This window comes from Vigna radiata, chromosome 8 (genome assembly GCF_000741045.1).
Source record: "Vigna radiata var. radiata cultivar VC1973A chromosome 8, Vradiata_ver6, whole genome shotgun sequence".
Classification (NCBI taxonomy): Eukaryota; Viridiplantae; Streptophyta; class Magnoliopsida; order Fabales; family Fabaceae; genus Vigna; species Vigna radiata.
In genome coordinates, this window is record NC_028358.1 from 31,983,278 (window position 1) to 32,122,733 (window position 139,456).

General features: G+C 31.8%; 14 protein-coding genes across 27 annotated transcripts; 4 read left to right on the forward strand and 10 right to left on the reverse strand.

The window, feature by feature from the left end:
* The first annotated feature begins 10,090 nt into the window (after positions 1-10,090).
* Positions 10,091-10,952, forward strand: LOC106770534 (nuclear transcription factor Y subunit B-4). The gene has a single exon (XM_014656337.2). It carries the CDS (start codon positions 10,091-10,093, stop codon positions 10,526-10,528), a length of 438 nt encoding a protein of 145 aa, XP_014511823.1. The 3' UTR covers positions 10,529-10,952.
* Positions 10,953-21,685: 10,733 nt separating this feature from the next.
* Positions 21,686-23,986, reverse strand: LOC106770535. Its single transcript, XM_014656338.2, has 3 exons — positions 23,801-23,986; positions 23,475-23,541; positions 21,686-22,243 (listed from the first exon to the last, which is right to left on the reverse strand). The coding sequence occupies exons 1-3, from the start codon at positions 23,969-23,971 to the stop codon at positions 22,020-22,022; spliced, it is 462 nt and encodes a 153-aa protein (XP_014511824.1). The 5' UTR covers positions 23,972-23,986; the 3' UTR covers positions 21,686-22,019.
* Positions 23,987-28,119: 4,133 nt separating this feature from the next.
* On the reverse strand, positions 28,120-34,004 carry LOC106772644 (cyclin-H1-1). 2 transcript variants are annotated; one of them, XM_014659178.2, is made up of 14 exons: positions 33,873-34,004; positions 32,735-32,894; positions 32,493-32,543; positions 32,013-32,091; positions 31,726-31,844; positions 31,571-31,644; positions 30,989-31,109; positions 30,837-30,905; positions 30,603-30,644; positions 29,583-29,660; positions 29,035-29,093; positions 28,786-28,870; positions 28,567-28,655; positions 28,120-28,461 (listed from the first exon to the last, which is right to left on the reverse strand). In XM_014659178.2, exons 2-14 carry the CDS (start codon positions 32,792-32,794, stop codon positions 28,380-28,382), a joined length of 1,008 nt encoding a protein of 335 aa, XP_014514664.1. In that variant the 5' UTR covers positions 32,795-32,894; positions 33,873-34,004; the 3' UTR covers positions 28,120-28,379. The 2 variants fall into 2 exon arrangements, with proteins under 2 accessions (XP_014514664.1, XP_014514663.1); XM_014659177.2 differs by having other exon boundaries at positions 32,735-32,899; positions 33,873-34,003.
* Positions 33,457-35,080, forward strand: LOC106770536 (cysteine protease XCP1-like). Its single transcript, XM_022784819.1, has 2 exons — positions 33,457-33,462; positions 34,178-35,080. Exons 1-2 carry the CDS (start codon positions 33,457-33,459, stop codon positions 34,700-34,702), a joined length of 531 nt encoding a protein of 176 aa, XP_022640540.1. The 3' UTR covers positions 34,703-35,080.
* A 665-nt stretch (positions 35,081-35,745) lies between these two features.
* Positions 35,746-46,206, forward strand: LOC106770879 (sucrose nonfermenting 4-like protein). Of its 6 annotated transcripts, none has more exons than XM_014656715.2 (15): positions 35,746-36,414; positions 36,513-36,588; positions 36,674-36,831; positions 37,068-37,155; positions 39,858-40,040; positions 40,948-41,055; positions 41,175-41,234; positions 41,347-41,436; positions 43,015-43,146; positions 43,475-43,619; positions 43,685-43,858; positions 44,391-44,454; positions 44,574-44,643; positions 45,534-45,651; positions 45,770-46,206. In XM_014656715.2, exons 3-15 carry the CDS (start codon positions 36,695-36,697, stop codon positions 45,862-45,864), a joined length of 1,464 nt encoding a protein of 487 aa, XP_014512201.1. In that variant the 5' UTR covers positions 35,746-36,414; positions 36,513-36,588; positions 36,674-36,694; the 3' UTR covers positions 45,865-46,206. The 6 variants fall into 6 exon arrangements, with proteins under 6 accessions (XP_014512201.1, XP_014512203.1, XP_022640901.1 ...); XM_014656717.2 differs by having other exon boundaries at positions 35,746-36,278; XM_022785180.1 differs by having other exon boundaries at positions 35,746-35,995.
* A 2,402-nt stretch (positions 46,207-48,608) lies between these two features.
* On the reverse strand, positions 48,609-62,683 carry LOC106772268 (protein ALWAYS EARLY 1). Of its 5 annotated transcripts, none has more exons than XM_022785185.1 (20): positions 62,431-62,683; positions 61,443-61,553; positions 60,648-60,743; positions 60,426-60,488; positions 59,923-60,000; positions 59,406-59,568; positions 58,513-58,775; positions 57,966-58,338; positions 57,736-57,813; positions 56,328-56,587; positions 54,277-54,327; positions 52,549-52,824; positions 52,272-52,450; positions 51,892-52,174; positions 51,150-51,344; positions 50,589-50,720; positions 50,312-50,452; positions 50,015-50,227; positions 49,397-49,690; positions 48,609-48,995 (listed from the first exon to the last, which is right to left on the reverse strand). In XM_022785185.1, the coding sequence occupies exons 1-20, from the start codon at positions 62,437-62,439 to the stop codon at positions 48,831-48,833; spliced, it is 3,423 nt and encodes a 1,140-aa protein (XP_022640906.1). In that variant the 5' UTR covers positions 62,440-62,683; the 3' UTR covers positions 48,609-48,830. The 5 variants fall into 5 exon arrangements, with proteins under 5 accessions (XP_022640906.1, XP_022640907.1, XP_022640904.1 ...); XM_022785186.1 differs by having other exon boundaries at positions 50,345-50,452; positions 60,648-60,746; XM_022785183.1 differs by having other exon boundaries at positions 60,648-60,746; positions 62,431-62,682.
* A 1,594-nt stretch (positions 62,684-64,277) lies between these two features.
* On the reverse strand, positions 64,278-70,216 carry LOC106772236 (probable linoleate 9S-lipoxygenase 5). Its single transcript, XM_014658488.2, has 9 exons — positions 69,816-70,216; positions 67,501-67,796; positions 67,134-67,374; positions 66,646-66,984; positions 66,437-66,522; positions 66,205-66,312; positions 65,762-66,066; positions 65,409-65,672; positions 64,278-65,204 (listed from the first exon to the last, which is right to left on the reverse strand). Exons 1-9 carry the CDS (start codon positions 70,006-70,008, stop codon positions 64,451-64,453), a joined length of 2,586 nt encoding a protein of 861 aa, XP_014513974.1. The 5' UTR covers positions 70,009-70,216; the 3' UTR covers positions 64,278-64,450.
* An 18,221-nt stretch (positions 70,217-88,437) lies between these two features.
* Positions 88,438-91,496, reverse strand: LOC106769972 (F-box protein At1g55000). Of its 4 annotated transcripts, none has more exons than XM_022785190.1 (3): positions 90,972-91,496; positions 89,592-89,943; positions 88,438-88,895 (listed from the first exon to the last, which is right to left on the reverse strand). In XM_022785190.1, exons 1-3 carry the CDS (start codon positions 91,389-91,391, stop codon positions 88,819-88,821), a joined length of 849 nt encoding a protein of 282 aa, XP_022640911.1. In that variant the 5' UTR covers positions 91,392-91,496; the 3' UTR covers positions 88,438-88,818. The 4 variants fall into 4 exon arrangements, 3 of the variants coding, with proteins under 3 accessions (XP_022640911.1, XP_022640912.1, XP_014511275.1); XR_002669223.1 differs by having other exon boundaries at positions 88,439-88,895; positions 89,457-89,943; positions 90,972-91,493; XM_022785191.1 differs by lacking the exon at positions 88,438-88,895 and adding an exon at positions 89,014-89,039 and having other exon boundaries at positions 90,972-91,495.
* A 381-nt stretch (positions 91,497-91,877) lies between these two features.
* Positions 91,878-93,946, reverse strand: LOC106771071 (microtubule-binding protein TANGLED). Its single transcript, XM_014656966.2, has 4 exons — positions 93,564-93,946; positions 93,335-93,477; positions 93,034-93,089; positions 91,878-92,939 (listed from the first exon to the last, which is right to left on the reverse strand). The coding sequence occupies exons 1-4, from the start codon at positions 93,642-93,644 to the stop codon at positions 92,065-92,067; spliced, it is 1,155 nt and encodes a 384-aa protein (XP_014512452.1). The 5' UTR covers positions 93,645-93,946; the 3' UTR covers positions 91,878-92,064.
* A 1,416-nt stretch (positions 93,947-95,362) lies between these two features.
* LOC106769917 (kinesin-like protein KIN-14S) lies at positions 95,363-99,627 on the reverse strand. The gene is made up of 12 exons (XM_014655722.2): positions 99,496-99,627; positions 99,325-99,417; positions 99,044-99,186; positions 98,817-98,913; positions 98,411-98,674; positions 98,038-98,317; positions 97,589-97,750; positions 97,104-97,319; positions 96,983-97,020; positions 96,701-96,864; positions 96,506-96,619; positions 95,363-96,413 (listed from the first exon to the last, which is right to left on the reverse strand). The coding sequence occupies exons 1-12, from the start codon at positions 99,500-99,502 to the stop codon at positions 95,628-95,630; spliced, it is 2,364 nt and encodes a 787-aa protein (XP_014511208.1). The 5' UTR covers positions 99,503-99,627; the 3' UTR covers positions 95,363-95,627.
* A 948-nt stretch (positions 99,628-100,575) lies between these two features.
* On the forward strand, positions 100,576-104,147 carry LOC106772077. Its single transcript, XM_014658236.2, has 9 exons — positions 100,576-100,981; positions 101,299-101,386; positions 101,886-101,999; positions 102,226-102,308; positions 102,485-102,599; positions 102,868-102,959; positions 103,176-103,241; positions 103,538-103,631; positions 103,819-104,147. Exons 1-9 carry the CDS (start codon positions 100,716-100,718, stop codon positions 103,921-103,923), a joined length of 1,023 nt encoding a protein of 340 aa, XP_014513722.1. The 5' UTR covers positions 100,576-100,715; the 3' UTR covers positions 103,924-104,147.
* Positions 104,148-104,288: 141 nt separating this feature from the next.
* LOC106772076 (mannosylglycoprotein endo-beta-mannosidase-like) lies at positions 104,289-109,892 on the reverse strand. The gene is made up of 11 exons (XM_014658234.2): positions 109,663-109,892; positions 109,426-109,564; positions 109,042-109,269; positions 108,787-108,845; positions 108,292-108,340; positions 107,618-107,848; positions 107,091-107,260; positions 106,785-106,989; positions 105,882-106,553; positions 105,551-105,778; positions 104,289-105,289 (listed from the first exon to the last, which is right to left on the reverse strand). Exons 1-11 carry the CDS (start codon positions 109,797-109,799, stop codon positions 104,483-104,485), a joined length of 2,925 nt encoding a protein of 974 aa, XP_014513720.1. The 5' UTR covers positions 109,800-109,892; the 3' UTR covers positions 104,289-104,482.
* Positions 109,893-116,106: 6,214 nt separating this feature from the next.
* Positions 116,107-118,634, reverse strand: LOC106771076 (probable rRNA-processing protein EBP2 homolog). Its single transcript, XM_014656975.2, has 2 exons — positions 118,514-118,634; positions 116,107-117,325 (listed from the first exon to the last, which is right to left on the reverse strand). Exon 2 carries the CDS (start codon positions 117,318-117,320, stop codon positions 116,451-116,453), a length of 870 nt encoding a protein of 289 aa, XP_014512461.1. The 5' UTR covers positions 117,321-117,325; positions 118,514-118,634; the 3' UTR covers positions 116,107-116,450.
* A 4,001-nt stretch (positions 118,635-122,635) lies between these two features.
* Positions 122,636-131,380, reverse strand: LOC106772270 (mitochondrial Rho GTPase 1). The gene is made up of 15 exons (XM_014658561.2): positions 131,204-131,380; positions 130,882-131,121; positions 130,189-130,321; positions 129,769-129,918; positions 129,487-129,663; positions 129,081-129,329; positions 128,891-128,959; positions 128,721-128,776; positions 126,324-126,405; positions 125,809-126,020; positions 125,656-125,725; positions 125,386-125,498; positions 124,636-124,786; positions 124,058-124,244; positions 122,636-123,086 (listed from the first exon to the last, which is right to left on the reverse strand). The coding sequence occupies exons 2-15, from the start codon at positions 131,097-131,099 to the stop codon at positions 123,019-123,021; spliced, it is 1,935 nt and encodes a 644-aa protein (XP_014514047.1). The 5' UTR covers positions 131,100-131,121; positions 131,204-131,380; the 3' UTR covers positions 122,636-123,018.
* Between the last annotated feature and the right edge of the window lie 8,076 nt (positions 131,381-139,456).

Consider the following 139,456-nt stretch of genomic DNA (forward strand, 5'->3'; position numbering starts at 1 on the left):
TTTAAAAATGAATATAAGTGGAGACAATAATTATAATTTATAGTATTGAATTGTTCGCTTAGATAGTTTAAGATGAGTAATCATTTTTTCATAGTTTAGTAATGCATATAAATTTCAATATACATGTGTTAAAATTCATGAATATTTTGCATCGTGTTTTGTATTGATTTTAGTGCATATTTGATTGTGGTTTTTAATTGTAAGGACTTGGAAAATGATTGAGGACTAATAAAGGTATACTATACTAATAGAACCAAAGTTTCATTCTTTAAATTATAAATAGAATCTTCAGACCATATTTTGGTTCATTAGCATAAACATTCTCTCTCTCTAAAAGTCAAATCCTTTCTCTGTACTCTACCATCTCTCTACCATAACTCAGAAATTGAACCAGTGGATTGTTGATCATAAGCTGCTGAGGAGATCTAGGCTTCAAGAACAACATTTTCCACCGATCAGTTCTATTATCCGGTGAGCATTTCCCTTTTTTCCGTGTTCTATGAACTGTGAGCATGCAAGGTTTCTACTCTTGCATGTGTTTAACAGCTCTTTTTCTCAAATTCTTGACTCCATTGAAGTCTAAGAACTGTTTTCCATCATCAAATGGTAACCTGCAGGGGTCTAGCAATTTTCTTGAACCGCAAGAAGGCTGTCAGGGTGTCTGTGGTTGTGTGTTGTTTGATTCAAGGTAAGGGAAGCTAGGTCTTGAAATTTCTGAATTATGAAATTGGATTTGTATGAATTAGGTTCTGTTAAATTTATGAAATAAAATGCATGAGAAAATTAATATATGTTTTGGTCTGTGTTGTACTAAAGATGTTAAATTGATGTTGTGACTGTTTATGTTTGGATGAATCTTGCTGAATGTGAATTGATTATATTGCTATTTAAAAGATTAGTAAATGTTGTGTTATGAGTGTAAGGTGTTAGAAAAATCAGTGTTAAGCGTAATTGGGTCAGACTAGTTGGTTTTATATACTTGTAAGGTATTTTGGGAGGAAGTGAGGTAGTCAAAATTAGAATTAGGGGTTACAGATAGTCCTAGCCAGTTTAGACAACTTAGGTAAGTTATATATGACTTGTAGGAAGTGATAAAATGGTTCAAAATCACTTCTAATTGGTAAATTCANATTTAGCATCCTAAGTTCATCAAATGGAAGTCTTAGAAGGGAAATTGATGCATAAAAACTAAATTAGGAGATTAAGAACGCTTAGAACCAGTTAGGCAAGTCTAATTAATCACATAGATCAAGTTGGGAGTGTTAGAAACTCATTAAAGTGTCTTAGATGCACCAAAACCAGAAAAATAAGGTTTCTATCAAATACTGATAAGAATAATCGATTATCTCACTTGATAATCGATTATTCTAGTCAGAATGTCATGTTTTCTTCAAAGTTCACGTAAATAATCGATTATTGTTGTTAGAAAATCATCCAGGATAGTTTTGGGTGGTTTTCGGGGTTTCGGGTATCATTTTTGGACATTCCTTAGGTCAATTTGGGGGTTTTTGACCCTTCCATAACTTTTGGTGATGGTTTCCAAGTCATTTTCCTTGTCTAAGTATGAGTTCACTAGGTTTTGAGTTGTTTATGGTCTTTTGAAGTGTAATTAGTGTTATATATATATGTTTGTATGCAAAGTAAAGTTGAAGAGTTACATGTACATGGTTTTATATGGATTCAATGTGATAATGTCATGGTAATTGGTGGTTCATGTCTTGAGATAAGTTTCAAAGTGAAAAATATGATTATTGGATGTAATTCCATGATCCTCAAGGGAGGTTACATGGTGGTGCCCTGTACTTTGTTGTGATTGACCGTATGAATGGTCGGAGTTGCCGACGCGGTTTATCATGACATTCTAATGATCATCCAAGCTCAAGTAGAGAGTGATGAGTCATGTGGTGAGAATAGCAGGAGGTCCTAGGATAGGTGCTTTCACTGTAGGCCTATACCGCGGTAACGAACTTACACTTGTGTGTGGTCGGGTGAAACCCCTCGGCAATGGCTTTGCAAAGCAGTAGGGCCACCATAAGTGCACAAACCCCTGAAACTCGACATTTCATACTAGTCCGGATGGTCAAATCACGTGGTCAGTCATTGGTAACAGAATGAAGTATTCAGTCTTAGTCTATGTTGTATTACGGTTATTTGCATGCTTTGTGTGATTGTATAACATGCTTTTTATACCTAGCTTACCCTTGCATTGTGTGTGTTGTATGTGTTTGCCTTCTCCCTCGCGATGATCATCCAATCCTTTAGATGTGAGTAGTAGCTGGTGATGATGCCTTGGAGCAAGCACTGGAGGATTCAACCCCTAGCTCTCAGGACCTCTTTTATAGCTTTAAATTAGACATATTCAGTATTTTTGAAATACTCTTGAACTTGTAGTTAAAGTTTTAAAATTTTAGCCTTCTTTTGAGGATGACTGTATACCTTAATACTGTGATCTTATACTCTAACTGCTTTCTCATATCATATCTGTTGAATCCTATTATGTTATATGCTAGTGTAATATTTGGGATGTCACATTAATCATTTTCATTTTATGTAACCTGAAAATCGATGTAAAATGCTGGTAAAATTTTCTGAAATTTTAGATATATTATTTAAAATTTGTATGTTCAATAAACTAAAGAAAGTTCTTTTGAATTTGATAGGGTTAAACCTTGAATAAAAGTTATCAAAGTGATCGTTAAGATTACTAAAATTGTGTAAAAAATTTCAGTATACATATGGATCAATATTAAATTAATTAATTTTCCATACATTAATGTTGAGTATGAGAGAGAAGTAAATGAATTTATAAAATTTGCACAATGTAATGAATGTAGAAGTGATTTAAACTTAAGTTTAAATATCCTTGTGTCAAAAATATTTGAATTAGATTATAAAACTAATAAAACTAATAACTAAACGTTTAAAAAAAATCAATTATTATATAATGAAAATTATTTTGGATTTAGTTTTTAATCGTTGATACTTTAATTATTAATATAGTACTCTTTAAGTGTTTCAATCGAAAAGAGTAATGATAGTGTTATTGATTATGAACAAGAAAATAGATTTTTAGAGATGTCACTTTGAATTGTATTAGAAGTAATAAACAAGGTGTATATCTGAAAAGATGTGTTAGAAACTATGTAGAATGTACAAATCATTTTATTTTTTATTTTAAAAGTAACTCAAATTATATATTGAATTCTTCATTTTATTTTAGGTGTTGAAGAACCATATTTTTGCTTGAGTAGATTGACGAACAATATTCTTTTGATGTTTGAAATTAGACAAGAAGATAGATTAGAGTTAATAATAGAGTTATGTTTTAGCTACTTTTTTATTATATTGATTCTAAATTAGTTTTTATTTTTACTGAATTCTTTAGTAACTAAAATCATGGTAACTTTAGAGATCAAATAGATTTTAATTCAAAACTAATTTAGACTGTAATTTATAAATTAATTTCAACTCTAATTCATAAATTAATTATAATTTTTTATTCATAATAGAAACTATTTTAAATATCAATAAATTTAGTTTATGAAATAATGTATAAATTAGTTGATAGAATATATTTATTCTTTTTAAATTAATCATTATTGAATAATTTTATCGTAATAATTTTTTAAAATATTTATCATTATTTCTTCTATGACATGCGGCTCACACCATAACCATAAAAAAATGAATTACTAGAAAGAATAATGACCTTATAATTCAAAGATAAAAAGGCATGGTAATAAAGACTGCTATACTTCGACTATATGCCATTGTTTTCATCATTGAACAAAAGTATCATAAAAACTAAACATATATGTAACAACGACGTATACTTTTATGAAAATGAATTATTTTTATTACCTTATTATCATTAGATACATAATGAATAAAGAGTGAATTCTCATCCTTTCCTTTTATGTGTCCCATTGTTTTACAAATTCATTTCTCTAAAAAATAATGTTAATTAAAAATAATAAAGTGTTGAATAAGAAAAATATGTTGATAAATAGATATATTGTTACCTACCATATTATCTAAAAAAAAAAGAATAAATATAATGGAAGAAATAAGAAGTACTAGTAAGTGAAGATTGAAACTAAGAAATAAAATGAAATCAATTCAATGAATGGATAAATAAGAGACTAAAATTGAAATTGAGGATAATTTTAAAAATAAATATTGACCTTAACAGTTCAAAAATATATTATTAAGGGTAAAATAAAATAAAAAATAAATGTATTCTCTATATATAGGTGTAGTATTGTTCTTAACAAATAAATTAATAATTATATTATTAAGGGTAAAATAGAAAAATTAAATATATAGATAAGAAGCCATTATAAAAAAAAATTACTTAGCGCATTTTAGATACCTATATATTTAAATGAAATGTTTATAATTTACTTGAGCTAGTGATGTTACAATTTATATTATCATTTATCCTTAATTAAATATTATCATTCTCAAAAAATAAATTTTATAAGTATTTTTTTCTCTTAATTGATATAAAAACTTGTACTGTATATGTTAAATACTTTTGTACATAATTATAGTTATAGTTAATAGTTAGTAAGCATTTTAAGAATTTAAATTATATTGTAGAAGTAAATCTATTTATTATTAAAATAAAATGTAATTATATAATAAGTTACTGTAATAATTAGATAAGCACCAACTGAATTAGGTTTCTCCCATTGACAATATGGATTGAAAAAATAAGGTCGGAGTGAAGTCAGATTCAATTAGTGTTGATTATTTTCTATTACGCATAATAGAAGTGTAAACTTCTATTTATAAATTGATTTTCTGAAGTTAATTTAAGTTTAAGTCTCATTTTCTAATATGATATTAAAAATTATGGTTAAAACTTATCTTAATAATATTTATTATTTATTAAACATATTATTTCATTTAGTATCGATCTGAATGTTCTTAGATAACACCGAAACCACACCAAGAAGAGGACATTTGCAGCAGTAGAGAGTACAATCAATGGGCTTGTATTGTAGAGATAGAGGAAGGAATATGAATATCATGCTAAATTCCAAATCAAAGTTTCTTCTGCACAAAATGGCAATTAAGTTTTAATTTTTGTATTTAGTACCTTGGAACGTGGAACATTGAATTTTGAGTATTCTGCAGTATCACTGAATCATTGTCAAAGTAAAACAACAATTGGATAAAACAAACAAATTAACCAGTCATTTTTGTTTGGGGAATTTCCCCTATACTTCTTTTTATTATAATATTTTTAATTATGTAATTTATGAAAGTATATATATATATATATATATATATATATATATATATATATATATATATATATATATATATATATATAGACACACATATATGGTAACCGTGTCTATTTTTCACATAGGTGTTAAAGCAAATATTAATTTTGCATATTTTAATTCCAGCATTATTGATTTGAGAATAAATTAAAGACTTGTGAAATGAAGCTTACTCCTTCAGGTGTATAGAGTCAAATGTTTCTTTAAGCAATTTTTTTTTCCAGCTTCCTACTTTACTATTCTATGTTCCAATACTTACTAAAGATATTTCTATGTTTTAAATTAATTTGGTATTCAATGGATTTAGCAATTAATTAATGTTGTTATAAATGTGTAATAAAAGATTTTACTTGTATTTGTATTTAATAATTATAACCTAATCTTATTAAACATGATTACTAATCTGTTTAGCTTAATTGGATGATTAACTAAACTTAATCTACATAAATTGTACTTGTATTTAATAATTACAATCTAAATCCTATTAAACATGATTACTAATCTGTTCAGTTTAATTGGATGACTAATTGAACTTAATCTACATAGATTGGATGACTAACTAAGCTTAACTTGCTAAAGATATTTCTATGCTTTAAACTAATTTGGTATTCAATCAGTTTAAAAAATAATATTGTTATAAATGTGTAATAAAAGTTTGGATTAAATATGTTTTTCGTCCCCCAACTATTGGACATTTTTGTGTTTAGTCCCTCTTTCAAACTATAGTACAATTTAGTCTTTCAACTTTAGAAAACTCTGGTTTTAGTCTTTTTTACCAAATTTTTTTTAACTTTATTTGTTGTTTCAAACGCATTTCTCAGTTAACATTGAAGCAAAAATGTGTCAAACAGTGTAAACAATCCAAATGCTATAATGTAACGTGCTTGAAACAGTAAATAAAGTTTAAAAAATTTGGTAAAAAAGACTAAAACCATAGTTTTCTAAAGTTGAAGGACTAAATTGTACTATAGTTTGAAAGATGAACTAAACACAAAAACGGCCAATAGTTGGGGGACGAAAAACATATTTAACCCTAAAAGTTTTTACTTGTACTTATATTTAATAATAATTACAACTTAATTCTATTAAACATGATTACTAATATATTTAGCTTAATTGAATGAGTGACTGAACTTAATCTACATAGATTAGATGACTAACTAAATTTAATCTGTTTAGTGTAATTTGGTCTATATACGCAGTGCACTTACATGTTTTTTTCATTTTAAACTATAGATATTTATTATTTTATATTTTTAGTAAATAACATATTTCTCTTATTTTTTTAATAGAAGACACATCTTTTATTTAAAAATATCATAGTTCCAAAATTTAAATTTAAAATATGAAAACAAAAATTTAAGTTTTAAAAATAAAAGTTCAAAAATTTGTAAACAACAATTTAATATTTATTTATTTTTATAAATTAAATAAGAGATGTTAGTGACGCAATAGAAACATAAAAAATATTAATGTTTATTAAAAGCACAGAAGTATTTTATATTTACTTAAAAATTTAAGACACTAATTAAAATTAGACACAACTCACACACTAATTAAATTTATTATATTTCTCATGACTTTGCTTCAGTTACATTCAACCTTTCTTTTACTACAATGTGACGACATTAGATTCAAAATCAGTTTTAAATTCATTTTAAAAAAATCAGAGTTTATAAATATCTTACTTTCCAAATAGTGCATTTTGAAGTTATTGTAATTTACTTCTTGTTCTGTTCTTGGGCATCTCGATCATAGAAAGCTTCACATCACATCACCAAGTTCTTAGATAATTAAAGTTTCGTTTGTTTTAAACCACAACATTTACTTTAATTAGAAAATAAAATATCTAGACACAACAACATTTAACTTCCTAAAATTTACTCCTTTTACAAATAAATACTTTTAATTGTAATTCATTCTCAAACTTTATCCTATTTGTAAAATACATTTTGATTTTAATCTTGTTCAAATTAAAATAATTTTGTCTAAAATTTTTTGAGTTAAATAGTAATAAGAATAATAACAGTAATAAAAATAATTTAATAAAAAATTTAACTAAAAAATATTGTGCTTTATTCTTTTATTAATTAATTTGTTATAATTTGATGCACTATTGCTTGAACCAAAAAATTCCTAGACTCAATATAAATACATCCAATGTACCACATACTATAATAAGATACGGAAAATAAAATAAAAGATTAGATAGAAAGAGCATATAGAATAGGATTCTTTATTTTCTTTTTTCTTTTCTTTTTTTAATATCATTATCAACAATCAATCTGATAACAACTAGTTATAAGAAGAATTGGTGCAAGATAGAGTTCATAATTTAAAATTAATAAAACAAATTTATTTTTACCACATTTATATTTTTGTTAATATACATCATAGGAGTTATGTAAATCATGTTTTCCCATTACATAATTGTTTGGACTATGGGATTAAAGTTTCCTACAATTAAGAACAGCCGATAAATTAATAAGTTTTGGTTAAAATGAACGAAATATTTCTTGTCATTTTAGCTTGAATGTGAATTACTTTATAATGGATAATTTGATATCATTAATTATTTCAACAAAACAAGCAATACTTTCATACAAAGTTACAATAGTCAATCAATAAATCATGCCATTAAAGTTGAAAAAGTCCAACCTTATACACATGTATAGAAACATACTTGTAATAAACAAATTAAAACTTTTAGAAAAGTTCACTTTCATTAATTAATAATAACAAAAAAAATTAAGATTGATCACATTGTTGGAAGTCTCATATCGAAGTTTCACATCGACTAGAGATAATGTTGTGTAAACCTCATCTTACAAACCGGTTTTGTAGGATTGAGTTAAGCTTTAAACTCACTCTTTAATATGATATCACCACCCATTTCTACTATCATGCTTGAGATATTTATACCTTGATGAATTTTACTATCTCAAAAGTCTTACCTACTCTGATTACATAATAATATATTTTACATCCCTTCATAATTGATCTTGAAAGACCTTATATGAAACTATGCTCTTTCTGCATGGATGAAACTTTGAAGAAAATTGATGTAAAACAGTGTTATTGTAGCTACACATTAATTAAAAAGCAAAAGTTATTAAAATGGTGAGATGTAATGAAAAGGAACCTTTTCATATGTTAAGAATCTAAGCATTGGATTAGTTAATATTGAACAGGAGAGAGTTGTGGAATCTGATAAAGAATTAAAAACCTAAGGAATTCGAATTTATAAAAGAAGAAATGCCATTGCCACAAAAGATTGTGAAAAACATAATTTAACCTAAAGCAAGAGGTATTATAAAAGAATTATGGTATGTAAAGACTTCTTTTTAGGTATGTTTTAGGTCGGATCTGTCCCAGAACATGAAAATGCACAAATGTGCTCCACTTATGTGAGCAGTAGGAACACTCACATTATATTATTCTCCAATAACTAAACAAATTATAGATTAAAAATTACTGTGTGGGGACAAACATTGTACCTTAACTCATAAACTTTTATTCTAAAACACACAAAAAAATTCATAGTAGCAGTGGTCTCAGATGTAGAATATGTGATTTATAGTGTGCCACTCAGCTTTATGCCCACCCAAAATAGAAAGTAAATGACAGACTTCCATATTTTTAAGCAGATTTCCCCAGGAAAAACTGCAATCACATACATATGTATGCCATTTAATTCATGAATTATCATTAAAAGTTATCAGGATTTTGTCATCTTTTTCTCGTATCTTCTGCCATCTTAAGCCAAATTATTCTTTAAACATTTTTTCATCTATTTCAACTTTAAAACAAGTAGGATATTAGTTACAGTGGTAAATTATATGAGCATTGTTGTAAATGATGCTGTCTTCATTTAATTATTTGAAGGATATGTTGTGTTTGGATATATGCAAGAGAATTTATAGTTTTTTTTCTTCTCTTTAAAACTGATGTAATAATATTATGATTCAACCATAATTATATTAGTAATTTATATCTTAGACAATCTATTTTTTCAACAAAATAAAAGATATATAATACTAATAATAATGTGTGTTTGAAAAATATTTTAACTACCTTTTAAATTTCTTTATTATTAGCTAAAATATTAATTAAACTTATTCTATTTTTTTTTTCAAAAATTAGGATTCTATTATTTCTTTTTACACGTTTTTTTTTATCTTAAGAATATATAATTAATGAAAAAATTAAAACTAAAAAATGAAATTAAAATAAATCATCTTTAAAAATTACAGAAAACATTTTAAATTATCAAAAATATTTTTTCCATAAATTAAAGTTAAACTTATATGAAAATTTCATATAAGCATATTTATTTGTGTAATTTTATATTTATTAATTAACTATTGTAAATTTGCATTATTAGGTTACTTTTTAATTTTCATGTAATTCTTACGCTTTCAACTTTTCTATTGTTAAACTTAAACCAAAAGAACGAATTTCATTCTGAAATCGAAAAACTCATGATTACCTGTGTAAAATTTATTCATCTTTTTCATTCATTATGATGTTTTTTTCCTCTCTAACATGATATATTACAATGTTTTTAAGAAAAGAGCTAATTAATTCCTTTAATATATGTTGCGTTACAAAAAACACACCAGCATTTTCACATGTGACATTTGTATCGTGTTTCACAAATTGGCTTCAGTCACAGAAACATGTATAAACAGATAATCTATTTAAAAGAATCAAGTTTTTGTTCATACATAGATCAAAATCTAAGGTGTGCAGTGTATCTATCTATCTATCTAGCTAGCTATCTGATTTTATAGGAAATGGATCAGGAGGAGCAAGATAAAGCTTTGCCCATTGCAAATGTGGGTAGAATCATGAAGCAAAATCTTCCTCCCAGTGCAAAGATCTCAAAGGAAGGGAAACAACTAATGCAAGAGTGTGTTACAGAGTTCATAAGTTTTGTGACTGGTGAGGCATCTGACAAGTGTCACAAGGAGAATCGCAAGACCGTTAATGGGGATGACATCTGTTGGGCTCTAAGTTCCTTAGGGTTTGACAACTATGCTGAGGCCATATCAAGGTACTTGCATAAATACAGGCAAGCAGAAAGGGAGAAAATCAAAAACAACCACAAAAAATATGAAGGATCAGCAACAAAATCTCTCAACCAAACTCAACTCATCCTTGCTCCACCACCATCACTCTCTAGGGTTACTCATGACAAGCTTCAAAACCCTCCCACCACAGATCAATCCTAGTTTCTGTGTTTTTCTCAAGATCGACCAAGGATCACAGCAACAACGAACCCTTCTAATTTTGTTCAATATTCTGAGGTAATTTTGCAACTGCACATCTTCTCAAATAAGAGGACTTCCCCTTCTACCTTCTTTAAGCAGTGTATCACTACTGTATTCAGCTTCTGTAATGTTGTATATTAACTATATGGGTATTGGTTAAGTTAAGAATAGTAGCTCTAAATTTTCTACGATAATCATAAATAAAAGTGATCTGATTTAGCATGTGTTGTTGACGAAATAAAACTGGGCAAGGCCCGTTTGCAGAAGGTTTTTACTTTCAAATGAAATCTTGGGCTGATTATTATTTGCCATGAGTAGCAGATTTCTTACATTCAATACCTATGGATTCAAGCTTAAAGGGAATTTTTTTGTTGAATATATAGGGTTGATGAATTTAGTTTCTCGCTAGATCCTGCTTATGTTCCTGGTTATTATAGTTAATTATACCAGTTAACATTTTCATCATTTGAAAATGTATGTTTTAATTACCAGTGATCTTATGTGAACACAAAGGATTAATTAGTAATGAGTTTTGGACCAATCAATTATAAAATCTGGTAATGGTAATGGTAACTAGCATCTAACATATTCTCCAAACTTAGCTAGGTTTTGAAATGGATTCAAAGGACAAGTACGTATACTCAATTCATAAATGAAATTCTTCTTATCATTCTTTTAGCATTTTGGCACTTCAAAACTTCACTTTCTAGTTAATGATGATATACCTTCAATCATATCATTTTGCTCCAGAATTAATTACAACCTTCCCGGCCGGTGATTGATGTTAATTTATTTAGAACATTGTTTGTACAGAACATATTTAGTAGTTCTGTTTGGAGGCTTTGAGCAGTTCTTTAATCATAGCAAAATCCAACATTTCCTTTCTACGTCTGCAATATGAAGTGAATGAACGAAGTGTATCAGTTGAACTAGATATCACACATCATGAATTTTAAATAGACTATATAATATTGCCACTATAAGGATTTAACCGCAGGAGAACCACAAGTTTGTAACCCAAATAATGCAAGAAAAACTTAGGCAGTAACAGTAAAAAGGCTATGTATAAAATAATCCAAGACATACATGTACTAGGTTTTGATTTTCTAACCCTAGAACCGGGACCACTATCTCGTTGCTTTACATGTGCATAATTAACCGTGAAAATCGAATCATATCTCAGGCATGCCTGCATTCTTCTATATTTCAAATGAACAGTTAGGACATTGTCCCATTAAAGTTGACAGCAAATTCCTTCTCATTTTAACTTCTGTCAGAATTAGGGTTTCAGCAATGGCCTGAGTTTTTCACCCAAGCGTTTGGGACCACTTCTCAACTACTTTACCTTATTGGATGAAACTCTCTCTCTCTCTCTCTCTCTCTCTCTCTCTCTCTCTCTCTATATATATATATATATATATATATATATATATATATATATATATATATATATATATATTTCCTCTATGTGCACACACACACACAAAATAAACTTCACCACTGAGAGAAACATGTTTCCCGTCTGAGAAAGGCAAAACTAAGAGTAGAGGGAGATCGTGGTGTTAACTTTTTACAATGGACATTTTATATTAATGGCTAAAAACCGCAAAAGCAAAGAGATTACAGAGCAGTTTAGAATTAATATTGTGAAGGTTCAGAAACCGCAAAACTTTTTGGACTATCCATACAATGCAATGATGTAGTTGACCATATTACTTTGAAAAGAGAAAATAATCTCTAAGACTACGTATACATACCACCGGTGCTGGAGCAGTAAGATATGGGTTGATTTCTTGATAGAATAACTGCATACATTAAAATCTGTAACCGGTTATGAATGAGGGGATGATTTGCACAATTGAACACTTTGAAATGAACAGTGTTCCCATGGGCTCCGACCACGAAATTGCGGCATCGAGATCCATAACCTTGCTGCATAGCATTCCTTTTGAGGGAGTGGGGACTGACACTTATCAACCATTATGGCAAACACCGTCAGATGTGCCTTTTTTTCAGGATCATGGGGGTTGTACTCCATATAAGTTGCAGAACCTCAACAACACAAAACCTTAACCAATAATATTTATATATATATATCAAATTTAATTGCGTGAATCTCATTTTCAAAATGTTAATATTCCATGGATTTTAATGAATGCCTGTGGCAGTGCTACCACTGCTCCATGCAGGAACTCTGAAAGTTATATAGTTAAAAAGCTTATGAATTCTTATGGCTACTTCACCAGAACTTGTTAAATAGTTCTTCACCAAAATTTCAAGCTGAAAACTTCTGTAATGTTCGAATTATATGCTTTAAGAAGAGGTCAATGAGTTATCAGTGTATATTCATCACTGATATGGTATTTCAAACATGGGAATGTTCTTCTCTTTCTATTACCTCTCGTATATGAGAAAAACGAATATTTTCACGCTATGATAATTGTTCATGTGCTGTTAATTGGATTTTTATCATGAACAGTCAGCTCTCTGTTTACTTCGTGGAACAACCAGCTAGAGTCCACGCGAAACTGAAATTCATCAACCATTTTCCAACCCTTGTCTTTGAAAATCTAAGAGTTCTGACATCAGAGAAACCAGTGTAATCATTGTCAATTGGTATATGTTTAAAAGTTCAGTACTATCTGCACAATGATATGAATTCAGTTACTAAGTTGGTCATTTTCAAAAGAAGTTAACTCTAAAACAACTATATTGCAGAAAGATAGATGAAAATCTTATCATGAGAAAGAAACTATATTTTGTATTAACTCAAACAATATACTAACTAAAAATCAAATCAAACATCAAGATATAGAACTCGAATTGTATATAACCAAATGTCAAATCAAATATAATTTCATCATTTAATATATCCTCAAAATAGGAAGTTGAATTGCAGTAATCCAAGACAAAAACTGAGGCCAAGAACACCAGGGTTTAACAATCGAAAAAGGGGCTAGCAGAAAATCAATGATATGAACACAGAAAATAACAACGATTCAGAACTACTTATCTCTTCAGCAACTACCGATACCATTTACTCTTTAAGCAAACTGTGAAGATAAATCTCCATACAGGGAGGACAAATCTCCAGGTGTGAAGAAGAACTGTGCACATTTGTCAATAAAAAACCTAATTTTGGTAATCATGATTTCTGGTGGTGACTTTTCTTCATGCGACCGGTTTTCATCAAATTTTATGCTGAATAATCGGATTCTAATTAGATTTTGAGCACTGAAACTGTGCAAATGATCGAAGAAGATGAAAAATGAGATCTAGTTAAGCCTCTTCCGAAGGTAAACTATCCAGTTAAAGTTAAAAGAAGAGATTACTCACAATAAGATTAAAATGTAAAGAAAGGAAAAGACAATAATTATATAAGTTCAACATAATGAATAACAAATTTCAAAAATATATATAACTAAAAGTAGGGATAAAGTGAAGATTTGACACATTATTGGTGCAGAATATATAGTACTATTTATTTAAGGTGATTTGGGTCAAATTATGTTGCTTTGAAAACCACGTGGTTAGAAACAATGTACAAATGAAAATATTTCACCTAGGTTACTCATTTAATGTAAAAAAAAATATTTTATGTATGTTTAGATCATTAACAAACTTAAAAAGATAGTTTTTTTTTTTTCAATGTCTGATTGAAGTATCAATCAATGTATAAAAACTTAAATATTCTTAAAAAGATAGTTATTTCTCCTCCTTAAATATTCTTAGTTTTTGAAACTGTATAAATTTTAATGGTTTTGTGAAGAACACTAACTTGATTTTTAATTTTAACATGTTTGAACTTTATTTTCTTTCAAGAAATTGACTCTAATTAAATAGTAATTTTTTTTATCAAAACAAACATATAAACACGATATATAGAAATAAAGCGAAGTTTAAACATATCAAAACTTAAGATCAAATTACACATATTTTCAGAAAACTATTAAAGTCCGAAGAGTTTTAAAAACTAAAAGAAGATATTAGTGTAGAAAATAAATTTTAAAATTAAGTAAAGAAATTTCAAATTTGAAATATATAAATATACAGAATAAATCTTGAGTTTTCATAAATAATGTCGAGAAGTCTAAAAACCTTTCATTAGTAAAGGATATATGAAAAATTCTATAACAGAATTTTAATGAGAGAAGTTTTTAGAAAATAGTCTAAATCTCTCCATATAAATATTTATTATACTTGACATTTTAAAATAAAAAAAAAAAGTTGAGTTTTATAACCATTTTGCTAGGTCGATTGGTTCGAAACAAGTGATAATTAGCGAAAGAAATATCTTACGAGGTTGGAGAAGAAATATGAAAAGTCCTAATAATAAGCTTAAGTCTTTGGGAAGAAATCACATTTAACGAAATGAACTGCAGATTCTTTCTTATGTAATTTCAAAATATTTATGTAAAGAGAAATAATCAAATAATACTATAAAAAAATGTAACATTTTATAAAATTGTGTAAGGCTAAGTTAGATTTATTATGATGTATTCTAATAAAATCCATTTTGACAATCAACATGAAAATTTGATTGTGAGAGTTCAGTTAAATATTCTTATTTAGAGATAGGAGAGAGATTAATTAAAATAGGACTATTATGTGAAATCATAATAGGTAATAACCATTAGGTGTAAGATTTTTTGTTCCTTCACCCTCAGATTTCTTCATGCATCTTAATGGGTGTTAGAAAAATATAAATTATCCATGGTTAAATTTTTGGATTATGCAATTTAAAACTACTACAAGTTACAATGTAGAATATATTTATGAATTTAAAAATATATTTTACTTATCATCTGAAATATATTTCTGAATTTATCAATCCAAACTATATTTAAAATTTATAATGTTCCTGTGAATCATTTAAAATGTGTCAGCTGAAAGAAAATATGAGTGATGAAAAAAAGAGGTAAAAAGTAAAGGTGTAAATTCATTCTCTGAGAGTTTAATCAGGTTGATTCTAATAGCGTGAAAGAATAAAAACTCATTAAAAATTGTAAAATGATAAATAAAAGTGTAAACTATCAATTCAATATTATAACACTGTTAAAATAAATCATTTTATTATAATGTTAAAAAAACATATATTTCAAATAATATCAAATATTAGTATACTATAGTCATCTAAAAGATAGAATTATAATATTATAACATATAAACATTTTAAGCTTATATATTATTATTTTATTTTAAGACTATATCTAGCTCATTTAATATCATTCAACCATTTAGAAAGTTAGTTTTTTATTCACAAGAGATATCTCTTTTGTATATTTATGTGTTTCCACCAATAAGAAGATCATTACAAAAAGAAGAAAATAATATACCACAACACCAAAAAATATTAACTCTTTGGTAAATATATCAAATCATTATAACTAGTAAAACGAAAGTCTAAGTATCATTTCTTCAAAGGATTTACATTTGTTTGTCTAATTATGATTGCTTACTAATTCAAGAAAAGTATATAAACTACTAAATATTAAAGTTAAAGTGATTCGATAAAAGATTCATCAAAGTTGGATTCATGAACTAAATTTATACAATAGTCTACACAACATGTCTCTTATGTATTCAAACATTCACATCATAAACATAGTAATCTTAATTCCTTAAGGTAAGTTCTAAGTTTTTATGTCAAAAAACTATTTCCTTATCTATTTTAAAATAAGATTTGCTTTAAGATAATATGTTTAGAATGACAAAAAGATTAAGTTTTTTCCTACAACCAAACATCTTAGTTGTTTTATTTATTTCTAAGTTCCAACATATTTTCCAATTATTAGATACTATTAAATATCATAGATATTCCATCATGTACCTGAAAAATAAAGATAAAATATATTAATAACAAAAGATATTATTTTGCATAGGAAAAATTACAAAGATTATGAGTACACAAATCCAATCTTAATGAAATGGGAGTTTAATTACTCTTATATGCATCTATCACACAGAAGTTGGATGAAATTGATGGAATGAACGAAGGAATATTTTTTTTTTTCTAAGAAGTGCCTTTCCTGTGTCTAAAGTCTTTTCCCATACCAAGAACTCCTTTTTTTTTTCCTTTAATTCTCAAATTTGAACCACTTCAGAGTGTCTTCTCGTTGAGCCATTAAATTCTCCCTTTGGGCATTAATTTTTGTTTCACATCCAATTGCTCTTTCTCTGTGAGCGAGATAGAATTATCATTAAGTAGGTGTTTGGTATATTCGCTAAGCAAGCAATTGAGTAGTTGAGCAAAAAAGTCCTGGCGGGAAACTTTCTAATCTTCTTCAATCTTCCATTTTTCTACACAATAAAACCAAGAAAAGAGAAGTATATCAAACTAAAAAGAAAACATAAAAATCATACACCTTTCCAAGAGAATAACACAAAACATATGAATGAAGACAAATAATATGTTCTAATAAGCATGAATAATAAGTATCTATCACAAACATGTGAGGGTAAACTAATTTTCAAAAAAAAAAATCATATATCTTAAACATGTTGTATCAATAAAGAAATTACAACCAACTGTAAAGACATAGCCACCCAATTAAGGACTCTTCTAAACTTAATTTATTTGGATACATACATTGATATTTAACTCGGGTAAGTTATGCACTTGTGATGACCTCTACTGTTCTGTAGAGCTATTACTAATGGGTTTCATCCCTACATACCACACACAAGGTTAACTTTTCTCCCGTCATAAGCTCTTAAAAAGCCCTTAGATTAGGACCTCCTATTACTTTCACCATATTACCCATTTTACTATATATGAGTTTGAAGGGTTATTAAAGTGTCAAGATAACCTTCTAGTAATGAATCTCTACATCAATACAGATACTAAAGAAACGTACCACAAAAGGAATTCCTCCTTAGAAACTGATAGAGGACTATTTGCCTTATTCAATACAAAAGAAGAACTTGAGGGTGGATCTTTGCAATTCAAAAAACTTGAAGACATGAAGATCATGGCTTGGAAAATAATTATAGAATAAATTTTAACCCATTAAAGCATATGTAAATTGTTTTAATTTTGTAATTTTGTTGGCCGAATCGTCTATCTTGTTGGACGTGAATGTCAAGTGGTAGCTAGGTGAGATAAGTGTTTCGTTGGGCAAACATTTCATTTCCATTTTTGAATTTTTCAAGTTATTTTTGGGCTTGATGTCTTTGAGCTTTCTTTTTCGGTTTCTTAGGTGGCTTAAACATTTATACCTATATATAATGAGGATTCTCTTGATTTTTGGATTAGAACTTTGGTTCTTATCAAAGATTGAATTATTTATCCTGAATCTTCCATGACTTATCAATTTGTTATATTGTGGCATCTCCAACTCTGATTCTTATCAAAGATGACAATCTTTGTAACGAATCTTCATTGACTTATCAATATGCTAGATTGTGACATCTCTGACTTTGTTTTATTTCACATTTTCTCTTTTTTATTTTTATTTTTGTCTCTTGAAGATTCAAATTCAGAAATAATCGTACTCTTTCCTAGATATGATCGTATCATTTGACACTAGAGCATATAATATGATATTTATAGCAATGTGTATCAACTGGTATTAGAGCAAGGTTTCTGGTTTGATTTCCTCTTTTATCTTATTCTTTTGTCATATAAAGAATAAAAAAATGAATGTTTGTGTTTTATGTTTTGTTTTGAAATTTTGTTTGATTCATTGTTCTTAGAATTTTGTAAGGAGTAAAACTCGTAAGGTTTTATCTAATTTTGTTGAGCTTTTAATCTTTCATGTTCTTCGCTTATAATTGTGCATTTCTACATTTGATCTGTAGAAATTATATACTTTTGTGTTTTTCTATTAATTGTAGTTCCAATTAACTATTTACTTTGATTTTGCATGAGTTTTAAGGTTTGAAGGGCAATTTGCTTAGTTTTGTTTGTTTGTGTCTTGAACTACAAAATTAAAAAGAAAAGAAAGAATAGTGGATCCAAGTTGAAAGAAATATATATATATATATATATATATATATATATATATATATATATTAAAAGAAAATAAAAAGTAAGGATCCAAGAGAAAAAAAAATTTGAAGAGTTGAACACAAATTTTTAATGCATTTTCTTGTTTGTGATTTGTTTATCTATTGAATTCCAATCAATCTTTTTCTTATAGTCTTTGCTTTGTCTTATTTAAATTTTTTTGGTAGTTCTATTTCTTCCTAACTTTATTATTTTTGTGTATTTTAAAATTCCATGAAGTTTTGTCTAAAGTTTTGTTTTTATCCTTGACCTCTTTCAAGATTTAGATTCTCACAATATTTTTTACATTGATTTGTCACTCTTTGTTTAAGCTAGTAGAATTCTTTGTCAAGCATTAAGGGAAATTTTAGTGAAAAAATGCAAGAGATTACATTAAAAAAAAAACCTACAAGTGTGATAGACAAGTGAAATTTGAACGAAACACTTAGAAGAGTTGTGAAGTCCTAAATGCAATCTCGAGTAATGCAACATGTTCCAGCAGCAGAAACATTCTTCTAGATGCAATTTTACATATGGGATTACCCATCCTACTCTACTCTTTACAGTGATCATTTGGTTAGAGGATTTGAAAGTACCAAGGGTATGGCACAAAGAGAAGCATCTAGTGTTTGTTTGGCCTTGGTGGATGATGTCAATGCCTTAGTATCCAAAATTGTAAAGTTCAATGACAAGGTGGCTAATCTTAGAAAGGAACACAATCCTAATAGAAAATCATTGTCAAGGGATAAGACAAGTGCTTTACAATGCTCCAAATGAGAAGGATATGGGCATAAAACTCATCAATGTCCTAATTGGAATGCAAGTCCCATGACTAATTAATACCTCAAGAACTACATTTAGTACTTTAATGGGAAGGAAGAAAGGGTGTTGCAAAAACTTGGAATGTTGATAAAAGAAAACAGAGAAAAAAAAAAGGAACAAGAGAGAGAAAAAGAGGAAAAAGAAGAGAAAGAGAAAGAAAGAAAAGGACAAACAACAAAAGAGAGAGAGGGGGGAAGAAAAGAGAGAAAAAGAGGAACAAGTAAAGAGAGAGAGGGGAAGGGAAAGAAAGAAAATGAGGAAGAAAAAAAAAAAGAGAGGAAAAAAGAAAGAGAGAAGAAGTAGAAAACAAAGAACAACATCTTGACTTCTCAGTAGAAAAACATATTAACTCATCTTTTTTTTTAATGCTAGGTAAGACTTGTTCATTAAGGAGTAATGGCATCAACAGTGGAAAGAAGAGAGGATGATATTGCCTAAAAATGACTTGTTTATCAAGGAGTCATGGCATGAACAATGACAACGAGAAAGGATGCCAAAAGGAAGACACAAACGTGAAAATATATTCACCTGACTTAGCTTGTTTGTCTATTTCCAACAAATCTATGGGCAGTCAAAGTCATACGTATAGTTTGATTGTTTATCTGGACAATATTCATTTGCTTTTCTTTAAATATAACATCCTTACTTTCTTTAAGTTATACCTTCGACTCTACATATATTCTATCTACACATAAAAATATTAAGAATGATGAGGTCATACTATTGTGATTACTAATCAACAAATATTCTTAATGAATACTCTAAAAACACATGCAAGTAGAGAAATTTTACATGCAAAGAGAAAATAGATTTTAACCTAAAAAAAAAGGATAAAAGACTAACTTACTTTATTAGAGATTATGATAGACCATATTTTAGAACTCAACACTTTGATCATAAAGATGGTTTCTGGTTGTCAAACAGATATGTAAGAAGATCATAAACTTATAAAAAAACATAAAACTCTAGAAAAATAGTTTATTGAGAGATGATGATTTTATAAAAAATAAATTTCAATTATTAGAAATCTATATAACCTTTTATTATTAGAATACTCTAGTGTTCTCCTTTTATAAAAACTCCTCTTAATAAATTTATATTTTTAACTATTTTATAATTCAAAAAATTATATAAATTAAATTTCAAGTTATTTTATGTAAAAATTTCATCATAATTTAAAATATTTTTCATTTCTTAGTAAAACAAATTAATATTTTATTAAAATAAAAATAAGTAATTCAAACAATAATAAACAATTGTAACACTAAATCAATAATCCATAAAAGATTAACACAATCAATAACATAAAAATCTTAAATAAATTGTCCCGAAAATATAAGTGGACATTATAATTAGAATTTTGTTTTAAGACGAAATATATTGTCAAATATAAATTTCATTTAGAAAAATTATTTAGAAATATTAATATAAATAGCTTACTTAAAAGTTATTAAAAGAATTATCTTAACCAGCACAGGAAATTACTTCATCAAAATTTCATATGTTTTATAAATCTTCCTTGCTTGTAGGTTATAAAATAGACTAAAGGTAGGTAATCCATTTTTATGTTCATTTAACACATAATATAAAAGATAAAATGATCATAAAATAATAAATTTTTATATTTTCTTTAAGAAAGAAAGATAAAAAGTAAAAAAGAATAGTATTAAATAAATGTAAAAAATTTATAGATGTGAAAATATCATTTTTCTACAAAATATGTACTAGAAACCAAATCAATTTCTCAGTTTTTATTTTTTTTTTCTTGAGCAATTTCAAACTATTCATAGACATGCTTCTCCTGTAGCCTCAATGAAGAATTAGTAGCTGGAATTCGTTTGCACCTTGAGGGAAGGAAATATATGTATTTATTTTCTTCTAAAACTTGAACTGGAATGCCATCTTTGAGGCAGCAACTTCGGATAATGTAATTTTGTTTGCAAGGTTTATTTTTCTTTTGACTGATTTATCTCATGTATCAACAAAAGAATTAATTAAATTTTCATTTAAAATCTAATTAGTTTCAAAACTTTGTTTCCCAAACAAGTATTTGAAAAATAAAAAACTAAGAGCTCGGAGATATTTTATCACCTTCCACTGTTATAATGTTTCTATTCCTCAATTGCACACTCTGCTTTTTTGCATCCAGATCCACGAACTGCTTGAACAATCTTGTCCAATTCTGTTCGGTAAGAACTACTTGACATTCCACGTTACAGTAATCACTCCCATAAATGAATGTTTCATTTATACAAGAGACTTGTACGATAATTCAGATCAATTCAAATTCACTGAAGAGGCATTGATACTGAGAGTAAAGAATAATACTAGATTTAAGTTCAGACAAACTTCAGCAGCCTTTTAAGTTCAGTCATAGTCAACTACAGCTTCGAAAAAGAAACAAAAAGTAATTAACAACTCAAACATGCACACTGAAACCTATCCATCAAGCCTTCATTGACTGCACCAATAATTAGATATTATCCCTCCAGTATTCTTTTGTACATGATACTCATAATTTCCCAAATAATTGGTTAATTTACGGAGCCTGTACTCAGCTTACCAAGAGCAGAACTGCCACTAACATATTTGATAAAAATGAAGCAAAATCAACCCTTATCTAAAAGAAGTAAAAAAAATGGATCAATTCATTTGATTAATTACAGCTTCCACAAATCCCCACCCATCATCAGCATCAGGTCCCACCCAATATCCAGATATAACTATTTCAGTACAATAACCTACACCCAAATTATATGAATAAGTTTCATGTAGAAATCTTGTGCATGACATCAAGCAGCGAAGACAGCTTCCTTTCAAGGATAGTGTAAGTTTATTCGAACTGCTAGATCGAACAATTTTTTGAGCTGCATAGTATATAATGTCAGATTAAAATGAATATTTGAGAACACAAACATTATAAAATTATTCAAAAACACTCTCAAAACAATTATCATATAACTTCCAAAAGTTGGTTATGTTTGTATTCTAAGTTGAAGTTGAAGCTATCACAGGTATGTATGACAAACACCCATGGTTATGTGGGTGTATATAGTATGGCTAACATTCTCCCAACATCATAAATTATTCAGATTCCAATTTTGCTTTCTAATTTCTCATGTTCATCACAGCATCTAGCCATGGACGTTTCTGATAAACAAATAAAATCCTATGGATGGGGGTGGCAGAGGACAACATAGACCTAGAAGAGCAAATTAACCTCGCCAAGAATGGACCCATGATAACTATGAATTCTGAAATAAATTTCTGTCCAAGGAAGCCAAGACATGACATGATCACTTTTACTATACAAATAAAAATCCAAAAAAAAAAAAAAATAGACAAAATTATGTACCGGAATGCTGCTTGGAAGATGTCTGTTTGTCCATTACTTCGCCTTTAATGAGTGAGGAAGAATGGGAGAATGAGATAGGTCCCCTTTTAATTCACAAAATTTGGCTTTTCTTTTTACCCTCTTATTTTACAAATCTTCTTCCTCACCGATGATCCACCTTCACAAACTGGAAATTTATAATACCTTCCAGACATTTGTTTTCGGTTCACAACTAAAAGTAGTGACTAAGATGCAGATTCAAAACTCTAATCCAACCTAACCATCAAATGGCTGTAATAATTCCACCACAAAAGCGAACATTTCACTTCCAATAAGATAGATGGATTAGATTCATTTTTGTATATTTTTGTATTAGTGTCAGTATCCATACTACATAGAGCAAGACTCAACCAAAAGATTGCATACTTTACAAGTTTAAAGCAGACATATTTAATAATTATTAATGAAACATTACAATTTCTCATTCTGCCAACTACTGAAAGATCCTGACAGTGAGTTTAAGGCAATAAATTAAAAACTAATAGAAAAAAAAAAAAAAAAAAAACTACTAAGCGACCATGAGAATACTGAAATTACACAGCGAAGAAGGAAGACCCCATCCCCAAACTCTGGTGTGCAAAGAATTAAAATCAAACTACCAAAGTTATCAAACATTATAAAGTAAAATATAGTGAACAGTTCCATCGATCAAGCTATTAACGGAGAAACACACGGTTAATAAGTGAGAGGTAGAAAAGAAAAACCTGTACGAATTGCTGCTTTGCTTAGAATTCTATCCAGAGCAAAATTTAGTTGATGTTGATGCACACCCTGATAGTAAATCATCAAAAGTAACCACATTTCATTCAACGTGAATATACAAAGAGAGAAGATAATTAGAAAATACATGATCACAGAAACAAAGCAAGTTGCGCAGCATAGAGTTGTCGTGCAAGTAGAATTGTCAATTTTATACACAAAAATACAGAATTAGAAATTGAACTGTTCGTCCATTTTGAGATTTAATTAGCATCAGTACACCGACAAGTCATTTTATGTTATATGGAAAGAGAAAAAGGTGAAGAATTGCCTTGTTGAGGGATGAAGCGCAGAAAGGAAGGGTGAAGGTGGAGGAGGCTAAGCACGCCATTTTTATTTTCAAGGCTTCCAATTCGGACCTGCGGGAACCTTCGCCATCTAACATTTGCTCAAGAGAGAACCATCCATTATGATTAGGCCCATGGACATATAGGCTTGGCATGCTAGATACCGCTAGTAGTTTTTTCTTTCTGCACCTCCATTTTTTTCTTTCTATCCCAATAAAACTCTTCATCTCCAAATTACCCTTCATTAAAATCTATAAACTCACACTGAGTTTTAGTGAAGCGTAATTTGCTTTCTTCGTAAGTCTCCTTGACGTGTTAAAAGATGTAAATTTTAAATATATTTTTAGTCCTAAAATCTAAAATATATATCTCAGATTATATAATTTTATAAATATCTAAATCTGAAAATGTATTTCAGATATTTAAATTACATAATTCAAAATGTATTTTTAAATCTGAAAATTATTTTAGATTTTTGGATTTTAAAATTTAAAATATATTTCTACGTTACATATATTTCAGAATATATCTATTTTAAATTTTAAATATATTTCAGAATATATTTAAATTTTAAATATATTTAAAATTTAAAATTTAAAATTTAAAATATATCTGAAATAAATATATTTCAGATATTTAAAATGTATTCTGAAAATGTATTCCAAATCGAAAATGCATTTTTCTATTTTAAATTGTATTATTTAAAAATATTTTTAAATTGTATAAGTTAAAATGTTTTTGAATATTGAATTATACAAATTTGAAATACAGTTTTTTAACATCCTAATAAATATAGTCTTAAAACTATATTTATTTTAAGGAGTTATCAATAATAATATAATAGTTTCAATGCACGGAATTAGAAGTATATAAAATATACTTAGAATTAAAACTGTAACAACACAGAGAGTTTTATACAAATTCATTATTCACACCGAACGGTTATACAAAAGGTAGCTTATACCGAATGGTCATTGAAAAGATTATAATGACCGAACGGTTTCTATATATAGTAAAACATCCTAATGATTAGGCGGTCCTACCCTTACTTCGGCATCCGCACGCTCCAGCGCTTCTTCCAAAGTATCAACATCGTCTTTTGCTCACATCCATAGGATGATCATCATAGTGAAGAGAACCAGACGAAATATGATGGACAAGACAGGAAAATAAGGGTAAGCTTATGTAATTTTAATTAATCCAAACAAACATATCAAATAAACAAAAGTAAGAATGAGTAAAACAAACCTATCCAGTAAACAATCATCATCATAGTATTTCATGCATTGACAAAAAGTACAAACATATAATAATAATCGACCACTTGACTCTGTCCGGACAGTATGAATATGTAATTATGGTCGTTCTTGCACTCATGGGTGGTAACCTGGAATAAACCATCAGTATTACTGCAGCATGGAAAACCCTTGACCTTGCCACACAAGGTTAGCCCGTTAAAACACCTTAGGTCAAAGGTTGTACATACCGCCCAGGCTAGAGCCTTCTGCTATTCTCACCACATGCTTCACCCTTCTCAGTGAGCATTAGAATGTCAGGATGGACGCCAATACAAAGCTAACGATATTCATACTTTTCCAATCAATATCAATCATTCATATTGTATGAACCATGTAGCTCGTCGCTTTTTGCACCCGGCGTGGTGTAGTAACTGGGATACACTCAACAGCTGCCACCCGAGGTTAGTCCTAAAACGATCCATCTGGTCTTATGGTCACGAACCTCTTGCCATTCCCACGCATGAATTACCCTCTTCTATATGAGGAGGAGTAATCACAGAATATCAGGATAAGACGAACCAGAGTCTGACCAGGTTCATACTTTACCAACCACCACCTATCATGAGATATTCCTCCTTGGAATTCTCTTTCACAACCATATGATTTACTCCATAATAATTATCATCTTATTCATGTACCTAAACACTCAAACAGAATCATGTATAAACAATTTAAATCAAGAACAAGAATTAGAGACACTAACACCGTAAAATATGAATAGGACCGAACGGTCAAGTAACATGTTGGCTCTAATTTGAGCCGAATACCATCTAAAACTAAAAACACATAACCTTGAATCAAAATAAGAACTTAACCATACTACTATAGTTTTAACCGAACGCCTAAAGCTTAGGCCGAACACTTTGGAGCTTTGGCCGAACACTTAGAGCTAAGGCCGAACACTTGGAGCTTTGGCTGAGCATTTAGAGCTTAGGCCGAACACTTAATAATAAGATGAAATTCTCTTCAAAGACCAAGCGTTAGCATAGACCTAACGCTCTTCAAGGGATCGAGTGTTAGTACGTGACTAAAACACTCTTTAATGAGCCGAGTGCCAGTACAAGACCGACCACTCTTTGTATGACCGAGCGTCAGTACATGACCGAACACTCATTACGAGAATCTGAGTGTCGGTCTAATACCGAGCGCTCTTTGAGAAACCAAGTGTCAGTACAAGACCAACCACTCTTTGCGGACAGTATATATGTGTAAAACTCACAATAACTGACTTAACTTATTTTGGATGTTTTGGATTAAACTGACTAGTAAGAAAACCACTAGAGTCTTAGATACTGAACGTTCATAGTTAACCAATAGAAGACCGATCGGTCGTTCACTGAAATCCTCTAAAGAAAGAGAATCCAGTCAAGACCGAATACATTAGGAGAAAACCGAACGGTCAAGAATGACTTTCGACGACAATTTCAGGATATTGTAGAGATAGGACTCAACCCTATTCTTATCCAGTTTTCATGACAATTTATCAAACATTAAAGCATACAATCAAACATGTGACATTCCAATATCAACCAAATCATCAACATGTCATCATTCAAGCATACAACCATTCATAATACAGATTCATAATTAAATTACAAGCTTCTCTTACCTCTAAATCCAGCTAACTTCTAAGCTTTCATCGCAACTACTTCCATGGCTTCCAACCAAACAACTGATCGGTGAAAAGCATCCACCATAGAATCAAATACACAAAATTGTTATCAGAAGAGGAATTGATGAACACATGCAAGCCAAATGGTGCTTGCATGCGTCTGAACGAGGAAACTTCAAGGAAGGAGAGGTTTTGAACTTACCCGCTCCAAACAAAAATCCAACGGTGAAACTGAAAGAGCTTGATCCCAAGAATGCCTAGACAGTGGTTGTTTTGTGATCGGAGGAAGAAAAATGTTAGAACTTATAGAGAGAAGTTGAAGGATTCTAGAGAGAAGGAGGAGAAAAATGGAGTTCTAAAGTTTTGGAAAAGAAGATAGCATGTAGAGAAAAATGATGTCAGATTTTAAAATCTCAACTTTTATACTACCTCCAAAATCGAACGGTTGAATCCCATGCCGCCACATGTTTTCCACTTTCTAAATTTCACCCTCTCTATCTTGACACGTGGATTCCACTAAACTCGAGAATTTTTTAGATCCTTAAGTTTTCAATTCTCGATTATAAAATTTAAATACATTTTTTAATTTTAAATTGTACATTTAACAATATTTTTTCAAATTACTCCATTCAAAATAATTACAACCTATAGATAGATAATTTAGATTTTCACAACACCTATGAAAATGCCCAGGAAGAAAGTCCTGGTGCTGAAATAAATTACACTCATAATTAATTAAGCGAAAAATGATAATTTAATACATAAACTTTTTACATTTGACACTATTTTATTTTACCTTTTACTCTCTTTTTTCTTAAAAAAATTATTTTTATATGACTATTTTATTTCTATTTTACTTTTTACTCATAATTGGAACATGCTATTTTATTTAATTTTTCATGTTTTTCCTTTTATTGTCAAATAAATAATTCCAGATATATGTGCCAGATATAGAAATGTATCGAATAATTCCAGAAACTAATTTTGAAACTGAAAACTTTCGGAATGGGATTCATATATTTGTAAATTGGAAAACGCTCTTGAATTTGAAGATACAGTGACTTCATTATAATATAAAGCATATTTAATTTGAAAATAAGAAACATTCATATAATTGTAAGATTTAATGGACAGTTTATAGAACTAAAACAAATTAAAGACAAGAGAATAGACATACAAGGGTTTTCAAAATTGTAGGAATGAGGGACTAAACGAGCAATGTAAATCGATTAATCAATCACAAATTTTAACTTTTGATCAAATAAAAACAATTGTTATAAATTATTCACAAACACTATAATATCCATCGTTAAGAATAGAGGAGTTGGGGGGAGGGGCCATGTAAACAGTAAAGACTATACTGTAGTTCATCAGGGAAGAAAGATACAAGACATAGGGTACCATAATTAATAGCTTTTAGCATAAATGAAAATATGTGTACTTCGACAGAAATATTTGTTTATCGTTTCCGAGTAAAATGTCAACGACAAAATATAAATGTCAATTGCGGGGCATTCAGTGAAGCAACAAAATTAGACTCACTGGTAAGCAGGCAGGTGTTTTCAAAAGGCTCCTTGCCCTCAGATGTTCTTTGCATCCTTCAAACGCAAAAAGAAACTTAAAAATTCCCACCCATTTGAAATTATTATAATGCTAGGCAAGAGATGCCATATTTTGTGCCTCGTTTGAGCTCCTTTTGGACTTGTGCTTTGATTTCTTCTCCCGCTTCTTGCCCCTGTAAAAAAAGCCAAAGTTATTAATTATACAGTACAACAGGTTTTTTCTTTTAGGTAGATATTTAGGACCGGCATGTAATTCAATATAAGGTTGAAGGAAGTACTCGTCATGAGAGCTATGACCCCAACAAGACTTCAGTTTTCGGTTGATATGCTTCAATTCCTTCTCAGAAGGAATTTTGTATTTTTTAACCTGCATACCACAATGGTCCACACTTAAAACAGAAGAAAACCACGATTCCTGCCCAATACAAAATATTGATTCGGGAATTTGACATCAGTTGTTGAGTTTAATGACAAATATCAGAATGAGAAACAATTACACAGGAGTCAATTGCATGCAGTGATTCAGCAAGCTCGGCCATTGTATGCATGGAATTCTGACCTTGAAAAATGCTCCCAAGATAACTGCAATTAAGTGCCGGGATAGAGTGAATATATACTACAATAACACATCTCAGGCAGGCCATTTTTGTTACATGATTTTGTAACAGATAAACAAAAGGGAAAAGAACAGGGGGAAGGTTCAGAATAGATTATCGCAAATAAACATATGAAGCAATTATAAGTACCTATCAAAGTCAATGACATTGTGCAGTGCATTTGAGTTACCCAGAGCAGCCAAGGCCAACTTCATGTAAGACACAAACAGGAAGGTTAGATTTTGATGTAAAATGGTTTAACACACAGCTAAAGTAGAACATTGAGTCTAGATTGACTAGAAAATGTTTAGCTGCAAATCAGTAATTCAGAGGTATAGCTTAGGTTACTGTTTTTCTGATGATATGGAAAACCTGGCAACATATTTCAAATTTTGAAACAATCAACTGAAATTAAAAAATAATGACAATGGTTAATTGATTTACGTGAAGTGATTACTGGTTGACTACTCTTTCTTAAATTTAGTTCATAAGACTGGGTTGTGATTTGTGACATGATTACTTGATTTTGGCGCATAAACTGTAATTACAAAACATGTAATTCTTTATTTTAAATAGTTGATAAAGGCAAGAAAGAGCCAGGGAAATTTGTGTTGTGGCTGCTGTTAAACAAAAACATTGCTCTATTTATCTATCAACTATCTAATAGATAGCTAAATAGATAGATTTTTTCAGAATACCTGCCCAGGAGGAAATAAAAGTGGTGCATCTGTAAGCATCATTTTATCAACTTCCAACCTTGCTGTATCTTGCAAAGTCTGTATAACATCAACCAAAAATTATCAAATGTCAGTGAACATGTCCAAATAAAGAGGATGCATGAAGTTTTTATACCTAGGGAAGAACAATGGTTAAACATGTACAAAACATCGGTTACAAACAAAACATTGCTCCATAAGACAAGAGAATAAAGGAACCCATCACTACACATATGTTAGAAGTTCATCACGAAAAAATCAGATGTGAGAATGGCTCATGTGGACCTCTTCACACTTTTCATTTGATATGGCCCAGTGTATAGAAAGAAATTGCCTCAATACCTTTTTTTTTTAGTTCTTTACAGTGCTCAATATTTTGAAAAATGCCAATTAAAAAATAGAGCAATACTTATATTTCAAGAGCGGAAAAGATAGATAAAGACCATTTTCAACAGCAAGATGTACAGTGCCCAACATAAATTATTTAAATTGATTATGTTTTAGAATAAGCTTTAGTCAAAGAAACGAAATGATTGAGTAGGTCTGTTACAGATAAAAAAAAAATGATTCTGGTACAAAATAATCTAGTGATCAAATTTTAGAGAATTTTTAGAAAAATAAATAAAACTATGTTTGTTTACAATTATAAAAGACACTTCTAAAAATAAACTGTTTTTACTAAGAAGCTATTCAAAATACCTACTAATTTCTACCAAATTATAGAGTTTTTTTTCATCTTCTAATATATTGAAAGGTTTAAATAAATGCGCGCAAAACTTTTAGCAGTGATTAAGTAAAAAAAGTTATTTTTATGAAAAGGATAGTAACATACAGCCCAATAACCACCAATTGTCACATAAATTTGGGGTGGGAGGGAGGAAATGTTACAAGACACAGACTACAAATAAAAAGAAAAAAGAGTTCCATTTGCTCACAGTCACAACAACAATGGGCTCGGGAAGATATCAACCAATTTCGTTGGGCAATAGGAATATAAGTTACCTTAAGCATTTGAAGCTGATCATCACCACTATTGCAAAATTCCTGCCTATGCCAATAGATAAAACTTTTAGCATAAAAAAATCACTAAAAAAACACAGTTTATATCAGCCAAGTCAAGAAATTACTAAGCCAGAAAAATAGAGAAAGTGTCATATTTCTTGACTTTGTGAGATGCAGAAATAATTTAATAAAATTAACATTTTAAAAAGGTCCACTCGTGCCAACCAGACCAACCTCCATATCAATTATAAAACCTTCAACCGAGCGATATGGTGCATACACAATTAGATCAAATTCCAAACTCTGCAAAACAAGGGTTTCATGTCATAGATGAACAAAAACAAAAAATAAAAATAGATCATTTTCTTATTTGGGGTCGTCCATGCCTGATAAACTATCATCTCATTATTGAGAATCATTTGATGATCCTGTGAGATCCCCTTACCAAGCTCTTCAGCCGACACATGATTTTCTTCTATCTTACAAGCAGCATATATGCAGGTCAACCTGAGAAAAATTCAATCTGATATAGTGAGAAGCTAACAAGTAAAAAAGAAAGATCGAAAAGAAAAATATATAAATATATGCAGGTCAACCTGAGAAAAATTCAATCTGATATAGTGAGAAGCTAACAAGTAAAAAAGAAAGATTGAAAAGAAAAATATATAAATAATCATACAAATCCAACAAACTTATGACAACTAAACAGGTAATCTCTCAAACCAAACCATAAAAAAAATAAGGAATTAGATCAAAAGGATAATCAAAAGAAAAAACTAATGCCTAATCCATAGAAAGTAAGCAGCGCACCAGGTGCAATCACCCTACCAATATCAACAAATAAACAAAGTAACGAATTCCCTATAATTATCAATTTAAATTCCGATTTAATATGGTCGAAAATACAAGTGTGATGCATCCTTCATCCTTAGATTAGAGGTCCTCATAAGTCTGAAAGCAAATCTTACATAATATGTTTTGGTTGATGTTCCATCACCGACCATTGTAGATAGAATCTTTTAAAATAGATAAGGGCTGTTGCCTGTATATTACAAACTAATCAAAAAGAATTATAATAGAAAACATTGTTTCCCTAATCAACTCGTTCCACAGGCTTGCATACCTGGATCTTATGAGGGAAGCGGAAGTTGTTACATACTTCTTGTAGCTTGTTTTCATAAAATACCCGTATGCATTGTTCTTCTTCAATACTAAGAGGTTTTGTCCGAGAATGCTTCTCACCTAACATAAAATACAACCCTTGTGAATCGTAAAAACTAGAAATTCACATAGACAATCAGGGGGAACAAAATCGTAATGAAATACTTTGAAACAATTAGAAAATTAAAAGAGGAATTACTGTCTACATATTGAGAGAAAAATGAATCAAGTTTGTAGAAAAAACATTACCACTGTCTTTTGCAGTCATCTGGGCTTCAGGATATGACAATGATCCATCAACATCTACTTCCATTAGAGTTGCACCATACTTGTTTAAAAATTAATAGCCATCATCAGCCAAATAACGAACTTTCAAAAGATACCATGAAATATCAAAAACAGTCATTTTTGTGGAGCTCATTTAAATTTATCACTCCCAAAGGCTCTTTTAAGGTTATTTCAATAAATTTCTCAGGGTACCATATCCAAATAAGCTCTTCAACTAACTTATTCAAGCAAGTTTTATCATCAAATTTATAACATATGCTCCCATGTGACAAGAATTTCTTGAATAAATGTCAGGTGGTGTATTCAAACCCACCAGCCCAACCTCTGTCTACAAGGTATAAGGGAAAAGCAGTGCCCAAAAGGACGGTCCTAAATCTTGCTGGCTAAAAACTTGCATTAATTTATGAAGATACTTATAAGGCAGGGGAAAAGTCTGTGTACCTTCTCTAGAATTTGTTTGGCTCTCTGATTAGCTGCTTTATATTTCTCAACCTAAAACCAAAATAGATTTAAGAAAAATGAATACAGTAAACTGTACAAATAATATCACAGAAAATAGAATTTCCTATTTTCCCTAAATCCCCCTACTCCACAGAAAAATTATATCAGACTCTGTTGAGGTAACAAATGTGACTGTGAATCTTGTTTTTAAATGAATAGCAAAGGCAGAAGCCAAAAAGTACCAGCTGTTGAGGTGTAAAAATCCACTTCACTCTATGAGTAGAGGTCATAAAATCAGCCATGAAGAATCAGCAGTCCTAACTGAGGTGCTTTTGTTGTTTGATTCACAAATAAGAAAGAGCATGCAATGAAAGTTCTCCAAGCTGAGATAAAGTCAGATGTCTGTGCTGAAGAGTGTTTAGAAATTAACATTATCAAACAAAGGAAATTTAATGTAAGTATTGTTGAATACCAAAAACCAAAAGTAAAACTAATAAAAGAAACAACCATATGTGTCTCTCTTTTAGAATGACATACTGCAACTCCAATGAAGGACTCTGTGGCCATCAAAGTATAAGAAAAAAAGCTTTTCAACTGATTCTGGGATTTTTAATTGTATTAGGAGAAAGTTAAGACAAAGGTATTAAGACTAAGTTAAAACAAAAGGTATAGGGGTTAAGCAAGAAGGTGAGGAGATTGAGTCATTATTGCAGTATTTTGTATTAAAATGCATTACAAAATACAGTTGTTCCGGCCCTCCCACATAGTATCAGGAGTGTAGGAAAATACACAATAAATGAGCAACTGTAGCACGGCATCAGAAGTAAACATTATTAGTCTTCCAGTGTCTGAAAAAATAATACATGATAAGACACTACTATAGGGATACAGCAATTTTCTTGAATTTAAGGATAAGATATGTTGGATGGATACTTATAAAAAATATATAGAAAAACCTATATAGATGCAGGTAAAGAAAGAAAATAAATCATCTGTTACTATCATCCATGAATATGTAATAGAAATGGGCCAGATTTTAAAGAAAATAATGAATTTTTATGATAAACCCTACTGTTGAAGCAATGCGGTGACAGACTTGGGTAGGGTGAAAAATACAAAATGAATAAAATGGTTTAAACAGGGATTCAGTACTTTAATTTACAAGCGAGCTCTGAGAATTGACATATGGGTTGCATCCCTAGCATTGAAAAGAGAAAACGAAAAGGGACAAGTGCCAAAATGGTAAAGCAAAAGACAGTCGAAATTGGAGAATAACAGCCAATAGAACCAAAATCAACACAAGAGGAGCAGAAAGATTCAAAATATAAAGATTGAAAAAAATTAAACAATATAACTGAAGAAAGTAGGAAAGTGATTTACATGGCAGAAGGACAGCGAAGAAGAAAGAGTGTCCAAGACCAGTGGTGTTGGGAGAGAGTGAGAGAAGAAGGAAACACTATTTTTGTGACCAATAATATTTTTTAGGTTTAATAGTGTGGAGGTCCCTGTAGGGAGTTTGATTCAATCGTAGTCTTTCCGTTACATACACTCAACGGACGTTGACATTTTTAATACGTGGCAAACTGAGCATTCAAGATTATAACATTTTTAATGGTTAAATATATTAATAAATGAAAATATAATTAAAAATTATTAAACATATTAAATTATTAAAATTAAAATAGGGTTGTGCCATTTTTCAGCCTTTTGCATTCTCTGAGACTCAAGTCTCTTCTCCAAACCGCAAACCTGGGAGGGAGGGGTTTACTTCTGTCGCGTGCCACAACCACCACCGAACCAAACCAGCTGCCGGAGCCATCGTCGGCCACGACACCTCCGATCTGTTCAAAAGGTGGTGCAAGGAACACGCCAAAACCTATTCTTCCGAGGAAGAGAAACGCTACACGTTCCGCGTCTTCGAGGACAACCATGCCTTTGTCTCCCAACACAACCAGAACACCAATGTTAACAATTCCACCTACACTCTCTCCCTCAACGCTTTCACCGATCTTACCCACCATGAATTCAAAACCTCACGCCTTGGATTTTCCCCTTCCCTGCTTCGATTCAAGCGGGTTCAAAATCAACAACCTCGTCATCCTCTACACCTTCCTTCTGAGATCGATTGGAGACAGAGTGACGCCGTTACACCCGTCAAAGACCAATCAAGCTGCGATACTCCCCATATCTTCTTTATACGCCCTTTTTAAAAATTATCAGATAGTTTTACTTCTTAATCGTCGAACATTCCTCTTTCGTCATCCATAATACTATTAAATAGTACCCATAACTAGTGGCAGTAGTACCTAATTCACTCCATGAGCTCAATGTAGAAGTTGTATTAAAGGTGAAGGTTTGATGTTGAGGAATGGAGAAGGAGAGTGAGGAAGAAAAATGGTGGGTTCCAAAGATGCGTGAAAATGTTAAAAAATGAGCAAAGTGATGGTGTGCTGTAATGTGCGTGATTATATTTTAATTTATTAATATATTTAACAATTAAAAATATTATAATTCATCTCCAGAGTTTCAACTATGTCCACATAATAAAAAAGTTAAGTACATTTGAGAGAAAAAGGCTGTGATTGAATCAAATTGATTCAAATTAGGGACCAATTGATTTCTAAATATATTATTAACTTTAAAAAAAATAATTAGTAAGAACAAAAATAAGATAATATATATATATATATATATATATATATATATATATATATATATATATATATATATATATGTGTGTGTGAGATTTTTTATTTTATAACATATAACATAGGTAATTATACGTTCTGTGTAGAATTCCACATATTAAATAATATTTACCATGATATTATTTAATTTTCAAACTTTTTAAATAATTCATAAATTTGATTCACATAATAAACTAAATTCCACAATTATTAAAACCAAAATTATTAATAATAGAATTTATAACTTAAAAGAGTGTGTATTTTTTACATGAATGCTTACATATTATTTATTAAATAATATTTTATATAATTTTTATAAAATAAAAAATATATAAACAATATTTTATAATTTCAAAAATAAAATTTTATATTATTTTAATAAATAATATGTAAATAAAGATAAATTATAATATAGATTTTATATGTTATTTTACATATTTTTTTTATAAAACAAAAAGCAAAAAATATATAAAAGAATTATACTATTGAAGAAATTCCCAATGTGGTCACGATAAAAGAACTGGCAGCAGAGCCCTGTGGGGAGAGACTCTGAAAGGCGTGAACAAGAAACTGTAATGGTGGTCACATTACAAACACACTTACTCCAAAACAACAACACAAAACTGATACATTCGAATTAAAAAGTAATGTGAGGAAATGAAAATGAACGCATGATTAAATTGAAATTATGAGTGTTGAACAAACACCAATGATTAGAAAGTTAGTAGCATGAGATGCTCTAGGGAGTTGAACCTTTTTTTTTTGTCTTTCTCGTTAGATGGCAATAGCAACAGGAATAGCATGACTCGAATGACGGTTAGGCCTTTTTGTTTTCATGTTTGAATTGTTGTTTTCTGGTTTTAGAACGCAATTTTACTGCAGACTGTGTTTTTTTTTTTCTTTGTTTCGCTCTCTGTGTCCCTTTATTTTCTCCCTATTTTATGGTGCTTGCCCTTGTAATTTTATTTTCTTCATCATTACAATTTTCAATTTTAATTGCCCTTTCACGTTTTTCTACTCTCTTTCTTCCTCAATTTCAGTCTTCAGTCTTTAACCAACACATAATCCAGAATGCAATACCATGGTCTCAGTTTTTCTGGTTTTCTTCAACCTCTCTTTCTATATATTTATACTAACACCTTGTGACCTAAACTAAATTCAATCCAACTTCGACATGCTTTAGTTGAATGCTGCATTATTAGTTGAATTAGTTTCAGTTTTTTTTTTTTACTGGGGTAATCGATTTTTCCTTTTGATTGTTTATTTTGTGAGAGTGAACTATCTCTATCTACTTTCGACTTTGTGTTCCGGCACTGAGTTTTGTTGATTTCAGGTACTGAATTATCCATTGCTAAGTTCCGTTGACAGTTAGGAGTTTTGGAGTTTTTTTATTTTTGATTGCGGAGAAGGTATGCTGCACTGCATGCGTGAGTGTTGAGGTCACCTCTGCTCTGCTTTGGTAGATTTTTCCGATTATTAGTGTTGGTTTTGCAGGTTTTGGAGTTGGAGAGTGCTATGAATTTGGGTGTGGAAATGTTCGGGACGAGTAGAAGGCACAGGAGCGGTGGGCCTGTGGGACCCGTTTTGATTTCGAAGCGTTTTGTTTGGCCTCACGGTGGAAGAATGGTGTTTCTAACAGGTTCCTTCACGAGGTAACAACTTGAATTATTGAATTGTTTATTGCCCCGGTGGTTCTGTTGTAGCCGTTTCGATCTAAGATATGAGTGTGTGCGTTATTGAACATGGGGAAGTGTGACAGTGTGATGGTGTTTGTGTCACTGAAGTCACTTCATTGCTTTTTTTTGGCTGTTTTCTAGCCTTTTGGTAGTTCGTTTTTTTTAACTGCAGAATATAATTAACTAAAATACTTCCCCTTTTTTCTACACAGATGGACAACAGTTATACCTATGTCACCCAAGGAAGGATGTCCAACTGTATTTCAAGTTATTTGCGGCTTAACGCCTGGATATCATCAGGTTTTTTGGCTTGGCCTCTATGAATTATGAAAACCTGATAATTAATAAAAAGAATTATGTCTTGTTCCCATACATGGTCAATGTTTAGGTCAGGATGCACCTCTTTCTCTTTTTATCAGAGTTGGGAATGAGGAGGTCAATGTCACTGACAGAGAAAAGATAAAGAAGGAGGTTGCTTGTGAATTAATCGCGTTAAACAACTGAGATTTTAATGTTATAGTATAGTCAAAGAAACAAGTGAATAACTTCAGGATGATATTTATCTTTCTTAAGGAGTTTGTATAACTTATAATCATATTTATGGGTTAAAAACTGACATGGTCATCATATGAGGCATAATAGTTGCTTTGTCTCCTTTTTATGCTGTAAATATGTTTTCAAAATTAAATGTCAATGGGTGAAATTTAAAATCGAGTACTTTTTGGTAATTTGCATCATTCAAGAAATATGTGCAACATGGCCATCTAGATTGTTGGTTAGGTTAAAAGGTATTGTTGATGTTACCATCTAATGCTTAAAGTTCTGTGTCTTGTGCTTAGTCCAGATGGAAGATTAGACCACCTTCTATCTAAAACTTTAATAATATGACTCTGGAGAATGGCACATTGCTGTTCAAGCAACGCATTTACAAAGTCTTTTATCATGTCATGTTTCACATCAATTAAAAACGTATATTGATTTTTATTCTTACTGTATGTCATACGATAAAAGGAAGAATTAAAATAAATAATCATGCCCTCTTTAAAGATACATTGAAGCTGCAAGTAGTTGAGTGGCCTATTGGACGATTGAACCTCTTGCAGCTTCATTACACCCTCCTCCAATAGGTGGGACCAGATGATATATAGTTTCACTGAGAATTAAACCTTTTTTTGTATTAAATTTGATTCATTTGAAAGTGCAATTTCTGATGCTATTGATTTTTTCTAAAATTTTGTATGGCTGATGCTTTGGCCTAGCTCAAATGATAAGGACAAACTGTGCTTAGGTCAGAACTTTTTTTCAATCCCTTATAAAGCAAACAAAAAAAAAGGAGAGTAGGTTTAAGCCTTGAGCTTTTCTATGAATTGACACAGGTAAATAAACACTCTTGATTAGGTATACAATTTTTCTGTAATATATAGCTTTATTATGATCTTTCTATTTGTATTCATTATTTCCTTGGGAATCAGTTTCTTTATTGTTTGTGTAAACATTTTTATAGTTACACTTATGGACTGTTAGAATGTAAGAAGAATATGTAATAGTATCTTGATTGTATCTTAGCATAATTTAGAGCATCTTTGCTAAGCTTCAAGATTAGTTTCATATTTCCCTGTTCTATGATGATTTGTTTGCTGATATGATTAACATTATGATCTAGTATTACGGTATTAGTATAAATAAGTGTGCTTTATATTTTATATCATCCCGTAACTCATGAAATTCACCAGATTTTTATTCAAACTTTCTGTTCTGCCAACTTTCTCCTTCAATAATTGAAAACTTATAGTTTCAATGTGATATTAGAGTGGCAATATCGTCCTTGACTGGTCATGTCACTATCCTGCTGTGGCGTTCCCATAAAACCTGACTACTCCCTTTTACCATTGTTGTTTGCCACTGCCGGCAAGTTTTCCTGTGGCCGCAAATTTTTTGTCTGAGATGTACTCTAGCCTCATTCTTAGTCCTTTGTCATTGGCCATGGTCAGTTTTTGTACCAGATCTGATATCTCACCCCAGTTTTTGTCTTGGACATAATATGGCCTTGCTAGTCTCCGTCCCTGAAGCTCTTGCTCTTCAGTCCCTAGTAATCTCACTTTGTTTCTGTCCTAAACCATCTGATGTTCGTCATGATGTTTTATGTTCACTGCTGATTGTTTGGATAATTTAGTTTTGCCAATGAGTTAGTGATAGACTGACTGATTCATACCAGCCTCCTACTGAATCATTCTGATGGTGATTTCTCCAGTCTGACTATAAGTGATGCACCTGGTCATGCAACATTCCGGCTAACTCTCTAGGAGGATGGTCATTCCAGCTATGTTTTGTAGAGCCCATATTATATTGAAAGGATTTATTTGTAACTTGAGTAAGAGTGTAAGAGTATATGAAAATATCCAATAAGCTTTGGATTATTAACCTCAGTAATCTTTAACTGCATGATGAGTAGTACAATATATGAAAAATACCAATAGTATCTTTATTTATCTTGGAAGAATTCAGAGTATCCTAAATCATCTCTTCGGATTAGTTTCCGCTTTCTTTATATAACTTTAGGACTATGATTTGTTATCGGAATAAAGAAGGGTCAGCACTTTGTGCTTTGTAAAAATATTGAACACATCAAATATTTCAGAATTCGATTCTAAATGACCATTCTCCCTCAATACCTTAAGCCCTATATATTCAACAAGGACATTAGTAGACTTGGTTCTTATAATTTAACCAGGATTACAAATTTAAGTCATTGCATATTTGGTATGAATACGTAAAATTTTGATGAGATGTTTGTTCTACATGATGACATAGCTTGTAGCTTTGTTTTTGCTTTTTCTTTGACGTTTTTAACATTTTGGCCGGTAATAATCACTAATTTGTTGCAATTGTTTAATATAATACAACTGTCTTGCACAGTAACTGATATTTACGGAAAAACTCTGATATGGAAAGTGTATTTCTTTCATTATTACGTTTATAACATTGTTTCCACTTTTGTGCAGTACAAATTTAATGTAGATGGTGAGTGGCGGCATGATGAGCATCAGCCATTTGTATGTGGGGACGGTGGGACAGTGAACACTTTTTATTTAGTGAGACAACCAGTTATTTTGCCTCCTATCGTAAATGGTGAAACACCTGGTCGATCCCACATGGAGGTTGACTATGATGTCGTTGGGCATGTGGTAAGTTTTTTCTCCAATACGATCTTTATCGCCTTGACTGTTGCATATATGTGTTTGGATAGTATTCTAAAGAATATAGAGTATTACGGGTGAATGAAACTTATAGCTATCGTTATCCTTAAAGTATATTTTCTTCTGTTAACTTAACTAGCATGCATGCATTTTAGTCCTACTAGTACATTCTTATCATGTGTGTGAAACTACCTATGTAGCTGACGTTTCTGATTTTGATGAAAGGCAAGAAGATGTTGATGTGATGTAACTTAAGATTTTAAATTATAAATTCATGACTATTCTCATTTTTCCCGAATCCACTCAAAAAAGTGCAAGACCCTTCTTTGCTTGCATACCTGGAAGTGGATAGGAATTTTGAGCTTACTTGCAACAACAGTGTATGTGACAGTTGTTGCTGCTAGGATCAAGACAATTTGTTGCTAACAGGGTCATGGCAATAGTAAATCCCATTTCATTAAATGACCGAAGTTAGAATTTAAGATGAGAATCATATATTGATTAGAAGAAATAATGAAGATTTATTTACTTTAAGGCGACTTCTTTTCCCTTTCTAATGATATAAAAGCAATCTTTAGCCTTCATCTTTCATAAGCTATTGGGATAATTGGTATTTGACATGGTATCAAAGCCCCTTATGAATTATGACCAAGTGGTTGGGATTTCAATCCTTCACACCCCTCACTTTTTAAAATAAAAAGTTGAAGTCAGCAAACAGTAGAGTAGACAGATGCATGTCAGCATTTCAAACTCAAAGGGAACTTGTGTAAGGGAGTTGTAGCAGTAAAAAACTGTGGAACAAATTAAGACTAAGAATTAGTTTGGTTCCATAATCTTTTTTGTCTTGGAATTATGTTACAGAAAAAAATCTACCTTGACATTGAAAATTTTTCAGGAAGCTAAACCGAGGATGTCAGAGTCTGATCTGCAGGTCTCACGACATCGTATTTCGGTTTTCTTGTCTACACATACGGCTTATGAGTTGCTTCCCGAGTCAGGCAAGGTATGAATACTTCTTCTCTCTTAATCTTTTAATGTATCCAACTGGCCATTCAATAATAGTTTATTTGTTCTTATGTGAAGCACATCATCTGCTATAGATTTGATTTAGTGCAATTTCAGGTTGTTGCCTTGGATATAACTTTACCGGTTAAGCAAGCATTCCATGCTCTTTATGAAGAAGTATTTTTTTTTCTTCCACTCTTTAAACTAATAATGAATAGGTGTTTATCTTGTTTTTTTTTAACATCAGAGAATACACTCACACTCGTTATGTATGTTTATCTGCTTTCAGGGAATATCGTCAGCTCCTGTGTGGGATTCTAGTAAGTGCCAGTTTGTTGGAATGCTTAGTGCTATGGACTTCATTTTAATACTAAAACAGGTTTGTCAGGAATACATATTTATTAAAATATCCTGTGTCAGGTTCTAGTATAAGTAACGAAAAATGAAAACTTGCCAAATGGTAATTAATGACAAAAAATGAAATTTCCAAAATGTATATCTTCAACTATGCTTAAATTATTGTGAAGTTGAAAGAAATCACATGGAACGTGATAATACTTGATCTATTCTTTTGGTTTATTTATGGCATACATTAATGTTGCAAATCTTAGAGGTACTTTGCCATCATTGGTAAACATGTATTTTGGTCCAATTACCAATAATTTTGGCTTTACATAAGACTAGTTAATCTCATGAAATATTTTAGTGAATTTTTTCAAGGAGAACATTGATGCCTTGTCCTTGTGAAACTTTTATTTCTTTTTCCCCTCTCCTCACTGTGTCCTTGTTGCAGCAGCAATTGTAGATCTTTCTAGCTTCTGTTCTATCCTATTTGCCACTTTTGATGGCAAACAAAACCGTAAGTTCTTCCTCAATCCTTTAATTTAACACGGTACTGGAGCTGAAATTGATGCCCTCTCCGTAGTTTCCAGTGATATTTTTCGCAGTCACATTCAAACCTTTATTCTTTTTTTCCCTCTCCTTCTTATTGTCTTTGTTCTAGCGGTAATTTTCCTATAGATTTTTTTGGATTGCATTCTGGCTGCAGTTCTATTCAATTTTCTGTTGTTGACTATCCAGAAAACCCTAATTTCTTCAACAAAATCTTTTTCTATTGTGTCCCTGTAGAGCCTTTATTAATGGTGTTATTTTCATCTTTACAAACGGCATGCTTTGTTTAGTCACTTGATGGTTTTCCGTCAACACCCGTGTACTGCTAGATATCTACCATCCAAAGTTATTAGAGTGTATACCTGTCCAGAAGATTTTCCATTCTCTGATTGTTCTGATTTTCTTTCTTCTAGAAAGCCCTCATGAATAAATCAATGGAATCTGTCATGCCTTGCCCTATTGGCATGTGAAGATCGTTATTGGTCCTATACTTGTCTAATATACGCCTTGTGATTTAGTTACAGGTGACTGTTTAGAAAGGTTAGAAGTCTCGCATCAACTATAGATAAAATCACAGTATATAAGTGAGTACAAACCTCACTTTATAAACTGGTTTTGTAAAGTTGAGTTAAACTTAAAATACACTTTTTAACATGGTATCAAAGTCATGTGTTTCCCGCACTTTGTTGATTGTGTTGGATTGACTTTGCCCAGTTGATTTTGCATGAATTGTTGAGTACTTGGGTTATTTGTTGGAAGCGGAGAGATTATTAAATTTCAGCTCTTAGAAAATTGTTAAAATATGTAGTCAACTGTGATGATATTAGCTAGTAATTAGGTTAATGATTAACTTTTTTATTCTTCAATGATTGATTGTGATCAAGCTGTATATAAGAGATCAAGTATGCAGCCCACACATAAAATTTTCTCTAAAATACCATCTGATTCAACATCTTTGATTTTTACAGCACTCTTATATAGAAATACACAGCTGCAGGACTCATATAGAGAAATACATAGCACGTTCCTGTAAATTCTCTGGCTCATCTAACATGCTTAATTTCAGTTGGGGATTCATGGATCAAACATGACTGAAGAACAACTGGAGACACATACTATAGCAGCATGGAGAGAGGCAAAGGAACAAGAATGCGCAATTGATAGTAAAGGGAGAGCATACCCTCAACATTTAGTTCATGTAAGTGCTCCTGACCAGTTGCAACAAATATTCCACGTATCAAATTAAATTTCCAATTTCGTATATTCGTGAAATTGTTTACATTTTGGGTAAGTTCAAGAGGTCGTATGCTCTATGAAATAGGGAATTAGTCTGGGATTCCACAACATGATTGATTAAAATTATATTTATTGATCGATCGATAGATAGATGGATCAATTAAATGTGATTTCAACATTATAACTTTGATGAGGTTGCTTCTCAATCATGTACTTCCAGCTGATTGTGATTTCACGTTATCTTTAATGATTCTATAATATTTCATGCTATGTTTATACATATTCTGTAGGCTGGGCCCCTCGAGTGTCTAAAAGATGTTGCTTTAAAAATTTTGCAAGACAAGGTGGCAACAGTTCCTATTATTCAGTCTTCTTCAGAGGATGGTTCATTTCCTCAGCTGCTACACCTTGCTTCCCTCTCAGAAATACTAAAATGTAAGCTTCTAAATTTATTGGGGAAGCATAAATGGTTTGGAACTAAAGTGTGGACTTACTTTCAGGTATATGCAGGCATTTTAAGCACTGTTCGGATTCCTTGCCCATTCTTCAGGTACCAATTAGTACGTTACCTATAGGTGCATGGGTGTCAAAATTGGGGCAATCCAATAAACAGCAACTTGCTATGCTATGGCCACATGCTTCTCTTGGCGAAGCTCTATCTCTGTTGATTCAAGGTGACTATTCTTCTCTTTCAAAGCAGGTCAAGTCTTTTGTTCTGGCTAGATGTTGAATGGTCATCAAGTCTGTTTCCACAAGTTACAGTTGTTTTTCCTCCTCAACAAAAGCAATTATTTCATAGCCTTATATTTAAAAAGTGTGTATCACTAAAGGAAGGGAACAGAAAATTGAAAGATAGATTTTTGGATAGATGCATCTGATGCACCATTATGCACCGAGAGTCTGAACCTATAGAAACAAGTAGTGAGTTGGTCAAAACAGCATGATGGGGCTCAAATCCGAAAATATCATGTCAATTGTATGTTTTTATTAATCCAGCTTACATAAAAAATGATACCACTTCTACCTTGGTATTTTCAAATTTGGAGTTTTTCATTCTTTGGTACGGTAATAATTTTCCCCTTGCAATGGGAACTAAGAACTTCATAATTCTTGATTTATTATATAGGGTATTCATGTTAGAAGCAAAACATATTCATATTAATTATGCTATATATTGCGGTATCTTATGTTTGCTGTCGTTTGCAGCTGGAATTAGCTCAATACCAATTGTGGATATTAATTATTCATTACAAGATATGTATTCAAGAAGGTAGAAACTCTCATTTTTTTTTCCTGTGTTCACATGAGTGATTCTTATTTTTATAGTTAAAAGGAGATGTTCCATAAAAATAAGTATATATGTGATTTGTATTGATATTTTCTTCTCAGAGATATTATTGCGTTGGTTAGAGATAAAATGTATGCAAGGATAGATCTGGATGGGTTTAGTATCCATCAGGTAATTCCTCTCTCTCTCTCTCTCTCTCTCTAAATTCTCGTGACTCTATTGGTAAGTTATCCTGAAATATTGTATTTTTTTGTATTGAAAGCTGATCAATAATGTGGTCTTCTGTTTTGATGACTGAACTGCTTACATGCAAAGGTGACCGCAGCCTTTAGTCCTCTACAACTAAAAATCAATCATTCCTAACCCCCTAGCAGTGATCATATTTTAATGAAATGTATCTGTTATGTGTTTTTCTTTCCTCCTAAACACTAGTTGCACACGTGTCTTGTGGTATTTGAACCTGAACCATATAACGGCAATATGCCACTTCTACTTGAGTCTGAGTCAGCATGAATGTTGATTAGTTGAGCATTCTTGTATTGAAAATATACTTGAGGTTTAGACTCATCTTGGACAGATTGGACTGTAACTTCGGCTTATTTGAGAGTATGCTTATTTGGTGATGAAGATGCGCAAAAGAAAAAGTTGCGTCCTTCATAAATTTTCACTCGTTTCCTTCTTCCCATCCTCTCTTCTACCAAGCACCCATCCCATAGTATAAACATTGAGGTCACCCATCCAAATATTTGTACACATGAAAGCCATATATAGCTTATTACTTCAATTATTCTTCCCCTCCCCCTCTTTCTGGTAGAGAGCCACATTCTGCAGTGAACGAGAGAATAGTATGCAAGTATTGCATGCTCATATACAGAGGCCTGTTATGATACCCTCACTGCAGGATGTGCTTGTCTAGTGTAGATGCAGTGTTTTTTGTTTGTTACTCATGCAGGGTTTTATTCATGTAAAATTTGATCACATCTCCTTTTCAAACTAATTTTTATAATGCTTACTAAATAGTGGTATCATCAACTTGTATAAATTGCACTTTATGGTTGCAGGCATTGCTTTTGGGACGAGATGCAGGTTTTCCTTGTGGGCTGCGCAATGGGCCGAGATGTCATATGTGTTTGAGATCTGATTCATTACACAAAGTGATGGAGCGCTTGACAAACCCTGGTAGTTCTTCTTCTTCTAAACTGACAATCCCCTCCCCTTTTTCTTCATGAGGGGTGAGCTAGAAAAAAGAAAAAACCAATAAATGTATTCTTCGTTCACCTATTATCTTCTCTTACAGGTGTTAGAAGACTTGTGGTTGTGGAGGCGGGTACCAGGCGTGTGGAAGGTATCATTTCTATTAGTGACATATTCAGATTATTGTTATGCTGCTAGTTGCATAAAGAGAATTGCAGTGCTAGCCCTGGAAAGTACTTGTTCTATGAAAACTATTTATTTAATCTCAGTTATTTATGCCCCTGCCATTGTCATTTACTTATTCTTGGTCTTTGGTTACACGGGAACCTTCAGCTGTTACCCGCTTGGTTTTATATATAGGATAGAAATTGTTGAGAGAAAAGTACTGTAAATTGAGGGATTAGATATTTGTCCTTAAACAACATGACGGTTGCATGATTTTCTCCTTCGTGCCGGCACAAATGCTTTGTTTGTGTCCTGTGCTAGCAGAAATCAAGGAGGAACCAAAAAAAAAGGTATTATCATTCCAGATTTTCATTATGACTGCTGAGTTCATGGCTTCATGTTGCTAAGAATTTGTCTTTTCTATACATAAAACTTGCCTGATGAAATGGAGTAATGATAGATGAAGGAAACAATGTCAATCTATTTATGATCCCTTGGTACTTCTTGAAATATTTAATCCAATTTATCTGTTAGGAATTTTAATGGGTGAATATATCAGTCATTCTTCTAAAATACAGTTATATCTTAATTTTTATTGTTTCTCATTCATGCTTTTCTCTCCGAAGTCATTCTCTTCAAAGAAACCCTCAAACTCAAAGTTGTATTATTTTATGCATGTTACTTTGGTGCAATTTTTTTAAGGTAAATGTGCAGTTGGTAATTGAAACTAGGCAATTGCTTTCTTACTTTCATGATTCCTTCTTTAACTATACTTTTTCTAAATTCTTACATTTTTTTCTGAAAAAAATATCTGTAATATGGTAAAAAGTTTATAAATGAAACTTTTCAAAAGTATTTCCGCTTCCATACTCAAAAAACTGCAGCTTTTACTATTTTTTAGTTGGCTACATAAAACCTGTGGTAAACTTCGAGATGGCATGACTAGTTTATGAAAATACTTATTTATGAGATTATGAACATAATTAAGGAGACACTGTATTTTCATATTAAAATAAAGAATATCACTCCGAACAAACTATAGTTTTAGTATGAATTGTGTTTTCTCAATATCCTATTTTTGTTCAAAAGCTTTAAAACTTGTCTCCTAAAAAGTTGAAATATATTGATGATCAATCCATTTTATAACAAATTTTTTCTTTGCAAGTGTAATAAGTTTTGATTACAAATAATCGAAAATGCGAAGGTCTGGAGCAAGTGCAAAGAGGATACCTATGCTCTTAGCTAAGGCTAGTCACCTCAAATGAGTGAATTTTCTTTTACATAAATTAAATGTTTTATTTAATTTCTTTACATTTTTATTTTTAATTTGCGTGTAAATTAATTTTAGTTTATGGAAAAAATTATTTTTTTTATTTATATTATTTGTTCCTAAGTATTTTTAAAAAATGTTTGCTTAAACCTACCTCAAAGTTAAGTAACATAAGTAGTTATTTAGTGATAACTTAAAGAATGAACTATGATCACAAATTTAGTTTTTTTAAGAATTGAATTTTCAGATAACATTTGTGTATCTTTATCGTACTATTTTTAAGTGTATAGAAACTACTATGAAAATAATTTTATGATTCTCAAATTGATAAAAAATTATTAAAAAATGACATTAAAATTATGGGTATAAGTGATTCAAGTTTAATTGACCTATTAATTTCAACTCTTCTAGTTAATCTTAACTAAAGTTTTTTTTTAATTTATCATCTTAATTATCATTAAGTTAGGTTGAATTGGATTATTAGATTGAATGATTAAAAAGAAATCTCTTAATAAAGTAACCTTAAGCAAAAATATGTGTATCGTACTTGTTAATGTATGTAGACAACTTTTTTTTAATCGTAAACCAATATAAAGATGAAATTAAAAGGATTAAAAAACCTTGGTGAAGTAAATACTTGGGATGAATTCATACAAATTAGATAATGAAAAAATTACATTTATCTCACTAAAGTTATTTGAAGGTGGCTGAAAATTTAAGATGCATCAATCTAAATCAGTGTCTCACAAAATTCTTTCTTATCCAAATTTGTTGTTTTCAAGAACAAATAAGATCTTTCAAAAGTGAGATTAATTTCAAAAGTGAGATTAATCAAAACGATTCGACATTGTTAAACTATAAATAAATCCATATAAGAATTTTTAGCATCACATTCAATGTAAAAAGTAGAAAATAAATATCATATCTTAACCATTTTCTATTACATTTGAATATTATACAAAATTGTTTGATACTCTATTTTTAATTAAATTCTAAAATAATTTTAATAAAAACTAATTTTGAAAATAAATAATTTTGGTAATTTTATTATAGATAATTATTTAATTTGTAACTTTTTTTTATTATAAATAGTTATTTAAGTTTGAAATAAATAATCACTTAAAAGAATGAAAAAAAATGTACACAAGTAGTGAAAAAAATATCCTTTATCAATATTATAAATATAGATTATAGATAATATTTTCTTTTTCTTTTCTTTTTGTAAAAATTATAAAGGTAATATGATTTCTAAATACCCACCCACCCCCCAAACTCCATGAATGGGGTCTACTTGGACAATTGAAGTTTTATTTTTCCTCGGCGGCGCACAGTTACCAAATAATCCCATATCAAAATGTTTAAAAGACCCAATTAATCATCAAACTGAAACTTTATTAGCTTTCCTATCTGTGGATTAAGATATTCCCCTAAAACAGATAACATAAAAGAAAAACAGTGTTTTTTTATTAATTATCTAAAGAAAGGTAGATTTTGAAAATAATGGATAATTTTTATTGAATATTTTTTATTAAGAAGCAGCATTTGACACAAGATTAAAATGACAGGGCAGTGAATTGCATGATTTCTACTACCACCATTTGACCTATTGGTGTGGAGTAAAAGAAATTATTGTAGCTTAATAAAAAGACATGAGAAAGTGGGCAAGGTGCCCGTATGTGATCTGAACTATATTTCAGATCATATGTACAGCAGCTACATTCGATACAAATCAAGTAGGGATCAAAGCTAAAATCTGTGTTTTGATTCTTCCCATGCACATTTGAATTTCTCTATAAATAGGAAGGTTTTGAGGACAGCATGGATGCAGGCTGCTAACTGCAGAATCTAATATCTGAGCCACATCAGCTGGAGGGTATTGCCGTTCAGTACAAGTCTGCAAGTCAAAAGAATATTCCTGTTTAGTTAGCAAGATTTCTTCAATAAAATTGAAATCTTTAGAAAAAAAGAAAAAGAGAAAAACAAGCTTGGCCAAATCAATAATTATATACAAAATAATCACAGAAAAGAATACAAAACAGTGTTTATAAGGAGGAAAAGACTAAAACATGGTATTCTAGTAGGTAAGAGTTTTTTTATCAAGTAATTCCCAACTATAGATAACCAATGTAGGTTTCTCAATGTGGTGAAAGGGAAAAAAAACAAGACTATAAACATTTATTAGTAGTTGAAAGGCAAGGTGCGGACGCAAATGTTAGATGCAAAATTCTGAATTTGCCGCCAGTACTTAGTATAACAAGGAACTCATTGTGTTTAGAATATAACTCGGGAAATTACCTGAATCATGATTAATGTAGCAACACATGAAGTGATAAGATCTGACGGAAGTTCAGTATCAAATTTGTCAGAATAATTATGTACTTTTGCACCAGATGGATCGTTAATTATAGACTCTGATACACTGCAAGTTGAATTATTAACATGACAAAAACTGCCATTTGTGTTCACTTGCTCTTGAGACCTGATCACAGGTAATCTAGACTTGGAGGCCAATTGCTGATGATTAATAGAATCCAAAGCTTGCCCAATCTTCACGAACGCATCTTCACCTTCCTTTGTCAAAGACAAAGCCTGAATTATAGCATCGAAAAGGGTCAAAAGTTCTCACAAAAATTAGAGCTAGAGAAAATACTTGAATGATGCTGTATTATATAACATGTTTCACTACAGTTTAGAGTTACCATTACATCTGACTTTCGTCAAATATGGCTTTTAAAGATCTGTGGCTAAGCCAAACAAGAAATCGTCGTTTTTAAATTGTAACTAGTGATGCAATGCTGGATCAAGAACAGTGGGGAGAAAACTTATACAAAAACTATTCAATGTAAAGTTCATAACAATAAATACAAAAATATAGAGATGGGCAGTGACAGAAGATCCATAGAAAGGACATACCTTAAATGCGGCATCTACCATTGCATGTGCCCTTGACCTGGATCCTTTAATAATTTGAACAACAGTTGACCCAAGCTCTTGTGTAAGAGAACCATCCAACATACTGGGAAGATCATCATGAACACTAAAACCTGTTTGTGGCTTCATCCATGGTGGCAGAGAGTTTCCTCTGTAGGTATTGCGCTGCCTCAGTTGTAACATTGCATCAGAAACCTGTAAGTTACAACCAATCAAAATTTGGTTCTAGATTAATGCAGACGTTGTAATGAAAGAAATAATCCATTGGAAGCCACATGCCTGCCCACTGGCTTCCTTTAGCTCTACCAGTACCGTGGCATAATGCTTCTTGAAAACCTCAGAATCGTTTAAGCATTCTATGCCATTTTGGTTTTCCAATATATCGCTATTTGAACTTCGAAGCTCCATCAACAATGTCTCCTGTAAGAGCAGCCAGCCAAAAAGTAGGTACAAGTTCACCCATAGCAAGGTAAATTTACGTATAGGATAGACTAGCACAATTAATATTAAGAAAATAACATATTGATAATAATTGTCTACGTCAAAAAGTATAAACCTTTTTATCTAGAGCTCGCTTTAGTTCAGAAAGTGCATGTATGTCAGCTTCCCTAGCTTGATGGTGTGTTACTTTACATGGTTGAACACAACCTGCTTGTGCACAGAAGTTATCCATGGTAGCAACCGTAGCCTGGGCAAAAACATTATTAACAACCGTGCAAATTAAAAAATAAAATCTTTTGCTTATTGAGAAAAGTATTGGACTGGTAAATTCGTCCAGTTAACAACAGAATATTTGTGAATGTTTGTCCACTATTCAAAAGGCATAGTAAAATAACTGGCACCAATCATCAAAAGTAAAAACTATGAAACTCTACCATCAACTGCTCAAGCTTATTTTAACACCGTTATAAAGTCATCTGTTAACAGATGATTAAATGTTGAACTTTTCAAGTAGCAACTATGACAGTTAAACTCCTTGAATAAGTGAAAATACATGAAGATAGTTGAATCAAATTGAACCTAAATTATAATGTCAGTATTTGAATGTATAAAACAAAAGGGTAAGCACCAAATTGAGGCTTAATATCAATACATTGATACGTGTTAGCAATCTAACCTTTCCATGCATTACTAAAGCACTTGATGAAGTATGTACCTTCAAAGGTGAGGAATGATTTTCGCACCCCCCAAAATTTGAATTTCCATTAATATGTGGCTCTATAGGGATAAAAGATCCTTTTCTGTCATCAATATGCCTCCTCAGAGCTTCTGGCATATTATCTAATGGATTGAAAGGCATACAATCAATGTCCTGAACCAAAAATCCACTCATCAAAAACAAGAAGACGAGAACCAAGTTCATGCTTCAAAATGTCAACCTAATTTATTCAACTGGAAGAAAAATCTTTAATTAAGCCTTTCCTTATTTATTTACAGCATGTGGCACAAGAAAACCATTTATATATTTCATAAATACCAAACCAATTTCCTTCATTTGGAGTTGCCAAAATGTGACCTGTAGAACACAGAATGTCTTGAAATCGACCTATTGAAAAATGCAAGGCTGCCTTTAATACACACATTGGGACCTTTCCCTAGACACTCTGCATTGCAGGAGCCTTACAGCACAAGGTAGTTTTTTTCTATAGTTTATTACGATGGCACGCATGTATGGTTCAACTTATTTTAAGGAAACGATGCCCTTTTCGGATCAACCAAAGAAAGCTTTTGGAAAAACAAAGGAAAAGAAAATTTTCCCCCATAAACGGAAACAAATGTGCCACATACTGATTGAAATGTCCTATGGAAGAACGGCCATAACATTCAAAAAGCAGCATGATAATAAGAAATCACATTACCATTACAAACTCAACACCTAATTCAGGACGGTCAAACTGAATCCTGCACTTGTCATAATCAACAGTAAGCACGCTACCATCATGAATCTCTCTTGTTTTTGGATGAATAGCAATTACTCTCTGCCCAACACATAATGGTCTAGCTAAATCAGTTGGAAGTCCATCCCTAATACCAGTTCGCAGTTCAGCATAATGCTTTCTCACTGATTCCCGATACTCTGCAAGTTTTTGCCTTTCATCATGAAGAAAATGTTCAGAAAGCCGCCGAGGTTTTCCAAGGGAACTGCCAAAAACAAGTACAGTACGGCAATTTAAAATAAATCCTAAATTGATCACAAGGTTTAGCAGAAGATCATAAAAACCTTAACTGAATTTCATACCCTCTTACAACACTCCACTCAACACGAGTTAACCTTGGGATATTCCCTAGTCCAACATGATTTAAGTATTCCATCAATTCCCTTTTGGCAAACCATGGATAATCAATTGCACTATAAAACCATTCAAAAATAAACCATCTGCGAACCATATTAGATGACAAGCAACTGGAAAGCTTTTCCTGCAAGTTATAAAACAAAAATATTATTTCTACAAAATATTGAAGTCCCTCAAAGAATCAAAGCACGCATTCAATTTAAATTAAAACAAAAGTTGTACCTTTAAATCAGTGTGCTTGTTAGCTTGACTTTTCAATATGAAATCAGAAGACTTTTGCTTAGCAGAGGAAGTTCTCTGTAAATTCATCTTCCGCCTACTTCGTTTAGTTGGTAAACTAACTTCGTTCAAAAGTGGAATTTCTGTTGGTACTGTCTCTTTCTGATCAATACACAAGGAACTCTCTGATGATTTAACGGTCTTCAATTGCTTTGGTAGGGTAAAAACCTGATCACCATGTTTTCCTTTAACTACTGGTTTTTTCTCATCATCTAAAGCCTACAGGCACACATAACTTTGATGAGTAGAATATTTCCTAGCATTTTCCAAGATCCGGAAATAAAATAACTTCTACAACAATTGGACACATTATTATATATTACAAAAGAAAATATAAAAATTGGATTTTCTAGCTTCACATGAATGTGATTTAATGTTTTCTTCTGATGCTTTTTTGTATCTATATCAATATAAACAAGATGAGCATATCTAACGATACCAAACTTCACGTGGCTATCCACCAATGAATTTCTTTAAATAACTAATTGTGCTTATACATCAATGAATTGCAGGGCACAAGAAATGAACATCACACTTAATGTGGCTTAACATACAGAAAACTATGGACCTATATTAGTGGGCAAAACAGAAAATTCATGCTGAAGCTAGCCAACAATTAAACCTCAATTAAAATTGCACCCAAACACTCCAAGTGACTGACTGGCTACTGATTTTATAACATATATATGTGGTGAATGTGGTCCTGGAAATATCGGTATTTTCCCTCTGTTTCGAATGCATAAACTCTTTAATATTCCTAGCCAGGCCACACCTCAAGCATGCCCGGTTGGGTCACACTTCCAGCCACACCCAAATTAAATACAATGCCACTTTGAAGAATAAGAAAAAGGTTGAGTTGAATGTTTTATCGAGTGAAAACTTAAAAATGGCGCTTTAATCAAGAATTCCAGATCACCAATCACAGACCCAGTAACTAAAGTGATATCCCATTCACATATGAAACTTTCCTATCATGCTTTGGAGGGTGGGGGATGAGGGATTTACTCCATGAAAACGTAGGCAGGAATACAAATTGAAACCCATAAAAACAATGAAAATGTTAGGAAACAACCCATTAATAAGGTCTATATCAGAAAATGGCATAGGCATTTAATAACCAATGTAACAGACTGACCTGCACAGCTACAAGTGATTTACAAAAGGAAACTTGAGTGATTTATCCAAACCAATAAAAGGAAAGCATGTACAAAAGTTGACCTATATAGTTACAACAAAGGAGTTAGGAAGAAGAAAAAAATGTACGAAAAGTTGAGAAGCCAGCAAGGGTCTCCCAAACACCCTGTACTACCTTTCGTTTATGTAGTTGTGGTTCTGGTACTGCCATCAATTGGTACCAGAATTAAAAGAATAAGAAAAATTACCCCAGTTCAGAGTGTTTTGATCCAGTTTCTAACAAAACATACTTTGATGTGAAGTTAAATCTGACCAGAACTAAATCAAACTAGTTTTAAACATTTGTAAACCTTAAACACATAGAATGCACAATTCCTGAAACTATTTTTAAAACTGACTAGGTTATCCATACTATATTAATACTCAAGCAACATTCTATCACTTCAAAGGGAAAACTAAAATTTTAATAACATTATACTTGCTTCGAAAACTGCAGAGGTTTACATATATAGTCCAGAAAAGAAATTACTTGCATACCTCATCTTTCAAGGGACCACTTGGACAAGAATCAAGCTTTGCATTTGCAACCTACAGCCAAACAAAACCTTCCCTCACTAATTGAGTTGTTACAAAATGTTACTAAATTGACAATTTGAAGACTCAACAACAGAGACAAACAGACCAGAATTAATTGGATCAGAAAAAAAATTGACAATGCATAGAAAATCTATCATGATGGTCAGAAAACATTATTCCGCATGGCAATAACAATATGAAAAGTGTCATGGCAACTATAACTTGTGTACGACACATTGGCCTTGTAAGAGGCATGGCCTAATCAGCCAAAAAAATAAATAAATAATCATCACAGCTAGACTATCAGACACCCTACACATGTTTATAGCAATCTTCAACCTTAGTTAGCTTTAGCTTAAGGGGAAAAGTGAAATATCTCTAATGTCAATATTATATTAAAGTCATCATAGGATTATTTCTTAAGATATTGTCTTAGTTTGCACATATTTTAGAAAGTACAGCATGATTCTGCACATGATATAGTGTTGATTGGGAAATCAAGAGAAGCGATTAACTCTAAAATTGAGCTTTGGAAAAAGACTCTGGAATGAAAGGGTTTTTCTTTTGTAAGAGTAACAGAGTATATGTATTGCAATTTCAATAAGAAACAAGAAAAGAATGAGCCGAATGTAAAAATGGGAGAAAATGTCTGTTAGTAACAGATCTCAAATTAGGAGTTTATGTAAGAAGAGATAGGAAGGGATTGGGCCCAAAAAGCTTAAAGTTCAGTAATTGGTAAAGTCAGTAGTATACAGTAAGAAGGAGGAGAAGATATGATGATATGAGGGTTTGAGACAGGTATTATTTGGTTGTAAGGGAGAATCAGGCTCCTGAATTCCAGTAAAACATTCTTCAATCATTTTACTGCAGTAGGGATATTTTGATCCCAACTAAGTGAATAAAATAAAGATCTCTTATTGCTTCTGTACTTTCTATTATATTCAATTCTTTCCACACCACAATTTTTTAAAAGTTTAATATCTAAAGAGCAAAATTCAAAACTTAAAGGAAAACTATCTAATTGTCATATAAGAAACAAACTAGGAGGTTAAAATGGAGAGTAAAGGAAAGAAGGGTTATTTGTGATTGCAAGGTACCTACCAAGCACAAAGGAATGTTTATTACAGTGATATGCATCCAGTTATACTCTGATAATAAATGTTGAACTTTAAAGGAACAAGATCAAAAGGAAGGAGTAGCATAAATGAGAATGTTAAGGTGGGTGCATGGCATTCAAGAAAGAACAAGATACAAAAGGATGTATATAATGATATACTGGTCTAACACCGAGGTAAAGAATAATAGAAAAAAAAAAAAAAAAAAAAAGGTAGTCTGCAAATGTGCTATTTCTAGTCTTATGAAAAGGAAAAGGGAAAGATCAAGTAAGCCATTGGAGGAAGCTGTTAAGAGGAATTTTGTAGTGAGTAATATCTCAGAATTTGATATTCAATAAAGTCCTACGGTATTATGCAATCCTTGTAATCAACCTCCCTTAGATAAGGGTTTTGTTCTTGTTGTTTTTCATGTCTTCTAATATTTTGTGATTCACTTTTAATTTTATTGGAATAATTAGTATCAACAAGGATGAGTATTTAGAATTTATTAACACATTATGTTTCATTGAGGATACAGTGGCATTTATTTTCAAAACTTCTAAAATAATTTTAAACAATTAATTTCAGGAATATTCTTGTGAAAAAGCTAGAGCACCATAATTGTTTTCTAGAATGATTGGCATGCTTGGTGACACCTAGCAAGGTGATTGATCCCTGGCTCTATCCCAATATCCATAGCAGGGTGATATAACAATAGTATTTGTTTTAAGGCTAGAAGTTGATATTATTCAAAAAGCTGTTAAGTTTCTACAACAACATTTCTTTTATTAATCCAATTCCTTACAAGAGAAAATATTTTTTTGACTAGAAATCAGTTTTGAAAAGAAAAAAGTAATAAATTCAAAAACAGACTCTATATAAAACATGTTCAATAAAGCATGCAAAAAATATATTTACCTTGGAAACCACAGACTTCCGCTTTCTTTTCCATGTTGTATCAGCAAAAGGAAGTTGTTCTTTTGATTCAGAAAGCACGTTCGTGTCCTTTGTTGATTCCTTTCCAAGCTTGGACTTTTTGGAGGTTGAAACCTCAATTTCAGGCACTACACTGTGTTTAAGTTTATGTCTCTTATGGCTTGTTAATGTTTCTTCAGGTAGAGCGGACTTACTATCTTTATCAGCAGAAATCCTGTCTCCCTTCAATTGGATAGATGATTCTAGATGGGCAAGGGGGAAACAATAAAAAGAAAAGAAAAAGACATTAGATTTGTCTGATAAAGAAACTAATTTTATTTTTAAATCTCAATAATGATTACAACAACAAACATGATCTAGGGCAGAAACAAAATTTACATTCCAGGCTGAGCGTTTGACTTGAATAAGTGAAAAAGGCAGTTCAAATAACACATTTTACATTTCTTTTTGAAGTGTCATTTAAGGTTCTGTTGGAAAAAGCAATAAACTTTCTTGATCTTAGTACATATTAGTAAGTTTTTTTTTTTTTTTTAATTTACCGCTTTCATTTCTATATCACAATAAATGCATATATACAATATAATATGAGAGTAGGTGAAAAGTACAGGTATAAACGAAATGAGTTATTGAGGTTATCTTGAACTTCAAAAAATAACAGTAAACAAACAAAAATCTTTCGAAAATTTAACAGCCAAAGAGAAACAGAGGAAATATGAAATGAGGAGCTAAACTTTAAAGTGCAGCTAATAACATTCAAGATGGACCAAAATAAGGTAAATCAATCTTAACTGATACTGAATACAGAGAGAAAGAAAAACTGTATGATTGAATTTCTGAATATTGAAATGTGAATACTAGTCAGTTTGCATAGTTTATAGATGCCTTTTGTACAACTGTAGCTCTACCTGTAAACTACTTAACTACTTTGTACAGCTGTCAGTTCCTATAAAGCTACTGGTAAATCATATCTACAAATACATCTACTCATCTTTTTTAAAAGTGTGATACACAATAAAAATGTTCAGTTCATGTTTAATTCTCTCTCTCTCTCTCTCTCTCTCTACTTTCTGAACAGTTTCTCGAAGAGAATGATTACAAAAAAGGGCACTAATCAGTGCACCAGAAGTGTATTTGAAGTGTCTAGCAGAAAACTATATACACGAGGTGACAACTGTGACAGTTATTAATGTCATGATACCAGTTATAATTGTCCAACAGAACTAAACAAAAAAGAATGACATATCCTACAACTGTGCAATAGTGTTGAATGTGAAAACACTAAAGTTTGGATTCTTTTTTGTATGGTTTAGATATTGCTCTGTGGCACATGCATGCAAAAGGCTCTTACAATTATCTTCTATCGAGGGTAAATATATCACTTTATACTTACCAGAATCTATTGTAGATATTGGCATCATTAGAGACAGGTCTGCCAAAGTTTGCAACGCATTCAACGCAGGGGTTTCATCTGTCAAATGAAGTAATTAAATATTGCAAGTTCAAAGATGAAAAGGAAAAGTCAATTTCACAGAAGTCCAACCTCACCTTGACCCAAGGCCAAGAGGGGCAAGGAACTAAAAGTCGCACAAATATTGCATACGTGTCTAGTGACAGAATTACCTCCAAAGAAGAGTTTCTTGTTTCGTTTCCTCCCACCTTTTGGAGAGATTTTTTCAAGCTTTTCATTAGTAACCTCAATATCAACCATTTCCTTTAGTGAGCAACTAAGCCCTTCTTCAGTGCCACTACATGCTTCCCCACCATCATCAAGCTGATGGTTTCCCACGTTTTTCACTCTCTCTTTCTTTCTGTAAAATTTCCCCCCCTTCTGAAGAACTTCAACTGTTCCTGTGCCTTCCATATCCATCAATGAACTATTATCTCTTGCATATTCTCCATTGTCAGCTCCCCTGCTTTCTATACTACCGTCTAATAACTCTTCATCCACTGAAAGATTGTGTAACTTGGCACGAGCTGTCTCTGACAGTTGCTGCTAGTTGACAAATTGTAAAATAATAACATTTTCAAAATAGAATGTATGGAACACAAGCATATCATTCACAAATATTACCATTCCATTCTATTGTAACATGCAAAGTTTGAAGTAATAATAATACAGCCAACAAATACAAGATAATGGAAGAAAAGGGCATTGAACAGTTAATACCTTTCTTTCCCAACGAAGGACAGGTGAGGGTTTTGGCTCTGCTCTTCTACATGTTGATTGAGAAACTTGGGGAGATCCTCCTCTTTGTGCAGCCTCGGTTAAGGCCAAAGCTACCACATGTGCAACTTCATCATCATTAGCATCAGTAGTTGACTTTAGGCTTCTTCTATAAGGCGAAACATAATTTTCTGTATAATCCTTCTTATAAGAATAAGAAACTGGAACACGAGGAGTCCGTTTACCAACAGCATGAGGCACAATACCTGATTAATTGAATAATCGTTAATACTGAAATCCAGTGCAGAATATTTTGCATAACATGATTAAAAGGAATGTGGGCAAGATTAAGAATTTAGAATAGCCAATGATGTTACTATATAAATAGTCAATGATGTTTCTACCTGCACATTTTGTACCATTAGAAATGAACTGGAAAAGGAGGGGCAGTTCCAGAAATGTTTAAAGCATTATCTAAAATTCAATTTAGATGAATGGCAGCAGCAAGGATTGAACACTTGGCCACTTGATTGTAAAAGGCTTTGATAACACGTCATAGATCAACTCTCCTAAAAACTTAAGCTATTACGTAAAGAAACTACTTGATGAATTTAATATCTAGCAAGTGACCTTCTACTAGCATAAAAATAAAGTCCATAAACCTATATTAAATCTGTCATAAGAATCCTTATTGGAGTTTTTGTATAATATGGAAGAACTTTGCTGGTATCCATTGGTTACATAACCACTAGTCTACTACTTTCCGGTTGCAAGGATTAAAACCACAGTAACTGTCACCTGGGTGGAACAAAAAACAATTTGTAGAAAGGCAAACCAAAAATGGTTCTCTGTATGAGGAAAGAACAGATGAAGTGGTACCACAATGGGTATTTTACCATCTAAGCGTCTCTTCTTCAGTAAAGAGAGGCAACCATCACTGGCAGCAATTGAATGAGACTGATCTTTAGAGACACTAAGCTGAACTTTTTCCCGCTTTCGTTTTACAAATTTCCGAGATCCTAGTGCATCATTGCTCTCCATTTCACTGTCGCTCTCTTCCTGTCAAATTTGAGTCAAGAAAATGACAACTCACAAATGCATAGTCAAAGCCAATATAACATACCATGAGGGAGGGAGCAAGAAAAAAAGGTGTAACTAGACAAAGAAGAACAGCTTACACAAATATTAATATGTTCCAATAAATATAAAGACAAATGCAAATTCAAAAGTGAGCATGAAATGAAATACATGAATTGTAACATCGCAATGGAAAAAGAAATTGAAAGATTATAATATAACAAGGGATGCCAGGGCAAATAATGAGAACAGGATTTTGATTAAGTTTTCAATATGATAGTTTCCACCTTCTTTCTAGCAAAACATATCTACTAAAAAAAGCAACTTTGAACTTACCAGCACATTGTAGTGATCAGTCATCATTGCTATGAGGCCAACAACAGAAGCCGTGCCCTCTGGCAGAGAGAGGTATGCCTGTAGATTACAACTTGTAGTTTCAATTAAACTTACAAAAGATCTACACAACATTAATAAATCAATTTGTGATAGCTAGAAGCAAGAACTTGTACATAAGCAAGGACCTAAGCATGTCAACTAGCCTTATGGGGGCATAACTATTACAATTTCGTGGACTGACAGCCATAGCTTGATATCACATAACGTCCCAGTTAAAAATGGTGAAGAAAATAAGGGTAGAGTAAGATGGAGCAAAAGAAGAGGAAGAACAAAAGTCTTAAGTTCCATTGGCAGATTCAACATATATTGTCATCTAAGCTTGTAGTCAACTCAGTTACACCAAAAAACCACGCACATAAAGAAAAAATCTTAAACAAAAGGTAGAATGTTCATAAGAAAAATGAATTATGACTACAGATTAGGGCTCAATAATATTGATTTACCCGATTCATATTGTAAAGAGCTTCTACCATTTCAGTGGTTCTATTTCGTACAACACCAGCCACCTGGAAATCGAAATAAAGAACAGAGAACTGTAACAAAAATTCTACCTGTAATTGACATGATAATGATAGAGAAAAGGAAAGAACAAGCCCAATTGCCCTCGAATATCCTAATAAACAAGCAGGATGGTGAGAGAAAAAATGACCACAACAAAAGCACACCTTCTTCCAGTCTTTCCCATACATTCTATATGCTTCATAGAATCGCTCTAGTTCCTCCTTGCTCCACTGAGATCCCAGTTTATCAGTCAACTTTTTCTTCTGTGCAAATGGCACACATTAACAAGGATTCAAAATTTCAAGGCTAAAACAATTGTTGAAATCTTGTTTTATGTTCACATACTTAGGTAGACAAGAACCACTGTGTATGATAGATGAATACTCAAAATTTGGTTAAATATCAATATCCGATTTCAAATACTTATATGATATGCTTTGGATATGTATTTTTAGCATAGACCTATTTTCTCTGTGAGTGTGTGTGTATTTTGTGAATACCCACACCATCCTTAAAAACCTGTGATTCAAAAAGTAAAGTTACACATTCAAGTCATATTCTCTCTGATTCCCTCCTTCAAAGCATAATCTGAATCTTGTAGTATTTATTCTTAAAAATCATCACACAAAACAGCAAACAATCAAAATTAAATTTGTATTTCATATAATATATACAGCCATCTCATGTCACAATTTTCAAAAAAAAAATTATATGTGTATCAAGTCTTACCATATACTTGTATTGGTACCTGTGCAACATAGGTTACAACTTTTCAAGTGAAATGCGAAAAAACTAACACCAATATTCTGAAACCCAAGAACTGCCACTTTGGGCTGTTTGTAAAACTATTCTGAAAAATAATACCAAGCAGGATGAAGTATTGTATTTATGTATTTTAATTCATGTGTGTCCTACTACATCTAGTTTCAGAATGAAAAAATCATCTGATCATGACGTACCCGTTGCTTGTTTTTATTTGAATTAACTCCATCTTTCTCAGGAGAAACATCATTTGAACTTGAAATCCGCTTATTAACACTTCTAGATTTCCTTGTTGGTGCCATTGAGCCCTTATGTCGTTGAACCCAAAACCAAAGCCACAATCAACAATGTTAGTCTAGTTCAAACTCCACTATTGAACTAATCAATAATGCAATAGAAACAACAATAATTCAAGTCAAGACAGAAGCTTAGATCAGTGCAAGTTCTTTTTGTGGAATAATGAACATCAACTTCTCAACCAAATACAATTAGAACCCAAAAGTTCAATTGCTTCACACCAGGCAGTCAAACTTTTCAGAAGAAAAAAAGTCAAGAAACACAGACACTTAGATCATATTGCTACTCTTTTTAATTAAGAAAGCAAAGAACAAACCAAATAAGGAAATTACAGTTATTTGCCCCACCCACCACCCTAGGAGAGCCTAACATCAGTTAAGTCTTAACTGACAGCAAACTAACACATTTACGGCAGATCCACAATGCACCTGTTTTCAAACAAGTAGGACAGACGGCAAATTACAGCAAATTGAAATCGTTGCAAGCTAAACACAACTATTTAGCAACAAAGATCTGCATCTTCCAAGCTGAACTGACAATCACATTGAATTTTGCAATTAACAATATGCTTCCAACACATTCAAATCGTCCCGATAAAACCTTTCCCGTAAACTATCTCAAATATTCTAAATAAAAGAAATAGAACTGCAGATTCAAATTTTCAAAAGAAACAAATTCAATAATCAGACAACGGCAACCAGCTTGTTTCTTCAGAAAAAGAGAAAAAGAAAAAGCAAAGGGGAACGGCGAAAGCAAGAATGAGGAATGGCGAATGTAAACGGACAAATTACTTCTAATTAACAAAAAAAATTATTTTCCATTCCGAATTCAAACCCTAGATTACAGATCGGAAAGATAAAACAGAGAAAATGGTTCCATGACACTCACGGCTCTCATAGGGTTCCGATTCCCGCTGAAGCACGATGGAAGAAGAGGAAAACGAGAGTGGCAGGGTTTACACGGAAAGAGATAAAGAGTTACGCATTGCCGCGAAACTTGAATAAAACGAGGGCATTAACCAATAGGATTTTTCGCTCTCCGCATCACCCACCAGCACGGTCGAGGAGGGAGAATACGGATTTGTGTCATCATATCATACACCCTACACGTCAGCAGTTACCTTTCCATCAATGATTCATATTATGCGTTCCACTGGGGATGCATAGTTTTCGTTAGTACCCGATTATATTTGAAATTTTGGAAGAGAATCTTGCACATGTTTCCCGTCATTTTCTATAAATTTGAATTGAGTTTTAATTTATGGTTGGTGTAAAAACAGTAAAAAGATGTATTTCATCTTATTTTTGTGTATATATTTTTTAATTTAATTTTTTAAGTAATATTTTTTTATTAAAAAAAATATTTTACTAATTTTATTTGTAATCAATACTTTAGATATTTAATTCTTTTTATTTGAATTTTTTAATTAAAATAATTATATATTACAAAAAATATTTATTAATTATTTATAATAAAATAATGAAAATAATTTATTTTGTATTTATAATCAAAATAATAACTTCTTATTTGTTATTTATTATAAAAAAAATTATCACACGTGCATATACACTAATTTATAATAACAATTAAGTTAATTTATTCTATTTTATCTTATTGGTTAAGGATGAGTAAATTATACTATTGCACACAGATTGTGTTTGTTTTTTTAATGTTAATAAATAATAGCAACTTCTTTGAAAATATATAAAGTAATATTTTTTTAAAAAGTAAAATATTAAAATAGTAGAAGAAAGTGATATTTTTTTTAAATAGCTAAAAGTTGTTGCGTGAAAAACAAAATAAGAATAAATTTGAAAATTTTGATGAGTATTAATAAAATGATTTATAATTAAGAAATTAATTGTAAAGTTTTTCATGGTCATTTTCAGTTTGTGAAAGAAATTTGTATTTTATGTTAGTTGATAAATTTTCAAATTAATAGTTTTTATTCCAATATTTTCTAAAAGGTGAACAAAAAACACATCTAAAAAGTAGTATTTTCACTGTGTGATAAAATTTAGGCACTTCAAAAGTATAAAAAATAAAATAAATGTTTTAAAATCCTCATAATTTGAAAAAAAAATATTAGAAAAATAAAAACTATTAGTAAAAAAATGTTAATACCTTAATCAAGAACAGTAGCTAAAAAGCTATCATATTTAAAAATAATTTTAGTTAATATTAATTTATTATATCAATCTTATTTAACGTGACTATAATTAAAAATATCTACAACAAATCATTTATCTTCCCTGTTTTACAATAATACTAATATTTGAATATTCAGTTTTTATCTCATTTTGACAAACTATTTTATTTATCTTGAATGATAAGTTCTCACCCAAATCAATACACTGCATTAACATGTATTTGATTCTAATGTAAATAAAACTCAAAATGACAATTTTTGAACACAGACATGTTTACTGCAGGAGACAAAATATAGTTAAACTGTATTTACTTCAGTTTTTCAAACTTGTTTTTATATGTTTGACTCTCATAACCTAAAAAGTAAAAGACTTATTTCTACTTCTGTTTGTAGTTTTGTCATTTGAAAATTTGGTTTTGTAACAATTTTTCATTTTTTTTATTCTCTTTCAATGTACTTAATATTCATTAAATTAACCTTTAAAGAAATTTCAAATAACAAGACACATTTAAGGACACACAATAATGGGTTATATCAAATGAAATATTTTATATAAGGTATTAAAAGGTTCATATCTCAATAAGAATGAGCTTTAAAGTGGTCATTTTTCCAATTGTAGTTTGTCTAATTTCAAAATAATTCAAAAGTTCAAGAAGCTAAAGAAAAAGGGGAAACAATCTAAATTATAAATCATGATTCAAATTAGGCAGTCCCAAAGGTCATTATTATTATTTATGACAACTAAAGACAAAAGACCCTTCAAATTGAGATACTATTAGGAACGCCCATGCCAGTTAGTCCACTTTTACTTGTTGGATAAAGCAAAGTGTATGGCATCTTAACTGGACCGAACCGGTTCTTGAATTTCTCATCGCTGTTCATTCTCAAGATCCTTTCCTCAATACTAGCAAGTTTTTTTCCAAACTTCTCAAAAGCTTGCAATGGCTCTGCATCAGATGTCCAATATGGATTCTCTCTCTGCCCAAGGTAAACCTCATCACTAGAATGTTTGGACAAGATTTCTACAAGTGAAATGCCAAGAACAGCCTGAAACTGTGAACTGATTGTTTTCAGATACCCCTTCACAGGATCTGCCACCAGTTCATCGTATTCTGCAGTTCCTTTTTCTGGCATGAATCGCCGGCTTATAGCTGGGCGACTTGGTGGGAAACCCCCAAATGGATATTGTCCAAAGTTGATTGCAGCATGGAGAGCCGAGGCAATCCATATAAGAATAGTGCAGGTCTGAATTAGATCTTCACATGTCTGCATTTTTGGCCACCAAGGTTCATTTTTCTTGTCTCCATGACCCACCTCCCTTATTTCCTTCCACCAAGATTGAAGTTCATTGTCTTTCTTCACCGTGTCATTCTCCTTGTAGTAAAAGGAGCAGTAGTCCTGAACCCATGTCCTGATAGCAAACCAAATCTCTAACCCATCACTCGCAAAAGGGTAATCCTCAATCAGTAATCGAAGACCATATGGGGAAGTTGGGTCCTTGACAGCCACTCCTCTGAAAGAAGCAAATATTCATCAACTGATAAACAACATTTTTTTTTTCAAATGTTTAATTTCATACCATCCAAGTTATTATAGTTGTACTGAATTAAACTGGACAAAATTAAAATGTTACCTGATCTATTGAACTCGACCATATTCAGAAAATGAAAAACAATTGATGATTCTCAAGGGTTGTTTGCTTGAATGGTTTACTTACCTCTTTACAAGATCTTCAGGCAGCGCCTGCTCAGGGAAAACCCAGTCCTTGTAAAGCACGGATGAAAACTCCATAGAATACCTAGAGGGGCAAACTGTTGATTCTAGTGCACCACCTGCATTAATGAGAATCTGTCTTCCTAGTGCATTTATATTCATGGTGTCACGGAAGTGAGGCTGCAGTAGTTTATGAATAGGGTGAAGCACACTGAGCTGCCTATTTGTAGCTAAAATGAATGGCTCAATGACTGCATGAGTATGCAACCTGTGACACAGGTGTGACATCTAGAGTTAATTTCAATAGTAGACAAACTAAGATTGTATTTAGTTTTTTTTTTTCTGATAGAGTTATACCAGTGGCTGATAAGTTGATGATAGCCTGAGTCCACTACCACTACATAAGCTTTGGCCAGTTGCCAGAACGATTTTTCCACGCCTTGTTCCACTGGAGTGTAAACTTTACTGATTGCACCATATTGATCTCCTTCAGGGTGAGGCAAACTCAACTCAATGGCTAGGGGCTTTAGAGTCCCATTTTTTTGCAAGAACAGAATTGTCCTGCTGGCATATGTCTTTGTAGAAGTAGAGTTGATCCTTCTAATGTATGGTATCACTGCGTCATGGAGATCTAGAATGAACAATCTCCTTTCTTTAATTGCCTATTCAGCCAAATGCAAATAATTAGTTTGCATCTCAACATTGGCTGAGAGTAGAAACTTGACAGTGACAACTATGGTTTAACAACATTTTAATGTGAAGACTGAAAAACACAACATCCTATCAATCTTGAAAATTACCTCGTCTACAGTGAGCCCTTCCAGGTTACTTCCGATGTGTTCTTTGGTTATTGTACTAGTTTGATTACCATAGAGTTTAGGGTCTAACTTGCTTGCAGGTGGGAACTCCTGCAGTTATTTAGGAGGACAGTGAGGAGAAAGAAATCATGGACAATTCTTCATTGGATATTGATTCTGAGATCCTATTCTTTAATCCAATCATTAACAATTAATTAAAAACACTTGTGCTTACTTGGAGACCACGAATTATGACAGGATTTATACCAGCCAGCATTTCCCTGGCAAATTCTTCATCTGTTTGCCATGCAGATTTATCCACTGTTCCAAAAATCCACACAATAAGAACATCACTTTTGAACAACATTGTTTTACAGAATGCATGATTTGGTTTGTTTTTGCTTGCAAAGAACATACTATATTACACATTTTTTTGTACTACACCTGCAATGACTTGTGGCACGGGAAATTTGAGGAACCTTTGCCCATCAGATCGGAAAATTTCCTTAAGCATCTCTGCCGGAATGTGATCCCTAACTTCAGTAAGTATACCCTCGGGCACCTCAATCCCTCCTTCATAGAGTTTAAATACATCTTCAAAACTGTCAAACTCGTTAGGGGTGCTGTCAAATAGAGATTCCAACTCCGGTTTGAGAACTTGAACAATGGACCTCAGTGCATAGGCAAGAAAATCTGCCATTTTCAAGTGACCAAATCTTTCATCCCTAGGAACATAGACGTCTAAGCTCGAGGCAATATTCAGCCTACTCTCACATTTAGGATCTGCCAAGAAAACAACAAAAGAAATTAACATCTCCATATACAATATTTGAAAGTTACAACAAATGTGTCCCGTAAGGTATGACAATGGTCAATAAATATTCAATAACAGACTTCGATGAACAAGAAAACAACAAAAGTAAAAGCCTTACCTGACTTTGTTGGTGGTCTACCAGTTCTTCCCCTACGAGGGTAGGGGTATTCCTTAGACCCTCCTAGAGTAGGACGAGCATGTTGTGGACCCTTATCTGGATTTCCCAAATCATTGTAAACATCATAATCATAGACCCTGTCCCATTCTTGGAGCTGTCCCTTCCCATTACCTCTTAAATTCTCGAGCTCTTCCTCTCTGTACTTAAGTAGTGGGACTGGTGTTTCACTCGGAAGATATGTCTGCAATTGGTACAAAATATGTAACTTGCAACGACAAGTCCCAGAATATGAACTACAATGATTACCCAGAAAAATGTGACATGCTATTTAGCGAGTACATGCAGGATACTATGTTTGTCGGTGTACCTTGTTGGAGAAGAAAATGCGATCCTTTTCATATTTATCAGCAGGGTATACCCAAGAGTTGCAGATAAAGCGAATGACACCTTGACCAGGAACATCTTCAAGTGTGAGACTTTTGAGGTAGAACTCACTATGATGATTGTTCCTTATAATAAAAGCTCCTGGTGTTCCTATCTCCTCGTCCCAGTCAAATGTAACCTTGAATGCTGTTTCTCCCACCGTCAAAGGTCCTATTGTTGTAATCCAGTCTTCTAGAAAAGCAGGCTTCCCAAGTTTCCCCTTCAAGCCATTGCTATTCCCTATAAATATTCACAAATAAAATTTCAACTTTGGAATAATTTTGTAATAAACTATAGGAGTTAAATATGATTTTAGACTATAGGACAGTTAATCCTTAAAAAAGTATGATCTTGGCCATGATAGAAAAGTTTTACTTTTTATGGTGTGGAAAATGTAAATTGACTAAACAATATAAGATAATATCCTATCAGATTGTTTGATCTAAAAAGACAAACAATGGTTTTAGTCGGTGGGAACTAGGTAGTCATTTTCATGGCCCAGTCTTGACAAATGACCCTTGAGATTTCATCCTACGGAACTTAATGGATGAAAACAAAAGTTAACCAACAAATTAAATTATACGTGACAAAAGAATGGTTAATATATTTTTTATCTTAAATTTCAATTATGTTAGTTCTTCATATTTAAAAAATATATAAATATACTCTTTTTATTTAATAATATTAACTGTTTTGTTTTTTAACCTAATAAACAATAAATTATTTTAGATATAATTCATAAATTTCTACACTTTTTTAAATATAACAAAATAAAAGTTTGAAATCGGAATTAAAAGTCAAAATCAGCATGTTAACGCCACTAAAAAGAACTACGTTCATTCTTTAAATATAACAAAATATGAAAAACTGATAAAGTAACAAAATGTTGCTTAGAATGAATAATATAGTTATTTTTTCTTTTTTACTTTTTCTTTTGTCAACTCGGTGGCACTATTTGAAAGTAATTTCTCTTCTGTCTACGTCACTGATCACAAATACACTGTTTTGTATTTTTCTTATTCGACTTGCTTGCGGATAAAAAAAAGAGTAACTTTGAAAACCCCAATGGAATCATAGACATATAAGATATATTATTTTCCTCCGTACACCGACAAATAAATAAATAAATTTAGGAGCATTTGTTTCCAACTTGTCATTCACAGCTAGACTAGGTTAATACAAAAATTCTAAACAAGTATTTCAGAAAATAATTTTACTCAAACTTAAAGATTTTTCTGTCTTTTTCTTTTCTTTTTTTGGCCCCTAACATAAACAATTATAAGCAAGCAATTATTTATTGGTTAAATTTATATCTTTATAATAACATTATTAAGCACAAGATAACTTGTTATATGTAGCCATTGGCCGAAGACTATGGAAGTTGACCGAACCATGAATCATTCCTTATTCCAGAGTCCTGCAAAATCTCAAATCCCATGCATGCCAAACAGTTTGTGTTAAGGAATCATATTATTATATTTTCAGAAACTATATTATAAAAATGGCATATTTTAAAATATTATTTTGCTTGTTTGGTGTTTAATATAATTTCAGATAAAATGAAAATGAAAGAAAATGTATAAAAAAATAAGTAGTGATATATACTTACATTTTTGAAACCGTGTGCTTATCCGATGTGGATCTGATCTAACGCGACTTTTTTTTCCTTTCGATGAATAATATTTTAGTAAATTTAAAAAATTAATGTAAAAAAATACAAAAGTGACTGTTTCTTTTGAATTAAGTAAACAAACCTAATATTTTTTATGCAGATATTTGAGACACTGAAATCGAAAAAGAAAAGTGAAAATATCCATCTTTTTCAGTTTTTAAAATAAAAATCCAGAATATTTCAAGTTTCTCTTCCTTCCTCTGAATTTCTTTCACTCGGTGTTCATGCATGTACCAAACCCCCACACCAAGTCATCTTCCAAATCTAGAATATCTTTTATCATCTAATTTGTTTCATGAAATATTTGTAAAACATAAAGACACAATCAAACCTAAGTTCCAGTCACAATTTCATAGTTCTAAACGAAAAAGTCTGTTAAAAAACAGTACTATGTTAGAAACTCTGTCATCACTTGAAAGTAGGGCTGGTATGAGATGTGTGCGGTGGTTCGTTGAAGCGTATGATTAAATGACTTTGGACAAAAAGAAAAGCTACACAAGATGTTTTGAAGATCAAAAGAGTAAAATTAGATGTTAAAGATGAGGGAAATGAAGAGATCCATGTTAACAGAGAGGAGGTGAACTGACCAGGGTCAACGTTGACGGCACTTACGAGCTGAAGAGAAACCCTTTTCCCTACAAACTCGTGAAGATTATCGAGGAAGGAGGCACTGAAATCGTTGAAGTCCAGCACATTCTTCTTCATCAGCACCACCGTTCCTTTCACCCGGTGCCGGAGCTTGTCTTCGCCGGCGAAGACCTTCACGATGTTCTGAAACATTATGCGGAATCGAACTGCAAAAGTAACACAGAGAAACAGTAACCTTGGAGGTAGATGTTTTGTGAATGAGCAATATATGATGTTTGCCTTTTATAGACAGAGTGAGAACAAAATTAACCCACAGTGTCTAGTCCCAGAACATGTTCTGTCGCACAAGTTAACTTTTTGACTCGCTAATTTATTGCTTTCCTACGGTTTTACCTGTAATGTTTCTATTTTTCTGAATCAATTAAAACTCTCTGTTGTATATTTTTTTAATAATTATAAAATAAATTTACTATGCATAATAATTTATTAGATGAACTTTATATACAGTTAGCATGCATGCATAGAGTCACAGAAAAAATTAAGCATTCTATATTTATTAAAATGTCAGTACAGATTTTAATTTAATAACTTGCCTACCTTAACGTTAATGTTCCGGGCATTTGCCAGAAAGTTAATGAATACGGAGTAAATAAATTATAAATTTAAGAAATATATTGTATAGTTTTTTCGGTTTTTCGTGGTTTTTCCTAGAACCATTAAAGTTTTAACTTTATCAACAAAAGTATTTATTGGTAATATAGTTCTATTACTAACAAATTTTTTTGGGGTAAATCTATTAATAAAATAAATAATAAATTTTCTATGAAATTTGATGAATTATTTAATATATTAAGGAAAAATGAATGAAAATAATAAGAGAATGAAGAACAAGTAGAAGAGAAATAGATGTCGAAGCCTATTTCAATAGTGTGGAAACAATGTGACGATAGTAGTGACCAAGAGTAAAAAAAAGAAAAAAAATCCAAAACAACGAACATGACAAAGTAAGGAGAGGAGGAAAAAAGAAAAAAAAGGAAAATATCAAATTGAGACATTTACTAAAGAATTTTAATAATGGATTCTTATATGTTAGTAATTACTCACAAATTATTCATCAATGAAATTTATTATTTAATTGTCAATTTTTTTTTATCATTAATATAATCAGTTAATAAACTCAAATTACTGAATAAGTTTCATTGATAATTAACAACTTTTTTGCCATGAATATTTATATAAAAATTATTAGACATACTATTTGTATTTTTTTTCTCTAACTTTTTTTTTGTATTTTTTACATTAATTGTAAAATTATAATGATTCAAGATTTAAGTGTGATGGTTCATTTGTTATTACAAAGAACAATATCACAATTTATTTGATTTAATATATAGTTTTAAAGCATAACATTAAAGTTTACTAGTTTATGAGAATGTATGTTTTATTATATATCTATGAATAATTTTAGTAACATGTGAAATTAATAACCGATTAACACATTTTGTAATATATATATATATATATATATATATATATATATATATATATATATATATATATATATATATATTTGAAATTATAGAAATTGTTTATATTTGGTATTAGGTTTTGGAAATTATAGCATTTAAGAATTTTAAGATTTTAATGCTTAACGTAAACTTTAATGATTAATTTATATTTCATTGTATTATGCTATCAATTGCATTTAATTGGCATTGAATGAAAATTGAACTCTCTGTTATGTGAATTTGAAAGAGAAAATTCGTGAAAAGGAAATTTACTGTCTCAATTAATGAAACTATGTTAATGCTGAATGAGGTTTGCACTGTGCAATTCACATGGTATTTTTTTTTTCTTTCATGAGGCAATTAATGATTTTGTTTGTTATTGTTATTAAATCAATAATTAATGAGTATGATATTATCAATGTGTGTGGTTCCATGTATTTTTGAACCTGCAAATGGTTAAAATTGTAAGCCAATGTTTTGGACTGAAAAGTTTTTCCATGTTACGTTAAATGCAAATAAAGCACTTGGATTGAAATTAAATCCTATCACATAATAAAGGGTTTCAATTTTATTTATTGTTATGTATGGTTTATAGCAATTCATGTATTATTTGAAATCAAGTATGACCAATTTTGTTAGTCAGAAAAGTGATCGTTTTAAGGTTATTTGATTTCAAATAAGTAATGTTTTTTATTTCAATTAGCCATAATATAGATGTTAAATTATGAATAATTAATTTATGGGTTAATTGAAGTTTATTGTTATAAGACTTTTATGAATTACTTAAAGGTGAATCATTTATTTATAATTAATGAAATTAAAGGGAGACAGTAAATATGTTTGTATATCCAAAGATAATATACATGTGGACTTAAGTATGAATGATTATCTATTAAAGTATATTTATTTTAGTATTTTAATTGTATGGAATTTATCAGTTTAAGCATCACCCAAAGATGAACTTAAATGAATGACCTATATGATTACTTATCAATTTAAGTGTCACCCAAAGGTGAACTTAAATATATGACTAGTGTAATTATTTTGTTTAAATCTATTAATTTTATCAAAATATTAATGTATGAATTTGTATATTGTTTCAAGCTTCCATGAATTAGCTTTGAGCAACAATGTGGTCAAGTTAATGTGCTAAATTATGTTGATTGGTCAAACAAATTCAGTTCCAACTGGGTGTGTTAGACTTGAATATGATTATTATCATGGATGAAATGTTTGCAACCATTACAGAGACCTGTACAAGTGATGAGAAGTCTCTTTATGAGGCTTGATATAGGGCTAATAAGTTATCCCTAAACTTGATGTCATGTCCATGGCAGAGAATGTAAAATCTTTTATCCCTAAAACGGAAAACGCAAAGGAATTCATGAAAATGATCAAGGAGTACTCACAATCAGGCATAACTGACAAGTCTATTGTAGAAACTCTTATAAGTGAGTTGACTACCAAAAAGTTTGATTGATCACATCCCATTCATGACCATGTAACTGGAATGACTAATATAACAACAAGGTTGAAGTCAATGGGAATGGAGGTGAATGAGTCTATCTAGTACAGTTTATCATAAACTCTCTTCCTCTTGAATTTGGTCAGTTCTAGGTGAATTATAACACTCTTAAGGATAAATGGAACTTTCGAGAAATCAAGGTCATGTTGGTATAAGATGAGATTGAAGAAAATGAAAGATCATTCTATCTATCTCATAACTCATGAAGGTGCTAACTTCAGCAAAGCAAAATCAGGAAAGAAGAACAAGAAGGACAAGACTCCGATGAAAGTGAACAAGGGCAATATCCAGAAGGACCATAAATGTTTTTTTTTTCAAGAAAGCAAGTTACTTCAAGAAAGATTGTCCAAAAAGAAAATCTTAGTTCGAAAAGAAAGGTACTTTTTATGTTTATGTAAGTTTTGAATCAAATCTTTTTGAAGTACCTAATAATACCTTATGGTTGGATTCTAGAGCTATCACTCATGTTTCTAATATTATGTAGCGATTCCTTTCAATCCAACCCATAAAAGGATTGAAAAGTATTTATATACGAGAAAAAAAATGAAGGGACAAATAACATGAATTAGGACTTATAGATCGATTCTAGACACTAGTTATTGTTTGGATCTTGAAAAGTGTCTTATGTTCCTGGTTGTGCTAGGAATTGAATTTTTGTTGCAAAGTTGGATTGTTTAGGTTTTAGTTTTAGGATTGAAAATGGTATTTTTCACTTGTATAAATTTCCATACTATTATGGTCCTAGTACATTATTGGATGGTTTATATCGTTTAAATCTTGATGTTAATTTTTCTGAATCCATGTTTAATGTTGAACATGTTATTGGTAGTAAATGCAGTGGAGGAAATGAATGTTCTACTTTCTTATGGCATAAAAGATTGGGTCACATATCTAAAGAAAGGATGTTGAGGTTAGTGAAANATGAAATTTTACCTCAATTGAATTTTGATGATTGGATGTATGTATTGATGGTATCGAGGGTAAACAAACAAAACACATATCAAAAAATCCCGCCACAAGAAGCAGTCAACTTTCTTAAGTTAATACACGCTGATATTTGTGGTCCTTTTGACATTAAATCAAAGTGATACATGTTTTATTGCTTTAACCATAGTACAAGAATAGTTGAGTCTGGTAATTCTCGGTTCATTGGAAATGGACAATTTAGTGGGAGTGAGGAATCAAAAGTAGTGGACATTCAATAGAATACTTGTAATGTTTCTACACCAAATTTCTCTTCTCAAGTTGTTATCCCTCTTGTTGTATCACAGTCACACAATAAGCAAAGACAACAAGTTAATGTTTCAATCCCACAAAATGAACATATAAATGTTAAGCCAACTGATAATGAGCAAGTCATAAATAAGCAATTGATAGAGAAACCACAATAAGAAACATTAAAAAGGTATGTAAGGTAGAAAAGACATGCTATTTCGAATGATTATGTGGTTTATTCTATTGAACATGAATGTGACTTAAGCATTGGTGAGGATCTAGTCTCTTTCAGATAAGCCGTGGAAAGTAACAATTCAGAGATTTGGTTGAATGTTGTGAAACAAGAATTGAAATCAAATAATAAAGTATGGAATCTAGTTAAATTGCCTAAGGATTCAAAAAGAGTCATTTGTAAATGGGTCTTTAAGACCAAACGTGACTCAAAAGGCAATATTGAAAGGTATAAATTTATATTAGTCACCAATGGTTTCACTGAAAAAGATGGCATCGACTATAAAGAAACCTTCTCTCCTATTTCTAAGAAGGACTCATTGAAAATTATTTTGGCTTTGGTGACTTATTATGATTTAGAGCTTCACCAAATGGATGTAAGACCGCTTTCCGAATGGTGACTTAAAAGAAGAAGTATATATGGACCAATCAGGAGGTTTCCCAATAATAGGAAAAGAAAATTTGGTTTGTAAATTGAAGAGATCAATATATGGATTGAAACAAGTTTCCCGATAATGGTATCTAAAATTTAATGATACCATAACTTCATATGGTTTTATAGAGAACATCGTTGACCGATGTATATACATAAAGATCATTGGACGTAAGTTTATTATTTTGGTTCTATATGTTGACAAGATTCTTCTTGTTGCTAATAATATTAGTATGGTATGTTACATGATGTAAAGAAGTTTCTCTATAACAACTTTGAAATGAAATATATGAATGAGGCATCTTATATAATAGGAATAGAAATATTCCGTGATAGATTACAAGGATTGTTAATTTTGTCTCAAAAAGGCTATATTAACAAAGTGTTAGAGATTCAAAATGGAAAAATGCTCTCTTGAAGTAGTTCCAATTTAGAAAGGGGATAACTTTAGTCAAATGCAATGTCCCAAGAATAATTTGGAACGAAAGGCCATGGAGTCCATTCCTTATGTGTCAATGGTTGAGAGTTTGATGTATGCTCAAACCTTTACTTGGTCATATATCATTTTTATTGTTGGAATGTTAGGTCGATGTCAAAGTAATCTCGTAATGGATAACTAGAAAGTTACAAAGAAAGTTCTTAGGTACTTACAAGGTACCAAAGACTACATGCTCACCTATAGAAGGTCAAATCATCTTGAAGTGATTGGTCACTCGGATTCAAACTATGCTGGATGTGTGGATTTAAGAAAATCCACATTTGAGTATGTCCATTAACTAGAGGAGCAATTTCTTGGAAAAAGTGCAAAACAATCAGTCATTGCTACTTCCACCATGGAGGTTGAATTCGTGGCAGAGGCCACTATTCATGCATTGTGGTTGTGGAACATTGTATGAGATTTAACATTATTGACAGTATTACTAGGCCGATAAATATTTATGGTGATAATTTCACAATAGTCTACTTTTTCTAAAAATGACAAGTACTCAAAGGGTGCTAAACACATGGATTTTGAAGTACTTGTTGGTCAAAGAATACATGCAGAAACATAGTTGATTGAGCATATTGGTATTGATTTGATGATAGTAGATCCATTAACCAAAGGACTACTGGCCAAAACTTTTATTGGCCATGTTGAAAGTATGTGCATTATGGATAAATCAATATTAACATGATGATGTTATCTATTTGTATGAATATGTATAATTATATGCTTATATTGTCATGACACTTGTGAATTTAATTTAAGTTATGTTTCTCTTTATTTATGTTATCCACATTAAGTTATATACATATATTATTGATTTATGGTAACATGTTAAAAGATTGATTAAAGTTATATTGAGTTTGTTTGTTTGTGATACATGGAAGGAATCTTGTTATTCATGACTTCTGCTTACCATGATCTGATAATTTCAATTCATGCAAGGAGATGACTTGATAATTCTAATGAATGGGGCACACTTAAAGTTTAATATTAGATCTTCAAGTCATCACATGAACAAAATGGGAGAATCTTAAATTATATATTAATTTAATATTTGGTTCATGTAATTTAAAATATAACTTTGATGTAAAGAATTTAATGTGATGATTATTAAAATATAAATGTATTAAAGGTTATAGGAATTATTTGAGTTATTAAAATTAATCCCTCTCTTCTCACTTTAAAAAGAGTATTTTGATATTTTGCTAAAGTTTGTAAAATATCATAAAATAGAGATAATTTTTACTTATGTGAAAGCCTTACATTCTTGGAAAGAGAGAAATCCGACTTTGATACAAGGAGATTTTCTATCTTAATAATTTATATATCATCAAGAAGTCATTTAAGAGAAGTGAGAGAAGAGAATATGAAAACTTTATTGTAAATCCAAGTAAGTTTTATGTAATTATAATATATTGCATGAAACATATAATTGAGACTCTAAGGAGAAAGAAAGTAATTCAAAAGCTTTAGCAAATTTGATGAATATCATCAAATACGTAGAAAAATCTAAATAGATAATAAAAAAATGAGCTGAAATAGAGGTTATTTAAATGTAAAATAATAATTCAACAAATAAACCAGAGTAAAAATGAAATACTACTTATATTTATTTATAAAGAATGTAAAAATATTCTCTCTGAAAAAGTAGGTATGAGTTTTAACATTACTGAAAGTGTGAAAATTGAATTTTTTTAATGAGAAATAATAATTTGAGTTTTTTTTAAAAGAAATAATAGTATTATAATATATTTTAACTTTCATTTGACATACGATACAAAAATAAAATAGTTATTAAAGTATAAAATTTTATGTTTTTTAAAAAAAGAAAATAAAAAATAAGTAAAGATAATGTTATATAAATGTAAGAAAATTTAAATATATTAAAAAATCATTACTAAATTTAAAAAATTACAAAATTTCACTCTTTTAAAATTTATTAGGTGTGTTAAATAAATATTTATGTACGTGATGCTATTCTTATTTTTTTCATATATATAATAGGTTTAAACCATTTAGTTGTCCTTATTTTTGGGAGTTTTTCCCATTTTGATCCCGTCTTATTAGAATCCCCAATCGAGTCTCTGTAAGTGTTAATTTCAATCAATTAAGCCTCTGCCGTTAAATTTAGTTAACGGGTTAACTTTTTTGCACAGCTGGAAGGATGACCTGTTAATTTCTGTAAACCTGGCCTATTTAGAGTTGAAACGTGGCATAAATTAGAGTTGAAATTGATTAAAATTAGCACTTATGGGACTCAATTCATGCCACGTTTCAACTCTAAATAGGTCACGTTTATAGAAATTAACAGGTCATCCTCCCAGCTGTGCAAAAAAGTTAATCTCGTTAACTAAATTTAACGGCAGAAGCTTAATTGATTGAAATTAACATTTATAGGAACTCAATTGGGGATTCAAATAAGACGAGGATCAAAATGGGAAAACCTCCCGAAAATAAGGACAACTAAATGATTTAAACCTATATAATATTAAAATAGGAAAATGTGAGAGGAAAAGGCACTATAGTATTATAACTTGTGCAGTAAGTTTTGTAGAATTAAAATTAATTTTTGGTTCTTTCTATATCTTTCTAAGCTTTGATGTTCCCACTTCACGACATTCCAGACTTCGTTTTCCTTTACAATATTCTCAAGTGCTACTTTCTGTGCAACTCTTTAATCTTTTGTTTTACTCTTTAATCGTTAATCGTTGCTGCCTCTATTGCATGTTTTGACGTTAACACTTCACAATATCCAACGCTTTGCCTCTTTACAATATTCTCATCTCATTCTTTTTATTTTCTGTACTACTCCTCTTCTCACTTTATATTGTTCCACAACCTCTTTAGCAACCTTCTTTTCATAATCGAATTAATTCTGGAATTAAATTCTCACTCTTTCTAAAGCTTAAGATTTGTAATTTTTTTTATAAGTCTATCAGTAACTTTTTTTTATCATATTTAATAGTCTCATCTTTTAAGAATTTAATTAGTTTTAAGATAATTTAAATACTATTTTATTTCCTTTTATCATTTTTTAATTACGATAAACAAAATTCCAATAAAAAAATTAAAGAATTGAATGTTCCAATTTAAAAAAAAAGGTGACATAGTTAAAATCAATTATTATACCTTTAAAATGTTTTTTTTTTTCAACTCCACCACAAAATGGTAAGTGACAGAAACATTATCACCCAAAAGAACGAGCATAATTTCGAAGGAAACTTCAATCAATGGATTCTTTTTGCTTTTTCAGTTAAGTTTATTTAATAGGTCAATTAGCATTGATTACGAAAGTACAAAAAATAATAAATTCTTACGAAATTTCAAGTGTGGTTCAAATATTAATCAAGTTGGTGGTCATCTTACGAGATAGTCAACTCAACTTTCATTCCTAAGGCTTTCGTTTGTAGTTATGTAAAAATCTGACTTATAACAGTGCACATTATGCCATGGTTCATCAGAAACCACAACATAATAGTGTGCGGTGGCATTTTGAAAATAATTCGAACTTATAAACCGCGGTTCAAAGGGAACCGCAACGTATATCTCAGTCAATTTTCTGACTTTGACGTCACGTTAGAAACAAAATAAATTGGCAGGGGAATAGGCCGCGGTTCTGAGAGTAACCGCGGCCTATTCCCCTGTCAATTTATTGCAGGTGCTGGCAACGTGGGGAATATCAGAAGGTAGCAAGGGGAATAGGTCGCGGTTGCTCTAAGACCCGCTGCCTATTCCCCCTGTTACCTTCTGACATTCCCCAAATGGCAGTTGGGAAGGCAGTTGGGGGATTCAGAACGTCAGGGAATAGGCCGCGGTTCTCAGAGCAACCACGACCTATTCCCTTATCTGAATAAATTTTAAATATTCAAGGGCATAGATCGCGGGTTGGCGCTTAACCGCGGTCTATAAGTTGAAAAAAATATCAAAAATGCTATTTTGATTTATTTTTTTGACGAGAATAGGCCGCGGGTAAGTTGTTAACCGCGACATATTCCCCTTTTGTACCGCGGTTGAGTATTGAACCGCGGTATATTATGCTCAGTAGGTTAAAAAAATAAAACAGACATGAACAGTGTTGTCTTCTACACTTCGTGCAACAGTTTCAGAGCTTTCATCGCGCCCCATTGACAAAGTTTAAACCCTCCATCTACCAGCCTCCGTCGCGCCTGCCGCTGCGCCTCTACCTTGCCGCCACCGAAGGGCTTCCTCCACCAACGTCGCTACCACCGAAGGGCTTCCTCCACCAGCGTCGCTGCCATCGAAAGGTTCCTCCACCAGCGTCGCCGCCACCGAAGGGCTTCTTCGTGTTATTGGTGCTGCGATCGTCCCTGCCTTTCTCACCTTCGTAGCCACTGCTGCCATCGCCCCCACTATCTTCGTCGTCCCATCACGGTAAGTTGATCAAACTATTGTATTTAATATATGAGTTTTTGAATTTGTTTATCAAATGTTTGGATAAGTAGTGGTTGAATAAAATTGATTGGAATTTCAATTTTAGAATGCATATATGGGTTGAAATATGATGTACCATGCTATAATACTTTGGTTAAATTTTGAATGATAAAATTCGAGAAAGGATTTTAACTTTGTTGGAAATATTTATTAAAATAAAAATGTAGAAATTGTGGAACTTTAGGACATATATAATATATAGAGCGATTAAAAAATGAAGGAAATAAAACTCAAAGTCATAAATAAAATTATATATGTATAAATTTAATTGTATGTTTGTATGACTGAATTGATTGTATTACTGTAATTTTGTAATATTTAGGAATGGATCGAAATTGGATTAATTTATCACGCATTAGTGCTGAGTATGAGAGAGGTGTAGAGAAATTTATACAATTTGTGCAACATAATGAGAGGAGAAGTGATGATGAAGTGAAGTTTAGATGTCCTTGTGTGAACTGTTTGAATGGGATAAAGTTGAACGCAACTCAAATTAGAGAACATCTGATCTGTGATGGTTTCCTAAGATGCTATACAACATGGATATGACACGGCGAAGAAGTACACTCTCCGATTGACTCCCAAATCGAAAATGTTATTGATTCCACCATGAAAGAAGATCGACCAGATGAAGACAAATTAGAGGACATGATCTGCGATGTTGGCGTAGAAAATTTTGCCAAAGCTCATGTGTATGAGACGATGTCGACTGATGCGGAAACACCTTTGTATGTCGGTTCAACTAAGTTTACACGTTTGTCAGTAGTGTTAAGGTTCATGAATTTGAAGGCGAGCAATGGATGTACTGATAAGAGTTTTACAGAATTGTTGATGTTGTTGAATGAAATGTTGCCAAATGGAAATACACTACCCACTCGTAATTATGATGCGAAGAAAATTCTTTGTCCAATGGGTATGGAGTATAAAAGGATACATGCTTGTCCCAATGACTGCATTTTATATAGGAAAGAGTTTGAATTTTTGACAAAGTGTCCAAAATGTGGCTTATCACGATATAAGTCAAAAAACAATAGTGAAGATGATGGTCAGATAGAAAAAAATGGATCTGCTTTGAAAGTAGTTTGGTACCTTCCAATAGTGCCAAGATTTAAGCGTTTGTTTGCGAATCCCAAAGATGCTAAAAACCTCAGATGGCATGCAGATGAGAGAAAAATTGACGGACTGCTTCGTCATCCAGCTGATTCAAAGCAATGGAAAAATATTGATCAACAATTCCCCAAATTTGGTAAAGAGTGTAGAAATCTTAGGTTTGGTTTAGCCACTGATGGAATGAAACCATTTGGTAATCTGAGTACCAATCACAATTGTTGGCCAGTTATATTGATAATTTACAACTTATCTCCTGCATTGTGATGCGTGCAATGTTATTTTGCACCATTAATGACTTTCCAGCTTATGATAATTTGTCAGGATACAGTGTCAAGGGTCATAAAGCATGTCCTATCTGTGAAGAAAACACTGCAGCTCATCAATTGAAACACGGAAGAAAGACGGTGTATCTGCGTCATCGGAGATTTCTAAAACGTAATCATCCATATCGAAGGTTAAAAAAAGCATTCAATGGATATCAAGAGAGGGACAAAGCACCAAATCCACTTATTGGCATTCAAATTCTTGAAAAAGTTAATAAAATACATCATGTATTTGGGAAAACATCCAAGAAGTCATCTGTAACGACCCCTTGGAAGAAGAAATCAATATTCTTTGATCTTCCATACTGGTCAAAGTTAGATGTTAGACACTGCATAGATGTGATGCATGTAGAAAAGAATGTGTGTGATAGCTTGATTGGTACACTACTCAACATTCAGGGAAAGACAAAATATGGAGTGAATGCTCGTTTGGATTTGGTTGACATGAATATCTGAGAAGAGTTGGCACCCAAGGAGATTGGTAAACATACTTATTTGCCCCCTGCATGTTACACAATGTCTAGACAAGAGAAGATAAGTTTTTGCCTTTGTTTAAAGAGTATCAAAGTACCACAAGGATACTCTTCAAATATGAAGAGTTTAGTGTCGATGCAGGACTTAAAGCGTTGGCATGAAGTCTCACGATTGTCACGTCTTAATGCAACAATTGTTACCAGTGGCTATTCGTGGAATTTTGCCCAAAAATGTTAGGCAGACCATAAACAGGTTGTGTTCATTTTTCTCATCAATATGTAGTAAAGTCATCGATCCTACAAAGTTAGATGAACTTCAAGGCGAGATTGTTATCATCTTGTGTCAACTAGAGATGTTTTTCCCTCCATTTTTTTTTGACATCATGGTACATTTACTTGTTCATTTGGTTAGAGAAATCAAGTTGTGCGGACCGGTATACTTAAGATGGATGTATTCTATTGAGCGTTATATGAAGATTTTGAAAGGGTACGTTACACATCCATATCGTCCTGAAGGTTCAATGATTGAAAGGTATATTGCTGAAAAAGTTATCGAGTTTTTTACATGACATCAACGAATCCAATCGGAGTTCCTTGCACATCATGGTCTTCCAAATGTTCTACAAGTAAAAGCATCCGAGGTGTGAAAGTGGTGACAAGATCGCAAAGAATTGTTGCAAGCGCATCTTTATATATTGAACAACACAGATGAGGTGATAGCTTTTTTGCAAGCACACAAGGCCATTGTGAAGAATAAAAATCCAAGACAATCAAAGAAATGGCAGTTGACGGAACATAACAAAACATTTATGTCTTGGTTCAAATCTGAAATTCACAAAGAGTCACATTGTTCTGAAACTTTGTTGTGGCTTGTAAATGGTTTAAAGATTGATGTCGTATGTTGTACAGGTTATGAAGTCAATAATTGCACATTCTATACGAAGACTTTGGATGATAAAAACACAGTACAAAATAGTGGAGTAAGTTTAGAAGCTAAGTCGCTTCAATTTTCCACATCAAAAGATCAATCTCCTGTACTTGGATCAATGAAATATTATGGTATAATAGAAGAGATATAGGAGGTTGATTACACCAAGTCTTTTGTTCCATTGTTCAAATGTAAGTGGTTTGACAATAAGAGTGGTGTGAAAATAGATAAATCGGATATGACAATGGTTGATTTTCGAAAGGTGGGTTAGCAAGACGAACCGTTTATCATGGTAAATCAAGCATCTAAGGTTTTTTATGTCAAAGATCCTACGTCTGACCATTGGTATGTCGCTCTTCAAGGCAAAAAACAAATTGAAGTTAACGAAGACAATTTGATTAATATTCATATTGCTGACAACCATTCATTTCAAACTACAACAAATTTTGATGAACATTCTCTAGGTCAGATCATGATGAGGGAATATACATATGATCAATCCATATTTTTATGTATGAATTTTCAATTTCTGTATAACTATTTCTTGTTGTTACATAAGTCTTTTATTAATACTTCATGTTGGATCATGTTGGATATTACATAAGTATTTTATTAATATTTCATTTTGTTATTTATGTTGACAGATATATGGCTGATCATCCACATTCTTCAGGGGATGAAGCTCCCCCTTCTAGATCCACTAGAGGACCTACCAGGATGAAACAACTTTTGATCAGAAAGAATCATGGTGAAAAAACACCAATGGATGTTAACGTAATCACAGGTGTGGCAACTGGCCCCTATGCAGATGACTTCTGATCATACCTTGGAGTAGTGGCACGTGAAAAGATTAATATTCTTACTCCATCTTTTGACCATGTGTCTGAGGTTGAACAGAACATTATATGGAACGATATATTGGTAAGTTATTTATATCATTTCAATTAGAGTTTGTTTATTTTGATAATTTTGTACTGATACAACTTTATTATGTTTTTTTCAGCTGACATTTGATATTCCAAATGTCGCAACACTTAGAAATAAGTGTTTATCAACTGTTGCTGAAAACTTCAGAAATTTTAAAAGTAAGTTGACCTCGAGATATATTTTTGGAAGCCACAAAAATAAGTCTCCATTAACTACATATAAGTTCATGGATGAGGAGACTTGACACCTTTTTGTACAGAGACGGAAAACATAGGAATGGCAGGTTAGTATAGTTGATATTATTCAATTCATCATTAGCTAATGTATATAATATGAACTAATTAATTAAATATATGTCACATGCAAAAAGAAGCAAAGCGCAACAAACAAGTGCTCAAAACAAAACCCCCACCTATTATCTCGTGGTGGGTATAGGAAGCTTGAGGAGAAACTAATGAAGCAAAAGGCAGATGCTAGACCACCATCTCAGGGTGGTAGCCCCCCTCAGCCTCCTTCTCCACCTTCTCGACATGAGAAATGGAAGTTGGCTCGTTTGAAATGATCAGACACCTACTCTTCTGACACTGCACGTGAAATTTCTGAAAGAATTGTAAGTTACCATTGTTCCTAAAATAATAATAATAATTTCATTATACATACTACATAGAACTTTTTAAATAATAATGGTGTTTTGTAATGTTACAGGACTCCTTGGTTGAGCAGAACTCCCAAGGTCAATTCACTCCAGAAGGTCGCCAGGATATTCTTACTGCTGCGATTGGACGACCTGAGCACCCTGGACGTGTACGTGCTGCTGGTCCTGGAGTAGGAATTCGAAATTATTTTGGGAACTCTTCTCGTCAGCCTTCATATTCATACAACGAAGAACAAAGAGAAAGGCTGACACAAGAGATCACAAAAAAGGTTCGAGCCGACCTTACGGACGAGATCACAAACAAGGTTAGATCAGAGCTCAGGGCTGAATTGTATAGTTAGTTCAGCTCCATGTTCCAGCAACAGTTTGAGACCTATGACATGCGCCCGGTGCCATCTCCTGTACAGGAACAAGAACATGTTGTGCCTCCCACAGGTAAACTTAATAAACATTTATGTGCAATTTTTTCTATCTTTTGTATAATCTAACATTTACTCTGACAGGGAGAAGCGGGAAAGGAAGTTGTTCAGCACCAGCCGTCCCAAGGGATGACATGGACGATGCTAGTCCATGTCTGCTATACATGTTAGATGATACCGAGACGGTCTTGGTAGCTCGTGGAACAATGTTTAAGGCAACGACTGTTGTTCATGGTATGCAGCTATCAGAGGATGAGGTGAAGGTCTCAATGGACGAAATCATAGTACCAGATGCCGAAGTTCCTCTGTCCACAGATGAGATTTTCACTATGGCACATGCATTCAAGTCCTTTATCGCTTGGCCTAAACATTTGGTTGGTTCAGTTTCTGACCCCCCGGTATGAAATTCTACTTTACACTTCTCAATTTTAAAGTTTACATGTTATTGATGTCAAAACTTATCTTATTTTTCCATGTAACAACAGACACAACCACAGGAGAAGATTCCTCTATCTGAGGATGATCCTTTTGGTTCATTGCATCTACTTGCTGACATCCTTGAAGATAAGCCTTTGGAGGTTGAATATGATGCTAATGTATTTAAGACAGGCTCTGAGATCCCATTATACCTTCATAGCCAAGATGTCCGTGAGCTTGCGTCGGGAACACAAGAGTTGAATATTTCAATTATTTAGCTATGGATGATGTAAGCCTATGAGCAATTATTTATATATAAAATTGATTTATATATCAAGTATCCTTATATCAAAGTTAATTTTTGATTTCAGGTATATGTTTGGGGTCAGTAACAAGTTGGGGCGCTTTGATGATTATGGATTCATTGATCCCCAATCCATTCATGAATCAAATGATTTTGATCAGATCAACATACATCTCACAAAAAGTTTTGCAAGCGGCAAGAAAATATATTTTTTGCCTTATATATCCGGTTAAGTGAACTTTGTTAAGTTATTATGAATTTAATATGTCATTTTAATATGTGATTTTAATATATAATAGTTAAGTTATTATGAATTTCAGGCGCCATTGGCAGTTTCTTGTTATGTCTATACAGGAGAGCTATGCTTTGTGGTTCTGCTCATTGCACAGGCCTCCTCCCACACATCTCAGACAAGCAGTTGATTGGTAAGAACCTAAATGTTTGGATTTTCTTTGTTATATAAATGAATGCTAAAACCTTTTTTTATATATAGGTCTATTCCAGCAAGTACGATGATGATTGGGAGATCAATTGTTAACAGTGAAAAGCTTGCATGGATTTCTCTCAAGGTTTGACATATGCTAAAGCCATACTTTCTTATAATTGTTTTGTTTTAATGTTTTTCTCTAACTATTTACAACTGTGATGATATATTGTAGTGTAACAAACAAAGTGGGTCATATGAGTGCGGATACTATGTAATGTATTGGATGGCACACATTGTTCGTTCCCATATCACAAGAGGCTGGGAAACGATAATATTTAACTATAACAAATTTTGATTTTTTCCAAAATTTAGAATTCATATACACTAATTAATATCAATTGTCTTATGCAGAGGTTCAAGACTACTACACCAGTTCCTGAGAAGTCACTATCGTTCATGAGGAAAGCTACTGCAAAGTATATACTTAGATTATATAATAGTTCTTAGTTACTAGATTTAAACATTGCATTTGATTAGATTGTATTTTATTAGACTTTATACTTATGTGATGTTGAAATACATTTGAACATGTGTTTGATCTGTTGAAATCGAATCTGTATACATGTTTTGATATGCAGGTCTGTTTTTGTGGTATTTGATATCACAAAAACAGACCTGCTATTTTAAAAAACTGCAGGGGAATATGTCGCGGTTGTTACCACAACCACGGTAGAAAGTGGTTCGTTTTTTATTTATTTTTTTTAGAAAGACTTTAGGCTGCGGTTAAGGCAAGAACCGCGGTCTATTCCTGGGTATTTTACCGCGGTTCTAACCGCGGACTATAGTGGAACTATTTTTTTTTTTTTAAAAAAAGTGTTTTGACCACAGTTCCTACTACAACTGCGGTCTATTCACCAAACTTTTTATCGCGGTTGGAACCACGGCCTAAAGTCTTAGACTTATTACTGCGGTTGAATATGCCGCGGTTCATAAACCGCGACGTATAGTGAAAAACAACCACGGTATATCTCCTTCGCTACACTGGTGACCTAAACAATTCTTCTTCATATTCAGTAATTGATGCAGCAAACATAAAGAAAAATATTGTAGGGTAGGATCAACAATTGTCTAAATTTAACGTCTTTCATTAAAAAATTAAGTGTTACTTTAAGTTTTACACTAAGTAATTATAAAAAAAAAGTTAGAAGATATATAATCTTTCATCCTTCATACTTTTTCATGGCACGATTGAATAAATACAAATAATTTAAAAAAATGAAAAAAGATCCATTTATTCTTTAATAGTTTTATAGTAATTATTGATTGATTTTTTTTTCTTCAAAATCTTGATTTACTGTATGTCCATTAGGTCTATGCCTATGGACAGTCGGGTATAGGAAATAACGAGACCAAATGATTTACTGTACAAGACATTTTAAATATAATTTCTAATCAAGTTTAATGGTAAGTTTCACTTATTAAGTATCGGGTCGTGATTATAATTTTCTAATCATAAATTCGTATTGAAACCTATAAATACAGGTTGAAGGTAAGGACCTAAGTGATTATATTTAAAATTTTACTATGACACCCGATCAATTAGACTAGTGACTTAAGTTTCAGAGTATCTTTGACAAATACTCGTTCGAATAGCTTGGAACTCGGACATTAAGAATTCAGATGAATTTGACTAGATATGTTTAAGATAACGTAAATGAACAAGGAGAAAAGTGTAAATGAGTTTTTAACGGACTAGATCTCACACTCAAAACAATTTTCTTTTATATTTTATTTTTAGTCTTTGATCTTGATCATAAAAGAAATGACATAACAAATATTGAAAACAAAAATTGATGTTTCCTAAATAAAAGAAACTAAACTTCTTTAGAATTAAGACAATAATACAAGATTACAGAAGAAAAAAAACGTATAGAACCAAAAGCAGGAAAAAAGACTAAAAAGACAAAGCGAAAAATTTGTTTTTATATAACCTAAAATTGTGTTGAAGATATAACTTCACTTACTACTTTAGACATTGACAATTGGTCCTACTTTTCTACTTTGAGTTGATTAATACTAAAAGAAGACATGTAGTGCTTTGGTGAATTTATAAGGCTATGGTAGTTGTTAGACGAAGGTATAAATGAGTTAGTTGAATATAAAGAATATATAAAATTGATTCCCTTGGTTGTCACACATAAGTGTGAAATGAAATTGATTATTAATTATATGAATAAGTATAGAATAAACTGAAAGAATATGAAAAAGTATATGAGAATAACATTGGAGATTAACAACCATAAGGAAATGAAAGAATGTGAAATGGCATGGACAATCCCCAACAGCATGAAAAGATTATTTTATCAATCAGAGTATGATCTGAGGTGGGAACCTAGAAAGATCAGAGTGAGGTTGAAGTTTCTTTTATTCAGCATGTAAAAAAAGGTCATTCACGTTTTTTCTCTACACATTTATATATCAAATACATTATTAGATTGTAGTTCAATATTCTGTCCTACTTTGCATAATTTAAACCACCATAATTTAATCTTATATAGATTTCACATCAAGCCAAAACGGAGTTAGATTATATGTCAACGTAAAACTCACCTTACTGTTTTATTGAAAACTCACTTTACTGATAGTCAGTTGACAAAAATTCAAATGTATTGGGACTCCACAAAGTATGAGAAAGGCCTATAATATTTTGAAAGAGCTCAAATTCCAACACTCATTGAAGTGGGAGCTAAAGAAATATATAAAGAAGAGTTGAGAAATATTGGTTTTATAAAGCCCTTCAATTTTATTTTTTTTAACTTTCAAGAAATAAAACTAAGATGTACACTGCATGCTCTAAATCATTCAAAGATTAATGTCAAACTGTTTCAAGTTACACCATTTCCCTTGCCGCTTGCTGCCATATCTCTCAATCCCATTAAAATTGCAAAATCAATAGCATGAATACTTTCAGAAGTTCCAACATTTTCACAGTCGATCAATCAAGAAAGATGGAAGCTTTCTAATCACATCGAGTCAAGTTGCCTGAGATCATGTTCATCTCATGGACAATCCGGGGTTCCAGTCGTACTATAATAGCAGGTGGCTGACTTGAAATCAATCAAATCATCATTTTGCTATTGGAGGGTACAAGTTAACAGTACCACCGATTCACCATTCTCCATTCAAAGGTTCTGGCAACTGACAGCACAAGGCTAGGAAAAGGCAGTAATTCATAAAGACATTAACTGTTACAAAAAGACAGGATGAGAATAGAATATCAAACATTCGTTTCACAAATAGATTCTGATTCCTCACACACCCTTATCTATTAAGTTATTGGATAGTATTAATTTAGCTTCTGAAAGGCTCAAAGTTTGCTCAATCTCTCCCTGCAAAACTATCACATTTCACAACAAAATACTGGAAGGAAAAGGGAAAACGGGCCATCCTCGTATTCACTTTTTGTTCAAACAGCGTATTCTTGGCATAAATTCTGATCTGGGGTGGTAAATATGAATGCTTACAAATGTGAATAAAATCAAACCTTTCCGCGCCAAGCATATATTGACCAGACTAAACTAATGCATCAATTTCTTTTATAAAAGAGTAATAATAAAATTTACACATTCTGAACACACTTCACAACATGAGTGGCTGAAATCTTTTACACACGGCAACAGTATATGACTGTAGTTTCATTAGCAAATATGACAATCTGTTTAGAACTCAAGCGAACTCAAGCAGTATTCAATCAGAGGAGAATGAACAGATTTTTTAAGAGGCAACCTACTGGAGCATATACTTGCCTGCAGCACAGTCTCTTAATTATTTATCTATTTGACTGCCAAGCAACCTCTTAAAAAACTTGTTTTCCACTTGCCACCAACCTCTCAAATAACAAGGTAACCTTAAGAAAGACTATTAATGCCCTGCTTGCCTACCCCAGTTAAGGTCTGCAGAAAATTCAGCAAATGCCGCTCGTGGATCACCATTTGAAACAGACCAGTAATATTGAGCTGTTTCATTATCAACATGCATGCTTCTCTTCAAGGAATCAACCACCTTTTTGTTGCTTTCTTCTGAGGAAATTCTGTTTGACACATAGGTAGTCCTCGTGTCTGGTACATCATTAGGATACAGCACTGCTACTTCTCGTTTTGCATACACATCCAGCTCAATAAAGCATGTTCTGCTAATCAGAATATCAGGATTACTAATAGGGATTAATAACCTTTCCCTTGAGTATATGCCATGGTCGCTTATCATGTTGTTCAGGCGCTTTATGTCCATTACCTATCAAAACATAAAAATATCATCCAATGTCAATGTGAATAAAGGCTAAGTTTCACAGAGGATCCTTTTCTTTTTATTAATGGCATGTACAATCCTGCTGTGTTTGAAGGAATTGTCCTAGTTCAACAATGGGGGTTTTCTGGATCTGGTGTGGTGTGGTGGGTTGTGTTAGATACTCGTGTTGTCATGTGCCTGGATGATATTTCTCTCAGGATTCATGATTGACGGTTTCTTGTATTTTTCTTCGACTCTGGCTAGTTTTCTTAAGTGGGGTGGCTGTTTTTTGCTTGGAGCTGTTTGTCATGTACTTGTTGCTGTAATGTGTTCATTTATAGTAGCAGCTTACAGTTATATTACTATTATTTGCCTTCCAGAAAAATGTAATTTTTTCCACACTCTCACTCAATCAGAAATGGTAAAAGTGCTAGATATCACTTTTAAGATAACTAAAGTGAAACTCAATAAGGTAATCTACATCTGATTCGATGATGTTTTATAATTTTTACCTAGACGGCAAAAATGGCCTTTAAGAAAACTTCGAAAATAAGATTTGTCTTTTACCCATATAATATATAATTATTGTAAAGTTAAAAGAAAGATAAAGTATATATGTCAACTTGCGACTAGATGATAATGTAAAAACCTTTTACCCTACTACTACTACTACTAGATAGACTAATACTTTTCTATTTCACAGAAAACATGGTCTCTAAGAAAACTATAAAAACAGGATTTGGCTTTTAACATGCTTATATAAACGTTGATTAAAAAATCAAGGGAATCATTGTTTAAATTAAGTAAATTGCATTCCATAAATGCTAAGGAACTGTGAAAATATACCAGCCTGAAAAGTCGCAAACAGTAACTGTGATTCCCATAATTCATTTAATAACTGAAAACCTAGCAACCTAGGATTACAGCATGGAATGGGTGCATTTAGTGGTGTGGAAACTACTAAAAAATTTGACCCAATACTGTTTAACTTAATCAGGAAAAGTGATAAACCCTGGTTTACAGGTGACACGGACCTGAACAGCGTACTTGACGGCGAGGCTAGCGACGGTGTCGCCGCGGGAAATGCGATGGGAGATGGCGAATTTGGCGAGGGAATTGTCTCTCCAGAAGCTTCCAGAGAGCGGGTCGCCGATAACGTGGTTCAATTTCCAAGGGGCAACGAAGGCTCTTGTGAGCATCTCCCTCTGGGAGGCGACGGAGTTCCAGAGACGGCAGACGCAGCTGGCACGGGCGAGATCGGGTATCGGAAGGTTCTGGAAGATGAGGCGGAGGATGTCGGTGGAGGAGAGTGCCGAGAAATGGGAATTCATGGGGGAGATCACTGTGGTGGCAGTGGCGGTGGCGGTGGCGGTGGAGGAGGATGAGGAAGAGAAATTGGAATTGATGAGTTGCCGGAAAATGTCACCGTCGTCTTCGTCGCAACAACAACCCATTGGAGTGAAATTGAAATAGAAAGGATGGCGTACGTGTAGGGGATAAAAGGGCACGTCTTATCTCACTGCCACAATCACTTGTCCACAAAGAATGACCCTAGATTTTGATTTTTTTTTGTCATCATCATCATTATTTGAAAACTATATTAATTCTATTTTATTGAAATTCACAAACTATTTTTTCAGAAAAATCTTTATCCTTTTTAAAGGACCCCTCTCTAATTAAATCTTTATACTTAATTAATTATAAAGGTTAGATTTTTTTTTCTTTCTCTTATTAGAACTGCAAAATATATGGTCGCAAATTGGATAATCATTGTCATCTCTACAAATATTAATTAATTACGCGATTTAACTATGATTAGTTTATATGGGTATTAAGAGTTTTTGTAAATTCTGTAAAAAAAAAACATAAAAGATATTTCATAAGAATAATATATGAATTGTATAATGATTTTATACAGAGAGATGGAGAAAGTAATAACAAACAGCAAAAAGACACCGACTGTGATTTTCCTTGAAACGAGTAGGAAAAAATGATATGAACATTAAAGAAAAATCCTTGCACCTTCTCTGAAAGCCAAAGAGGAAAAGCATAAGAGCACAATTATGGACATAAAGAATTGACAGGATGATAAAAATTACAAGAAAGTAGCCAGAAAATGGCGAGTTCTTAGATGCCTCTAACGGGGAATTGCATCGACGATGTTGGGCGCTGTTTGAGTCCACTTACAAGCACATCATTTTTCTGTACAGTTTTCCTGCTCCTTAACGGTGAAAGTGAAACCAATCTGGATGCAATTCTTGAAGGAGAGAAAGATCGACGGAATTTAGATGCAGTGGATGATGATGATGATCTCTTGGGAGGACTGAATCTGCTCAATCTTACAGGTCTTGTGGGTGAAATAGACACAGTTGGTGGGAATTTGGAAGCCGACGATGGAGACTTGATCAAAAACTTGTGAGGTGTCCCAGCCCTGTTTCTTGATATGCCAGGGGACTTGGTCTTGCAAGACTGTTGCTGCCGTGGTGGTGAAGGTGGAGACTTTATAACAAATTTGTGTGAAGTTGTACCTCTATTTCTTGAAATGATGGGTGACCTTGTCTTGCAAAACTGTTGCGGTTGTGGCTGTGAAGAAGAGTGAGTGGAAAGGAACAAAGGGTTGGGGAAAAGTACTGTTTTTCTAGCCCATGGCCTATTCCTGGGAGATACCCTATTTGCCATATACCTGTTGCTTTCTTTATCAAATTCTCTGACCTTTGGAGGAGAAACCTTAAAGTTTATTCTGGAGCGAGCCCTTTGAAGTTGTGGGGTACCATCATTCTGAACTCTGGTTTGCTTCTCTTTCTTCCTTCTCACCCTCAGCTGTGTGTTTTCAAGTTCTACTTTCTTGTTGCTCCGTTGAGACATTGGAGTTTTTGGGTCATCTGGGACAGTTTTCTTACCAACCGCTGAGACTATTTCCCTCGCAAACTGACTTGCCTGCAAAATTTCTCCAACAGTTTCGCCTACAAGCATTGCTGGCAGTGACATTCTCTTCCATTCACCTGCATAAGGGTTCACAATAATTAAAGGGAAGCCAATTATATCCATGTTCCCTTGATCATGCTCAAGACCAAGTAAAGAGAGAACAAACAAAACCTGTGTTTGCTGGAAACTTTCCCACTGGAGATCTCCTTGATGCACCATTCTTGATCCTTCACGACGGCAAGAATACATAAGATTACAATTTGCAGCAACAAATGGCAGAACGTTTAAGAATAGTAATAATACATGTCATTCAACCACAAAAAGTATCACATATGTGTAGTCTGTTCACACACCAAAGATGACTTTTGATTGATTGTTACATAGAAATGAAAATCAAAGTTTAAAGCTGCAATGTGGTGATCATGAGTGAGTCCTGCTATGAAATGAAATTGAAATAGAATCGAAAGCTTACCTGAGTGACTCTTGCTTGCACCTGAGACTTGTTCTGAGATAACCTCTTGTGCTGCGAGGGCTGAGAGTCACCCCCGACACCACCTTGGTTCCACCAGTCACAGTGTACTGAAGCTCCTGCAGCCGAGCGACGCATTGATCCACCTTAAACACCCACAACAATTCACTCACAAAGATTAAAAATTTATCTGTTGTCATCAGGGAAGATCACTGGCATTATCATGCATTACCTTGTTTAAGGTTTCTTTAATCAGAACAGGATTGAGAGCCGCCAAAAGCTTCTTCTGCTTCGGTGGGGTTCTTGCAACCATCTTCGGAATATCCGAGGAATGAAATCAAACACACACAAGGTGGGTCTCAAGAATTTTCCTCAGACAAACAATCTCTCCAACTTGTACCTAGTGCCCACCCAACCAAAGATTGGATCTGAATCTCTCTCTCTCTCACTCTCTCTCTCTCTCTCTAAAATAGGAAGACACGGTCCCAAAACCTTTTGCTTTTGGTTGCAGAGTTTGGCTACTAAGTGTTGTTGACGTTGAACAAACACGAACCCTCTGTAACGTTTGTTTTCCAACGGTCGACTAAATCTATGTATCTCTATCACTCTGTCCTAAGCAAGCTAATTCAACGCCAACGGCTATATGCAACTATTTTTGTCCCTATTTTGGTTGGGCCTACGTGGGCCTGCTTCCATTAGTCAATAGCAAAGCTTCATAATACAACGTTATAAAGCTGACTCTAGAAAAACTTTAAAAGTTAATTTACTTTCCATACAAATTAAGCAATATATATTGGAATATTAAATAAACTTTTTGAAATTTTTGTTCCAGCTTTTCATTCACTTGAAAAGTTAAAGAGTTTTAAATTTCACATGTCGTGGGTAGAAAATTCTTTACATCATTAAAAATTATTTTTAAATTATTATTATACAACAAGAATATTTAATTATGTCATAATTTATTGTTATTAATAATATTTTTTTAAAATAAAAAGATGACATGACGTGCATTTCAATTAAATTCGAAGTTGGAAGTTTGCTTGATGGATCCGCATTTAAATGTGATAAAGTTTGACATATGATTAACAATTTTCCTTCCAATACCCATCTGACACGTGTTAATGCAAGTGAATAACTAAATATGATTATTTTATCGCAATTTGTTAAAAGTAAATTAATCTGATTGGATAAATAAAAGAAGGAAAAGAATATTTGGTAGAAGAATTCTCTTAGTTTATGGAGAATTCGAAATTGAAAAAACATTGTTTCATGTTTGGTTTATCTTTTAAAAAATAACATTTATATGAGTAAACAATTTTAAAAATGATTTTTAGTTGCTTTTTGCAAATATAATTTTCTATGGAAGATGTGGGAATTTAATTTCCTAAGTTAAAAAGTTTTTTTATTAGAGCTAGTATCATATTACTGGTGTCAAATTATCCAAGGTGATAATGAATTAAAGATTTTAGTTAAAATATCGCTGCTTTCTTATTTTTAACAAATTATCCAAACAAAAATTGTTTGATAATTATCAGAAATAATGATTTATGGGCATTAAACATTTCCTTCTACTTATGGCATCCTGACAATTAAATGTTTCACAAATAATTAGTAGCATTATAAGATTATTGACATTTGACAAGGATCAATTTTGTTTCATAATGAAAGTATATGAATGTGTTTATATAATTATTAGTATATAATCTTACACTTTTAATAACAATTCCTCCCATAACAAGTTTACTCATTAGGGCAAGTTAATTAAATACCTCTAGATATTGGTAGTTTGTTAATTCAAGCTTTAATAGTTATTTTTTGTTCCAAATATTTTTTTTTTTAATTATTCAATACGATCATATTTTTTCATCTTTATGTAATTTTTATTCTTTTTACTTACATTAAGTATAATTTTTATTCTTTTTAATTAACAAAAAAAAATAAGAACTAGATTGAAACAAAAAAGAGTTAAGAGAATGCATTAAATAATTTTAATAAAAAATAGGATAAAAAGACTATTAAACCTTAATTCAAAAGCAAACGAGTAAATAAAAGAATTTGAGACACGTGAGATCTGTAAGAAATTTGATCGCACAACAAACACCACGAGCATGAATTTGAAACTTAAATCTAAGATCAGAAATTTGATCGAACAACATACGCAAGAGTATTTGCATGACATGTTTTGAGAAAAATTTAATTGAATCTTGGTTGATTCATAATGCAGCACAGTAATTTATACACGTTGGCATTAGCTAAAAAACTCCACTTTTTTGTCCGTTGTTTGAGAAAACAATGTTTACTGCATTTGGGTTGGGCGATACGGCAGGAGTGATGACTTTCTGTTCATGGTTCTTAGCTTAAGAGGACTCCAGACCACAGGTTTACGTTGTAGAGCAAGAACAGGTTGATTCCTAATGGGCCCCATCATCCTGGAATCTGCCTGTGTTGGACTGTTCATCATAAACTTGCTGCTGCTCCTTACTGACATTGGTGTTGTCAAGACTGATTCTCTCAACTCTGGCATTGGGGCAAACAAACTTGAATACCTATCTTTCCTTTGGCTTCTTATCCGTGATTGCTGATTGCTTCCACCGGTAACTCGGAATGCTGAGGTACGAAGTGGAGTTGACATGCTAGAAGTTGTGTGAAGCGGTAGTGTGGCAATGGAGACCCTCCTCCTTGGCTGAATGACCTGCGTTGTTGATGTTGAAGGTGGTGGTCTAACGGCAATGGAGACCCTCCTCCTTGCCTGAAAGAACTGCCCTGTTGTTGATGGCGCAGCTTGCCTCACGGAATTGGTCGCCATTGAAGCCCTTCTCACAGAGTTTTCCTTTCCATTCATGAATGTGGTGTAATTCTTTGATCTCCAAGGAGACTGTGGAGGCATGGAATTGGTTATTTTTCTCAGTGGTTGTCTGAGTTTGGAAGGATTCAGTGGTGGCTTCCTGTCAGTCATTGTTTTCTGAGCTGTTGTCTGTTGTGATGGTAATGAGGGTTGAGCCGAAACAGCAGCAAGTGCTCTACTTTCTTGCTTTAGTCTGTGCTTTCTTTCTTCGGCGATCTGGTTCTCCAGGTCCCGAACCTGTCACGAAGGACATCAAATTATGAATCACTTTGAATAGAAAAAAGGGCACCCATCATCTTTTCTGAGTAACTTGCTTCTGAAGAATATACCTTTTCTTGAAGGGTTCTACAATGCTGTTCTCTTGTAGCAAGCCTGAGTTGAGCAATTTGCAAGCTATCCTGTAATTTAATTGTTTCCTTCTCGTCTTGTTTGAGCTTTTCTACCTTTAATTGTACAAAATTTATGAGTTTCAGGAATTGAAAAATCATGGTTATGTTTATTAGAACAATTTCATGCTAACTTACCATTTGCTTGTACTTAAACAACTCAGAGTGGTCTACTTGCTTGCGAGCCGGGCCACCCTCGATTCCACGGACGCGGGTGGCGAAATTCAGTGAGCAAAGTGTCTCTCCCAAGTCTGCTGCGCTTGGACTTACCTGCACAAACATTAATGTTTTGCAGTCTCCACCTGCATTTCAGCCACATATCAAACATTAACAGTCAAAAAATGCAGGCATGAAATGAAATCAATTCATAGTCATTTTCAAAGGATCGTATAAATTCTTAATGTTGAAGTGGAATCTTACCTAACGAGCTTTGCAGCATATGAGTGAGTTTTGAGTTCCTGTCAAAACCGGATGATACAGATAATAATTAGAAAAAGGATCATTCAGTTAGAGTTTATTTAAGAGAGGAAAAGAAACTTGCCTGTATGGAATGTGGGCTGATTTAGAAGCAAGGGCAGAAATAACATCACCAAGCGCTGAAAGAGACTTATTTATGAATTGAGATTCCTTCAGTCTTTCTCCCTCAGCTTCAGTTTTTCCCACTCGCTCACTGCCAGCTAAGTCTACTAGCCAAAGGTGACTCTTTGTTCTCTGGCCATTAATTAAATTTTCCCCCATTACAGTTACTCGCAACAAGCTGCATGTAAAAGCACCTCTTGATCATTTGTCAATAATTATTAATAAATTCTGCCAAAAATCGTGAGTGTCATTGAGAAAATTATATTACATCTACTGCAAAAAGAAAGTAACTGCCAGCTTAAAATATGATCTATTCAAGGAAAACAAATATTTAGTTTAATATGATTATAATATTTAAGAATTAAGTCTTTTATAAAATAGAAATAAGTTTAGAAGTAACTATGAAGTACGAGCAACAATTAGTCAATCTGTAAGAATTTGCTATACCAGTGCGAACGGCTACTAAGCTCATTAGCGCAGGTGGATCCAACTGATCTGACTCGATTTCCAGTCTTAAGCATTTCCCACACGTCTTCTGTTCCATAAACACGTGCTTCAATAAGTCCAGGGACATCTTGGGTTCCTTCGGCAGCTTGCTTTATCTCCAATCTAAAGTATAGAAATTTGTTTTCTTCATCAGTTACCAAACATTTTATACAACAAAATTCTATGCATCTAGTTGGGTAGAGAGTGCCAGAAAACTGGAAACCACATTAATTAGTTTATTAGCTTGTTGAAGATGTTTAGAAAACTATAGTGTCATTCTTTATCCAGCACAGAAATATGTCAAACGAATTCTCATATTAACACAACATCGTATGCGAATTGCCAGCTAATTCTTGAATAAAAGAGCAACAGACAACCACGCTAATTACTTGGGAGATCTAAGCACTCACTTCTTTGTAGGTTGAGTTGAATTTTCCACCAACAGATCTCTTATCTTCTCATTGTAAACCTCCAGCATGCTGACAGATAATTCATACTTCATCGTGCCATTTCTCTCTTCAGTTATCCGAAATAACTCTTCCAGGGTTCGGTAGTTAACTCCCCTGTGTTCTGGTGTTCCTTCCATAGTGAATGTTTTCCCAGTTCCAGTTTGCCCATAGGCAAAAATGCAGACATTGTAGCCATCCAATACTGATGTAACAATGGGTTTGGTCTGTTGAAACACAGCCTCTGCATAACAAAAAATGTGTTCAGTTTCAATGATTTCTCATAAAAACAACTTTCTTGATTGCAAAACCAATAAAAGATGCAACTTCTCGTTACCCTGGTTATCTTCTGGCCCAAATACATGGTCGAATTTAAATTGCTTTTTAGAAGATTCTGCACAAATGACTTGAAGCTCATTATCTGAAGACGACTCAAAATTGACAACAGAAGCAGACCCATTAGCAATTTCACTTGCATTTAATGGTCGGCATCTGCAGAAAACTCTGATATTCCCCTTGAGTTCAATTACTTCATTGTAAAGCCGCCTTCGCTCAGAGGACTCCTCCAGGTACTTTCTTTTCAAGAGTTCATATTCAGCACCTGAAACCATAAAAAAATTCCAAAACCTATAAAAATTATAATTAAATTAACTATAGACAGAAAGAGAGAGAGAGAGAGAGAGAGAGAGAGAGAGAGTATTCAAATTTTCATGTATTATTGTAGTTTTCTACTAGAAGCATACCGAGAAGCTGCACGGACTTCAAAACATCAGTGCCCGGAAAAGATTCAATCGTGAGCTTAACTTCATCAGACAATGATATGTGATGCTTCTTCAAATCCTAATGCATGAACCATATAACCCCGGTAAAATAAAGTTTACGAATAATAAACAGAATGCGAGAAAACAGAGAGTCCAGAAATTTAAGGAAAAGAAAGAGACAGAATTCAATGTGGTTTCTAAAGATTTACCTGAATTTTAGTGTCGAGATCAAGTATTTTCTTCAATATAGGAAGTGTGTGACCTTTATCCGGAGAAACTTCGTGGATTCCCTGTGACATACTGTTTTCGTCCACGGAGTCTGAGTTCTCGTTCACTTGCTTCGATACATCATCTGATGAAATTTCACAAATCGACAAACCATCTAACGTCAGAATTAACAACGTAATTTTGCCTAAGATTAAGATCATTGATTTTCTTTTTGTCATTCCAAATGGAAAAAGGGAAATTGAATAGAGAATGGAGAGGGAACCTGGCTCAGAAGTGATCGACGGTTGCTTGAGTTCGTAGTCAAGAACGAAACGGTGGAATTTTTCAGCGAGCATTTGGATTTGAATGGATTGATCTGCAAGAATGTATGATTTGTGTCAAAGAATAAGTGGTTAATTCAATTGATTGATGAGTAGAGAGAAAGTGAGAGTACCACTCATGGTTCTCTGAGATAAGAGTGGCACACGATTCCAAGATCCAACTTCCTCAGCAATAGAGCGCAAGAGAGCAATAGAGCGTAAGAAAGCAATAGAGCGCAAGAGAGGAATAGAGTACCGTTCTTTTCTTGCTGAGATTTCAAAGTTTGAAATCACAACGGCTATATGCCAATATCAAATTCTCAAGAGCGTCCACCACACCGTCTTCTATTTTGGGCCTCGGGATGGGCAACCCAAATTCGAAAGCCCAACGTGGGAATGGGCTAGGCTGTTTTTATTAAACACCTGTTAAAATATAAGTTTTAAAATTTCTTTATATATAAATTTTTTTAACTGAAAATAGTATATATTAAATTAAATTTCGAAAACTGTTAAAATATTAAAATATTCAAGTCATAAATAAATACAATAATTACGAAATATTTTCTTTCTTTCACATTTAGGGTCATAGAATCTTCTTTGAGCAAGGCAATTTATCTAAAACTTTTTGTCCATAAAAACTCCACATTTACATGTCAAACTTCAAATTCAAACAGGTGAAAGATTTGAAGATTTGACGTTATATAACTTAATTTAAACTCGTAATTTGAAAATTGATAAAGTCTATGATATAAATATCAGGTATGACTTAATATAAATATCTTTTATACTAAAACCTTGATTACTCTTTTTGAAAAATTAAAGATTTTAATATAGGAAAATAATTTACCACGATCTATTTTTAGAGGTATTTTAGTCCTTACAAATATTAACTTTTATATTTGTAAAAAAAAATGTAAAATAATAAATGTAAAGTGTCTGTAAAATTTTGTTAAGTATAAAAATAATACTACCTCTTAAAATAAGATATCACAATAGACAATTAAAAGCAATACATTTATATTTTTACATATTACTATGAAAGACATGTAATGTCTTATAATTCAAAATATAACATATAAAATTAATAAATTCTATAAAAAATATTATTAATATTTAATATAATTAAAAAAAATACCCGTTGAATTGCAGGGGTACATACTACTTTCTACAAATGAAAATGAGATTTGAAAAGTAAAATAATTAGCCAAATAAATATCTGGTATTGAATTAGAAGGCATGGAGAAAAGCTGTAACTGTGGTTGATAATATCAAGTCGGAAGCAATTTGCAATATTGATGAATGAGCCATGGCCTTTGGGCAATGAACAAATTAACAGTTAACAGACAGCACATAAATGGCTTCTTCAACCATAGCCTGCAACTTCAGCTGTAACTACCATCCTTCAATACCCCTTCAAACCTCAGCCACTCCTTTTTCCTTATCTTTTTCACACCCTCTACTTTGCTCTTACAATGGCCTTTCCCTTCACTCTTCAACCTCCACCTTCAGAGTTTTTGCCAAGTTTGAGAAGTTCCAAACCGAATCCCCTGAGCCTGACCCACCATCCCCATTGGAAGAAAATACTGTAACTTCTGTTAAGGATGATGAGGAAGATGACAGGTATTGCTACTTTACAATTTCGACTGTGGAGATTATTAATTTTGTCGCAATTTATGTTTTTTCTAAATCTCAGGCAAAAGTGGATGGATACATAGGACTCTTGTCTTTGTGAAGAATGTTTTGTTTAGGTCTGGATTGTGTTCTAGAAACTCAGACAGCATGTCTCCCATGCTTAGGCCATTTAAGTGTGTCCATCAATTTTAAGTCACACCATAATTTGAAGTCATGTGGGGATGGGAAAATGGTAGATTGATGAAGTTAGATATAAATTCCAATGGGTATAAAAAAGTTGTTCACTTTTTTGCTTTCTGTTTCAGTTGCTTGCCTTCAGACTTGGAGGGTGCAGTGAGGCAATCTGGAGAGGCCGCAGGCTTATTTGTATCTACAGGAGGGATGAGAGCCACAGTATGTACCAGAATTTTGTTTTTCTTCCTTTCTTTATTTCACACAAAATTGTCATTTGTTCCAAGTTTTGCACTGCTGGTTTAGGTCACGCAGTGCCAAATTAAAAATATATTTCTTTCGTATATTTTTTGCGGATGAGGATTTTTGACTAAAATCTGTTGTGCTGAGCATCTTCTTTGGCATTGCAATTCTAACGAGCTCAGTCAACTTAACCTGGTTAAGATCAATAACTTATAAATTTAGCATGTTAAAGGTGAGCATGAATAAGAGCAAAATTCTTTTTTTCATTATTTTACATCTGATGTAACTAAATGTTTAAGCCGAGGCAGCTTGAAAATGCTGCTACGGAGAATGCTGTTTACCAAGCCGTTGCTTTGTCAATCAAAGTTAATAATTGTTTTCTTTCAGTTTCTTAGCGCCAAATGCATCTTGCTCTAAAAGTATTTTTAACTGTCTTGCAGGTTATCTTGCTCTAAAAGTATTTTTAACTGTCTTACAGGTTGAACTTTTAATCCCGCAACTGCAATTTTTAGATGACGAAGGTGCGCAGGTTGAACTCTGGGACTTGTCAAGGATTTTTTTGGATACACTCATTGAGAAAACAAAATTCCAGGTTGGTGGGATGTATTCCGGTAGTTGTAAACTTATAAAACAAGAAATTATGAAGGAATATTTAATTTGAAATGTTTTTTCTATTCTCTATTGTTGATTGCAGTATGACATATGGCTAAAATAGAGTATTTAAGTGGTTATGAATTCAATAAGGTTTTATGGTATGTGTAGTATTTATTTTGGAAGTTGTAAACTAGGTTGATAAGCTTCATGAATTTGATTGTTAGAGGGTTAAAGCCATATTTCCAGATGCTGGTGCAGCAGCCCTTCTGAAGTTTCGGTGGAAAGATGCTATATTTAGATTTGCAAGGTAAGTCCAGAGCTTAGATTAACGTTTTGTGTTTTATTCTGCTGGAAAAATAGTCGTGGGGTGTATCATCATGTATAAGATTCTGACTTTTGTATTGCACTTGCTGCTAAAGTACTTGTTGGCTATGCTGTTGTAGTTCCGTCCATAACATTTCAGTTCTTTTGCTATTTCTCCAGCTTGAGTGACCGAAAGCCTGTGGAAGGTGATGATGAGATTGTGGTTATGATTGTTCCAGATTATCAGATGTTAGAATATGTGGAGAGAATTGCATCCAATCTCTCAAATGATCCAGTAAATCCCTTGACATTCATGATCTCTTGAAATTTAAACATCCATGTGCTGAAAAATGTGATAAACTTTCCTCAAAATGAGGTAAAGCAATATGTGAAAGCTGCTTTTATTACAAGGGGTTGGTACTTCTCATATTTGTCTTTCTAGAGAGCTGTCATAGACTGGGAGATTGATAGCCACCTCAATTCAGACTTGCATTTAGTTTAGAAATTGTGATTTGTGTTTGTATTATTTACAATTTTCTTTCAAACTATACATACAATGGCAGCCTAGACCCCTCATCATGTGGAATCCGCGCCTGATTAGTGAGGATGTTGGAGTTGGCTTTAATGTCCGGAAATTAAGGCGCTTCTTTCTAAGGTACGATTTCTGAGCCATCACATGGTTTACTACTTAGGCTTCAAATTACTGTAAATGGTATTTTTATCAACTTGGTTTCTTCTTCTATTATATGTATTAGGTTCCTTGAGTGCTTTTCATTTTTGTGTTCTGTTCATTCTTAATGCAATTTATTTTGTAAAATTTGTTTATTCTGATCACACTAGACTTCTAAATTCTGATATTTTTATTGTACAGCACTTTTACAACTGTCTATTTCATGAGACCAATGCCATTTGGAGCAATCTTCAGGTGCTATCCAGGGTAAGGTCTTTCATTCCATCTCATAAGGTTTTTGTTATATAAATATCGATCTTATTGATATTCTATCTTGATTTATAAAAAAAAAAAAACAAAAAACAACTTTTGAGTTTAGAAGTTTATCTGGTTCACTTGATTTAACATACAATCTGAACATGATTCACTATTTTTATATCCTGTTTCCACGGAGATAAAATTGATGAAATCATACACTGTTAATTGGCTCCTTGACATATTAGTTGCAAAGCTGAAATTATTTATGATTTTTTGTTTGCTTCCTGTTCTGTTGATGTACTCAGAAAGTGGAAAGTGTTCAGTGATGACAAGGATAGGCCAAATAGATATTTGCTTGCCAAGGATTTCGAGAGCCGTCCTGATGCTGAAGACATTGAGGTTAATAGCTTCAATTCTAAATTAACTTGCCTGATCCAACCATTTTCTTGGAAAAAAATGAAATTGAATTGAATGAAAATATCATTTGAGAAAGGAAAGAGAGCATATTTGTTTGGTGACTAACTCCTAGTGATAATCAATATAACAATATATTGATCTCTCGGGCAACTTTTCCTTCACGTTGCAGATTCTATTTGCCGAAGAAGAACAGAAGTCAGAGCAAGGGCAAGGTTTGCTAGACAAAGCTGCGGGCATATTCTCTTCAATTAGCCGGATGATGAAGTCTATATGATAATTGATGATCTTGCATACTAGTTCTCTTCATAGCGCATATCACGCTGATTCATTGCAATTACATGTTTGATTCTTCAAAGTTAATTTTAGAAACCTTGCAACTTTCATTACCATATACTATGATGCAAGTTTACATGTTGTGATGTATTATTTGTGCCAGACCACCACTTTTGTAGGGCAAGTGTTCATCCCTACTCTGTATAGAAGAAATGATTTTGTTTTTCCTGGTTCTCTAACACGATTGGTTAGAAGCATAAGACAATTGCAAATTTTGAATCGTTACCAAATTACAAGCCATAAAATGATAGAGGCATAACCTTCACTCCATTCTCAGGAGCCTGAGCTTTCAAAAGATTATTCTCATTGAGACAATTTCCCCTTTGCTTTTTATTGCACAATTTAACAAGCAAAGTACTAGAAATATTGGTCTTAGCAACATAAGGTGGGAAATATGAAATTCCCGAATGTTGTATTAGAATGCTAGCTTTCGCAGGTTAAAGGAAGAAAAGTGATAAACTCATTAAGGTCTCTCATGCATTTGAAGTACTCAGAATTGATCAATTCACAAGGTTGCCTGTGACATCACTGAAGATCTTTAAGGATGGTTTGTCGTCAAAATTCCAGCCATGCAGAGAAACTCCAGGAGTGACACCTGGAGGGACCTCAAAAGAAATTTTAACAGTCATGGTCTCTCCTGGCACAAGTGAAAAATAGTTATCTGAGTAATGAACAGGGAGAATTCTTGTGTCTTCCCCCTCCTTGTAGTCCTTATTGGAAGCATGGACAGAAAAATGTAGAAAGAATGCAACACCTATATCTTGCCCATTAATTTCAGAAACCTTCAAACCATTACTTTTCCCCGCAAAGCATTTGTGTATCCTTGTAAACCAACCAGCTTCTTGCTCTTTTCCCTTGACACTGTCTACGGTTTCCAGTTTTTGTTTAGCCTTTGAACCGTGCTCCAATGTCAAACTGTTAGAATCTGGTTTCTTAGATGTGTTTTGCACATGCATTCGAAGTTTGTAGGTAGATCCTTGAATGAAAACCTCGGATGTTATCTTGAGGGGAATTTTCTTTTCCCTATACGGCTCTAGTAGTTTATAATCTCCACCAGGAAGATGCAACCAATAAAAGTTTCTAGATAAAATTTTATTATCTGACATGTTGTAGAGTTTGAGAAGAAGAAAGTAGACTGGCTTAGGATGTTTTGACTTAGGATACTTCATCTCAACGATAGGTGTTACATTTTTTGGCAGTGCAGTGAGATTTTCATGAACTTTGTAGTGTGGACATGTGCCTTCGAGGTCCCATACTGAAACTTCCATAGCTACATTAGACAATTCTTCTGATGTAGTATTCACCACCTGTTTAAAGAAAAAAAAGTAAAATGCTGTAAAACCTTTAAGAAACAATTCACCATTGGATTATCAAATAATTTGCAGAGGAAATTGTGATTATTCCAAGTTTTTACGGTTCAATACTCCGGTAATTCCTTTAACTTGCTAATTTTGGCTGCCAATCTCAATTTTCAATTTATATTACCAGAAAAGAGTTTTGCACTGTGAAATGATATTTCTATTTTTATTCCTAGTTCATAAAAATAGAAATTCATTGTCGATACTTGCCTCTATAAAATATGTAGCCAGATTAAGCTGCACATGAATTGGCTCTGCAGCGCATCGACAACCAAAGAAACCTGCCGTTTGGTCAAGAAGATGATCATAAAATTGGCCTCTAAGACCAGTCCAAGGATTTTGTGTCTTCCAAATTAAGACTCCTGTATATTTTTTCCACATGTGAGAAGTCCATCCTTCCAGAAGAGCTCTATATTGTATGTAGTTAACTAGTTGAGCCTGGGAAGATTATAATATAAAAAATAGAGTTAACAACAGAACAACAAAGATAAGAGGATTGAAAGTGTATCATGTATGATCCACCTGGATAAAGTTTTCACACCTTCAAACAAAAATCATCAAGATCTTTCACATCACCATAAAGCTGAATTTGATCATGAACCTTCTTGGTTGGATTTGAATATGGAATGTATTTATGGTATTTCCACAATGGATTAGGAACTTCTTCTACATAACCACTGGAAAGTTTCCTAAACAGTGGTATTTGCCATCCTTCTGAAGGCATTGTTGCTCTTATGGTAGCAGCAACTGGCATTCCTACAGAGCCAACCTCAGGGTTGAATCCATAGTTATAAAAATCATCCTTGAAAAAATCTTCAGGATTTTGAATTTCATAAGGTCCATCAGTGAATCCCCCTTTCCCATCTGCAAACCCATCCCATAACGATCCTTGTATGTAAATCCGTGTGCCATCTAGATATTGGCTAGGATCCCCTAACCTTTCGGACAAGGCACCTACAGTTTTTTCCTTTTCTTCTGCATGTCTGAAATAAGGATGAAGTTTCAGATAATTTTTCATCGCCATATTTATATCATCTGGTGGAGTTTGTTCATTTCCACCCACCCAGAGGGCAAGACTGGGATGATTTCTCAGAAGCTTGACCGTGTCCCTTGCACAAAACAAGAAAAGGTCATGATCCAGGGGACCATTTGGATTTGATACTGGGATACCACGTCCATCCACATCCCCAGTAATCCAGAATTCCTGCCATACCTACGCGATTTAGCAACAAGACGATCAATTATCAAAGCTAAAACTGCCACTGATGACGCAGTCATTCAATCTAATGCAAACTGCCATATACACAAGTATTCAAAAGGAAAGAAACACAAATAAACTACATAGTCACACAGCAAAGCAGCAGCAACGCAGTAAGCGCATAAAAAGTATAGCAGAATATTAAGAAGCACATATAAACAAGAATGAGTATCTAGTATATCTTACCAGAAGACCATAATAATCACAGTAATGATAAAACTCTGGCCTTTCAGTGAGGCCACCACCCCAGCAACGAATCATGTTAAAATTCATATCTGCGTGAAACTTGATATCTGTTTGGTATCGCTTTTTCGAAAGTCGCAGTAGCCCATCAGACAATATCCAGTTTCCCCCTCGTATAAAAATTGGTTCTCCGTTAACTTTGAACAATCTATGAAACCATCCAATAATACATATACCAAAGAAGTTTAAAGTGTGAATAATCCCACTTAGGAAAAAGTAAAACATTATATTGAAGGAACAGCATAATACCTTCCACCAGTAGCACCATCAATATTGCTTTCAATTTTGCGGAATCCAAAGTGATGGCTCCATGAATCAGATTCACCATATCCTTTTACATCAATGCTAATAATAACGTTGTACAAAGATTGCTTCCCCATTCCATTCGGCCACCATAAATTGGGCTTGTAGAAGAAGAGCTGCAATGCAAAACATTAGCCCTTTAAAAGAGGAGATATAGCTTAAACCCCAAATTATGCCAGTTTCACAGGGTCAATAGAGAATGACCCTACAAAATATTACCAATCCAGGACTGCAAATTTCCTCAACTTCGAAAGAAAAAAGAAATTTCTCTATTTTTTTCTCTGAAAAATGTTCATAGATAAATTTATTTAAATAGACCTCATACAAACAAGTTTGCACAAAAGCGGCCCAAGTTCCACCAATACCAACGAATGATACACATAAAAAGACAATATATACATTTTTTTCTCTAAGTGTATCACTAATGAATGATTAAGTTTTAAGGACAGTGGACTAAACTGTCTAAGACTGACCTCAGGAAATGTATATTGCACCCTTGATGTTGGAGGAATTGAAAGATTTTGAGTTTGAAGCTGCTCTACTGAGTGAATGCCCCCTTCGAGTTCTGTTGTCACATGGATACTCAAAGAACACTCTGCAGTCAAAGAGCTCTTGTTTTCCAACTCAGTTGTGGCATGTAGATATACTCTCTTATAGTTGTCAAAGAACGATGACACCAAGTGCGGATCAATTATTTTTACTGGCTGCAGCAAACACAGACACTGGAGTCATCCTACCAAAGAACTGCTGGAAGTACAGTCAACTATACCGACTCTAAATCATGCTTGCTCTGATTGAAAAAATGTTTAGAAAGTATAAAATGCAAAACTAATTAAGCAATTCTTATCATGTGTTTAGCTCATGTCTCTGTATTGTTGTTCTAGTTTTGTTTCCATGACATCTCTGTGACTCCCCAAAAATGGATCTAATCATTACCATGTTCGGTTGGATCATGAATTGAAGAGTATATGAAAGACAACACTCTTTTTCTTTTGGGGTTAAGAGCAAAGGACAAAGACAGTAAATTGAAAAAATCGAAAAAATACGAAGAAGAAAGAAAGGCTTTGATAATTGGTAAAATTTAAGTGCATGGGAAAAAACATACGACATACGTTTAAAAGGATCCAAAGCAATTAATACAACTCACCCCAGTAATAGAAATGGAAACCTCATCCCATATTCCGGTATTCCTATCTCTGCAATCATATTTAACACTTGCATTAGCAAATTGATATTCAGTTTGCTCACAAGTAATGCCAAACTGCTCCATATTGTTTCACTTTCTTTTCTTTTTCAGTGCATAGGAGAACATCATAAAGTCATCAAAGGAAAATATAAACAACATATCCAAAGGAAATTCCAATGTCATGTTAGATAAACATGCTTCTACTTTGATGACTTATTTTTCCTTTTAAGTCTAAATGCTCTTTTACATTAACTTTAATTGTGAATACAGCTTAGTGACAAAGTAAAAGTGCCTCCATTTGTCAAAAAAATAAAAATAAACATCCTGATAATTCAATCACAGAAAAAAATTCTGCTAGTTTGTTACCATAACCCTGCTAACCAAAAGGAACTCTGGTAGTTTCCTATTCAAGGAAAAGAGTAAACGAATTATCACAAAGAGTAGTAATAATTTCACCTTATGGGAGTCATCCAATCCCAACCTTGAACATATTGTGTGGCCACATCCTTTCCTATCTACACAAAAAGAACAAAATAAAAGATGAACTATATATTCCGCATGCATCATTCACTCTTCTTTCCTAGTCTTAGACTCTTAAAATTCAATCAACTTTAGAAGTTATCGACCACTAGAATTTAGAATTGACACTGTTATATAAACAGGAAGTTAAATAATCGAAAAGGACAAAATTATCTAAATTTAGTTTCTGACCTCGTGATCACCACCTTGTCCTCCCTGTGGAGGAATGCTCCCAGGATGATCCGGAGGGTGAACAAGAACCGCAAGCAGGTTACTACCATCAGAATGAACAACATCAGTGACATCAAGAGAATGTCTCCGAAACATTCCTTTCGGAAGTACCATCTTGTGCCCATTTAAATAAACATCAGCAGAGTAATTCACTCCTCGGAAGTTCAGATCACAGTGCTGATTCCCTGACTGTAAAGGCAATGTCCATTAAACTCCAAAAAAAGAAAAGAATAATCAAACCAGAAATCATCATACTTGAATCAAGCTCAATCGAGTTAACAACAGCCCACTTCTGAAATTTGAAATATAAAATTTCGTTATATGAGAGAAAAGAATAATTCTCACCAGCTTACACTGGAAGGTTGTAAAGAACCAGAAGGTGTAATACTCTCTTCCAGAGTCAGCAATATCGAAGATTGCCTCATTTCCTAGTCCATAAAAAGGATCAGGCACCACTTTGTTTTTCACCAAGGTTGCAAGAACACTGTGAATGATTAAACATGATTTTAAGTTAAGAACTGAAGGAAGAAAGCAGAATGTGCATGCATTGCATCGACAGTAAAAGAGAAAGAGAGAGATTACGTTCCAGGGACAATGGCTTCCATCCATGGTTGGTTGGAAGGAGAAGGAGGGTGCGTGGTGGTGAGTTGAGTGCCTGTGAAATGAACCTGGGTGGAGCTAGCTGCAAGCCATTCCGAATGAAGGGTGATCTTCGCCATTGTTAACAGCAGAACTTGGAATGGAAAAACAGACAAATATCAACACAGCTTGACTTGACTCTTATCTTCTCATCTCTCACTTTCTGTGCAATTAATGACCCAACCCTACTAACCAATCTTTATTAACAAAAAGTGATGTATATGGTAAATATAGTTTCACACTCAACAGTTATATAATTAACAAAATTATTAATATAAAACAAACAAAAATTAACCAATACTTAATATATATATATATATATATATATATATATATATAACAAATATAATAAATTTACAAGTTATATAACATAAAAAAAAGAAAAATAAAAAATATGTAATATATTATTTTTTATGTTTGAAGATAAAATTATTTCAAAATTTAAACTATAGATAAATTTCAATGCATTCAAATTTATGATTTAGAGATATTTAACATAAAATGATTAAACATAATCTTTTTCATAAATCTATAAAAATATTATATTTTATAATGAAAACTCAATTTAAGAATGATATGTAGATTCTTTATATAATTTTACGAAATATTGTATATTTAAAACTTAATTTAGTTTTGATATTTTCTAGAGTAAAATATTATCATAATAGAATATTTATATATAGAAAATAAAAATTATAAAATATTTTTTTTAATTTAGTAATGATGAAATAATTATAAAATATTTTGCAATATTATTTGATAGATTCTTAAACTTCAGATTAAAAAAAATATGGTTGATCATCTGAAATATTATTTATATTTTCACTTGTGATTATATTCTTTACATTGGAAACTGGACTGGATTTAACAGTCTCAGTGTCACACGGACATTATTGCATACTTCTAAAGAAATTGTACACGTGTCACTTAATGTGCTCTTCATCTACACTAATTTTTTTCCTTCTTTTCAGGTTTCATGTCTTCTCTTTTGGTCTCTCACCTTTTCTAGTTGTACTTCGATGAAGAAAAATTATGATAATAATTTATTTATTTAATAAATTTAATATTTTTTTAGTAAATAAAGTTGTTTAGATTAAAAATTAATAGAAAAATAAAATTTAAGAATTTTAAGAACATGTTTTAAATAATTAAAATAATAAAATTTAAAATTCATAAAAGGAAGAAAAAAATTAAAATTTCACTTTTTTTTTCACACGTGTATGTATGATGAAAAAAATAAATAAATTATTGAATATCATCTGAATATTTAAATTTGAGTAATTTTTTTTATAAAGTTTAACTTTAAAATTATATTTCAAAATAAACACTTTTAAAAGAAAATTCAATTATTTGATTCAAAAATAAAAATATAAAATATTTTTATTTTAAAAAAATTAAAAAATATTACAAATTGTTTAAATATTTTAAATATTATGTACTTCAATTTTTGTAAAGTTACTGAAATTTGTCTTCCAAACATAATATAACATATTACCAATTGGGAAGGAATCAGTTGATTTTGAATGGAACTAATGAAGAGTGATTCTTAAACTTCACTATGGATGAAACTTGCATGTTTTTATAACCTAAAATTGTAATATTTTATTTTTAGGCAAAGTAAATATATTTAATCTATAAATTATTATACAATTTAATTTACATACATTGCACTGGCTTTGAGGCAAAAAAAAAAGCCGATTTGATAAAGTAAATATAAAATTAAAAATTAGTCAAATTTGTAAAACACCAAAATGAACTAATTCACATCTGGCAAGTCAGCGAAAGATCCATGTAAAATATTTTTTATTTTCTTTTTAATTGTAGACGTAATCTTATTTTATTAGAAGTTAGAAAATAATTTATTAAATTTGACAGATGTTTTAAACTAACCAGACTAAATGTTTTAAAGTTAAAATAAATAAATAATTTTAAATTTATTTCATTACTTACAATACAAACTATTTTTCTAAATATTTTTCTCTTAACTTTCTTTCACTTCTTTCTAGATTATTTTACTATTTGATCATCTCTTGATGATCAGAAAGTTTCTAAGATCCACAACTTAGTAATCTTCGACATCTATTGATTAGATTTTGTCTTACAACAAGTAAGTTTTGACTTCTTTTATTCTTTCGTTATTAATCTGAAATCATGTGTAGGGATCCTTTATCGCATGTATTTTAAGGTTCCTTCTCTTATTTACTTAGTAATCTAAGGTACTATAGACCCATTATGTTTTCAATTTGGTGTTTCATAGGTATTTCTAGAATTCCCTTGTACTTCAAGCAATCAGTGAGGCATTCTTAGAGTTACGATAACTTTCTCTTAAGGTAAGAGAAGTTAGATATCTAATTCTAAATTTCAATTGTTTGTAAGTCTGGTATTTATATGTTGTTAATTTGTTTGAGTAATAATTTCAATACTTATGCTATGTTAGTTCAATTAAATGAGTATGTTTCGGTATTGGATGATCTAATTCTAATGTTATGAAATTTGGGTGTCAATGCTGTCATGAATTGTGTGATATAGAGTTATTTGGATGTTTATAAATGGATACAATGTGTTTGGCGTGTTGAGTAATCAAATCATTAGGTTTTAATGCTAAAAAGAGAGATTTTAATAATTAAGTTTGTGAGATAGGCTTTGGTATGAGAAAATTGTTGTTTCAAGTATGTTATGGAATCATTTAGGCCTTATTAGGAGTGTGAATGAGTTGAAAACTGATATAAAATAAAGGAGTAGTCCATTGTTGGGGTTTTGGAGAGTTTAAGTGCATATTTGGGGTTTTGAGTAGTGATATTCTAAAGTAAGGGATTGGGATTGAATTGGGGAGTTTGAGGTTTGTGTTTGAGTCATTTAGAACATATCTAGACTATTATATTTCTTAAATTGGTGTGAGAAGTTGTAGATTTGAGCTTAGGCAAGTTCAAGGTAGTCAAATTGGGTTTGAGGTAGCTAATTGGAGTTAGAGATGTGTTTTTGGATGTCTCTCAATGTCTACAGGGTATTAGGAGTCTGTTAAACTTGTATAAAGGGTAGCAAAGATCATATTAGAAGTATATTAGGTTCTAGTGCAACATTGAGGGCCCCTCAACGTCTTCTGAGCGCCCCCAAGCATCTCCTAGGTGCCCCTCAAGCGTCCCCTGAGTGCCCCTTAGGCGCCCTTTTTGGGAGAAGAATTGGCTTGCTCACCCCCTAGGTGCCCCATTCCAGTGAGTTTGGCGCCTGGACACCCCTTTTTTAGGGTTGAGCGCCCCTTATCCAGTTTTTGGGTTTTTTTAGTCTTGGTTTTTCTTGTGTTTTCTTATGCACTATTTTGGATTCTTTGATATATGTAAAATGGCTTATTATGAGTTATATGGTGATATATGAAGTGGTATGTTTACTTGTATATTAAATGGAAAACTTATGGAAATGAGTTCCAAGGAGGAACTTTTATTTGGTAGTTTCAAGTATTGTTAGTATAAATGCATAGAGCTTAGTCTTGGAAGGTTATCCTGACACTCTAATGGTCATTCATTCTCAATTAGAGAAGATTAACACATGACACATGTGGTAAGAGTAGCAGAAGGTATTAGTCTAGGTGCTTCTAGTATGGCCTAAGACGCGGTACAAACTAACCTTCTGAGTGTGGCAAGGTGAAACCCATTGGCAATGGCTTTGCAAAACAGTAAAGGTCACCACAAGTGTCCAACCCGCCATAGCTCAACATTCATACTAAATTTATATAGTCCAATCTAGATCATTGCATGTTAGGATGTTTGATCTGTGTATTATGTAAAATCTGATTAAATAGCGAAATGCTTATTATATTATCATCAATGATTCTTACATCACTAGCTTACCCTTTGTTTGTATTTTGTTGTTTTCCTCTTGTGTTGTATATGTCTGGGCTATGGTCGTACAATGGGTGTGAGTAGAGGATGATGAGACGTCTATGGAGTAAACATTGAGTGGAGATGTACCTGATGGTTAGATAGTCTAGTAGTTTCTTCTCTAGTAACTTTGTCTTCTTTTGGTGGATGAGACAACCACTCTTGTTTATATAGTTTTGACCATCTTTGTATATAAAGTTTGTTTTATTGTTACTTTTGGATGACTATAAATTTTATTTTATAATCTTGATTTTTACTAATCTACTTTATTAAATGTGTGATAGTTCCATTTATAATTTTAGTACTATATTTTGGGATGTTATAAAACTTATAATTGTTAATATTTATTTAAATTATTAAAATTTAAACCCAAATAAAATTATACGTTTAATTTACATTTGTGTATATTTAAATATTAAAAATATTTAAAATGATATTATACTTTCAATTTGTAATATTATAAAATTATGAATTATGGTTCTTTTTATCAATTTACATATTATTTATATTTATTACTACTACTATAGTGATACTTGTTTAATCAAAGTTCAATTATTAAACTTTGTAATTATCATAATTAATTTATGAACTTGGTTTAACCCGTTATCAATATTTGTCACTTTTTTTGTTTTCATCAATAGAAACACAAGACTTGCAAAGTTTGAACAATGAGATGTTAAATAATAAAATACAAGATAAATTTTATATCAGAAACTTTCTTTTCATATTAGAGTGAATTTGCAAAGAAAGCCAACTATTATATATATTTAAGATAATTAATCATCATAAAAGTTGATTATGTTAAATAAATAAATAATTATATTGAATGCATAATGGATTATATTAGGAAATATTTTACTATTATTATTATTATTTATGTTTACATATAAAAACCTAGAATAATTATATTATTTACATTTTATGACATTATATATTAAAAATAAAAGTATAAACTTTTTTATGATACTTTAATAATAAATAAAAATACTAGAATAATAAATAATTTTATTTTATTTATTAAGATTTATTATAATAATATGTTATTTTAATTTAAAATTTAGCTCAACTATAGTTTATATTTTACAAATTATATATATATATATATATATATATATATATATATATATATATATATATATATATTTATATAATTTTTTTTTCTCAATCCTATCGTCTCCACATTTTACTTTCTAAAAGAAACTAATTCAAAAACATATTTAATCATTTTTTTTTCATCTTTTATTTCCTTTTTTTTTTCACTTTCTGCCAAAGGTTTTTCTTCCCAAATCTTTTATGATCTCTAATAACACCCAGAATTCCAATATGACCAAATCTGAAGTTTCCATCCATGTTTACCTTAATAGATAGATAAGTGAAAAGTGAGTAAGAAAATTCATTAGAAGTTCCATTTTTCATATCAAAGTTGCCATTGGAGCACCGTTTCCAATACCACAAACAAATTGCAATTAACAAAATAGCATCTTTATGCATCAATATTTTTATCTATTGTTGATCTGCAATTCCAAATATGCACTAGTTATAGTAATTAAGATAATTTTGTGCAGACATTCCTTTCTTCTAAATAATTAGAAGACTAAAAGGATAACTTCTTGTCTTCCAATCTTGATTCAAACTCTTGAATGTATTCACCATAAATGTACTAAGGCGTCGGACAAATTTAACTAAGCGAACAAAGTAAATTAAATATGCAAAAGGAGATGAAAAAAATGAAGAGGTAACAATCAAAATTGAAAGACCTGTACAGATTCCTCACATCAAATAAGAAATTTAAATATAAAAACCAAAGGTATTTATAAAGAATTTCTCTCACCAAAACTAAACTTCACTAAGTAGGCTCAGCTTTAAACTAAAACCTAATTCACTAAATAGGCTCAGCTTTAAAGAGTCCCTAATTATAAATATTCGTACAAACAAATACAATGCTCAATAAAAACACAGCACAAGAAAATAAATTTAAAATATAAGAAAAAAATTATAAATTTTAATGCTGCTCGTCACCCTTCACACTCTGATCAAACTGGCGAGTTCTTTTTTTCTTTTTCTTATTATTTAAACCATGTTTATAAGGACAGCTTCGGCATGATACTAAGCACCACAGAGGGACCCACCTACGCAGCAGAAGCAGCGTTCGGACCATGGTAGAAACAAAGCATTGTTCTCTTAAAATCGCATTGACAGTACGATTAAACTTCGATATAAATTGTCCACGAGGGCCAGATTAAGATCAAAGGATTATGTTACTTTTAAAGGACCTGAAATCTCCACCATGCATCACTCAAAAACATTAGGACGGTCTACTAATCGCCTCATACTTTTTGCAATTAACTACTTCATCAGTGGCCATCACACCGAATCTCTCTCCCCATATAGAGACATAGTTAAATGGAATTATCAACACTTAAGGAATACCGACTGTTAAATATTCGATTAAACTCGCAAAACCCGAAACAAAGTTCGACAACCTAACTTCAGGCTAACCTTGCTCAATGAATGAAGACAATAGGCATGGAATCCATATGGTAGGATATCCTTAGTTTCTGACATTAACAGGAATCAGTATCTGAAATAAAATAAATAAATAGACAAACAAAACAGTACACCAAATATGTCTACTCTGGTTAACTCAATAACTACAACATAAAGAAACTAATCATTTAGCAAAACGTCAAAAAGATTGAAGTAGACATTTTTAAGAATCTTTAGTTGTCGATAAGGCTTATCAAGTTAACATAAATGCATCCAAAATGTAAAATTAAAGTAGATGAAAATTCCTAGGTCTCGGTCATTGGCTCGTCCGAGACATCACTTCCGCAATACAACAAAAAAACATTGCATTTACCTCTTTCTCTTCTTGTTTACAGCACCAGCACCCTTATTGAATTTACCATAATTATTCGTGGTCTCAGCTGTATTCTGCTTTTTCAACCCCTTTTTGCCTCCAAAACCAAATCTAGAGTTCTTAACATCTCTTTTCTTTTGTTTATTTCCTTTACCAAAGGCTTGTTTTGCCTTACCTCCTGTCCGATCCCCTGGAGCCACTCCTGGCCTTTTCTTATTTGACCTCTCAAATACTTTACCATCCTCAAAGTCAAAAGCCGTATCTGCATCATCGCCATTGTCAGCAAACCCACTTTGTTGCCTCTGCTTCCTCCATTTCTTAACAGATTCTATATCTTGCTTTTTCTGCTTAGCCCTTTCTTTTAGTTTCTGAGCCTGAACCTCTTTAGCCAATCTCTTGGCCTCCCTGGCCTTTCTTCTCTCTTCAGCCTCTTCCATCTTTCGTTTCTCTGTTAATAGCCTACCTTTAACCTTTTCCATGTGGACATCTGTCTTTACCATTTCAGCATAATAGTCTGCAGGTCTCAGAAAAGGTAGACCCATTGACTGAAGTTTCTCAAAGGCCTGCCTAGTTCCCTCCAATGCCTGTGTGTAAAATGCAAGTTCTCGTGCCAAATCATCATTAACATCTACATCTTGCTCTTGATCAACATCAATGGATAATTTGTGTATCCAGTCCACATTCTCAGGCCAACTGATATCTCCAAGTTTATCTAATAGAGCATCTCTCTTATATACTGCATTTTTTGATGGTTCAGCTAATCTCACATCTTCTTCCTGTTCTGATTCAGACGATGACATTTCTTCACCCATATCTTCATTTTCATTCTCAATCATCGTATCTTCATTTTCCGACGGCATGGCCATCAAACCTATACAAGCATTTAAAAAGGAAAAGAAAGTTCGCATTATACCAACACAGTGTGATCAGCTTTTATGACTAAAACATAACATCATTTAAGATTTAAGGGACAGGTTTCACAATCATTTATAACCAAAACTCAATTTGGCACCCTAGGATCAATGGGCCAAATAAACCATATTTCGGAAGTAATGCTATAAGCAGACCCTAAACATAATCAACATAATTACATACATGATAACATAAATAACTCGCATAACACAATACAACAATAACAAAAACAAATAATAACAGTCATTGGGTCAAGAAAGGAAATTAAATCTCAAATTCTTTTAATAGAGAAAAAGCCCAATGCTCAGTAAAGTATAGGTAACAAAAGAAGTTTCATAATTTTACATAGTATTGGAACCAAGCACCTAAATGCCCTGTTGACTTAACATTAATCTGCTTTTACCGGCCTCACAACAACACTACTAAATTACTTCACAACTTTGTTTTGCATGAGAAATAGAAATATAAGAATGAACATGGTAACACAAGGCGCAAGAGGATGAGAGAAACACTAGTCCCTAGCATACAATGGCTTTATTCATGAACAGTGCACCGATTGTACAGAGGGCCGTAGTGTGCAGGTGGGATGAATTAAAATTTAGTAAAGAACCAAATGGACTAAAGCAGCAGATTTTCAACAATAAAATCTCAATCAAGAATTCAGAACAAAACTTCATTGAAAAGCTGATCCAGAGAGAAGAACTGATGAGCTTCCTTCAAACTCCAAAACTAAAATTCAGTAATCGCAAGCCCTGTCCCCTCAAAAGAGAGGCAAGAACAGCACTACTCTTGCCCCCTCTTCCCCAAAACCTGAACTTTACTCACTCTCAATTAGTCTAGAATAACAAAGGATAATAACAAAAAACAAATAGAATTAAATAAGTGTAACCTTAATCTTGCATTTTGAACAGAAAACACGTATAGGATTGTGCTTTTGATCATTTAACCAGAAAAAAAAAACATGAGGGTTGGGGAAAACCACTCTAACCTCGCCACTGTTTGGTAACAATCTGGAAAACAGAAATACATTGAAACTAAAGAAAATAAAAAAAAAAAAAAAAAAACAACACATCCAATCCAGCGCAGAACATCGAAAGAAAAAGTGAGGCTTGCGAAGTGAAATCAGAATCAGAAAGTGAAAACAAACCTAACGATGCTGTGAGGGAGATTGCGACGGCGGAGAAACTGACCGAATGCTGAGTTGAGGGGTTTTAGTTTAGGGTTTAGGACTAAAGTTGTGAATCAATTTCTTTTTTTTTTTCTTTTAAATACTCTGCGAGTTTGAAGAAGAAAAAGAAAAAGAAAAAACTCGGGTCGGGTCAACCTTAACTAGGCTCCGACCAGGCTTCATTTTTGTCGTATATGGATCCGCTTAACGTTATTCCTTCAGATTTTCCTTCTTTAGGACCAACTACTAAATATTTCTATATTATAAATTTAAATTTAAATATGTTTTTTATTCTGAAACATAATTATATTCAATTTTCTTCTTCTGCATTTTTTTTATTTATTTTTAACTCTTTTGGTATAATATAACCTCCTTTTAGCTTCTATAAGGTATAAACCCTCTACTTTTAGTTCCTATCAAATATTTAAAAATAATTTTGAATAGAAAATTGTAAATCTTTCTTACGATAACAATTTTTTTTCATATAATAAGTATTAAAAAAATATTAATAAATTTATAATAATATTTGTAAAAGGTAATAAAAAAATAAATAATTTTTATAAATGTAAGGATTTATGTACAATATAAAAATAGTTAAAACGGAGTATTATAGATTAATACAATTACAAAGTTAAATATTATAATAACTACTAAAATAAAAATTACTACGAAAAAATTAAAAAACTAAATGTTTTTTTTAATTTTATAACGTTATAATTATATCATATTTATTAATAAATATTATTTATATAATAAATAACGTTTGTAAATAAATAAAATTAGTTATATTAATAAGAATAAATATATTCAAATAACTAAATTTTGGAGGAGGTCCTACATTTTATTTATTTTCCTCTTAATTTTTATTTTTAAATGCATTTTGACATTATTTTTTATGTAACTAATATTTAAATATGTTTCTAAAGTCGGAGAATTTTGTATTAGTTAGAATAAATGTTCTTAAATAAAGTTTATTGTAGAAGTGGTGTGTAAACATGATGTTTTAGTGGAGGAAAATATATACATTTAAATTTGTAATTTATTTATTTTTATTTTTTAAGTTAGTATTAAAACGGGTAGTTTATATTGTATCAATCTATGTCTAGCAAAGCATTTGTGTATCGATCATCGTTCACATTTTTTGTTATGTTGAAAAAGGTAAATGAAGTTGTCTCATTTAGCATAATTTCTACTAATGAAAAAATGAAGTTGTGACCACAAAGGAGGGCATCCTCACATTAGAGGATGTTTTCAATGCATAATACTTAGTCATAGCCAATAAATTTGTTACTCTTTACGTGAGTTTATTAATAAAGATAATTTGATTCAAACGCTTTTTATCATAATTCTTGTCATGCTTTATTATTTTATTTATTTCTCATTCGAAAAATCAAAATATTATTACTTTATCCATTGGATTCAAAGTTACTTCTTTCGGAGTTAGTTATGTTTCATTTTTTTCCCTTCTTACACCCAAGACATGTTATTTGTGTCGATAATTGTTCTTTTAACTTAATTTATTCAAGTCAATTAGCTAAATTAATGATTTGTTCCACAAACTTTGATACCAATTCTTTTTGTTATACAAGAATGTAGTATAAGTCAACTGACGGATAAAAATTTTAGAGCACTTTACTACTTTGGTATTATATTGTGGATGTCTTATTTAGAATTTCCATCTCTTAAGACTTTGCATACTTGATAAGTGCAAATTTAGTTGTTTATATATATAATTTAGACACTTGATATGCACATACGTAGTAAATTTCTAGCAAATCAAACATTTGTCACCTTATAAATACAAAACTAGTGAATGAAAGAAAATATTTAAAACTATTGAATTAAATTAAGTTTTTGATGCAGCAAACAAATATGAAGATAAGCTAACACGACTAAATGTCAAAAGTTGGAGTTGAGAAGATTGAGAACAATTAAACAAGTTCAAATTATCACCCTTAGAATTGAGCAAATTGTCAATCACTAAGCTCATGAAGAAAACTCATAGGAAGGAATAAAGCTAGACGAGTTCTAGAGGACTAAGCAACTTGAATAGAAACTCAACATCAAAAGAAACCCTTAAAAGGACGGAAAAAATTTATTGAATACATTGAAGAGAGTTTGAGCATAAAGGAAGCCATGCATATGAGGAAATGTCATTAATTGAATATCAACACTTTAGCAGAGCAATTTCTCCCTATAAATAGTGAGCACATGTTAGGTCTTAGACATTAAGGAGTAGAACGCTAGATTAAACATAACTTTATATTGTAAACATTATGTTATGTTTTATTGTTAGGTTTGCATTGTAATATCTACTTATCATGAGTAGCTATGCTTTTTTGAGTTGAAATTAAATGAAATAGTTACTTCTTTATACTCTTTTGTCATTTATGTAATTATATTCAAATGTTTATATTTTTCATTTGAGTTAGTTAATGTTTAATGTTTGTACTTGAGCGACATCTTTGTACTTAAATGAGATTTGGAAGTGATTTCAATATACGAACTAAACTAACTCATGCAAAAGAGCAATTGCTAGTAATGAAGTTGTATTTATGGTCCTTACTGTTCTAACACTTAATGTAAGATCTAATAAAATGTAAGGAATTGAGTTAATTTGTTGGGACTTATATAGGTAAGTGTGAGGGATCAAATAAGCTTGACCTTATGGGACAAGGAAGGGTATAAACATCACCATATGATTTGCAAAAGCAACTATTAGGAATGGAGATTCCTAGTTGAATTATCCAAAGAAAAATTTCCATGGATGGAACAATATCTTTGGGACTAAACCTTCGTAAAGTAACTTGGTAATTGTATTGTACAACATTGAGTAAGTTTATTTAGATCTTTGTTGATTGGAACAACAAAGATTTCATGGATGAATAGGTACATAGATATGTATTGTAATAATTCATTTTCATTACATATTTCCATTGATAACACAACCTTGGGTCTAGTCTCTATCTCACTTAATCTAGAACAAAAGAATCATATTTTATTATTTTGTATAACTATTATTTTAATAGTGACTTGATTCACCTGCCAAAAGTCACATAGTTGAATACATATATATTAAAACTAAATCCATCATTATTGTGTTGTGTGTGAACAACAATCGCTTAGGTAATCCAAATTTATCAAAATAAAAAATGATGTTTTCTGAACTCTCAAAACCAATCACTTAAAGATTGCTTGAAACTATAGAGAATGATGTAATTTATAAACCAAATCAGACTCTCTCTAATCAGCAAACCAAAGAGATTTCTCCATGTAGGCTATAACATCAAAGATCTCTTCAGAAATTAGCTAAAACTACTATGCTTCAACAACTCACTCAGGTATGCTTTGTCAACTTTGAAAAAGACCATCTCACCTATATATTATGCATTTTGCACAATTTCAAGTAAAACCTCTCTAATCAAGGTTGGAAAATAATATTAAATATCAAGATATGCTCTAAGAGAAAGAAAATATATAATGCATGAAACACTTTAATGTATCCTCTACATTCAAGTTTATAAGATGAAAAAAAAAACCATGGAATTAATTTCACTTTAAACATTCAACAACAAATATTGAATAGTATGACATAGTAATTTGAACAAAATTTTGAATAAAAATCATTTTAGTATACGTGTAACTTCTAATTAATTCCATCTTTTTCAAAAGTATTTATTAACAAATTTATCCAAACTAACTATTTTTTTATGAAGAAACAAACAGAAACAAACTAAATTTAGAACATTTCCCCTACTTATTCGAAGATTAATAACGATGAGTAGGCATGCCTATACTTTATAACATTAGCGTGAGAAATTAACAAAACCTGAGGAAGGGCATTCGTTGGTTCACAACACATAATAAATCAAACTTTAGAAATGTGAAAGGCATAAACTAAATTCACCTTTCAATGGTAAGTCTATTTACCTCCTTAATTAAATTTTTCCCCGCTTGAATGATTATTAAAAAATTCAACCAAACTATCTCTATTTCTATGGTAACATCTTTTACATCTAATTTTTATTGTAATCATTTTTACACTAAATCTATATACTGGGAACGATCATTACACTGAATATAACCATGATTTTTAGAATATTTGACAGAACCTGAAAAAGACAATTGCTGGTTCATACCGCACGGAAAGAAAAACAAATTATAATCCATACTTCAATACAGAATGCTTTCATTCTTTTTATAGTTTCCAGTGCTTCCATTATTGTGTACGTTGTTACTACCACGAAACCCCTAAAAAATAAAAAAGAAACATACCGTAATTTGTAGGAAAAAAAAAACGCTAAATTCCACCTTGGCAAATAAAAATTAAAGATAGTCATTTCATAAAAAGTAAAATAAAAATAGCAAACTCTACAACAGGTGGCATAAAAAAGCCAACTGAATGTTGAACTTGACATATCTAACCAGGAGCAGGCTGTATTGATAAAGGTAAATGGACAATGATCCACTCACAAAACCTGTCCTTACGCGTTCTTCCTCGCACAATATACCCTGTAAGCTCCCAGCCCAACTACGATCACTGCAGCTCCAACTGCAGCATGATGAGTGATGCAAAATCATTAAATATTGAAACAAATGGAGGAAGCATATAATCTAAAGATGATTGCTTGCTTATCAAATCAAAGTCAAAATAAAGTATATTCCACTCCTTTATTTATTAGCTTCGATAGCACACCAAAACGAAAATTGTCAAAACAAACTGAAACCAGAATCACAAAAACACGAAAGGAACTCCAAAGATAGGAGCTTGTAATGTAGGATTCAGCGACTCCTTCACTACCATTGATTTTGATGATTCATCGGCTAATTCATCCCTAAATTTCAAGCAAAATCTACCCGACAAGAAACCGCAAAAGGCAAGAAGCACAACGAGATGAAAAAAATGAATAAATAAATAAATTATAGTAATGATAATGGAAAGCTATGATGCTCACAGTGGCTACCATTTCATTATGTTCAATGATAATAACTCATTGCCAAACTAATCCCAAAATTCCAAGCAACATCCAACCAACAAGAGAAAAAAGGACAGAAAAAAGGAAAATAATAATACTTAAAAAAAAGACAGTCAAGAGACAATACAAGCATACATAATTATATGAGAACATATGGACAATTACAATGAACAACTACACAGCCACCCGGACCAACATAACCTAAATTGATAAGAATATATTTATATTGATAGGAAGCTACGTGCGCTACAACGCTCACCAAAAAACTATAATAAAAAGCAATTATACTCTTCATTCATTGATTGATAATGGTACAGAGGAGTGCATTCATTACCTAAAATATGCCGATAAGTTAATAATGTTAGGACATTAAACTAAAAACCAAATAATATTCTAATTATATCTAATAAAATTCTATAACCAGATAATATATTCTTTCTTGCGAGCCACCTTTTCATTTTTCTTTTAGTTAGGAAACAATATTGAAGTTCAAACAACCTTAAGACATACTGTACGGAATAAGCTAGTCAACCTAAAGCTGACATACCTGAAACAGTTATTAGAGATCGATTAATAAGCCTGTGGTACTGCTTGCGGCTTCTTCCAGCTTCAGTTTCTGGAATGCTTAAATGAGGATGCTCAGCAGCGGTTACAATCTTGCGGAACAGACCATTGAAATCGCCTAACTTGACACTGATGGGTATAGGAGCCTCAACTCCCATATCTTGACTAACCTACAAAACACATTTACATGTCAAAAGTGCCATTGCAGTTGATAAATCTAGTGCTTTAAAATTTCTCAGCATGAAACACACCTATCACAATTACACATGCTACGATAAAAAGAAAAAAATAGTTACTTAATAATCTGTTCTACCACTCGTGACTATGCTTATCCATCCATTACTTATATAATTGTTGCCCATAAATACAAAAGTTATGCAATTAAACTATTGATTATCAAAGGATACATATACAAAAGCCTATTTGGCATTTATGTTGCTTTTCAGAGGTTGATTGAAATCATAATTTCACGTCTCATATTCCCTTCAAAAGTTTCTTGTCTAATAATTATGTATAGTAATATGCACACAATAATGCAAACGAACAAGTCAATAAAAATACCCTAGTAGACTCCTGGATAGCCATTGGAAATGAATCCAGATCATCTTTAGCTGCAACTATCAGGCAGGGCACCTCAAAGCCGGTATCTTCTCCATGACTAGCAATTTCAACCAGGAGTTCAGATGATGTTCTCCAGGAGGATTCATCAGACCTGAAATGAACATCTAGTCAGCTATATATACATTTTTTGCAGGCATGAAATGAGTTGTCCTCAGCACCTGATAACAAAAGGATAGTTAATTTTAGATACAGTTGACGAGTTGCCATTTTAAACAGTGATCTTTTAATGCATAAAATGCAAATCTTGAGCATCTTACTTCTAAGTTGTTTAAATCTTGTTTGAAAGTCGCAAATGTTAATATAAAATGGGTCACTCAGAAATTACTTCCTTTTCAATATACAATCTCTTTCAAGAAGTCATCCAAATGCACAGCAGATTCATTAGAAGCGCTTACGAATTTTGATGCTGAAATATAGTATATAAGCTAAAAATATCAAGCATACTACACAATCAATTAAAACATGAATTTTCACAGCAACATGTAATGCCAAAAAACTGAGGCATCTTCTAAATAAGTTATTTAACAGTGAAATTTATCCTCTACTGATGCATATATTAAAAGAAAACAGGAAATAGATATGTAGATCAATGGAACTTCACAAAAGTGACCTAAATATTTTCCATACTAGTTATGTAACAAAGTTTATCCATGACTTTGATCATATAATGATCTCTGATATTAATGTCACCTATCATGAACAAAAACTGCAATGTCACATGATGCCAAAGACTCCTTATTGGACAGGAGCTTCCTAACTCCATCTTCTGGTATCTCTCTCAGCACAAGATATTTTCTGTTTTCCTGAAAAAGAAACAATTTACTAAGAGACGAAACAAAAGTTCAGATTTATAAAATGAATAAAATAGAAGCAGGGGAAGGTACTGAAACAGGTGAGAAAGACAATTTTTTTGCCCTGTAAGTAGCAGCTATTGAAAAATGTCAACCAGGTATCACTTACCATAGAAACATCAACTACATTTACACCATAACGATCTTCATTGGTTGGATTGTAACCTTCAGAATATGGCCTACATTATTGATTTAACAAGGTATAAGGTGTTGGAAATTATAATATCAATAAGCTTAAAGGTAACACAAAAAAAGGAAAAACCTTCCAATAAAAGAATTCAATAATGCAGATTTCCCAGCCTTCCTAGGCCCAAAAACAAAGCACTGCAAAACGTTTCTGTCTGAATGTTGCTTCTTGCGATCCAAACGCCGCCTCCTTGTCACACGGATAGCAGATGATGGATCACCAGGATAACCAATGTAAATCAGATTCTCCATACTAAAAGTTGGGTTTAGAAGTGTCATAAGTGACCACTGTAAAGAAAAAAATAAATTTTGTTAAAACAAACAACAATCAATGTCAATGCAAATAAAATGCTATCCGCAATTGTAAGACACACACACACACACCAGATATACAGTTATAGAGTACATATTTAAATTATATAAATTAACAGAACACGTAACAACAATGGAGCAAGTAAAACTATGCAACCTTGATTCTTGATGCATACAAATTCATGAGTGATAAAACTCCCAAGAGGAGCCAACAATATTCTAAAACTAACACTCAACAATATGCAGTGTAGACCGATAAAGATAAAAAGACTGGCTCACCTCTGACAAAAATGCATCCAGTGATAGTCCTCCAAATGCATTTCTTTCTGCAGCATCTTCATATGGAATTCCAGTCCAAGGACTGCAAATCAAAACAATAAAATATCATATATAACACTGGAATACTTCCAAGTCCAATTTCTATGAAGACTCCTGACCTGGTTTAACTGATTACACAAGCTGTTTTGAACAGCATTTTTATTAGGTTAAGTTATCTAACATGACTGTTGAGTGTTATGAGGTAAAATAACCGGTTTCCAGATCAAATTCACAGGAAAAACATTTAAAGGAGAAAATTTTGAATCAAACTCAACCCATTGGGATAACAGAAATAGACAGTGCATCAGGTGGACTCCAAAGAGGGTTCATGGTTGAGAAGATAAGAAATTGAAAACAAAATCATACTATGAACAGTTTAGAAGTCTTCAAAAGTTCTGAACTAAATCAAGAAAATTTAGATAAAACTCTAACCATTAGGACAACAGAAATATAGAGTGGATCGGGTAGACTCCAAAGAGGGTTCAGTGTTGAGAACATATGAAATTTATAACAGAATAATACAATGAACAATTCAGAAATCTTCAAATGTTAAACCTTAAGGCGACAGAATAACCTTCAAAAATTAAACAACCAAGCTAGACAGAACTACAAGCTCGGATGTATAACAAACTAATGCCGAAGAAGCCAAAATAATGGCAATCCATTATTGAAAAGAGCATGCAACTTCATTCTATAGTAGGTCTAGACACTTAAAGAAAAAAGTCATCAATAATGAATAACTACCACTGGCAGAAACCAACACACACACATATATCGAAAGAAAAAAAAAACAACAAATATATTTAAAAACAACATAATAACAACCTAAAACTTATAGCATTTATACAAGTCTCGTGACTACATGATAGTCATCAGTATAATCTTACATAATTCACAAAAAACTAATATCTAATTTCTGTCATTTTCTTTGAGAGTTGAGGAATGTTTATATTGGAATACTTTAATTCGCCAGAATAGGCTAACTTATCTTTTGTTCAACTATGGGAAGGCTAAAAAGCTGTCTGTATCTACCCATTGTATCTCTAATAACGTAAGAACTCATATACACACATACAAATAAGCTGAGAGATAATATTCTCAAAAACATCATTGCTCGTGTTTTCATTCCCAAATTAGTATCAAGGAAGGTATATCACATTCAGTTTGTCACTGTCCGTTGAGAAAACTGCCACTTGCCACTGCATACGATCATTCCCTTTCCCAAACTTTACAATTTAATCGTGAGAAATATATTAATTATTTATTGAAAAATATAACAGTTGATTCAAATAATAGTCTCAATTTTAATGCCAGTTGATTTATACGATCATTCCCTTTCCCTTTTTAATTTATCAGAAATAATAGTCTCAATTTTAATGCCAATTTTATCCAAATTAAATGGATATGGATTTAATCTAATTTAAACGTAAATTCAAAAATAGATTAAATAAATCCAAATTCACCTGATCCAATTAAATGAATCTGAAATACAGCCCAATCTATTTCATCGAATTTGAATTGGATATGGACTGGGTTTTTAAAAATACTTCATAAAGGCATACAAATACTTCATCTAGAAATCATATATCACATCATATAGTCTATACATACTAATCATCATAATTTCTCAAAACATAATTATGTCATTATATGGATTGTCTTGTTTACAAAGGAGACTGCCAAATATTTGGTAGCTCTCCTTGCTTGTTTTTCTGTTTGTTTCTTAATACTATATTACTCTAAAGTGTGGCCCAACTAGGCAAACTGTAGTTTGTGCACCAGTCAACTTCCAAGGAAAAGCCCCACATGGTAGGTGGGGGTTGAACATAGCTCAGGTGGACAAGGGAGACTCAATATCAAAATCTTATAAGTATCTATCTTGTAACTTTTACTCTTCGTTGATAGAAAGCATATCCTGATCTGATTTGCTTGGATCTGATATAATTTGAAAGAGAGCTCTCGTACAACATTCATTCAACTAAAATGTTATGTTTCAGAAAAAAAAAAAAAAAAAATCTTATCATATTGTATACTTGTATCCTAAGGTTCAGAATATTATAAATAGAAAATATATCATGCTAATTCAAAAACCTAAGAAGACTCAAACTTCTCAGTACTTAAGGTTGCAGAAGCATAATACGGTTCCAGGTTGCTAAATTTACCTAAGGATACAATTTAACCACACTTGTGATCAGTTCTGCATCTTAGGTAAGTAAGAGATCATACCATGTGTAAATTTGAAAAAATAACAAAATATGATTAATTCCACATCAGAGTGCCCCATTACCAATTCAAGAAGAAACTAATGCAAAATAATCTATAATGGAACGGCAGATAATATGACAAAAAGCAATCTACCTTTCAGGGGCAGTAGAAAACAATTCTTCAAGTTCACGAGGTCGTAACATCCCATCCTGCGGTAACAAAAAAATATTTCCCAAAATAAAAATAGACTTAGGCAAGTTACTACTTGCAACTTACATCATAATAGAATCATCGGTGAAAATAATTGAAAAGAATTAACATACCCTATCACCATCAAATGCATCAAAAATTGCCTTTAAAAATTCAATCGCTTCATTTGTCAGCTCCACACTCTGCAGACATTAAAATCAATCTTAATCAAAACAAGATAAAAAAATACCCAGTCATCCACAAATTGATTTCAGACAGGTAGAACAAATAAACCGGTGTCACAATTCATCTCCAAAGAAATACCTGATCAGGGGCAAGTTTTACAGGTGGAATTAGATCGTCGGCAAGTTTGATATCATCATTATATCCAAACTTCCTTAGCACAGTCCACGTTGTCTCAAGACGCCCTTTTTCTATGAAAAGGGCATGAAGAAATAGGAATCCAGTCAAAGTAAGCCCACGTTCATTCACCCCTTCAGACATTTTTTCTTGTACAACCTTCTTTACACCCACAATTTCAGATGGTTGCAAAGGGGCGTTGAAACATTTAACCTGTTGAATGTTTTGTTAGCTTTTTCATAATTGAAATATATAACTATCTTGTCATAACATAACGCAAAAATGCTAATAAGGTGGCAAACTATTATACTTGATAATAAATGACTCAATTTTTGTGCTTAATATTGTCATCTTTAAAGGAGAATCCAACCTGAAAGTCATTCAGTTCAGCATCACTAAGGGCACCATCTCTGTCATGGTCACAGAGGATAAAAATCCGCTTCAAGGCTCGCACACATCTAGGCTTTAGGGTTTGCGACTCTTGATCAAATAATGGAGCCGTTGGATGAAGAACGGCCTTTTGTGCATAGTAGAAAACTTCGGGGACCTTCAGTAAGGAAATTTAATAGGCAATGCATGAAACGAAATCCAAGTACAATTAATCGGCAACTTAATAATATGATGTCAAACCAAAGGTTGGTGTAAAAGATACCTGAATATGCCTACATGCTGAACACTCAATACAAGTTTCAATCTCTCGAAACTGTTGCATTATGGGCGACATCACCTGTTCTAAGCTCACCTGCTGATTTTCATCCCTCAAATCAAGCTTACAACCAACTACTATAACTGGAACTTTCACCTGTTCATTAAATTCAAATATCAAGATCCATGCATACATACACCAAAACTGAATAGACAAATATACTATGCGAATACGATTAAGCTGTGAAATGAAAAGATGTATGCAAGCATGTACAAGTTATGTTCTTTTCACACAAGAAAATAACATATCTGGTTTGAACAATATGCAAAAATCTAGTTGGATCATTCCCCGTCCATTCTTTATGAATATTTACTTCTCGCCTCCCTTTTTCCTCTAAACTTCTAAGACGATAAAAAATATCAGAACCTCTAATTTGCGAAGATGTGGAAGCCAAAATGAACTCAGACTTTCAAGTGTCTCAGGTCGATCACATGCATATGTAAGGACTACTGTGTCAGCTCGCTGCAATTCTTCAGCAACTTTATCACTATGCTCAGAACTGCAATAACAACAACCATACAAAAAACAAATAATACAATGAGTCAATGAAGACATTCAGACTTAGGATCGACATCAACTCAACAATAAATGAATAGTGCATGTTTTGCTAGAAACTACTTTGAGAAATAATTACGTTTTTTTATCTCGGTGGACAATGTAAAAAAAGATATTAATATTTTGAAATAAACTGAACTCAAAACAAATCTATAAGCATAAGAGTGCATTTGTTTCGATCATTACAATATAGCTCTTCGGTTTCAAGGAAGAAAATACAACAAAATACTACCAAAAGGTTTAAAAAATTTAACGACGAAAAAAAATCCAATTAAAACAATAACAAAACCTAGCGCCGCTAATCAAAGCGTTCCACTTCCACCAGATGTTATAAGGCCTATGAATCTTAAATTAAAAAGAGGAAACATAACTTCAATCACCTCTACATGACTTTCGGCTCTAAACTGGAGAAAGAATAAAACGAATTACACACAGGCTATCCCAATCCAAAACCGCGTCACACTTCACTTAAAAGAAAATCTGACAAACAAAAAGAGAACGTACCGAGAGGAGGTGTCGATGATGGTGATAGGTACTCGATCCGGATAGAGATCTTCCGGCAAACGAGTGGGAGGCAAAACCGGCGGCACATTCACTGGAAAATTATCCGCCGCCGCGGTGATGATGAGGCTGGATTTTCCGGAGCCTTGGTCTCCAGCGACGACGATACGAACTCCGGTGCGGCTGTGAGGATTGACTGTTCCAGAAGAGGGTTTTGCCATGGGTGATGGGAGCAGCAAGAGTCTAATATGGAGAAGGGAAAGAGTGAGAGATTGGCGTTGGAGTGAAAACAAAAACCCTAAGGAAGGAAAGTATGGTGGTGTACCCTAGAGTAGACGGTGCTTGTAGGTGGCCACTTCTTCAGCGGTTAATATTTGTAACACCTTTACTTTTCTTGCACCGCAGACTACTGTACCACACTACCAACAGAATTGGCCTTTTCCATAAACGACTGTCGTCTAATAACTTTGTAGTCCTTCTACGCTAACTCTATCGGCCCTCTTCTCTCAACCCAGCTTCTAAATACTATTTTGTATAACTATTTTTGGAATAATCTTTTAATTAAATTATTTTTATTTTTGCATAGTTTTTTACTCCAAATTAATCGCATAATCTTTACACTAAAAATAATAACCAAAATCAAACTCCAAAGTAAATATAAATATTCGCCACACTAAATCTTTTTATTTTTCCACACAATCTTTACAACAAAAAATTCTTATTATTTTGATAAAACTATAAATTGGTAAGAACTAGTGTATAAAACCTTTCAACTATAGAGTATCCAATATAATCATTCCATTTTGAAGTCAACATGATTTTCACATTATCTTTCAAAATATACTCTCTTTTTTAATGTAAAGTATAAATCATAATATTTATTATATATATATATATATAAGAGTATTTTTTTCTATTAAAACCTAATAAATATTACTAAAATGTATCAATTGAAAAAACAGCATATTAATATATATATATATATATATATATATATATATATATATATATATATAATGAATTCTAAATTTTAAGGTTAAGGGTATTTTAATAATTTTCATTTTTAAAACTAAAAAAAGAGAAACTCCCAAATCATTACTCACCTCTCTCATGTCTCTCAACCATTTCTCGTTCATCTCTCTCACTTCAACCTTTTCTCTCATTTCCAAACTTAAAAAAAAATAACTCCCAAAACTCTTATTCACCTATGTTATTCCTCTTAATCATTTTTCTTTCTATCTCTCTCACTTTCTCTGTCATCCTAGTATAGTCTCAATTGAAAAAATCAAAAACATTTTCCTAACCTTTTTTCGTAATTAAACTTGTGATATTAGTTATATTATTGCACTCCTTGTGATTATTACACTACACTATATTTTTGAAAACGGTGAAAATGGAGACAAAAAAAAAAAAAACGCATAAATTTCCTAAAAATAAAATACCAAAAATACATTCATTTTTCTCATTATTTACTAACGCAATAATGATTATACTTTTTTTGGTTATAAGTTATTATACAACATTTAATAATAATAATAATAATAAGGATTTTTAATTTATTGTAAACTAGTTTTAGTTCTTAGAGAAACTTATTTTATTTTATTTTATTTTCTTCTCCTTGAAAAATGTGTTTATAGAGTTCACGCAAACAAGTCTAATGTTAAAAAATAATAAATACATAAATTATTTTTTGAAGTACCTTGATTCTAGGGTAGTGTTACAGAAAAATGAGTGTTGTAAGATTATTCATTGTATCTTAATATGTGCTATTTATTATTGTTAATTTTATATTACATGAAATTACTTATTTCAATTTCATGTAAACTACTCACATTAAATGAAAAAAAAAAACGTCGTTCAACGCAGTTATTGTAGCCATAAATGCAATCTTCATACACCGACCAAAATAATCCATTTGGAGTGGCACTGGTGGCAGCCATGTTTTGTTGCTTCCAATAAAAAGAAGATTTTGCTATGTGTGTTTAAACTATGCATAAACTTTATATCATTTTTTTAATTTTAATATTTATCATTAAAAAAACATGTATAAACATCAATAAATAGACTCAATGTATATTGTGATAAAAATATAATGAAAGTGCAGATGTGCAAATGATGCATTGAAATTCTGTGATTTGTGAAGGTTTTATTTACTGTACTTAATTTAAAAATGAAATTTAATAATAATAATAATAAGGGAAAATATATAACACAACCCTCTAATCAAAAAGCAACATCAACATCATCAATTATTTTGTTATTAAAGTGAAAAACAAATGAACAAATGGAGCAAGAGCAACAAATTGCGATATCGCGGGTTGTTGTGTGGGTGGGTGAGGCAGAATATGGAGATGAGAGAGAAACAGTTAGACAAGTGAGGAAGGTGGATTAGGGTTAGACAAATGTTTTTTTATTTTTTCAATTAGGACTTAAGTAAGGATGACGAAAAAATGTTGGAGTGAGACAGATGAAACAAAGAGGGTTAAGAGGAATGAGAGATTTTTTTTTTAGTGCTAAAAATGAGAGTAAAGGTTTGAGTGAGAGAGATGAAAGAGAAAGTATTGAGAAAAAATGAGAAAGGTGAGTAAAGGTTTAGGTTTTTTGTTTAGTTTTGAGAATAAAAATTATTAAAATATCCTTAACCTTAAACTTAGAATCCATAATATATAAATATATTTTTTTCTACTAAAATTCTATACGCATGGTTAAAATGTACCAAAAGAAATTATATCATAACTTTCCAATAAATTTAGAGTTAGTAATAAGTAATTAGTCTGACCATTTTCCTTGAGTTTTTCCCTTAAAAAATGTATAAATTTAAAAAATAATTAAAAGTATTTCATTTTAAATTAATGAATAGTGAAAATATAAATAAAATAATTAATATGTTTAAAACATTATTTTTTTTATAAATACCTACTAAAAAATGAAAACTTATAAAAAAATTATTGTATGAATAGTACTATTTCAATATTATAATTATCATAATTTAATAATCGTATATATGATTAAAAATGAGTTATAAAATTATTTAAATATGAAACTGAATATTAACTTATAATATGTTTATTATAAATTTTAGGGTTAAATATGTTTTTAGTCCCTATACTTTTGGACCATTTTGGTTTTAGTCTATTTTCAAACTATGTTACAATTTAGTCATTCAACTTTAGAAAACTCTGGTTTTAGTCTTTTTTACCAATTTTTTTTAACTTTATTTGTTGTTTCAAACACGTTTCTTAGTTAATATTGAAACAAAAATGTGTCAAACAGTGTAAACAATCCAAATGCTATAGTGAAACGTGTTTGAAACAACAAATAAAGTTAAAAAAAATTGATAAAAAAGACTAAAACCAGAGTTTTCTAAAGTTGAAGGACTAAATTATATTATAGTTTGAAAATGGACTAAAACCAAAATCACCTCAAAGTATAGAGATTAAAAACATATTTAACCCTAAATTTTATTGTTACACATTTACACATACTTTAATTTATATTTCACTTATAAATAAAATTTAAAAATGTGTTTTTTTAAAAGAAAATTTCTGAATTCTTACTTTAGAATGAAAGCATTCGTAGCCGAGTGCATAGACTAGCTACGTTAGTTTAACCAGGTAATTTAGAGTTTCTTTTTTCTTTCTTTTACTGAAAAAAAAAAGTAGTCCTATTAAGCTACAAAACTTAATTGCCATTCCAAAATGTATGAAAATATAATATCTTACTTATGATAACAATTATATCAAAACAAAATAAACAGAAACAAATATATAATCTATCCTTCTGCTCTTTAAGTAAAGTCATAATTACAAAAGCAGAAGTTACGAAATGATCTTAATCACAAAAAACAGCAAAAATTAACAAAATATTTCGCTTAGTTATGCTGAAACATGTGAACGGCTAACAATATATTGTATTATATAATAAGGATGAAATTTTATAAGTATCAAGACATACATATTTGAGACTAAAAGATCTTGATCATATAATAAAAAGTAAGATATAAAATCATTCATATAAGAAATCAACAGGATAAATATTCAATATCTTGTACTAACAAAAACAATTAATATAGAAGCAAAAATTGAAAATAACACATAAAATCATTCATCTAAGAAATCAATAGGATAAATATTCAATGTCTTGTACTAATAAAAATAACTAATGTAGAAGCAAAAATTGAAAATAACACAATCCACATGTTAATTTTTTTTGCCTTCACTAAAGACTTGTTCAATAAAACCACTTTCTGCTCCAATTTCTCGATATTTTTCTTCTCCTCTTCAAATAGTTTTCTCATCTTTTTCGTCTTCTCTTCAATTAGTTTTATCAAGTTTTCATTCTTAACTTTTAATTCCTCTAATTTCATGTCAGACTCCTTTAGTGAAGTGAAAGAGGAGTGTAACTCCGACGGAAGGGAGTCAATCTGTTGGCGGCGCTCAGCGTTTTTCTTGAGAACTTCGACAATGAAGTTTATGAGGCTCTGAATCAGTTGCAAAGAAGATTCATCGATTAGGGTAGGCATTGGCATGGTTTGTGTTTCAATTTGGGAGTGTTTGTCTTCTTGAGACATATTTCTTTCTGGTTATATTGAGAGGTAAAAGAAAATAGGTTATCTAAGATTTTTGTCTCGGTGATGGATGTGGTGTTAGGAGGGATATATATAGTGTGGTTTGTGAAACAATATCTTTCACTCTCTGAATATAAATTATTTAATTCAGTATAAAAGAATATAATAAGTACAAAGGAAAAATGAGTGTAAATTATTTAAATTTAAAATAAATTATTTTAATATAAAAGAAACAATGGATCCCATTTATTAGTTCAATATAAAGTATAAAGGAAATAATTGATTTATTTTATGGTTAATATAAAAAAAACATAAGTATTTAATTTAGTATAAAAAAACAATTGATCAAATGAAATGACGAGTATAGAGGAAAGAATTGATCCATTTTATGATTAATATAAAAGAAATATAAGTATTTAATTCAGTATAAAAAAAATTGATCCAATTTATAATAGTATAAATAAAATATGACAAATTTTTTATGCGAAAATATCGTTGGGAATTTGAAAATAAACATATCAACATAAATATTCAATCCAAAATATTCTAAAATAACATTTATCAATCCAAAACTAAAATAACAATCAATTTAAACAAAGCATATAAAAACCAAAACATTCTCACCAAATCACCTTCACATTCAATCTATTAAAAACATAAATAGTTTACTTATATTTTTTTTAAAGAAAGTTCAAACTTAGACACCAACATACTCAAAATTTAGAGATTTAAAGTAAAATATGAAAACAGCCAAATTTCAATACAAGTTTAAACAAGTCAAGATAATATTTTTTTTCAACTATTCACCAAGATTAATGAAAAAACTATAAAGATATAGACTACAAATAAATATAAATTTAATCCATTTTAAAATATATATAATTAAAATTGATCTTTAAACTCCGAATTACGATCAAGTATGATTATATTTTAAAAAAACGAGGTATAAAACAATAAGACATTTATTAAAAAATGAAAATAAATAAAAGAAAAAGTGCAGATGTTACAAGTGTTTTAGAAACAAATAATTTATAGTATTTTCTAGTTCGTGTCAAATAATCTTACAAGGATAAAAATTAATATAGGAAGTAATCATAATTTTATAATTTTGTTATAAAGTCCATTTTTCCATATTTTTAGATGATTAATAATTTGTATCAACTATCTCCATTAATATTACATTGTTCATTGCAAATAAATAATTATTTTATTTATCACATTGATGTTTTTACAATAACAATAATTCAATAGGTAAGTTGAAAATACGTTTCGCATATACATGCTTATCCAGGTGTTTTCGTCGGGTCAGTAAATTTCCGATAATTTTCATTATACTTTAATTATTTTTATTAAGAGAAAAGGGATTTGTTGAAGGTGATAGTTGGAGACTCTATACTCTTTTATTGACTAGCTCAATATGAACAAGTTTGATCTGTATTAAAAAACATTTATTACAATAAATTATATTTTAAAAGCTTAGATATTACTCGTTCTATTTATTTATTAACAGTTAAACTTTTGAAAATTTTCCTTTATATTTAACTGTGATATTTGAAGTTAAAGATACTAACAATTAATTAATTTTTATTTAAATTTAACTAAATTTGTTAATTAATTTGAACTAGTTATTTAAGTTTTTTAATATTTTTTTTATTTATAATTTGTTTGTTATTTTTATTTGTTTTTTTATGTATGTGTTTTTTTTATTTGAAATTGTTGTTATATTTATTTAGTATTTTTTTTAATTTTGTAATTCTTTTTATTTGTTTTATAAGTTATGTTTTTTTTTTGTTATTGGATTTTTTTTATTGTTTTTGTTCTGTTTGGATTTATTATTTCAAAAAAAAAACTATATAATAACAAAAAGTTCAATAAACACATATTAAATAATAAAATAAAGCAAAAAATTATTCAATAACTCAATAAATTATTTACATTAATGGCTTAATACTGTTTTTGATCTCTAGTTTAGGAGGTTTTGTTCAATATGGTCCTACTTTTCTTTAGTAACAATTGATTGATCCCACTTTTTGAAAAAACTGTTCAATTGACTCCTTTTTTGTTACAACGTCAATTTTCTAATAGTGTTGGTTACGACGTCAATAAGTTCTTTCATGCATTCACCTATCCAAATGTTATTTAAACAATCCTCACATAATGTTATGTTAAAAATCATGTTCATCATCGTATACAATAAGGACTATAATAAACAATTTAAACTTGAATATGGGACCACTATGAACAAAAAGGACTCAATTGAACAGTTTTTTCAAAAGGGATCAATTGTTATGGAAAAATAAAGGTAGGACCATATTGAACAAACCCTCCCAAATTAGGAACCAAAAACGGTATTAAGCCTAAATTAATTAACTTAAAAAAATTCAAATTACTCATTAAACATATTTTGAATTACTGTTTTTACTCAACCGGTAAAATAAAAAACATAATTCGAAATATGTTTTTTCTTGAAATCATCTTCTCCACTTTTTGATACGCATCACTAAAAAAATTATTATTTAAATAAATGTTTATATTTTAATTTAGGGAGGCTTTTATCGTTGGCAAATTAATTTAAACTTTCACCGTTAAAGGCATATCTATTTATTTATGGAAGTTTTTTATGATCCTGATATCAAATTTATAATATCTGATATCAAATTTATATTCTGATTTTTTTAAAGAGTTTTAACCTTTATATTAATAATGCACAACCTTTCAGTAGTACAGGGAAATGTATTGATTATGTTTTGCATCAAACAGACAATGAAAGATGAACCTAGTATTCACAGTAAATATTTTTCAATACACCCTGAAACAAGAAGGTAATTAAAAGATAAATCTACACAAAAAAAAGTTAAAAGTAATTATTGATTAAAGCCTTTTTAAATGAAATTAAAGAATTATTTTTTAAAATAAACTGAATTTCCACGAGGAGTAATTTTGAAGTATTGATGGCAGAAGATATTATAATTGCCTCTTTGGGAAAGTTAAAAAGCCCACAGAAACGTGTTACCACTCCACTTTAAAAGGGTGTTTCTCCCTCCACCACCACCTTTCTTCCCTCCACCTCTCAAACCTTTTATAATTTTTTTTAATTACAAAAATAGTTTTTTTTAACCATATTTATTTACTTTCTTTTGAAATTCTAAATTCTTACTTATTTTTACTCATTTATTTTCACTCGTGCAGCCTCGTCTTCCCATTCTCCCAAGTCTCATCTTCTTTCTTTCTAAATTCTCATCCATCTAACTCTTACCAGATGTAACACCCCAAATTCTTACACCAATCATTTAAACATAAAATATCACACAACGTTTACATTTGTCCATTGGTAATTATTCATGATTACAGACTGAAATTTTACATAATTTTTTTTATTTATATATCAACTTCACACGTCATTGATTAACTCGATCTCTACTCTACAATTCTCCCGCTTTTGTCTTTACTGGTGTTGGTTCAGACGTCGCTCCCTCGTCTGCTCCCATGTAACATAAACGTTATACGATCATCGCAAAAATATAATTGTTTTGGCACAAGCAAACAAGTAAGGGTGAGCTACCTTGTAACAAAAAAATACAATTTAAAATACATGGAACTATTACTTCACATTATTCATTCANAACAATATTCATGTGAGATGCAATTTGTCATACTAGACTCTAATATCCGGATATCGAGTTGATGGAAGTCTCGGGTGGTCATACACTTGTGGTGACCCCTCCTCCTCTTCAGAATATAACATCGGTCAAATTATCTCATCATGTCACCCACAAGGTTAATCTGTTAACGTCTATGCCCATATTTGAACATATACTAGGATCTCCTACCACTCTCNCCACATAACATATCCTTCTCTAGTTGAGGCTGGATAAGTATTAGAGTATTAGGAAAACCACCAACAACAGGACCCTCAACATCAACTCGTACACTAACATCATGTCGTAATAGAGTCTCTCCCCGAGACTCATTAAATACCAAATTCTCATATCATAGCATTCACCTCATACA

What these genes read in the sequence shown, in the direction of transcription:
- LOC106771076 (XM_014656975.2), bottom strand. Translation starts at nt 117,320, where the DNA reads ATGGCCATGCCGTCGGAAAATGAAGATACGATGATTGAGAATGAAAAT.
- LOC106770879 (XM_022785179.1), top strand. Translation starts at nt 36,695, where the DNA reads ATGAATTTGGGTGTGGAAATGTTCGGGACGAGTAGAAGGCACAGGAGC. An exon ending in CTAACAGGTTCCTTCACGAG is followed by an intron (nt 36,832 to 37,067) that starts GTAACAACTTGA and finishes TTTTCTACACAG; the next exon opens with ATGGACAACAGTTATACCTA. An exon ending in TGCTTCCCGAGTCAGGCAAG is followed by an intron (nt 41,056 to 41,174) that starts GTATGAATACTT and finishes GTGCAATTTCAG; the next exon opens with GTTGTTGCCTTGGATATAAC.
- LOC106772268 (XM_022785183.1), bottom strand. An exon ending in ATGGGAAAGACTGGAAGAAG is followed by an intron (nt 60,489 to 60,647) that starts GTGTGCTTTTGT and finishes TTCGATTTCCAG; the next exon opens with GTGGCTGGTGTTGTACGAAA. An exon ending in CTACATTAATCATGATTCAG is followed by an intron (nt 48,996 to 49,396) that starts GTAATTTCCCGA and finishes TTTGACTTGCAG; the next exon opens with ACTTGTACTGAACGGCAATA.
- LOC106769972 (XM_022785190.1), bottom strand. Translation starts at nt 91,391, where the DNA reads ATGGGTTGTTGTTGCGACGAAGACGACGGTGACATTTTCCGGCAACTC. An exon ending in CCGTCAAGTACGCTGTTCAG is followed by an intron (nt 89,944 to 90,971) that starts GTCCGTGTCACC and finishes ATGTTTTGATAG; the next exon opens with GTAATGGACATAAAGCGCCT. An exon ending in TTCTGCAGACCTTAACTGGG is followed by an intron (nt 88,896 to 89,591) that starts GTAGGCAAGCAG and finishes TTTTTGTAACAG; the next exon opens with TTAATGTCTTTATGAATTAC.
- LOC106772076 (XM_014658234.2), bottom strand. Translation starts at nt 109,799, where the DNA reads ATGGCGAAGATCACCCTTCATTCGGAATGGCTTGCAGCTAGCTCCACC. An exon ending in TTTCCATTTCTATTACTGGG is followed by an intron (nt 107,849 to 108,291) that starts GTGAGTTGTATT and finishes TGTTTGCTGCAG; the next exon opens with CCAGTAAAAATAATTGATCC. An exon ending in TTGATGATTTTTGTTTGAAG is followed by an intron (nt 105,779 to 105,881) that starts GTGTGAAAACTT and finishes TAATCTTCCCAG; the next exon opens with GCTCAACTAGTTAACTACAT.
- LOC106772077 (XM_014658236.2), top strand. Translation starts at nt 100,716, where the DNA reads ATGGCTTCTTCAACCATAGCCTGCAACTTCAGCTGTAACTACCATCCT. An exon ending in TTGAGAAAACAAAATTCCAG is followed by an intron (nt 102,000 to 102,225) that starts GTTGGTGGGATG and finishes TTTGATTGTTAG; the next exon opens with AGGGTTAAAGCCATATTTCC. An exon ending in GCTATATTTAGATTTGCAAG is followed by an intron (nt 102,309 to 102,484) that starts GTAAGTCCAGAG and finishes CTATTTCTCCAG; the next exon opens with CTTGAGTGACCGAAAGCCTG.
- LOC106769917 (XM_014655722.2), bottom strand. An exon ending in TCAACTCAACCTACAAAGAA is followed by an intron (nt 97,751 to 98,037) that starts GTGAGTGCTTAG and finishes TCTATACTTTAG; the next exon opens with ATTGGAGATAAAGCAAGCTG. An exon ending in CTTAGTAGCCGTTCGCACTG is followed by an intron (nt 97,320 to 97,588) that starts GTATAGCAAATT and finishes TTTTACATGCAG; the next exon opens with CTTGTTGCGAGTAACTGTAA.
- LOC106770534 (XM_014656337.2), top strand. Translation starts at nt 10,091, where the DNA reads ATGGATCAGGAGGAGCAAGATAAAGCTTTGCCCATTGCAAATGTGGGT.
- LOC106770535 (XM_014656338.2), bottom strand. Translation starts at nt 23,971, where the DNA reads ATGCCAAGCCTATATGTCCATGGGCCTAATCATAATGGATGGTTCTCT. An exon ending in GCGCTTCATCCCTCAACAAG is followed by an intron (nt 23,542 to 23,800) that starts GCAATTCTTCAC and finishes ATTTACTATCAG; the next exon opens with GGTGTGCATCAACATCAACT. An exon ending in CAAAGCAGCAATTCGTACAG is followed by an intron (nt 22,244 to 23,474) that starts GTTTTTCTTTTC and finishes TATACTATGCAG; the next exon opens with CTCAAAAAATTGTTCGATCT.
- LOC106771071 (XM_014656966.2), bottom strand. Translation starts at nt 93,644, where the DNA reads ATGGTTGCAAGAACCCCACCGAAGCAGAAGAAGCTTTTGGCGGCTCTC. An exon ending in TTAAAGAAACCTTAAACAAG is followed by an intron (nt 93,478 to 93,563) that starts GTAATGCATGAT and finishes TGGGTGTTTAAG; the next exon opens with GTGGATCAATGCGTCGCTCG. An exon ending in AAAGTTTCCAGCAAACACAG is followed by an intron (nt 92,940 to 93,033) that starts GTTTTGTTTGTT and finishes ACCCTTATGCAG; the next exon opens with GTGAATGGAAGAGAATGTCA.
- LOC106772236 (XM_014658488.2), bottom strand. Translation starts at nt 70,008, where the DNA reads ATGTTTCAGAACATCGTGAAGGTCTTCGCCGGCGAAGACAAGCTCCGG. An exon ending in TGCCGTCAACGTTGACCCTG is followed by an intron (nt 67,797 to 69,815) that starts GTCAGTTCACCT and finishes GAATATTTATAG; the next exon opens with GGAATAGCAATGGCTTGAAG. An exon ending in CCTGAAGATCTTGTAAAGAG is followed by an intron (nt 65,205 to 65,408) that starts GTAAGTAAACCA and finishes TGCTTCTTTCAG; the next exon opens with AGGAGTGGCTGTCAAGGACC.
- LOC106772270 (XM_014658561.2), bottom strand. Translation starts at nt 131,099, where the DNA reads ATGGCAAAACCCTCTTCTGGAACAGTCAATCCTCACAGCCGCACCGGA. An exon ending in ATCATCGACACCTCCTCTCG is followed by an intron (nt 130,322 to 130,881) that starts GTACGTTCTCTT and finishes TTGTTATTGCAG; the next exon opens with TTCTGAGCATAGTGATAAAG. An exon ending in GCAGTTTTTGTTCATGATAG is followed by an intron (nt 124,787 to 125,385) that starts GTGACATTAATA and finishes TGTTCATTTCAG; the next exon opens with GTCTGATGAATCCTCCTGGA.
- LOC106772644 (XM_014659178.2), bottom strand. Translation starts at nt 32,794, where the DNA reads ATGGCTGATTTTATGACCTCTACTCATAGAGTGAAGTGGATTTTTACA. An exon ending in TTTTTACACCTCAACAGCTG is followed by an intron (nt 32,544 to 32,734) that starts GTACTTTTTGGC and finishes TTTTGGTTTTAG; the next exon opens with GTTGAGAAATATAAAGCAGC. An exon ending in GTTTTATAATTGATATGGAG is followed by an intron (nt 30,645 to 30,836) that starts GTTGGTCTGGTT and finishes TGGCATAGGCAG; the next exon opens with GAATTTTGCAATAGTGGTGA.